The sequence below is a fragment of the Salmo salar genome, chromosome ssa26, assembly GCF_905237065.1.
Source record: "Salmo salar chromosome ssa26, Ssal_v3.1, whole genome shotgun sequence".
Lineage (NCBI taxonomy): Eukaryota > Metazoa > Chordata > Actinopteri > Salmoniformes > Salmonidae > Salmo > Salmo salar.
The window spans coordinates 16,880,395-17,024,573 of record NC_059467.1 but is presented as its reverse complement, the minus strand read 5'-3'; the positions used below and the strand labels follow the sequence as shown (position 1 = coordinate 17,024,573).

The following is a 144,179-nucleotide window of genomic DNA, read 5'->3' as shown; positions in this document are numbered from 1 at the left end:
ACAGATGAATGAAGTTGCTTGTGGGGGGCTTTGTGAGGTGGTATTTTTGCTAACAGAAATTAGCTTTGGGTATGTCATTGTGCCAGGGAGGTGATGGTGGCAGTCGGGTCCCCAGTCAGACACACGCTGCCAAGGCTCTGGGATGATTCCAGGCTGTTTGCAAGATATTGAGCAACGCGGGTCATGACACAAGCACCCTTCTGGAACACCCTGAAATAGCAACACATATGTCATGTTGCGTATCCCTCCCACCAGAACATACTGTATGGTCTGGCTCAGTCCCAGTCCTGTCTGCCCACAATACCTAAATACATTTCCTTTATTTCCCACCATTTGGATTTGTTTCCATCTGTTGTCACTCAGCGAGGTGCAGCTAGGCGACATCATGACTGGGAGTTCAAGGTAGGGGACATAGCTGGGCAGCCTTGTGAAGTTGAGCAACTGTGCTTATCTGCCAAACATCAATGCCTCAAGTCCCAAGTAAAGGAGAGGGGAAAGGGGATATCTGAGGGGAAAGTGTGAAAACAGCATGTCTGACAAATCACAGAGATGTTCTGGTAAGAAGGTAGCATGTGCCTTTTAAAGTAATTGTGTCATACATTTCCCCAAAGGCTGTGCATCAGACCCTTATTTTCAGCTTTTGACCTCAGTGAAATTCATTTCTTTATCCTGCTGTTCAGTCTCATGACCGGCATGTAACCCTTTTAAAGATTTACAGATGTCCCGTGAACAAAACAATTACAAGTGTTTCATTGAAAACCCATCAAAGTGAGAGGCAATCCCTTGATGAGTTGGAGGAAGAGTTCAGAAAGCCAAGAAATGACAGAGCTTCAACTCTGCAACACTGTCTGTTTGATTTTTTTTGTCAATATGGGTAATTCTGCTAATTTCCTCTCTCACTGCCGCTTGCATCAATTACGACAGATGGATCGGAGAGAATTCAAAGGCTTATTGGACCTTGGTGTCAGAACGTTGGCCAATCAGATTGAGATAATGAGTAGCCTGTTGTCAGGAGATGAGGGTGTTGTCCTCCCAGGCTGTGTTGTGTTAAAGCGTGTTCTACTGTATCTGAAACATCTGGGCTTCATCATGTGACTGTCACTTCACAAATACTGATGTCACTTGGGAACCGTAGGAACAGCAGGCATCAACCTCTGCTCGTCCAGGTGATCTGACGTGAATAGGACAGAATGTACAGTAAACGTGGGTGGGTGTGGTATTCATCTGCGGATTCATTTATTTATGTCTATGTGATAGAAGTCACTCTTGCCCCAGATAGCACCTGTCTGCCTTGTATCTCAGCCTCCCACATATAACAAGCACAGGAAGCTGATATGAGTATATGAGTAGTATGTTATACTGTGAAGTGGACGGAGCTGAGCAAACTCTAGTCCCTTTATTAGGGCAGAAAGGTCTCTTTGCTCCTATAATCAGATTTTTAGTTTCAATATAATTTAAAATACGTTTTGATTAAAAAGAGAAATTGATATATTCATACTATGAATTCCCACTCCCATCATCCAATAACTAGAAATGCGGAACGGAGATTGGGGAGGGTGGCAGGTTGCTATGATTCGGTCTAAAAACGCTAAATAGAATTTTCGCTAACCCGTCTCTCCCTGGTGTGGCATGCTCTGAGCGGGACTGCCATGAGTTGTTAGTGTTGCTCTCCCTCTCGCCATCCATCCGTCTCCACCAGAGGGTGAAGCGTGTGGGAGAGCATGCATGGGTTAATTTTTCTCTGCTTTCATTGGAGCAGGGACATAAATAGTCTTAGTGTAATTTCATTACTGTTCCTAAGCATGTGTATTTACTTAGCAACATTACTGTTCTCAACGTTCCCCTCTCACACAGTGCTGTCTGTGCTATACATCTGAACATGCACCTTGTGTTTGTCTAATAAGATGTGTACTTTGCACTTGTTCTAATTAGCATAATGCAGTAGTCTAACTAATGCAGATTTGGGTTGACATCGGTTGTATAATTTACCATCACAGCTTTTAATAAAACCTCCTCTTCATACTTCATTTTAACTGGGAGAAAGATGTGCTGCTTGGTTATTCACTGATCACCAGCTGCAGGGTCAATTGAATAATTAAGATTTTAATTAAGCACTGGGGTTGGATTGGGAGCTCACGATGCAATCATGGTGCTTCACGCATAGCATGAGAAGAAATATGAGGGTAGCAGGGATAGGATGGAATCAGTAGAATGATAGAACTGATAAAACAGAGTGCTCTCATGCACTGAAATGGAAGTTCTAAAGTGGCTTATCCATGTGATCTGTGCTCTATCCTCCAGTTCCATTCCATGGAGTAGTGTGGTTATTTCATCAATCCTTCCTTCCCCATATAATACTGCACAGTGCACACTCCAGTCCAGGTCTCAGAGGTATGCACGATTTCAGGCAATAGGATCCCCCTCAGACTGTTCACCCCATCATTGCCAGCATGTAATACAATACCTTGTATCGACTTCCTGGCCACTGGCTCTCACAGAAAATGATTCATGCTGCTTTGGCTAAAAGCAAGCTAATTCCACTCAATGGTGCATAAGTAAAAGTTAAATGAAGCAAGCCAACCATACAATAAGGGAATAATGTAGTCCTCAGTAGTAGACCTGAATATTTTAGTACACTTGTTTTCATGTCCCCCCACATTCTGAAATTGCAGTTTTATCATTGGAATGTGTTGCGAAAACGAGCCAACGGTGTGCTTTAGGACGTCACCGAGGGGTCGGGTAGGCTGTTTGGAGTGTTCATCTGACTGAATTTTTTTAAATTTAAGTAAAATTTAAAAAATGTATGTCCCCCCACTTCCAAAATCAAAGTTGCGTCCCTGCTTGTTTTAATGTATCATGTTTGTTGTGTAGTGTACATGGCCAATTGTCCAGTGGGATGTTCCATAGCTTAGATTGGATATACCATTAAGGAGAATGGCTTAGTGCAGACCTGTGTTTGGTAATGAATTAACCATAAAACCAAGTCATATATCGTCTTGTAAGACACGATCAATGCTATTTTTTGCAAGGACCTGTCTTTTGAATATTTTATACCCATCAAAGTAGCCTGAAGAGAAAAGTGATGAGAGTGGAAAAATCAAAGGAACTGACATCATTGTAATTCATTTTAGAAAATGAATACAGGGTTTTCAGAGTAGCAGGTCGGGATTTAGTGTTAGATGTCTGTAGTCAGCCATTGTCTGTGGTAAAGTGTATCACCAGGGCAGTAGCTGTAATTTAAGAAAGACTGGAAGTGGATTACTAGTCTTCTAAGCATCCCAGTCCATTCCACAGGGACTGACAACTCTGATATAGAATCACAATCATCTCCACCAACACACAGGCCACGAGATGTCTGGAAACACAATCAAAGCTAGCTATCATGTTTCAAACACTCAAGCCAATATTTACTGTAAAGCCTTGTAACTCAGTTACGACCCATAACTCAGTTATAAAGAGTGAAATATAGAGTGAAATGTCAGAACTGTCACGTTGGTAAAAAGGGATCGGGAGACAGGCGCAGGAATGCGTAATAGAGGTTGTTATTTACCCAAATTTCAGCGTGCCATGTAAAGGCACGGGGACGAAGACCAAACAAACACGTACACAAAACATAGGGTTGAAATACAAACAAAAGAGAGAGGAGTACCTCGAATAAATACACTGGGGCGAGACCCGTAACATACACGCACACAATGATTCCACATGGGACAAAACCCGTAATCATCTGCACAATACAAGTGGCTCGAAAGCCAAAACAACACAACATAGCTACTCACACGACCAACGGACATTGTAACAATAATCGACAGGACAATGGTGAACAAAGGGCACACTTATACAATTACTAATGAATGGGAATAGGGACCAGGTGTGCGTAATGACAGTTCCGGAGGGATCCTTGACAAGAACATTGGAGAGCTGTACCCCTACGGTATTACATCATTAATTCAGGTTGTAAAGACACAAATGTGGAATGACATGAAAATTACATGCCACGCCAAATGTACATCAAATACATAATCTTATTTTGTTTTACATTTGGGGATTTGAATCCAATCAGAAATAGTCCCTTTCTCAGAAAACTATTATAATGAAGAGCCTCATGTCACTGAGATTGACGTTTGTGTTTTTTTTCTGATGAGCTATTCTGAATTTAGTATGTAGAATTCACAACAGAGCAGTGTGAATGGATGGAGCGTCAGGCCCCAATGATATTTAACCCAGTATACAGAGACGGGAAAATGGAATGTGGTTTCGCATGCTTTCAGCTCATTGTGCCATGCGATCTAATCAAATATAATTTATACTGTGATGGGTTGTAATGGGGAAAAAGGCTCTTGTATCATATCCCGTCCTGCCTCAGTTGCACAAACACACATCAGCTGCAGCAGAAGCACCTCCTCCTCAGTCGCTGCTTCCTTTGTCTCAGAGACGTTTTTACAGCATTCCAACTCTATTATGAAGTGCACTCTTTGTAAATGAATACCATTAGTATGCGCTAAAGAATTAAATGACAAGGCAGCGTTTAATCAATTATAATCGCTTCCTCGCTCTCAACTTAACGTCTGCCGCTGCCCCTGACAGCGCCAGCGCAGTGTGCACATACCCCTCTCTCCCTCTGTACACACACACACTCTCTCTCTCTCTCTCTCTCTCTCTCTCTCTCTCTCTCCCTCTCTCTCAGCCCATCTGATTTACTGCTCTGTAGACACTGTGCTGATACTGAAAATCACACCATGCATCCCGATGCCTGATGAATTGAGCTGGTGTGAAGTTACAGTTGGGATGTAAAGCCTGTGATATACAGTATATGCATGTACAAAGCTATGTGATTCCCCCACCAGCCCTCCACCCCAACCACTTACACACGCATATTGCTAGAGCAACATTATGGAATGCAGTTCAATATACTGCTGGGTCATGGCCTTATAACAGGGAGTTGAGTTGAGTCATGGTGCAGCTGCTGTATGCAGCATAAAGAGATCACTTCTATATCACACAACCCCAAGAGATGCACTGAATGACAAACACATGGAAATGAACCACATTGTACTTTTCTTGGAGAGCTTTTTGTGTCTTTTTGCTCAAAGCGATGTTGTGTTGCATATGAAATACTGGCACTACTGTAAACGGACTGTTTTCTATTGAATCATTTATGTATGCATTCATTATTAATGCATTTATTTCAGTTTACATCCAATAATGAATTCATACTGAATATTGTCCTGATTTCCACTGACTTAACCAAGGCCTTTTCTACTGGTGCTATTGGTTTTCCACACAAGTGGAACCATGTTCATTACTGATGGAGTCTGACAGCCAATAAGAGATGATCTGAGCATGACCTATACATACGGTGCTGTATGTCAACATGTGGCCGTAATGGCTGCTCCCTGTGCAGTTATTACTCTATGGAGGTAATTTGTTGCAACAGTTGTCAGATGTGTTCATAAAAACACAGAATCATGTCTCCCACCTCAGGCAGAGGATAACAGGCAGATATTATTCACTGTGTCATTCCATTGTTCTTTTCGTACCCCTAAAAACACATGCAACACGTCTAATTCTCTCAGCATATTTAGTTGTTTGCTTATTTTTGCCAGTGAAAAATAAAAGAACTATGACACGTGCAATCACAAGCCATTTCCGTGGGATTATGCAAGCTTCTCAGCTGCTAAAGGGATTTAAGACACGATAATAAAGATAAGAAGGAACCATTAATAATTTTTTGTTCCGTTAATTAAAGGCAAGAGGATTAGTAACAACGCAGAAACAACATGTAGGGCAACAAACAGGCAGGCTGAGGCTACGATAATGTTTCAGAGCCATTAATAAAACGTGCCTTCAGTCTCCGCTGTGATCAAACAAGTTCATCTGGGAGCCAAAAAAAACAAAGATTCTCATTCCACAAGTGTAAGTTAGAATTCCAGAATCTCAGAGCAAGTATAGTCAGTGCACAGAATGTGCCCTTATTACTTCATCAAATATTATTGTCTAACCATCCTCTTCATCCGTTCGGTTGAATGGGCAGGAAGATGGTGTACCATTGTGGCATTCGCTTGATTGCAGGCTTAGGACCCCAGAAATTGATCTGCTCCATGTTGCAGGGAGAGAGAGGCTGGTGATTAGAATATGTATCATCCCATTAAAACTCACTCCTAATCCCACTCGTGTGATGCTGCTGGGAGCTTGACTTCTGGCTGCTGGAGGAAGCCACGCACATAGCCTTTCAGAGTGTGGGGGCTCTCTCTCTCTGCTCTGCTCTGTGCGTCACAGAGATGATGGAATGTGCGCTATAAATACTGTGGATAAATAACATTCACATTAACAGGCTGGCCAATGATGACTCCTAATCTTCAGCATCAGGACTATGCCAGCAACCCAGGTGTGGGATTGCTGTAAGGCAGCCACTCTGAGAGAGAGGGAGATCTGAATGGTGTGAAACTCACACTTCTGTACCCTGCATATTATGCTTTCTTCATGCCAGAGAGGGGCTGGAGCTGGTATTAGAGTATTATACTTTTAAAATGGCTTCCATTTGAAGGGGGTTATTGTATCAGGATGTATGAAGTAAATGGTTGGTGTCTGATGTGTAAAATCTGAGGATCAATGTGGAATGGAGCTATTTCTAATGCAACTGGAATGTGCAATAGGTCCATGTATCACCTCTACATTTCTTCTCCATGACAGAGTCTAATGTGAGGGATTTAGAGCAGCCTGTTCATGTAAACCATTACAATGCTCCTCTAGGGTTACTACTGTGTCGAGGAGGTGTGTGATGTCTCTCTTACTGTACTCTGGCTCAATCAGAGGGCAACCTAACAATGACTACTCCTTCTCCTCATCATTATCGCTTCTTCCCTCTCCTCTTGTCCTTTCTCTCTACCCTCTCCTTTTCTCTCCCATCTTGAGATGAGAGAGTGGCTTTGACACCGCCTCGACCTCAATGTGACCTGCCATCACAAAGCAATCGTGTAGCAACACACACGTAAGGGTACTAGTGGTGGCTAACAGGGCTCTGTGTTTTGGTAACCCCAGATAGTACTGGATGTTAAAGATTAAATTATACTGTCAGAGCGATGGACACACACAGCGCCTTCAGAAAGTATTCACACCCCTTGACTTTTTCCACATGTTGTTGTGTCATAGCCTGAATTTAAAATGGATTCAATTCAGATTTTGTGTCACTGGCCTACATACAACACCCAATAATCTCAAAGTGGAATAATGTTTTTAGAAATGTTTACAAATGAATTAAAAATGAAAAGCTGAAATGTCTTGAGTCAATAAGTATTTAACCCCTTTGTTATGTCATACCTAAATAAGTTCAGAAGTAAAAATATAAAAAAAATATATATTTTTATTATTAAAAAAAGTGAAATATTTTACCCCCTTTTCTCCCCAATTTTTGATCTTGTCTCATTGCTGAAACTCCCCAACAGGCTCGGGAGAGGCAAAGGTGGAGTCATGCGTCCTCCGAATCATGACCCACCTAACAGTTCTCCTTAACACCCGCCAGCTTAACCCAGAAACCGGCCGCACCAATGTGTCGGAGGAAACGTTATTCAACCCGGCCCGCCACAAGGAGTCGCTAGAGCGCGATGAGCCAAGTAAAGCCCCACAGGCCAAACTCCCCCAGAACCCGGACGACGCTGGGCCAATTGTGTGCCATCCTATGGGACTCCCGGCCACGGCCGGTTGTGTAGTAATGCCTCTAGCACTACAATGCAGTACCTTAGACCGCTGCACCACTCAGGAGGCCTGGAGTAAAAAAAAATGTATGACTATGTCATCTGTGTACCCCACACATACAATTTATGTAAGGTCCCTCAGTCGAGCAGGGAATTTCAAACACAGATTCAACCACAAAGACAATGGAGGTTTTCCAAGTCCTCGCAAAGAAGGGTCAAAATAAAAAAAAACAGATATTGAATATCCCTTTGAGCATAGTGAAGTTATTAAAACCTCTTGGGGATACCCTAGGATAGGGGGCGCCACAGCGCATTTTGAAAAAAATTCGTTCCCATTTTCAACGGCCTACTAATCAAACTCAGAAGCTAGGACATGCATATACTTATTATATATGGATAGAAAACACCCTAAAGTTTCTAAAACTGTTTGAATGGTGTCTGTGAGTATAACAGAACTCATATGGCAGTCAAAACCCCGAGACCGATTGAAACAGGAAGTGGAATTCTGAATTGTGGACTCGACTTCTCATCTTTCCCTATTAATCACACCTTTAACAATGGTTCAGTGAGCACTTCCTATTGCTTCCACTAGATGTCGCCAGTCTTTTCACAGTGGTTTGAGCCTTATACAGTCGAAACTCAGTGAATGAGACGCATTGGAAATTGGTCACAGGGGATGGGCCATCACCATTATGACGCCGGCGGCCCTGTCTACCCCCACCTTTGGAAACGTTTTAAAACAAATCAAATCAAAATCAAATTTATTTTTATATAGCCCTTCGTACATCAGCTGATATTCTCAAAGTGCTGTACAGAAACCCAGCCTAAAACCCCAAACAGCAAGCAAAGCATGTGAAAGAAGCACGGTGGCTAGGAAAAACTCCCTAGGAAAAACTCCCTAGAAAGGCCAAAAACCTAGGAAGAAACCTAGAGAGGAACCAGGCTATGAGGGGTGGCCAGTCCTCTTCTGGCTGTGCAGGGTGGATATTATAACAGAACATGGTCAAAATGTTAAAATGTTAAAATGTTCATAAATGACCAGCATGGTCAAATAATAATAATCATAGTAGTTGTCGAGGGTGCAACAAGCATGTCCGGTGAATAGGTCAGGGTTCCATAGCCGCAGGCAGAACAGTTGAAACTGGAGCAGCAGCACGGCCAGGTGGACTGGGGACAGCAAGGAGTCATCATACCAGGTAGTCCTGAGGCATGGTCCTAGGGCTCAGGTCCTCCGAGAGAAAGACAGAAAGAGAGAAAGAGAGAATTAGAGAGAGCATATTTAAATTCACACAGGACACCGGATAAGACAAGAGAAATACTCCAGATGTAACAGACTGACCCTAGCCCCCGACACATAAACTACTGCAGCATAAATACTGGAGGCTGAGACAGGAGGGATCAGAAGACACTGTGGCCCCATCCGATGATACCCCGGACAGGGCCAAACAGGCAGGATATAACCCCACCCACTTTGCCAAAGCACAGCCCACACACCACTAGAGGGATGTCTCCAACCACCAACTTACCGTCCTAAGACAAGGCCGAGTATAGCCCACAACGATCTCCGCCATGGCACAACCCAAGGGGGGGCGCCAACCCAGACAGGAAGACCACGTCAGTGACTCAACCCACTCAAGTGACGCACCCCTCCCATGGACGGCATGGAAGAACACCAGTAGGCCAGTGACTCAGCCCCTGTAAAAGGGTTAGAGGCAGAGAATCCCAGTGGAAAGAGGGGAACCGGCAAGGCAGAGACAGCAAGGGCGGTTCGTTGCTCCAGCCTTTCCGTTCACCTTCACACTCCTGGGCCAGACTATACTTAATCATAGGACCTACTGAAGAGATAAGTCTTCAGTAAAGACTTAAAGGTTGAGACTGAGTCTGCGTCTCTCACATTGGTAGGCAGACCATTCCATAAAAATGGAGCTCTATAGGAGAAAGCCCTACCTCCAGCCGTTTGCTTAGAAATTCTAGGGACAATTAGGAGGCCTGCGTCTTGTGACCGTAGCGTACGTGTAGGTATGTACGGCAGGACCAAATCGGAAAGATAGGTAGGAGCAAGCCCATGTAATGCTTTGTAGGTTAGCAGTAAAACCTTGAAATCAGCCCTTGCCTTAACAGGAAGCCAGTGTAGGGAGGCTAGCACTGGAGTAATATGATCAAATTTTTTGGTTCTAGTCAGGATTCTAGCAGCCGTATTTAGCACTAACTGAAGTTTATTTAGTGCTTTATCCGGGTAGCCGGAAAGTAGAGCATTGCAGTAGTCCAGCCTAGAAGTAACAAAAGCATGGATTAATTTTTCTGTGTCATTTTTGGACAGAAAATTTCTGATTTTTGCAATGTTACGTAGATGGAAAAAAGCTGTCCTTGAAACAGTCTTGATATGTTCTTCAAAAGAGAGATCAGGGTCCAGAGTAACGCCGAGGTCCTTCACAGTTTTATTTGAGACGACTGTACAACCATCCAGATTAATTGTCAGATTCAACAGAAGATCTCTTTGTTTCTTGGGACCTAGAACAAGCATCTCTGTTTTGTCCGAGTTTAAAAGTAGAAAGTTTGCAGCCATCCACTTCTTTATGTCTGAAACACAGGCTTCTAGCGAGGGCAATTTTGGGGCTTCACCATGTTTCATTGAAATGTACAGCTGTGTGTCGTCCGCATAGCAGTGAAATTTAACATTATGTTTTCGAATGACATCCCCAAGAGGTAAAATATATAGTGAAAACAATAGTGGTCCTAAAACGGAACCTTGAGGAACACCGAAATTTACAATTGATTTGTCAGAGGACAAACCATTCACAGAGACAAACTGATATCTTTCCGACAGATAAGATCTAAACCAGGCCAGAACTTGTCCATGTAGACCAATTTGGGTTTCCAATCTCTCCAAAAGAATGTGGTGATCGATGGTATCAAAAGCGGCACTAAGATCTAGGAGCACGAGGACAGATGCAGAGCCTCGGTCTGACGTCATTAAAAGGTCATTTACCACCTTCACAAGTGCAGTCTCAGTGCTATGATGGGGTCTAAAACCAGACTGAAGCGTTTCGTATACATTGTTTGTCTTCAGGAAGGCAGTGAGTTGCTCCAGTATGCAGCTTGAGGGTTTGGAGGCCATGATTATTTTCATCATTGCGTCAAGAGATATAGTACTAAAACACTTTAGTATCTCCCTTGATCCTAGGTCCTGGCAGAGTTGTGCAGACTCAGGACAATGGAGCTTTGGAGGAATACCCAGATTTAAAGAGGAGTCTGTAATTTGCTTTCTAATGATCATGATCTTTTCCTCAAAGAAGTTCATAAATGTATTACTGCTGAAGTGAAAGCCATCCTCCATTTGCGAAGGCTGCTTTTTAGTTAGCTTTGCGACAGTATCAAAAAGAAATTTCGGATTGTTCTTATTTTCCTCAATTAAGTTGGAAAAATAGGATGATCGAGCAGCAGTAAGGGCTCTTCGATACTGCACGGTACTGTCTTTCCAAGCTAGTCGGAAGACTTCCAGTTTGGTGTGGCGCCATTTCCGTTCCAATTTTCTGGAAGCTTGCTTCAGAGCTCGTGTATTTTCTGTATACCAGGGAGCTAGTTTCTTATGACAGATGTTTTTAGTTTTTAGGGGTGCAACTGCATCTAGGGTATTGCGCAAGGTTAAATTGAGTTCCTCGGTTAGGTGGTTAACTGATTTTTGTCCTCTGACGTCCTTGGGTAGGCAGAGGCAGTCTGGAAGGGCATCAAGGAATCTTTGGGTTGTCTGAGAATTTATAGCACGACTTTTAATGCTCCTTGGTTGGGGTCTGAGCAGATTATTTGTTGCAATTGCAAACGTAATAAAATGGTGGTCCGATAGTCCAGGATTATGAGGAAAAACATTTAGATCCACAACATTTATTCCATGGGACAAAACTAGGTCCAGAGTATGACTGTGGCAGTGAGTAGGTCCAGAGACATGTTGGACAAAACCCACTGAGTCGATGATGGCTCCGAAAGCCTTTTAGAGTGGGTCTGTGGACTTTTCCATGTGAATGTTAAAGTCACCAAAAATTAGAATATTATCTGCTATGACTACAAGATCCGATAGGAATTCAGGGAACTCAGTGAGGAACACTGCATATGGCCCAGGAGGCCTATAAACAGTAGCTATAAAAAGTGAGTGAGTAGGCTGCATAGATTTCATGACTAGAAGCTCAAAAGACGAAAACGTCATTGTTGTTTTTTTTTTGTAAATTGAAATTTGCTATCGTAAATGTTAGCAACACCTCCGCCTTTGCCGGATGCACGGGGGTATGGTCACTAATGTAACCAGGGGTGAGGCCTCATTTAACACAGTAAATTCATCAGGCTTAAGCCATGTTTCAGTCAGGCCAATCACATCAAGATTATTATCAGTGATTAGTTCATTGACTATAACTGCCTTGGAAGTGAGGGATCTAACATTAAGTAACCCAATTTTGAGATGTGAGGTATCACAATCTCTTTCAATAATGGCAGGAATGGAGGAGGTCTTTATACTAGTGAGATTGCTAAAGCGAACACCGCCATTTTTAATTTTGCCCAACCTAGATCGAGGCACAGACACGGTCTCAATGGGGAAAGCTGAGCTGACTACGCTGACTGTGCTAGTGGCAGACTCCACTAAGCTGGCAGGCTGGCTAACAGCCTGCTGCCTGGCCTGCACCCTATTTCATTGTGGAGCTAGAGGAGTTAGAGCCCTGTCTATGTTCGTAGATAAGATGAGAGCACCCCTCCAGCTAGGATGGAGTCCGTCACTCCTCAACAGGCCAGGCTTGGTCCTGTTTGTGGGTGAGTCCCAGAAAGAGGGCCAATTATCTACAAATTCTATCTTTTGGGAGGGGCAGAAAACAGTTTTCAACCAGCGATTGAGTTGTGAGACTCTGCTGTAGAGCTCATCACTCCCCCTAACTGGGAGGGGGCCAGAGACAATTAATCGATGCCGACACATCTTTCTAGCTGATTTACACGCTGAAGCTATGTTGCGCTTGGTGACCTCTGACTGTTTCATCCTAACATCGTTGGTGCCGACGTGGATAACAATATCTCTATACTCTCTACACTCGCCAGTTTTAGCTTTAGCCAGCACCGTCTTTAGATTAGCCTTAACGTCGGTAGCCCTGCCCCCTGGTAAACAGTGTATGATCGCTGGATGATTAGTTTTAAGTCTAATACTGCGGGTAATGGAGTCGCCAATGACTAGGGTTTTCAATTTGTCAGAGCTAATGGTGGGAGCCGTCGGCGTCTCAGACCCCACAACGGGAGGAGTAGAGACCAGAGAAGTCTCGGCCTCCGACTCCGACTCGCTTAATGGGGAGAACCGGTTGAAAGTTTCTGTCGGCTGAATAAGCGACACCGGTTGAGCATTCCTACAGCGTTTCCCTCCAGAAGCCATGAGAAAGATGTCCGGCTGCGGGGACCGTGCGAGGGGGTTTATACTAACGTTACTATCTGTACTTACTGGTGGTACAGACGCTGTTTCATCCTTTCCTACACTGAAATTACCCTTGCCTAACGATCGCGTCTGAAGCTGGGCTTGCAGCACAGCTATCCTTGCCGTAAGGCGATCGTTCTCCTGTATATTATAAGTACAACGACTGCAATTAGAAGGCATCATGTTAATGTTACTTAGCTTCGGCTGTTTGAAGTCCTGACGAACCATGTCCAGATAAAACCTCCGGGGTGAAAAAGTTGAATGAAAAAAGTTGAGTGAGGGAAAAAGTAAAAATATACGGTAATGAAAAAGTAAAAAACCGTCAGGTATCAAAGTAAGATCGGCAACAAAAACGCACAGCAGCGTAAACAAGTCTGCAAGTTGTGACCGGAAACAGGAAACACCTCAACAAAACACTCTACAACCGTCCCCGTTGAATCTTATTGGCTCTCTTGGTGTTACAGGCCCTGAAGATTAATGTTTTACAACGTTTGACATGTTTGAACGAACCTAAAGGCGGGAAAATCTCATTTTATCCGAAACTGCAGCCCTGCGCACGTCGGAGAATTTGGAGCCAGCCCTAGGACGCGCTACCAACAGCAGGCTAATGGAAATGAAGGATGGACTTTTTCGACCGAAAATACATCTGTTGTGGACCTGGGATTCCTGGAAGTGCTTTCTGATGAAGACAACTAAAGGTAGGCGATTATTGACAATATTATACAAGATGAGATGTGACATGCGATTGTTCCAAGATGGCGCCGAGCTCGGTATATTAGCTCATTTTCTGAGTATCGCATCTCCTTTTATCGCAAAGTGTGATTACCCAGTAAAGTTAATTTAAAATCTGGTATGACAGGTGTTCTCAAGAGATATTCATCTGTAAATGTTAGATCGACAATATAAATTTAAAAAATCGTTTTCGAATAGTAATTTAGGGAATTGTAGCACTGTTTCCCGGGACGCATTTGAGGGGAAAATAGTTAGTCAACGTCAGACGCCGATGTAAAATGCTGTTTTTATATATAAATATGACCTTTATTGAACAAAAGAATGCATGCATTGTGTAACATGATGTCCTAGGTGTGTCATCTGATGAAGTTTGTAAAAGGTTAGTGCTGCATTTAGCTGTTTTTTGGTTATTTGTGATGCAAGTGGTTGGTCGGAAAATGGCTATGTTGCTGCTTTTTACGATGGACTCATCTAACATAATCTAATGATTTGCTTTTCCTGTAAAACCTTTTTGAAATCGGACGACGTGGGTCGATTCAGGAGAGGTGTATCTATAAAACAAAAACAAAAATTATTAATTAAAAAAAAAAAGTATTAATTTTTTTTATGCTAATTGGCGATATGATTTTTCGCTGGATTTTGATCCCGCTGACGGGATGAGACGCTGAAGAGCACTACAATGCAGTACCTTAGACCGCTGCACCACTCAGGAGGCCTGGAGTAAAAAAATGTAATGACTATGTCATCTGTGTACCCCACACATACAATTTATGTAAGGTCCCTCAGTCGAGAAGGGAATTTCAAACACAGATTCAACAACAAAGACAATGGAGGTTTTCCAAGTCCTCGCAAAGAAGGGTCAAAATAAAAAAAACTGATATTGAATATCCCTTTGAGCATAGTGAAGTTATTAATTACACTTTGAATGGTGTATCAATACACCAAGTCACCACAAAGATACAGGCATCCGTTCTAACTCAGTTGCCGGAGAGGAAGGAAACCGCTCAGAGATTTCACCATTAGGCCAATGGTGACTTTAAAACTGTTATTTCGTTTAATGGCTGTGATACAAGAAAACTGACATTGTATTGTAGTATCTCCACAATACTAACCTAAATGATGAAAAGAGTGAAAAGAAGAAAGCCTGTACAGAATAAAAAATATTTCAAAACATGCATCCTGTAAGGCACTAAACTAAAACTGCAAAAAAGAAAAGAAAAAGGAACTTTATGTTTTGAATACACAAAATCCAACACAACACATCACTGAGTACCACTCTTCATATTTTCAAGAATGGTGGTGGCTGCATCATGTCATGGGTGTGCTTTCCATCGGCAAGAACTAGGGAGCTTTTCTTAGCTTTCCAACAGACACTGGGAGGCAAATTCTCCTTTCAGCAGGACAATATCCTAAGACACAAGGCCAAATTTAAACTGGAATTCATAGGATGTTGGTGGCACCTTATTTGGGGAGGATAGGCTCGTGGTAATGACTGGAGCGGAATCAATGGAATGGTATCAAATACATGGTTTCCAGGTGTTTGATGCCATTCCATTTGCTCCGTTCCGGCCATTATTATGAGCCGTTCTCCCCTCAGCAGCCTCCACTGCTGGAATTGCTTACCAAGATGACATTGAATGTTCTCGAGTGGCCTAGTTACAGTTTGGACTTAAATCGGCTTGAAAATCACTGTCTAGCAATAATCAACAACCAACTTCACAGAGGTTGAAGAATTTTTGTAATAATAATGTGCGAATATTGTACAATCCAGGTGTGCAAAGCTCTTAGAGACTTACCCAGAAAGACTCGCAGCTGTAATCACTGCCAAAGGTGATTCTAACGTATTGCCTCAGGGATGTGAATACTTATGTAAATGAGATATTTCTGTACGTGCTAGTAACGTGCTTGTAAACTCTCCCTGACCTCCCCGCTCCAGTAAGGCCTGGCTTACACATGGAGAAGCCCAGATGCAGCTGAAAGTGACCTGAACTCCGATGACCCCGCTGACCTAAAAAGAAGGAAAAGAGGACATGAACATTATGGCGGTTTCCCTGGGTCAAACACTTTCTTACAATTAGCTAGCAATGTCTCTGTACTACAAAATGTATCAGATTGTTGGGTTTGTGGGTTATTATCAGATAGTGCCGAGACTATACCATAGCTTGCAACACTCCTTAATGCTTATGAAATATTGATGTGGACCAAAGAAGGTAACCTAACAGACCGAGAGCTTGGTTGGGTAGAAGATGAGGTGTTTTATATGAGAAGATTTGATTGACTAATCACACCTCCCTGCCTAAACAACCAATCATCATGGCCTATTTACCCCCAGGTTATTTGTGTTATATAGCAAATGGAACCGCTCCATAAGTATAATCTTTCCGTCTACAATAATCTCACCCTACCCCTGCTGTTGAAAAATGTAACATTCCAAACCTATCATGTCATTGGGAATACATTATAAGCTTAAGAATACCAATGTGTATGCTAAACCAACTTCCTCAGTAAATGGAACAATGTGTGTGGGGGGAAAGCTTATCATTATATACCTACACCCTGGTCAGGATCATGCTATGCTGCCTATGTTGTTCCTGCTGTACGTGCTACCCCAGAACACCCAAATCATCCTTTCTCCCACTTGTACAGGAGGACCATTGTAGCCGGCCCTGTAAAGCTTTTTTTTCCCTCTGCATTAATTCTCGATTATGACATGGCAATTGTGCTTGACTCCATTCGAGAACTGGCCAGAGAAGTAGAGAGGATGGGTAAGGATACTGCTAAAGATATAGAGGAGCTGACTGCTGCATGCAGACAGATAACTGGCGTAGGAGTCTATGAAATGCAGTTCATGCAAGGACAGAATACAACTTTCAAGAGTTTCAACTTAGCTTATCCCCCAAATTCTGCCACCACAATTCCCCCTTTGATGCTATGGAAACCGTAAGCATCACCGTACATGATATCTGAGCTGTTGTCAGACAGAACTTAAAACCCTCTGGTTTCTGGGAAATGTGTATTTTTACACAAAAGGGGGTAATCTAAATGGAACTCCTGAAGGATAACGTATTAATAATAATCTAGGAAAGAAGGAGGGGCGTAGGGATCAGGCTCTTTTCAATGACAGTAGGCACTATCGTCTCCCATAGGGAAACCTGGATCTCCAATGAAGGGGGAGAAGGTGGCGAGATCAATCAGGTCATTTAAATTCACCACTGTCATGACCATCTGGTGGGAAGGAGATATTGCTGTTTGACACAATCTCCTCACCAAGGCCAGGCATGAGAACAGACAGAAGGACAGCAAAAGGAATCCAACCAGCACCAGGAGACACTGCAACGCAAGGTTTCTAAAGTTCCCCATGCTAGTTTTTACCCATGCAAACAGGTCCCAGCCTCATTCTTGATCTCTCTTTGCCACAGTAGCAACTTCCTATCTGATAGTAGCAACTGCCTCAGCCAGCCTAGTGGAGATGTAAGTACGGCATTCTTGACCCACCACCGCACAAGTCCCTGCTTTTGATGCTAAGAGAATATCTAGAGCCATTCTGTTTTGTAACACCATAGTATGCATAGCTACTACACCCTAAGAACAAGGACAATGTTTTCTGTAACTAACTGTTGCTTGCATAAAAAAAACTGTTGTGTAACTAATATGATTGTATTATCACCTCTCTCTCTATGTGAGGGACATGCAACTATCTGTACACTGAGTTATTTCCTGGCTACTCCCACAGACAGACCTCCCTAGCAAGTGCTTGATTAAAGGTTTACTATTATACTCATAGTATTTGCCTACTCTTTGGATACGTTTTCCACAACAGTGAGAAAAAACAACTACAGTGCATTCGGAAAGTATTCAGACTCCTTGACTTTTTCCACATTTTGTTACATTACAGCCTTATTCTAAAATGTATTCAATTATTTTTTCCCCCTCATCAATCTACACACAATACCCCGTAATTTTAAAGCCAAAACAGGTTAAAAAAAACCTGAAACATCACATTTACATAAGTATTCAGACCGTTTACTCAGTACTTTGTTGAAGCACCTTTGGCAGCGAGTACAGCCTTGAGTCTTATTGGGTATGAAGCTACAAGCATGACACACCTGTAAGTTCTGTCAGGTTGGAGGGGGAACGTTGCTGCACAGCTATTTTTGGGTCTCCAGAGATGTTTGATCCGTTTCAAGTCTGGGATCTGGCTGGGCCACTCATGGACATTCAAAGACTTGTCGTGAAGCCACTCCAGAGTTGTCTTGGCTGAGTGCTTAGGGTTGTTGTCCTGTTGGAAGGCAAACCTTCAGTCCAGTCTGAGGTCCTGAGCACCCTGGAGCAGGTGTTCATCAAGGAACTCTCTGTACTTTGCTCTGTTCATTTTTCCCTTGTTCCTAACTAGCCTCCCAGTCCCTGCCGTTGAAAAACATCCACAGCATGATGCTGCCACCACCATGCTTCACCGTAGGGATAGTGCCAGGTTGGCTCCAGACGTAACACTTGGCATTCAGGCCAAAGAGTTCAACCTTGGTTTCATCAGACCAGAGAATCTTGTTTCTCATGGTCTGAGAGTCCTTTAGGTGCCTTTTGGCAAACTCCAAGCAGGCTGTCATGTGCCTTTCACAGAGGAGTGACTTCAGTCTGGCCACTCTACCGTAAGGCCTGATTGGTGGAGTGCTGTGCAGAGATGGTGGTCCGTCTGGAAGGTTCTCCCATCTCGACAGAGGAACTCTGGAGCTCTGTCAGATTGACCATCGGGTTCTTGGTCACCTCCCTGACCAAGGCTCTACTCCCCCGATAGCTCAGTTTGGCCGGGCGGCCAGCTCTAGGAATAGTCTTGGTAGTTCCAAACTTCTTCCATTGAAGAATGTTGGAGGCCATTGTGTTCTTGGAAACCTTCAATGCTGCAGAAATGTTTTGGTATCCTCCCCCAGATCTGTGCCTCAACACAATCCTGTCCCGGATCTCTACGGACAATTCCTTCGACCTAATGGCTTGGTCAACTGTGGGACCTTATATAGACAGGTGGGTGCCTTTCCAAATCTTGTCCAATCAATTGAATCTCCCTCAGGTGGACTTCAATGAAGTTGTAGAAACATCTCAAGGATGATCAATGGAAACAATATGCACCTGAGCTCAAGCAAAGGGTTTGAATACTTATTTAAATATGCTATATGTGTTTTTATTTGCAATAAATGTGCCAACATTTCTAAAAACCTGTTTTTTCTTTGCGTGCAGATTGATGAGGAAATATTTTTATTTAATCCATTTTAGAATAAGGTTGTAATGTAACAAAATGTGGAAAAAGGGGTCTGAATACTTTCCGAATGCACTGTATTTAATACATTTTGTATTCCGGCTGTAACATAACAAAACGTGTAATAAGTCAAGAGGTATGAATACTTTCTGAAGGCACTGTACGTGTGTCATACGTTGGTGTCAGTCATTACAGTATATTGCCTCCTCGATCCCTTTCTGTAGCTTTGTATCACCTGACATGACTGTCCACACTCTACTAACATACCGTACATGTACTACATGGAGGGATAAAAACAGATTGAAATGCTATCTAAGCGACATTACCAGAGATGAATTGTGCAATAGATGACCCACTGTAAGAAATGACCTATTCCATTGTGGCTGCCTCTCTCACTCATGATGTCATGGCTAAAGGAAGTTCCCCACAGTGACAGACGCTTGGGGGGCTATTCTGGGGCTGACATATGAGACCTTAGCTGTATGTTCCACTCAGAGGTGACCTCCACATTCGAGGGGTTAATAGTCCAGGCCAGAGCCTGGTGCTTTCCTGCTTGTTGAAAGCTGATTGATATGTTGATTTTGCATTAGTTAACATAATGACATGGACTGATTTAGATGATTTTGGGCAGTTTGGTTATTGACAGTGAATAGCTCATGAAAATTTAACATGGAAACCTGTGTTTGCTGACCCTTGGAAACGTAGTGCTGATTACAGATGAAATGGGGCGTCCGCCCAAGCTACCCAATGGAGGATTACATCAACTTCCACTGATGACACCACTCCAGACTGGCTGGAGGTTGGAAATGGATGTGCTGTGAGTCACACCAACCCTTCCAAACTGATAATGGCATTGTGAAGGACGAAAAATATGTCTAATCTAAAACTCCATTTGGCAAACGTTGGGAGTACCAGATTAAAAAAAAAGGAGAGAGAGGAGAAAAAAACACTTTATGATGAAAGGGCATTAATGATGTTTTGCATGGAGGCTTCGAATATAGGATGCTTAGCAGATTTACATTTTCAGATGGATTTTGGAACCGGGCTACAAAGACGTGCAATTGTGTTTAATTGATTTTATTTATAGGCTGTGGTACCGTGGGTGTTAAAACATATTATCAGAGAGAGAGATAAGGCTCATTCTTTTATTAATGTTGTGACCGTTGTTCTCTGAGGAACAACCTGACCCTGGGCCTGTGTGGAGTCACAATGCTGGCGGTGTAGATGAACAGCTGTGCTTGTTCAGAGAACAGAGAGCGTTATCGAAATCCTATATACACCTGGGCAGTGGGTGGCCCTCTCCATTTAAGTGGTCTTAATTTCCCTGCGATTTGAATGAATTTCAGAAAAGCTCACTGCATAACACTACTCTCAGGAATGGAATGTGTGCCTAGCTGGAACAGCTGGCACAGAGTGCTTATCAATGCCCGGGCCTCCGTCGATCTCCTCTTGCCTTTTTCACATTTTTTGGAAAGGACGATAGGTGGATGGTTCCCCCCACATCCCATCTCTGAAATGGGCAGCGCATTTGTCTCCCCAACATGCTATCAAATCAGGCAGCTAGCCTAGGTTGGGAGGCTGAGAGGAGAGGGATATCAGGGAGTGTGTATCTGATCATGAAGCATGACACGGTTAAAGATCATGTTGTTGAGGAGTGAGGCCAAGAAGCATAGAGGAAGTGACTTAGGGGGACTAAAGTCAGATGGTCAGAAGTGAGATGCCCCTCCAGGGAGCACCCCCCGCCCTGGACATATCCATAAAATGTATGAAAAATGATTAGGCTGTGACTAATTGCCCATTTAGTGTCGCGGAAAGTTGTTAAACAGACCATTGGCTTTTAATACCTAAAATAAGGAATGGGATTAATTAAGCAGAAATGTATTCTTCTAGCCTGCCAAGTACCTTTCTCTACACTCTCTAAAAACACTGTGTGATGGGACTCAGACCGGACCTTGGGGAAATAGCTGGTAATGGTCTGAGAATGGATCTCCACTCTCAATTCACCAGTCCAGTCAGAGTGAGGGGATGAATGAGGGCAATGAGTACATGAGCCACTGACACTAAAAAGGTAGAGGAAGCAGAAAATGAAAGTGGAAGCGAAGGATGTAGGATATATTACCATCCAGTTCCTGTTCCTGTTCCCTATAATCATAATCCATTAATTTTGATAGGAGAGAAAAGAGAACATGATACACAGAACTGCTTCAAAGAGACAGGCCTGAAATGAACAGTGACTTCTTAGAATAGCTTTTTTACAGCATGTAAAAATGAACACTGGACAGCTAGGCTATTGTAGAGTATATGAGTATTTTGAGGAAACAGATTATTTGGCATTAAACCCAGGTCAGGACATAATGGTTAGAATTTTTGGGGGTGGGTATTTCAATACTTCAGCATCACGTTTTCTACAGGTTTCCTCATGGTTCTATTTCAAGTCATGTTCTCAGAACGTTCAGAGAACTTTAAGAAACAATGTTCTTGTGGGAATTTTAGTACTTAAGCATAATATTTTCGTCAGGTTTCCTCATGAAGGAGTGGGTATCTGATCATGAAGGAGTGGGTATCTATTTAAAGACATGTTCTCAGAACATTAAGAAAAATTTCCATAAAAACCACAAGAAAAAGTGTGTAACATTCAGAGTTATATTTTTTTTAAATAACATTCCTAGAACTATAGATTACATTCTCAGTATCATCAAAACTCTCTATCCTCTGTCTTTGTCACGTCCTGACCAGTAAAGGGGTCATTTGTCATTGTAGTATGGTCAGGGCGTGGCAGGGGGTGTTGTTTTTGTGTGTTTTGGGGTTGGTTTATTTAGAGGGGATTTGTTCTAGTTTTCATTTTCTATGTTCGTTTTCTATGTGTGCCTGAGTATGGTTTCCAATCAGAGGCAGGTGTCTTTCGTTGTCTCTGATTGGAAGCCATACTTAGGCAGCCCTTTTTTCCTTTGGGTTTGTGGGTGGTTGTTTTCTGTATAGCCTGTATGCCTTACGGAACTGTTTTGTTGTTCGTTTATTTTGTTTGAGTGTTCTCTCTTAATAAAAAGAAGGAAGATGAGCACTATACCCGCTGCGCCTTGGTCTGTCCCTTACGACGCTTGTGACAATCTTGTTAAGTGTGATCTTAATGAGTGCTTGTTTTCTTTGAAATTGGGTCTATTTGAATGGACAAAAATTTATAGCTTTGTATGAGTTAAAAAAATGACATGCTAGCACATTTCTTGTGACGCAGTGGACTAATTACATTATTAGGGACCAGAAAATCACAGGTTCGAATCTCACTTAAGCAGTAAAAAGAAATGTGCTTACATGATTAATGACTAAGCAAACTAATTTCCATGTGTCCTATCTGTGCTTGGAGTGCAAAACAGTTATCGTAAACTAGCAGTCTTATTGAAACATGTTCTCAGAAGGTTATTTAATTACAGTCACACTGGTATAAAGGATTTGGAGACAGGCGCAGGAATACACAATAAGTGTTTTTAATACCCCCAAAACAAACACGTATACAAAAACACTGGGCTATACACAGACAAAAGAGCGAGGGTAAACCTTGTTGAATGACACGGGACGATACGCGTAATACACAATACATAAAGCACGCAGCATAACAGCTGAACCAACGCATAGGTACTCACATGACCAACGGACATGGGAACAATAACCGACAAAGACAGAGGGAACATATATAACATACTAATCAGGGTAAATGGGAACCAGGTGTATGTAATTAGACAAGACAGTCAGGGGTGATGATAATGAATCCCGTTCAGTGAAGCCTAGAAAGCCGGTGACGTAGACCTCCGGAACTGGTGAACAGAATGAGCAGCTCCCCTGGTGCAGTGGGATGAAACGGGACGACCACAGGGGTGCGGTGCTTGTCGGTCTGGGCGTCGACGGTGAAAATCCATGGTCAGCGAAGCGTCCAGGATGTCCACCGCAGGAACCCAGCACCGCTCTTCTGGGCAGTACCCCTCCCAGTCGATGAGGTACTGGAGACCCCCCCCCGATGCCTCGAATCCAGGACCTCCTGGACTTTGTACGCCGGACCTCCCTCGATGTCCAGAGGAGGAGGCGGGGCATCACTGGGTCCAGCCTTAGCGAGAGGACCAGGCACCACTGGGATGAGGAGAGACACGAAAGGTTGGGCAGGTGGAGGGGCAGGTTCCGTGTGGAGAGCCAGACCCGGTCACCTGGGGAGAAAACTCCTCATCGCAGTTGCGGTCGGCCTGTTCCTTGTGTCGATGCACGGTGCGCTGGAGACAAGTGTGCGCAGCTTTCCAGATCTCCTCAGTGCACCAAAACCACTCGTCCACCGCAGGAGCCTCGGTCTAGCTCGGATGCCAAGTTGCCAGGGCCGGCTGATACCCCAGCAAACACTGGAAAGGAGTGAAGTTAGTGGAGGAGTGGCGGAGGGAATTCTGTGCGTACTCCGCCCAAGGTAGAAAATCCATCCACTCCCCCGGCCAATCCTGACAGTAACACCGCAGGAACCTGTAAAAAATGTAAAAAAAAAAAATGTAAATGTAAATGTAACCTGCCCACCTCCTGGTTGACCCTCTCCACCTGCCCATTTGCTTGAGGCCGATACCCAGAGGTGAGACTGACCATGACCCCCAGGCGTTCCGTGAACACTTTCCATACCCGTGAGGTGAACTGAGGGCCACAATCTGACACAATATCCTTCGGGATCCCGTAGTGCCGGAAGACGTGCGTAAAAAGAGCCTCCGCGGTTTGCATGGCCGACGGAAGCCCAGGCAGAGGAAGGAGGCAATAAGCTTTGGAAAACCAGTCCACAATGACGAGAATGATGGTGTTCCCCTGGGAGGGGGGAAGGTCAGTGACAAAGTCCACCGAGAGGTGAGATAAGGGTCATTGTGGAACCGGCAGGGGAAGGAGCTTTCCATAAGGGAGGTGTCTGGGTGTCTTTGACTGAGCACAGGGAAGAGACGTCCCTAGCCAAGGTGGCTACCAGTACTTCTCCATTAGGCAGGCGATGGTACAGCCTATCCCAGGATGACCCGACACAGGCACCGTGTGCGCCCAACAAAGGAGGCGGTCCCGCACCCCTGTGGGCACATAAGCGCGGTTCTCCTGGCACTGTGCAGGTGCGGGTTCCGTACACAGGTCCTGCCGTATGTCGGCATCCACGTCCCATACCACTGGCGCGATGATGTGGAACGGAGGGATGACGGGGGTCTCCTCTCCCTGCCTCTCCTCTGTGTCATAGAGGTGAGACAGGGCAACAGCCTTCACATTCTTCGAACCTGGCCTATCGTGAATTGGAACCTGATGAAGAATAGCGCCTACCTGGCCTGTCTCGGGTTTAGCCTCTTCGCTGCCCTGATGTACTCTAGGTTGCAGTGGTCTGTCCACACCAGGGAAGGGTGTTTGGACCCCTTCAGCCAGTGCCTCCACCAGAGCCTTCTTGACCGCCAAGAGTTCCCGGTCCCCTACGTCGTAGTTCCTCTGGGTGGGGTTCAGCTACTTAGAGTAAAAAGCACAGGGCCGTAGCTTTGGAGGGGTTCTGGTATGCTGGGACAGCACTGACCCAAATCCAACTTCGGAGGCATCCACCTCGACGATGAAGGGGATTGAGGGGTTGGGATGTGCCAACATGGGAGCAGTGGTGAAACGTGCCTTCAGCGTCTCGAACGCCCTCTCCGCCTCCGCCATCCAACGAAGCCGCTGGGGACCTCCTCTCATCAGGGAGGTAAGAGGCGCGACCACCGTGCTGAAGCCCCGGATGAACCTCCGGAAATAGTTGGTGAACCCCAGGAATTACTGGACTGCTTTCACGGAGTTGGGGATGGGCCATGACCTGACTGCGCTGACGCATTGCTCCTCCATCTCCACTCCCCCCGTGGAGATGAGATAGCCCAAAAAGGACACGGACCCCTGGAAAAACAAACATTTCTCATGTTTAACATATAGATCATGCTCCAACAGTCTTCTCAGCACAGACCTGACTAACGAGACATGCTGGACACGATCACCAGAATAGATCAAAATGTAATCTATATAGACCACTACTCCCCATCCCAGCAAGTCCCGAAATACTTTGTTGATGAAGGCCTGGAAGACTGAAGGAGCATTAGACAGGCCAAAGGGCATTATGAGATACTCGTAATGACCCGTGGTCATGGAAAAAGCAGTCTTCCATTCATCGCCTGCACGAATGTGCACCAGATTGTAGGCACTCCTCAAGTCCAGCTTAGTGAAGTACTGCGCCCCGTGCATTTGTTCGATGATGGTTGGGATGAGGGGTAAAGGATAGCTGAACTTGATGGTGGCCTTGTTCAGTGTTCGATAATCAACGCAGGGGCGCAGTCCCTCATCTTTATTCTTGACAAAAAGAAGCTTGAGGAGGCTGGTGACTTAGAGGGGCAGATAAAACTCTGCTGGAGACTCTCCTGTACATAGGTCTCCATGGCCTCGGTCTCCACATAGGAAAGGGGATAGACATGTCCTCTCGGGAGGGCTGTGTCAGACAACATGTCAATGGCACAGTCCCAGGGGTGATGGGGAGGCAGGCGTGTAGCCTGGGTCTTTGAGAAACCCTGGTGCAGATCCTTGTACTCCTCCGTTAAATCCACTTGAGAAGCACAGTCTGGACTTTCCACCGTAGTGGTGTTGACAGACACTGCGGGACACCTCCCCTGACACTCCTGCGACCAACCCAGCAATCTCCTCCTGGACCAGGAAATAACCGGGTTATGCAAACTCAACCAGGGGAGACCTAAAACAATGGAGTGTGTGGGGATGTCTATAATCAAGAAAGTGATCTGTTCTGAATGAGTGTCATGGGTCAGCAAAGAAACAGGAACAGTAATGTGATGTACGAGCCCTGTCCCTACTGGATAATTATCCAGGGCTCGAACTGGAATGGGTGCCTGTAGGGAAACCAAAGGAATGCGTAATGCAGTGGCCAGTGTGCTAAGAGATTCCCGGCAGCTCCGGAATCAATCAGAGCTAACGGGAGTGAAGGGCTAGGGTACTCAGGGAATTTAACGGGAAAACACACTGGTTGATTTGACAGACAAGGAGAGGAGACCTTGCCTCCTACCTGGGTTGCAGCAGGGGAATTCCCTGGCTTGTCACTTCCTCGCCTCCTAGTGGATAGAGAGCAGGTCAGGGAGAAATGACCCCTTTCTCTACAATAGAAAGAGAGGCCCAGATTCCTCCTTCTCCTATGCTCTGCCTCGGGCAAATGTGCTGAGCCCACCTCCATTGGCTATGGACACGGAGCAGGGATAGCCATGGGCCCAAATTCCGTGCAGCTCTTCTTCAGGACCGCAGGAGGTTGTCCAACAGGTTCACCATCGAATGACAGGTTGTCATCACGGCAGGCTAACTCCAGCTGTACCTCCCGCAGTCCGCTGCGGAAAACGGTGACCAGAGCCAACTCGTTCCATCCGGTGGAGGCCGTGATGGTCCGGAACTCCAGGGTGAACTCCGATGTGGTCCTAGATCTCTGGCGTAGTTGGAGTAGAGGCTCCCCATCCTCTTGGCCCTCCACAGAATGATCAAACACTGAGTGGAAGAGGAGGGTGAAGCGCTCATAGGACTCGATCTCAGGTCCGCCCGTCTCCCCAGTCCAGAGCCTGTCCGGTCAGTGCCGAGATGACGGTGGCAACCCTGTCTCTTCCGGAAACATCCCCAGCGTAGCGAGCGAGGTATAGGTCGTATTGTAGAAGGAACCCCTTGCATCTTGCTGGTGCGCCATCAAAGCGCTCCGAGAGGGACAGGGGTATTCCATGGACCGGCTCCGATGGAATGGAGGTAGGTCAAATCAAATCAAATGTATTTATAAAGCCCTTCTTACATCAGCTGATATCTCAAAGTGCTGTACAGAAACCCAGCCTAAAACCCCAATCAGCAAGCAATGCAGGTGTAGAAGCACGGTGGCTAGGAAAAACTCCCTAGAAAGGCCAGAACCTAGGAAGAAACCTAGAGAGGAACCAGGCTATGAGGGGAGGCCAGTCCTCTTCTGGCTGTGTCCTGGGTGGAGATTATAACAGAACATGGCCAAGATGTTCAAATGTTCATAGATGACCAGCAGTGTCAAATAATAATAATCACAGTGGTTGTTGAGGGTGCAACAGGTCAGCACCTCAGGAGTAAATGTCAGTTGGCTTTTCATAGCCGATTATTGAGAGTATCTCTACTGCTCCTGCTGTCTCTAGAGAGTTGAAAACAGCAGGTCTGGGACAGGTAGCACGTCCGGTGAACAGGTCAGGGTTCCATAGCCGCAGGCAGAACAGTTGAAACTGGAGCAGCAGCACGGCCAGGTGGACTGGGGACAGCAAGGAGTCATCAGGCCAGTTAGTCCTGAGGCATGGTCCTAGGGCTCAGGTCCTCCGAGAGAGAGAGAGAAAAGAGAGAAAAGAGAAAAGAGAGAAAAGAGAGAAAAGAGAAAGAAAGAGGTCGTGGCGTGGGATGGGATGGGAGCTGGTACCAGGCTCGGTGCAGGAGACTGGAGGGACTGCACACTCCCCTACAAGCGCAGGATGGTTGCCAGCACACTGTCCATGGCGATACCGAGTCTGGAGAGACAGTCCTCGGGGTGCTGTACTGTCCCTACACTGGTCGCCAGCTCGGCCTTTCCTGCTGTCTCTGTTTTGTGGGTCGGTTATTCTGTCGCGCTGGTATAAAGGATTTGGAGACAGGCGCAGGAATACACAATAGGGGTTTTTAATTCACCCAAAACAAACACATATACAAAAACACTGGGCTGTACCCAAACAAAAGAGCGAGGGTAAACCTTGTTGAACGACACGGGACAATACACATAATACACAATACATAAAGCACGCAGCATAACAGCTGAACCAACACATAGGTACTCACACAACCAACGGACATGGAAACAATAACCGACAAAGACAGAGGGAACAGAGGGAACAGAGGGCACATATATAACATACTAATCAGGGGTAATGGGAACTAGGTTTGTGTAATCAGACAAGACAGTCCGGGGTGATGATAATGAATCCCGTTCAGTGAAGCCTAGAAAGCCTGTGACGTAGACCTCCGGAACTGGTAAACAGAATGAGCAGCAGTACCAGGGGGATCCGTGACAATTACCTTCAAATAACTTATAATTTCCTTTCTCAGAAAGTTAATAAAAACTTTACATTTTACTGGTCAGGAAACGTATGGTTACGTTCAGTCGTGTTTTTGGCATCATTTAATTGAAGACTTATTTTATCAAATCTCTGTAATTATTATTGCGTGATTAAACTGATCATGTAAATGCAATTAACTAGGAAGTCGGGGCACCAAGTAAAATCTTCATATTACAAAGTTATAATTTTCCTAATATAACTTTTCAGATATTTTAATATCTGATCAATTAGTCTTCTAATCAATTAATTATGCTTTACCACACGTTAGTCTCATTCCAAACGTCGTAAATTGTTGGTTATCTACACGAACCCAGCCTTTATTATGAATCATCCATACACCAATTGTCTTAATAATTTATTTACTAACTAACAAAATAATCACAGAAATGCATAAACAAACAACACAGTAGATATGGTTACAAGGAAATGATAGGGAGGTTCCCTAGTGGGCTAAGCCGATATGACGGCCTGGCGGACAAAGGGAAGTGGGTGTGGACTGAGAAGGGCGGGAAAGACAAAAATGAGTCACTACACAGTTGATAATTATATTAATTGAAATGCTAATCCTTTGCACATGAATGCTCACTCATTCGGGAATAATTGCAATCAATATATATTTACGCCCAGTGTGTCGTCGTGATCTCTGTTGGAATCGTCAGTCCTTCTGTTGGAAAGTTCATCCGAGCGTCTCTCTGTCTTTCGTGGTTAGAATGGATACTTCAGAGTACCATTCAGAAATGTACTTACAGAATAGATGTTTCGGCGGTTGTCGGTCTTCGCATCTCCGGTTGAAATAATTTCTAGCTGCAGACTAGTAATTAGTATCTAAGATTTGCTCTTATTCTGTCAGGATCGATAGTCTCAGAGTTTAACCATTTCCATCCGTGAAGCCAATGCTCCATGTGGTATGGTTAGGAATTCAACAACCATTACAACCTTAGCTTCTACTGAGGTTTTTGTGGTCTAAACTCAACCTGTGCCCCCTCAGCTGACCGAGGTATGCGTGGTCTGAAGAGGATTTCTTCAGGTGGGGGTTTTATTCGTAACAGTAGAAAAGGGCGGTTCCATGACGCCAGATCATGTTTGTCCTCATAGGGGCGGGCCAATGGCTTAGTTAAACTTTAAAGGGAATACAATTCTCTCACATTAACATCATTACATCATTTCACAAATAGTTTCATCTTTACTCATTCATTTTATACAGTAATTAGATGCAAACCTCATAATGGAGGCATTTGTGCATTCATGAGGTCACAAACATGAAACAAAACAAACCGGGTCGTAGCTGGCTTCTCCACCAACCGTTTACACATTCTCCAAAACATGGATATTGTTCAGTTCTCAAGTTCTGTGATGTAGAAGAAGTTCCTTTGTTCTATTGTGAAACTCTCTCTCTCAATACTGAATGGCCAGGAGGAGAGAGTCTCCTCCAGGAATTTACAACCTGAGATAACAGAACCTGGGGATAGGAGGGAGAGAGAGGAGGATGCCACACTCTATACCCAGAAAGGGCCACGTCATGACAGTTCCCAGAACCAATGGGAAACCAAAAACGTGCGTTCCCACAACTTCCAAGGAGCCAAATGTGCTAGCTGGGGAGACAAAAAAGGACAGGGTCTGGACAGCACTTGTGCCAGTTGATTTAAATTGGGTATTTGTCATTACTCAAACTCAGACCTTCTTGCTAAAAGGCTAATTAAATTTTACTCTGCCTAAAGTTGCTGCCAGTCTTTCATTCGTTTTGTGATTTGATGTTAGTCTATAGTCTTTATCCTTGCAGTGAAGCACTTTAGGAGAATTTTAGTGCAAGCTCTGTTTTTGTTCTTGTGGTGTTGTTTGTTGACCTTGCAGTTTCTTCAGCCTCACACTCCTCGCCTTTGGTCTTTTTTCATACTTTATTTGTATATGTGGTAAACTCTGCCTTAAATATTCCCTTTTCTTCCCAAAAACTGCCAGTGACAGTTTTGTGACACATTCACAGAGGAATAAAGCTTTAAATGGCACAGTAAACCATTAGCCAAAGTGAATGTTCCACTGTGTCAAAAATACTTTGCCTCGGTTTTAAAACCACTGTATACGGACTTATGTAGAATTTTAAGGATTTTAAGTCTTGTTTGAATGATCAATGCTTGATTGTTAAGTGTCTATTGCACGTAAAACAATTATTGATCTAATCACTCCGTGTTGCTTGGCATCTAGCGAGGTTGGCCTCTCACTGCCTCTCTCTGTGCAGCTGTTAAATCCTAGCTGGAGACATGGGAGATCAGTCAGCCTGGAGATTTACACCTGACATGCTCTTCAACCCCCTGGCCTAACACTGAGGGTGGCAGAGGGCTTGATGCCAAACACCAGGCCTACTCAGACCCACAGAGCAATTTAACTGCTGTGTTTGATAGGTTTTATAGGTGCATCAGGCACAGGCTGAGACTGATGCTGGGGCGCCGCACTGAGCGAGGACACAAGCAAAAGAGAGCATTGATTGACCAATTCACTAGAACACACTTTTGAAAGGGTGCCAAAACGCCATAACTTACAGCTGCTCTCTGAATGCCTTTCCCTAAGGTGACATTCAGGCTAAAGCACTATAGTACAATGCTGGGAGCGGAGACCATGTTGATCGTATTAAAATCAGGGGCATTTCATAGTGTATTTTATGATACTATTAGCATGTCACTACTACTCTGAACTAGACGGGTATATGGCTGTATTAGTATTGTCTGGCTGCCTACTCAGGATAGGTCGATGCCTCTGAGTGTTCAAGTGTCACCGGTGCTCAGTGGCTAATTATGAAAGAAACTTAGGATATATTATTTATTTGTTTATTCGTTCTGTTCTATTGAAGCAAGATGACTTAATGACATCCCACAGCTATTCATCTTTAGACATACCTCTGAGCGACTTGTCAGCAAGCCACCCAGAGAGTGCGAGCCGGAACCTGACATTTGACTAATTGCTCTCATTTGAGAATAATCACTGCTCTGATGTATTGGCGATGCACAACAGCGACAACATAACACACAGGAACCCCTGTCAGGCTGGTGACCGGCTTCACTCCCTGAATCCAGGAGAAACGGCTAAAACCACCAAATTACACCAATAAAGAACTGCATTAATTAGATAGGAAAAGAGCAGAAGAGGTTAATAGAATGGAAGGGGGCCCTGCTGGGGACCCCCAGGTTGGCAGTAATTATTGCAATCATTGCTTATTTCAGGGAGATTCTCATTGGAGCCCTGCATTGTCTCTATGTGTATCAATGAAGGGCGAGGCTAATCCATACAACAATCATTCATCTCCCTGTAACATCTGCTATTGTAGAATACTCAGCTATACCATCTCTCCTTCTCTCCTCCTCTGTGCTAGTCCTGTTTGAGTGACTCTTACCTGTCTTTGGCCCCCTGTCGATCACTTTATGTTTGATGAAGACCTCAGTGATGGGCCTCCAGAACTGGAATGGAGGAGACATTAAAGTTAGAGGAGGCAGTAAAATAAATGATGTACTACAGAGAGGGTTGTACAGGAAAACATTTCAAGTAAGAGATGGGGAAAGCCCTCTCCTTGAAGGTGAACATAAGGGCCACTTGGGGAGTGCCTTGCACATAGCATCTGTCTTCATCATCATTTAACTGTTGTTTGCCTGTTTTACTAAACTGTCAGCAACGCTCTGGCCTCCTGGCCTTTACCTGTAAATGCCATGAAAATGCTGACAGTCTGCCAAAGCAGAGCTCCGAGGAAAGAACTGCTGCCTGCGTCTTCTTAGAATTCTACAGTGCTTTGTCAGAATTAGAGTTGCCTACCTGCACTTACTATAGCTGCTGCTGCACTTAGCTGGTCTGGGCATTTATATTCTGGAGTCATCTATAACCATGGGCCTATTGACAATTAATTTAGTAGTGGTTTTCTGTTAGTGAAATTGACTGTGTATTTAGGTCAACCAGGTTCCACTCTTTCTCAATCAGGCCTAATACAGGAAGTTACTGGAACACATTACCAGACCACCATATAGTTGTTTGAGTGTCATCCATTTCTCCATCTCCTACAGTATGTTATTTAAAGTCAAGGACATTCCATGGGGACTGTGTGTCTGTTCTTTGTTGCAATTGTACTGTTTTTTCATGATGTCATCATGAAACTGTCGCCCGGCTGCTGAATATAACATTATGCCTGATTTCTGAGCAATTTCATGCAATATATAACTTGTATGCATCTGTATGGCTGGATCATTTGAGCAGGTGCTGGGTTTTCATCAGTTACAATCGTCTTTCTCTCTCTACAGGAAATGGCTTCTGCAAATGACTCCCCACTTTTCTCTCTTACTTGCTTATCCTGAATCGTAAATGCACTGCATGTGATTTTTTTGGAATCGTCAGTCAGAAAAGGTACTTTCAAACAAGAAATAAATTATACCGGTACAGTAAATGTATTTATGACAATCAATTGATTACTTGCAGATGAACTATTCAGAAAGAAACTGAAGTCAGTACCTAGTAGAAATGAATTGCATATTGTGATTGCTTTGAGCCCATTTCATTGGGTATTATACAGTACTAAGTTGATTTTGGGGTAACACTTTACTTGACACCTAGCGTCATAACATGTTATGACACGGTCATAATCATATCATAATGTGTCATAACAGCTGACATAACTGTCATAACCTGCCATAATATGGTCACAACACTGTCCTGACACATATATGTATACCTGTTGTGACATATATTGCATTATTTTATGGCTGGTGACACCTACATAGTTCAGTTTCTGAAGTGTATTTGTTCGGTCCTTTGTTTTGTGGCTCTACTGCTCTAATGATGCAGTCCATCTGATTGAGTTCTGTTGGATGGGTTTTAGGTTCTGGGTCCAACATACTGTAGTGATGAGGCTGAGAGAAGCATGGTTGGGGCACCTTGTTTTTTAGAGCTCAGTCTCTCCACTCCCCAATGCCAACAATTTTTCTACCATTCCACCACTGAGCTGAAATGACACGTTGTAACCTTCTTCACTTATTTTTCTATTTTGTTGTTTGTTCTGCATAAGTCACAATTTAAATCTTTATCATTTTTTTATGGACAGGGTTTAAATTATTGTGTGCCAATTTAGTAGACTTGTAATCTCTCCCCCATTGCCACCACCACTACCACCACAGCCCCGCTCCATGTGCTTCATCACCTGTGAAGGTCTTATCTTATCTGTGGCTGCTCCGTGGCTGTTCATTAATCACTCCGAGAGCCCGTGGCCTTGTCCAGCTCCCCCTCCCCATATAAGCTCTGACTAGGCTGGTTGGAGGGAGCCCTCCATGTATGGATCCAGTGCCCCATTGTGCCTGTCAGACACATGCCCACATCCCTACCTGGTTGCTCCCCGATATGGGCTCTCTGTATGCCAACCCTGTGCCTGTGGTTATCAATCCAAAGACCCTTCCTTGGTTCCATTTAATGCGCTGCTGCAGCCCTTATCCGATCTGTATGTAGTATTTTCCAAGATACGGGCCTATGCCACTTTATATAGGAAAATTACCTGCCACACGGGCAGCTGTCTGATAGTAAGAGGTCTTAAGTTGAAAGCTTTCCCTCTTTCCAAGGCTTTTCTTCCAAACTGTAGGCAATATCTATACAATGATATATGAATTTGATATAGTTAAGGGGCTCTGAATTTGATGGCTGCTCACTGACACATTGCAATGTCTTTGTTCTTGTTGGACCAACATTGCAGTCTCAATTATTGTCTTCTCACTGGTGAGGAGAGTAGACGTGAGTCGTGCGGTGACTGAGTGCCAAATTCAAAGATGTCACAAATTGGAATGTGTGGGCGGCAGAGGAGGATGGAGGATGGAGGGATGACGGAACATAAATAGTTTGTTCTGGAAGCAGCAGGAAAGTTATGACACAGAGATTAAACAAATCGACCCTCAGTATCCCCAGCCGTTAGCCAATCTATAGTAATCAGTGTGACTGTATTGAGTTCTCCACTTCATAGACCCTTACCAATCAGCAAAGAAAACACAGTTCTGTCATCCATTTTCTTCAAGGGATCTTTAAAGAGAGAGAAAGTGTGTGTGTGTGTGTGTGTGTGTGTGTGTGTGTGTGTGTGTGTGTGTGTGTGTGTGTGTGTGTGTGTGTGTGTGTGAGGGACAGAGAGATATCTGTGTGTGTGTGTGTGTAATTTTACTAGGGTGGCAAGGTAGCCTAGCAGTTAAAGCATTGGGCCAGTAATGAAAAGGTCGCTAGTTTGAATCTCCGAGCTGACAAGGTGAAAAATCTGTCGATATGCCCTTCAGCAAGGTACTTAACCCTAATTGCTCCAGGGTTACTATTGATAACGGCTGGCTGTGTGTGTCTCAGGGTGAGTTGGGATATGAAAAAAACACCTTTCCAGTTCACACATGTATAATACACACTTCTACATGTGAAATCAGACAAATATAAGCACCCACTAAATTCGTATTTTTAAGATCTACAGTAATTACAAAAGTATCACAACCTATTCAGATTGTCGTAAAATGGTCACGTCAACTATTTGCATAGTGATACATGGAGTAGATCAGTGTAACAGTGCTAATTTGTGAGCTTGTGGTGATCATTGAAACAGAAACAGTGCCCTCTGGGCAGTGATTAGAGCATTGATCAGGGTGCTGCCTGGCTCTAAAATTGATCTGCTGGTGACGTCAAATCAAATCCTATGACTCGCACGCACGCACACACACACACACACACACACACACACACACACACACACACACACACACACACACACACACACACACACACACACACACACACACACACACACACACACACACACACACACACACATACACATAGTATTGCTATAACTCCTCACATTCATTAAACACCACCACAAAACAACCTCACCTGCTTGTCCAGTAAGCATTGGCATCAGTGTGCTTACATTCTTTCACCTTTGGATGCCTCTCCAGTTTGTCCTACAGAGGACCAGGGATGATGAAATGCCCTATTACAAATAAATAATGAGCCTACTGGCAAGAGAAACATTCCTAATGTTTTGTCCAAATATCTAGCATTCATCGTCAATGATAATGTATTCCGCTCCAGTGCCAAACGGCTATATACTTGCAGCCAGGGGTGATTTCATCATGGATATGATTAATAAAAGACTGGAAGTTCAAATTCCTTCCCTATAAATGAAATGCCCTGGGGCTGTATAGGCATCACAATAAGGGCTTAGTTTGTTTTGGTCTGATTGATGCTTTTTCTGCGTACTGCTCCAGCTTTGTTTGTTTATGCTAATGAGTGTGATGACCTGTTGGTGTTCCGTCTAGCAGTGAAATGGCAGCCAATGCTGCGGGAGTCATCCATTGATCTCTGTTCAATGTATCTTTCTCATAGACAGACACAGACTGTTTCCTGGATTAACAGAGCAAGACGGAATGAGAATGTGAAAGCGTGCCACAAGACAAGTGCGTCCCTGCTGCTTAGATAATTTATACATGATTCCATCCTCTCCATTTTGTCTCAGCATCACATTTGAAATGATCGTTTCACCGATTAAAGAGGCTAATTTCATTTCTCACTCATCACCAAGATGTCTATGCCCGTTGCCATGTGGGTTTGAAATGTATCCTGACCTAAAGGAGAGGTTTTCCATTGAGAGAAACTGCTGTGTTTATACTGTATGCTGTGGTTATTACCTTCCTTTAGTGCAGTGCTTATCAGCTGATATTAGGTTTAGAGTAAAGACATAGGCCTACTACTCTATGCACCTCTAATTTTCTCAGTCAAAACCCACAACCAAAATTGCTGTGTGTGTGTGAGCTTGGACAAAATACCTATGCATTCTTGCTGGACTCAGAGGAACTGATAAATGTTTTTGCATTGCGTTATTCAAATGCTCATTTTTTGACATTACCTTGCAGTCACTCAAAGTATTCTCAGCTGATTCACCAAATACAGGGAGGGCACTTGCATGCCATATAATGAATTAATAGATAATTATTTAAATTTACTTTTTGTCAGAGAGTGTATTATAATGGGTAACCATTTTAAAATAGCATGATATTGTCTCCCTTATCTTTGATTATTGCGCTGCATTACTCAGTCTGTTAGGTGTTGCAAACTAAAGTTCAACTTTTACTTGTTCACCAGCACACCACTGAGACTAGAGGCATGACCATGTTTCTCGTATCAGGGGACCAGTCAAGATACTGTGCTTCACAGAGCAAAATATTTGGTTTTGTCTCAGGCTATGCTGCCTTTACTCCAGCCTACAGATCAATAATCTGCCTTTCTTTAGTAGGAAATCAAGATTGTACCGATAGAGATGGCAACTCCACTTCAAGTCCTTAGGAAACTGTGCAGTATTTAGTTTTTTATGTATTATTTCTTACGTTGATAGGTCCAGAAAACCTTAAATGTTATTACAGCCGGGAAGAACTTTTGAATATCAGAGATGTCAACTTGCCAGCCCAACTAGCGCTACGACCAGGAATACGACCTTCCCAAAGCGGATCCTTTGTCTGCACCTCCCAGGGCATTTGAACTGATTCCAGAGGCCGACCCAAAACAACGCCGGAGGAGGAGAGGGTGCAGTAGCGGTCTTCTAGTGAGGCTTCAGATGCGAACACACCACCCACCGCTTCCGAGTATATTATTCGCTAATTTCCAATCCATAGTTACAAAAGTTGAGAGATGCTTTCCAAATAAATATTTGGGATTGTAGTATACTCTGTTTCACGGAGACATGGCTAGCTGAGGACATGCTGTCGGAGTCCATGCAGCCAACGGGATTTTCAGTACAATGGAAATTCCTCACAATCAAAGCCAACCATATTATCTCCCAAGAGAACTGTCCTCGGTTATCGTCACAGCCGTGTATATCCCCCGCAAGTGGAAACCAAGATGGCCATCAAGGAACTTTACTGGACTTTATGCAAACTGGAAACCATATATCCTGAGGCTGCATTTATTGTAGCTGGGGATTTTAACAAAGCTAATCTGAGAAGAAGGCGACCTAAATTCTATCAGCATATCGATTGCAGTACGTGAGCGAGTAACACACTCGACCACTGCTACTCTAACTTCCAGGAAGCATACAAGGCCCTCCCCCACCCTCCTTTTGGAAAATCTGACCATGACTCCATCTTGCTGCTCCCCTCCTATAAGCAGAGACTAAAACAGGAAGCGCCCATGCTTAGGTCTATCCAACGCTGGTCTGACCAATCAGATTCCACACTCCAAGATTGCTTCAATCACATGGACTGGGATATGTTCTGGGTAGCCTCAGACAACAACATTGATGTATACGCTGACTCGGTGAGTGAGTTTATAAGGAAGTGTATAGGAGATGTTGTACCCACTGTGACTATTAAAACCTTCCCTAACCAGAAACCGTGGATTGATGGCAGCATTCGCGCAAAACTGAAAGCACGTACCACCGCATTTAATTATGGCAAGGCGACTGGAAACATGGCCGAATACAAACAGTGTAGTTATTCAATCAAACAAGCAAAGCATCAGTATAGAGACAAAGTGGAGTCGCAATTCAACGGCTCAAACACGAAACGTATGTGGCAGGGTCTACAGACAATCACGGATAACAAAAAGAAAACCAGCAACGTCGCGAACATCGACATCTTACTGCCAAAAAAGAACTTCTTTGCGCGCTTTGTGGACAATACAGTGCCACCGACACGGCCCGCTACCAAAGACTGTGGGCTCTCCTTCTCCGTGGCCGATGTGAGTAAAACGTTTAAACTTTTTAATCCTCACAAGGCCACCAGCCCAGACGGGATCACGAGCCGCGTCCTCAGAGCATACGCAGACCAGCTGGCTGGTGTGTTTACGGACATATTCAATCAATCCCTATTCCAGTCTGCTGTCCTCACATGCTTCAAGATGGCCACCATTGTTCATGTTCCCAAGAAAGCTAAGGTAATTGAACTAAATGACTATCGCCTCGTAGCACTCACTTTTGTCATCATGAAGTGCTTTGAGAGACTAGTCAAGGATCATATCTTCTCCATCCTACTTGTCACCCTAGACCCACTCCAATTTGCTTACCGCACCAATAGGTCCACATACGATGCAATCGCCATCACACTGAACACTGCCCTATCCCATCTGGACAAGTGGAATACCTATGTAAGAATGCTGTTCATTGACTACAGCTCAGCAATTAACACCATAGTACCCTCCAAACTCATCATTAAGCTTGAGACCCTGGGTCTCAACCCCACCCTGTGCAACTGGATCCTGGACTTCCTGACGGGCCGCCCCCAGGTGGTGAAGGTAGGAAACAACATCTCCAATCCTCTGATCCTAAACACTGGGGCCCCACAAGGGTGCATTCTCAGTCCTCACCTGTACTCCCTGTTCACCCATGACTGCATGGCCATGCACGCCTCCAACTCAATCATCAATTTTGCAGACGACACTACAGTGGTAGGCTTGATTACCAACAACGACAAGATCGCCTACAGGGAGGAGGTGAGGGCCCTCAGAGTGTGGTGTCAGGAAAATAACCTCTCACTCAATCTCAGCAAAACAAAAGAGATGATCGTGGACTTCAGGAAACAGCAAAGGGTGCACCCCCCATCCACATTGATGGGACAGCAGTGGAGAAGGTGGAAAGTTTTAAGTTCCTCGGTGTACATATCACCGACAAACTGAAATGGTCCACGCACACAGGCAGTGTGGTGAAGAAGGTGCAACAGCGCCTCTTCAACCTCCGGAGGCTGAAAAAATGTGGCTTGTCACCAAAAACCCTCACTAAGTTTTACAGGTGCACAATCGAGAGCATCCTGTCAGGCTGTTTCACCGCCCACAACCGCAGGGCTCTCCAGAGGGGGATGCAGTCTGCACAACGCATCACCGGGGGCAAACTACCTGCCCTCCATGACACCTACAATACCCGATGTCACAGGAAGGCAAAAAAGATCATCAAGGACAACAACCACCTGAGCCACTGCCTGTTCATCCCGCTTCCATCCAGAACTCGAGGTCGGTACAACTGCATCAAAGCTGGGACAGAAAGATTGAAAAACAGCTTCTATCTCAAGGCCATCAGATTGTTAAACAGCCACCACTAGCACAGAGAGGCGGCTGCCTACCTACAGACTTGATATCACTGGCCATCTTAATAAATGGAACACCTGTCACTTTAATAATGCCCCTTTAAGTATGTTTACATATCTCACATTACTGATCTCATATGTCTATACAGTATACTGTATACTACACTATCTATTCTATACTATCTATTTCATCTTAGCCACGCTGTCACTGTTTTGTTGTGGAATTTGTTAGATATTAGGTTTTGTTGTGGAATTGTTAGATATTACCTGTTAGATACTGCTGCACTTTCATATCTAGAAGCATAAACATTTCGCTACACTCGCAATAACATCTGCTAACCATGTGTATGTGACCAATAACATTTGATTTTATTTGATTTGAAAACATTATAGATGTGTTCATTATGTGTGTTTTAACAAAATCCCTTTACAAAAAGATATTGAGATGTAAAATATGTGATAAATATATGGAATATGTAGTCAAGGATAGTCCTTGAAAGAGTCCAATCCTGATTATGTGTGTGTTCTCTTCTGTACTATAACCTGGGGCCCAGGGCAGTTGGGGGCCTATGGACAGTAATTGATCTGTATCTGGGAGGAGAGTTCTCTCTGGCCATCCTCAGAGACATGAGTCAGCACCTGGTGATTAGAGGGGAAATGATTGTGTTCCGAGGGTTGATTAACAACAATCTAGCAGCACATTTTCCTTGTGAGGTCAGCCCTTTACCCTCTCCTGCATTCTCCAATGCATTCACTCTCCCACCTCTCTTTCTTCCTCTCTCTCATCCCCCCTTTCTCTCTCTCTCCATCTCTCTTTCTCTCTGTCTGAACCCACTCTTTCACGTCCGGCCACACATTTCTTAAATGCCAATCTCTTTCTTGAAGGCTGTGTCTGTCCATGTCTGCCACTAATAGCAGAGGAAATAGATGGAGGTCTAATTGTGAGTTTTTGTTGTGGGCCCCCAGGAGCAGGGTCTGCCTGCTCAGCAGAGAGACCTCACAGCACTCTCTCAATCAGCCTTATTGATCAGCACTGCTATTGGCATAATCCCTGTGAATAAAATGCTGCTCTATTGAGTCCAAATCCCTACTGGGATTCAGAATGGAGAGACATAACCTTTTGCATCTTGGCTTTGTGCACTTCTATTCAAGTCCTCACCCCTAACAACCTTGCTCCCTTGCAGAGAGGAACGGATAGATAAAGTGGAAATGTCACAATGTGGAGTTGGAGCACAGAATCTCGCAAAAATACCTGTTTTTTGTCTTACTTTCCACAACTACAGTTTCAGCAGCAGACCAAGAGATAAATTATTGAAATTATTAATAAAATCAAGGGCAGGTCAAATCATGTTTTTCTGGGCCTTGACTCACTTATGATGACATCAAAGAGAGAAGAAGGCTTGACTTGTGCATCTAGATACACTCCCTGTTGTTACACCAGGAACCCCCTTGACATAAGAAATAATTGGAAGATGAAAAAGACAATGTTTATACAGATTCTCAGTGTACAGAATGTGCAGTGTTTTTTTAACCACATCTTAAAGAACAAGCATTATATTTTCTCGTGATTTATACTGGTGTACGAGGAGGGAAACTACCTCTTCACATTTACTTTCCGATTTCAGAATAATTTCAACTTCCTAGAAAAAAGATTGCTTTAGTAATCTCAATAAGTGTTGCAAATGGTTATAAATAGGGAATCCATTCGGTACATTTCTTAACATTAGCAGGCACTAGCCTTTTGGTCCGTCAATATCCCTTTTCTCTCTGTTACTGCCATAAGGAACTGCCATTATCCTTTATTTCCCTGAGCCTCAGAATGACTTTAGGTAGTCGAGTAATTTCCCATATCATGTATTTATTTAGTAATTAATATGTATTTATTTATTTATTTGTGTATTAATCTATGATCTATGTATTTAATATTAAATAGTACACAGTCCTTTTTCATTAGTTCTGTTGTTGTAAAGTTACTGTTTCTCAGTGGTCCTTTGTTTTCTGTTTGGCTGGAATATAGGGCAGTACTGTTTGGGTGCTTTTATCTGAAACAGTCTGTGTGCTGCTGTTCCGTAGCAGTTTTTTCCGGCAACTTGCGGGATTAAGAAGACCCTTTCTGGGCAACGTGTGAGTTCCCGCTGCCACGTTCAACGGGAACGAGACATAAGAAGGGTCCAGACAGTTATGGAGGACGGAGTGCTCTGAGGAGGAGAGCGGTGGTGTGGGCGAGCCGGCCTGACTAGGACTGGGCTCACTGTCGTCAGTGTCTGGGGTCGCACAGCCGCCCTTCTCCTCATCTCCCTCCTCTTCATCCTCCTCGTCATCATCACAGCACAGCGCGTGGTATAGGATCTTGTCACTGAAGCGGACTCGCTCTCTGGTGCCAGACGTGCGAGAGGTCTTGTGGCTGTGTGTGGAGCTGGAGGCCTCTTCGCTGGCGCTGGACGAGTCTGGGGTGACTATGAGAGGTCCGTTAGGGATGGGCAGCCCCCCCATTCATTTGGGAGTAGGCTGAGGCGGTTGTGGGGGGTGGGGTTGGGGTCTGGGTCTGGGTGGGGATGCACCCACGCCCCGCCCCCGGCTCTAGCCCTGCATCCGTGGGCTGCTCTGTTGGCGCTCCTTTGTGGGCGGCGTTTGCTGCAGCGACGGAGGCCTCCAGATAGCTGCAGAACTCCCAGCTGTCTGAGAGCACGTCAGGATTGAGGAAGTCCAGCCTGAAGGCCTCTCCCAGGCCCCTCTCACTGCTGGACGTGCTGCTCGCTGTGGCCACCGTCCAGTCATCCGGCTCCAGGTCAAAGTCAAAATCTGACGTCAGCTTGTCGATCTGACCCACCACCTAGAAGAGTAGAGAGAGGGTAGAATAGTTGTTTAGAAGATATGGTCTACATCATTATACATTATGATCTTGACTTAATATGTTGTTAACTATACATGAATATGCTTTCCACTATGAAGACAAATACTTCACACACCACCGGGGATAGCAAGGAGGGAGGCAAGAGGGGGGGACGGATGATTTGAAGGTATCGACATGTTTTTAAACACTACTTTACAATAATATGATGTTTTAACGTCCACTATGAAGACATACAGTGAGGTCTGAAATTATTGAAACCCTTGATAAAGATGAGCAAAAATGACATGTTTAAAATCAATGATTCAAATACTGAGCTATATTGTATTGTCATTTCTAGTATTTTACTAGAAATGCTCAGAGAAAGAGATTTTGTTTAGCAAGTAATAAAACAAATATCAAAAAGGTAGGGTTAAAAATGATTGACAACCTTTCGATACTTCACCTTGCGAGGATAACGGCACTGAGCCTTTTTCTAAAATGTTTTATGAGTTTGTGAACGCAGTGGGAGGGATCCTACACCATTCCTCCATACAGAATCTTTCCAGATCCTTGATATCCTTCGTCTGCACTTATGGACTGCCAATTCAAACCACAGGTTTTCAATGGGGTTCAAGTCCGGAGACTGATGGCCATTGCAAAATGTTGATTTTGTGGCCAATTCACCAATTATTTATGGATTTTGTTGTGTGCTTGGGGTTATTGTTTTGCTGGAAGATCCACTTGTGGCCAAGATACAGCCTCCTGGCAGAGGCAACCAGGTTTTTTGCTAAAATGTCCTATGCTGGGTAAAGTTCGTGATGCCGTTGACCTTAACAACGGCCCTAGGAACAGTGGAAGCATAACATCAAAGATCTGCCCTGAATTTTAAGACACTGTCACTAGCTGGCTACCACCTGGTACTATACCCTGCACCTTAGAGACTACTGCCATATGTACATAAAATCATTGAACAATGGTCACTTTAATAATGCTTACATACTGTTTTACCCACTTTATACTGCATTCTAGTCATGGCTCCTACTATATAACTACTGCTGTACCCACCTTTTCGATTCATATACTGTCTATACACACCATTCACATACATACATGTACATATTTATTTATATTCCGGACTCTGACATTGCTTGTTTTGATAATGCTCATTCTGATGTCTTAATTTATTGTTATTTTTTACAAAATAAAAAAATTGTGATTAGGTGTGTATTGTTATTGTATTGCTAGATATTGATGCATTATTTGAGCTAGAAACATAATCCTTTCGCTGTACCCGCGATAACAACAATAAAACTGTGTTCGCGACAAATAAACTTTTATTCGATTTCGCTGCTCTGGCACCCCAATGGTGGAACAAGCTCCCTCACGACGCCAGGACAGCGGAGTCAATCACCACCTTCCGGAGACACCTGAAACCCCACCTCTTTAAGGAATACCTGGGATAGGATAAAGTAATCCTTCTAACCCCCCCCCCCAAAAAAAAGATATAGATGTACTATTGTAAAGTGGTTGTTCCACTGGATATCATAAGGTGAATGCACCAATTTGTAAGTCGCTCTGGATAAAAGCGTCTGCTAAATGACGTAAATGTAGATTTGATCTAACAACATATTTTACAGTAGGTATAGGGTTCTTTTCTGCTCATATATTCTCATTTCGATGCCAAACCCACCACTGGTGTGCGCGGACAAAAAGCTCATTTTTACATCCAACAAATGTAAATGCCTGGAGTTTGCTAAATGGCATTGGCACTTGGATTGGAAACGGTGCTTTGGTCAGATGATATGAAACTAGAGCTCTTTGGCATCTCACACCAGTGGTGGGTTTGGCGTCAAAATGATAATGTATAAGCAGAAAAGAACCCCATACCTACTATAAAATACGGTGGTGGATCTTTGATGTTAAGGAGCTATTTGCTTCCACTGGTCCTAGGGCCATTGTTAACAGCATCATGAACTTTATTCAGTACCAGGAGGCTACCAGGAGGCTGAAATTTGACCACAAGTAGATCTTTTAGTAAGACAATAACCTCAAACACACATCAAAATCCACAAAGAAATGGTTAACTGGCCACAAAATAAACATTTTGCAATGGCCATCTCAGTCTCCGGACTTGAAACCCATTGAAAACCTGTGGTTTGAATTGACGAGGGTAGTCCATAAGCTCAGACGAAGGATATCAAAGATATGGAAGGGTTCTGTATGGAGGAGTGGTCTAAGATCCCTCCCAATGTGTTGTCCCCAAAAAATGTAAAGGCTCAATGCCGTTGACCTCGCAAGGTGAGGTATTAAAAGGTATTAAAAACAGGGGTGTCAATAATTTTGACCCCTATCTTTTTTGAGAAAGAAAATTATCATTTGTTTAAAATAATATAATTTCCCTTTTTTTTAAGCGTAGGTCTACAATATAGTTCAGTATTTGCATTATTTATTTTATACAGTCATTTTCACTTTTTACACGATTTGGTTTAAGATACCTATACATTCTACTAGTATGAAGAAAATGTACTTCACACTAAATCAAGCCGTAATGAAGCTTGACTTTCACCCTCTGTACAGGGAGTCAAACTAGCAGGGTAGTTTATCAACCTGGCTTGGCAAAATCAACCTCAATACTCCTCATCAGCACCCACCCATGCTGTATGAGTGTTTATGGTCTCATGAATAGAAAGCACTTGAGCCCACAACACCATTGATTTTGTTGATTTGCTGATGGCACATAAAATTCGAGCCTCAAACACTTGACATTTGAGCACCTTAATCAACACATCGCGCTCTCGTAAGCAATCTATTGTAAAATGGAAAAATGCTCAGCATTCATGTAGTTTGTAAGTGATACATTTCTCCAAACCGTTCCACAATTAATACTAGTGTTTCTCAGAACATGTGCATATGGAATTGGAACAACATTTTTGTTGAAGAGCTGAGTTATGCTGATCTTTTTTGCACCTAATTCTGGTATTTGCTATTTGCCTCTGTGCTTTCAACTGCTCATTGTGACATCAAATGAGCAGTATCAGAAAAACTATCCCCTGTCTGCATGAGGGATTAAAACCCTAATTAATTATTTCAGCACAATGACTTTAAAGGAGCAATTAACAGTCCCAAAGACCTGACTACACAAATACCCTGATTAAAAACCCAGTATCATTCAGCTGATGTGCTGATTGCTCAGGTGATATCTAGTGCAAACACAGCCATTTGGCATCAAAGAGCTTCATAATCTCTGACAGATCGCGACAGGACTGAATCTTACATAAATATGTAGTGTCTATTTAGAAAATAGAAAAAGAACAAAGCCTTGCATTGCCCACCAACAACTGTTCACAGATGGAGGAAACCATTTTTGAAGGTCTCACAGGGACTATAGGGAGGCTGCAGCACATCATACAACAGAGGAGCGATGGAGGGTATTATCATGCAATATTTGTCCAAAATGTACCGATTTGTATTATTTACCAAACCAAAGCGTCCTGTTCTTATCATAGTCCATATCATGGTAGTGAGCTCAACCATCTGCATTTGAAAATGTAAACGTAACCAGTCTTGGAACAGCCCATCCTCATTTTCCTGATTTCAATCATTCTGTTTCTTTGTAGTATATCTAATGCAGGCATGTGACGTGTGTATCTGTATAGGGCTTTGGGTAAACAGATTGTCAGGTTTGTGTATGGCGTGCATAGGTTTCTGTGTGGGTGAGCCAGGCCTGGCTGAGCAGCTTTGCATGCCACAGGAGCTTCAGTACCAGGACTGTGTTTTCCTCTATTGACAGTCAGCCCTGTGGGAGCAGATCCTCTGTGGGGGCACTAAGCGGTGAGCTGAATGGGTAAACCAACCTGTCTGTTGAATGATTTGCAGACTTTAAACTAATGCGGGATGATTCTCACACCCAGAGGGAATGGAATGGCTTTGTTTAGTTGATTACTCATCCTGAAAAAAAAAGGATTTAATTTAATCAATGTGTTTAGAAAGTATGGTCTGTCAGAATCATTTCACGAGTCCGCTTGAACGCCTGACGCTGACCTAATTTAACTGCCTTAATTGGATATCAATTAATAAAGCACCCAAGAACAGAGGCATATAATTTCCAGTCATAATATGTTAAACAAATCCCTTGTGTAAAAAACAAAATGGATTTGAATACAAAGGAATGGCAAACACTGACTACCAACCAAAGCCTTTTTGACTGACACATCTGCTAAGATAAGATACTTAAATGCTGCAAATTATGTTTATAGTCGTTAAACATCATTGGTGGCCCAGCTCACATCCTATCATGAGATATTCTCCCAGGATTAACCCACCGTGAGCCCTCTCTCCCAGGCACTGTTACACCGTCATCAGCTTCCAGCATGTACGCTAATTTAGCTTGATAACAGTCTAGGTCACATATGGGCTCAATGCAGCAACAGTGATCAGTAATCTCAGTCTTTTCTTCCAGGAAGAAAGAAAAATGTGGGATGAGTGAGCTATAGAGTGAATTATTGGGTAAACAGATTGCCTAAGCGTAAAGGATGAATGAACACATCAGGAACAAGTCATTAGCGAGGGACACACTGTGTTTGGAATGGAGAGAGTACAATGAGGACCAGCAACAGTAATTACAAGCTTCAGAGTAAAATCACATCCTTTTGTTGGGTTCCATAGCTCATGATGTCACAGCAGATTGCAGCTGGACCACGACACAGAATCGGCTTTGAAACATTGTTTGGCTTAACACCTGACTTGTAAAAGAGCACTTTTTCTTTTGAATAGAGCTAAACACTTTTCATATTTACAAATGCTGACAAGTAGAATATAACAGGCAACCTTGTGGCACAATTGTTGGACCTCAGGGTGCAAGGCCACTGGTTTCCATCCAACCCTCGCCATTTTCTATGGAATTGTTATTTGGTCCTTTGTAGCTCAACTGCAATACAGTTGTAGCTACAGTGACCTATCCAGTCCACTTATTACTGTTTCAGTAACAACATCAAGGTTTTACTGCTAACCTACAAAGCATTACATGGGCTTGCTCCTACCTATCTTTCCGATTTGGTCCTGCCGTACATACCTACACGTACGCTACAGTCACAAGACGCAGGCCTCCTAATTGTCCCTAGAATTTCTAAGCAAACAGCTGGAGGCAGGGCTTTCTCCTATAGAGCTCCATTTTTATGGAATGGTCTGCCTACCCATGTGAGAGACGCAGACTCGGTCTCAACCTTTATGTCTTTATTGAAGACTCATCTCTTCAGTAGGTCCTATGATTGAGTGTAGTCTGGCCCAGGAGTGTGAAGATGAACGGGAAGGCACTGGAGCAACGAACTGCCCTTGCTGTCTCTGCCTGGCCGGTTCCCCTCTCTCCACTGGGATTCTCTGCCTCTAACCCTATTACAGGGGCTGAGTCACTGGCTTACTGGTGCTCTTCCATGTCGTCCCTAGGAGGGGTGCGTCACTTGAGTGGGTTGAGTCACTGACGTGGTCTTCCTGTCTGGGTTGGTGCCCCCCCCCCCCTTGGGTTGTGCCGTGGCGGAGATCTTTGTGGACTGTACTCGGCCTTGTCTCAAGATGGTAAGTTGGTGGTTGAAGATATCCCTCTAGTGGTGTGGCGGCTGTGCTTTGGCAAAGTGGGTGGGGTTATATCCTGCCTGTTTGGCCCTGTATCATCGAATGGGGCCACAGTGTCTCCTGACCCCTCCTGTCTCAGCCTCCAGTATTTATGCTGCAGTAGTTTATGTGTCGGGGGGCTAGGGTCAGTCTGTTATATCTGGAGTATTTCTCCTGTCTTATCCGGTGTCCTGTGTGAATTTAAGTATGCTCTCTCTAATTCTCTCTTTCTCTCTTTCTTTCTTTCTCTCTCGGAGGACCTGATCCCTAGGACCATGCCTCAGGACTACCTGGCATGATGAGTCCTTGCTGTCCCTAGTCCACCTGGCCGTGCTGCTGCTCCAGTTTCAACTGTTCTGCCTGCGGCTATGGAACCCTGGCCTGTTCACCGGATGTGCTACCTGTCCCAAACCTGCTGTTTTCAACTCTCTAGAGACAGCAGGAGCGGTAGAGATACTCTCAATGATCGGCTATGAAAAGCCAACTGACATTTACTCCTGAGGTGCTGACCTGTTGCACCCTCGACAACTACTGTATTATTATTATTTGACCATGCTGGTCATTTATGAACATTTGAACAACTTGGCCATGTTCTGTTATAATCTCCACCCGGCACAGCCAGAAGAGGACTGTCCACCCCTCATAGCCTGGTTCCTCTCTAGGTTTCTTCCTAGGTTTTGGCTTTTCTAGGCAGTTTTTCCTAGCCACCGTGCTTCTACACCTGCATTGCTTGCTGTTTGGGGTTTTAGGCTGGGTTTCTGTACAGCACTTTGAGATATCAGCTGATGTAAGAAGGGCTATATAAATAAATTTGATTGAATTTGATTCATAATGACTACAGAGAAGATAGATTAGTTGTTTTCTTTCTTATTTCGGGAGATACATCCACACTCTCTATTTATCCATTGTCTGTGCCGGCATGATTGTGGCAGCCTGTGACTGTGACTGACTCAAAACAATCCCAGCTCGGCTCGAAGCACATGATCATAATTGGGCCAAGTACTCAAAACTGAGCCTCGTCATTTTGGAGTGCTCAAAGGTGGCTTTGTGAGAAAGGCTGTGTGTGAATGTCAGCTGAGGTTTACCGCCCCCAACTCTCCATCTGCCATGATTGGCCTGCTGGGTAATTGATGGTCAGGCTGAAGAAGGGCACTTGGAGCACAGCCTGTGACAGAGCCTTACAGTGAGGAGGGGGAACCAGGAGGGAAGTATTGGAACATGGAGTGATGGTTGATGCTGTGATTCTCTGTTAAAGCCTTAACTCTGCTCTGTTCTGCAAAGAGCTGTCTGAGGCAGTGCAGTGGTGATCTCTGAATTCGATTCAGTAGTGTCCTCTATTAAAGGGCCAATCTTCAGTTGAAACAATGAACAAAGTGGACACCCCGCCTCTGTTTTGGTAAAAAGCTGAGGGATTTATAGACAGAACTACGGAAGCAAGGACCAACCAGCCATGATATCAAAATGATAGTTTTAACCATGTTTTGAATCTATGCAGTGTTTGTTTACATTTACAATGTTTACAAACATTTGAGTAAAACAAACTTATATTTGGGGTTTTAACTGGGTGTGACAGGAACTAAGTTTATGAGGCATTTATAAGTTATATTCTTCAAGAATCAATGTGTATATATCATTGATTTCTAAGACAAAAAAATGGATGTAGCTACTGCAGATTGCTCATTTAAACCCCGCTACATAAAATGGTAATGTAGCCAATTATATATCAGGGGTGTTGAGGCTTTATTACTATTACCTGTCTGTGTGTAATGTCCTGTCTCGTAGTTGTGCTCATTTTATACTGTTTTTCTTGTTGTACCAATCATTGGATTTGAAGTAGCAACATGACCAAGCTGTTGAGGTCAAAACCAGCAAATGTGATAATGAGTGTTTGAATTGCCTGTTGACAAGGAGGCTGATATTTACCGCATGCTCTTATCACTCCATTGATGTATTAACAGATGTTTAATGTGGTACGTTTGCTTCGGTATGCATTGGTGGTTTTAATGTAGGAAAACATTCCAGCAAGCTGTCTGTCTAGTAAACAAAGGAAATCCCTCATCTCTTGAAAATACTTTGAATACATGTAATCTAAATAGGTTATATGTATTCGTTTTGTAATTCACTTCATAGATCAATATGAATAATTCCAACGTAATGTCTACAGACCATTTTGTATGACTGTTGGTAGTAGCAGTGTAGAATGACTTACAGAGGTCAGAGTCTGGAAAAAAGAATAGTGGCTGCCAGCTACTGCCATGCTTTTAACCACTGTCATCATTCCTCTATTCATTTTTTACTACACTACCACTTCTATAATCTACTACTACTACTACTACTACTACTACTACTACTACTACTATTACTACTACTACTACTACTACTACTACTACTAGTACTACAACTACTACTACTACTACTACTACTACTACTACAACTACTACTACTACTACTTCTACAACTACTTCAAGTGCCAGTTTTATTGCAACTACTGTACTACAATTGCTGCTATGCAATCAATGCAGTATTATTTTAATGAGACATGCAAAACACATTAAATGTAATAACCATCTCTGAGTTTTCATGAGACAGATACACATGCTGTATTAGTGAATCCTTCCTCTGTGATGCAGACTATCTGATTTAAAACCATTACACAATATTTATGTGACCCTCCATCTGTTCCTGTGTCTCTCTCTCTGTATTTCCCCCTGTCATTTTTTCAAGTTTACTTCGAAAAGTTTGCAGCGCTAACTCGTTAATTATGTTACATCAAGCGTCTGGCATTGATTTTATTTTTCCGAGCGAAAATGTGAAATGTGTTCAATAGCACAATTAAAACGTCTCAATGTCATTTTATTCTCAACATGTCACAATGGATTCCCAGCCTGTCCTTGTTCAGCACTTCTAGTGTTAGGAAGCAGTTCTGTCACAAGGTGTATAGGAGGCGAAGTCAGGTGCAGGAGAGCAGAGTATAATGAACAGGTGCACTTTTATTATAGTTCCAAAACGGGAGCACGACATAAATCAAACGCGCTCAAAAAACGGAACATAAAAGTAAAGCGCATAAATTAACACCACATAACATGAAACAATTACACACAAAACATGATGGGAAACAGAGGGTTAAATACAAGTAGCTTAATTGGGGAAATGAAAACCAGGTGTGTATGGAAACAAGACAAGACAAATGGATATATGAAAAATGGAGCGGCGATGGCTAGAAAGACGCCCGAACAAGGAGAGGAGCCGACTTCGGCGGAAGTCGTGACAAGTTCATGCCAATTAGAAAGCCTCAGCAATTACCAAAATGGCCTAGCATGCTGACTCTGAAGTGAAACGTTTGCAAATATAGTTTTAATGTATTTAGTTCCTGCAGCTTCCCAGCTCCTCCTCACCCAGTGCCCCATGCCTGTTTCCACATAATTTAGCTTTCCTCAAGACAAGGATAGCAGAGCGTCCTGTAGTCGGAGTATCTCTGAGATACTGTTTATCACATCCCACTGAAACTAATTCATCATCCTAGCTCCAATCTGAAAGGACATGTTTACTGAATTCCCTTGAAAAATTGCTTTTTATTGTCCAATGAAAATTGTAGGTCTGCCGTGCTTCTGAAACATAAATAGTTCTGTATTTCATATTTTTTAAACTCCTAAAGGGCACCTTACTCACAATCTATTCAATCTAAATATTCACTTTTCTCTGGTAAAGTTTTCTGTCAGCAAAATTCCATAATTGACCCTGCAACGTGTGAGGTTTGAAAAGGGAGGAGGAAAAAGTCACAACAGCCATGTTAGAAAGACCTGCCTGATTTTGGTCAACCTGATTGGTGAGACTGTGATGTTTCTCGGTGATGGCACCGGCGGGATAAACTATGTCTTTGAAATGCTCCCTGCAAGATGTAATTATCCTGTCATGAGAGAGGACTATAAGCCTGGAAGTTCACGTGCATCCCTTCCTCCCTCATTACACGTTTTAATCTTTCCCTCCAAAACACTCATCTTTATGGAAGCCTTAAAGGGGCTGTGCATATTCACAAACAACACGGTCGCCGTGATGAGGATGAGAGCACAGCCGGCGACACTCCCTGACAACTCACTAATCAAACTCAGCATCACAATCTCACTGCATAATGGACATCAATCAAGACAGGACAGAACCAAGTTTAGGATTCCGACTGCAGCCAGAGTGCAGTCCTGGAGGGCTGATACATCACATCCACCACTCTTTTTACTCCACTGCTCTCAATAGCTCAATCCAGGTCATTATTTTGGCCGACTGATCCCCCCACCTGCCGTTTGGTATATACTGTAACTAATTGGGATGTTTCTGTATAAACATAGTGGGAGATTGTAGGGACCAGAGATGTAAGGCATAAAACTGAAACACTCTGTGGAGGAACAGACCATGCTTTTAGTAGTACCACAGAGTGTGTTCCACCGACCAAGGCATGGCTGTGTACTGTAGCAATGCATGCTGGACATTTATGGAGGTTCTCCTTCATTGGTTCTATCTTTGAGGAGCCCCAGCGCTTGTAATGACCTGAAATAGATGGAAGCGCCACGCTACTGGGCTTCTCACTGTGTCTGCTTCCCAGAGATAGCGCTTGGATTAAGCACCAGGCAGCTCGTGTGGCATCAGGTCACGCTGGGAGCAGCCTAGGAAATGAGTGTGCTGTGAGAAGCAGTCAGGCCAAGCTGACCCTTTTAATGACTTGGTTGCCGAGCAGTTTCTACTGTACCAGGCAGACACATCCTAGACACTCTCTTTCTGTGGGAGGGACAGTAAAGGCCTGGCTGCCAGTGATAGTTTGGGGTGTGTTGGACTAGGGTTGGGGAGAGTAGGGACATAGGGATAGGGCAGGGTGTTGTTGGTAGAGAGGACTTTGCACCACAGGAAGAAGCTCAGCCCAATCCAGCGGGAAATCTTCCAACCTCGCTGACAGAGAGAGTGGAAGTCTCACTGAAAGCAACAACCTAGTGAGCAGACAATTCCCCCAGTCAAGATTATCTCAAAACCAGCTCAGTTTAATGAAGTCTTTGGTTCAGAGATTGCCTGTGTGGTTTGTGTGCGTGTCCACGAATGGGTGTTTGAGTGTCTGTGGGGGTGGGTATTGGGCAATATTTTTACATGATCGTTCCTGTTTACAGTACAACAGTGTCACCATAAGAAAACGTCTGATCCATACATTGAGCTGCCCTAACCCTATTCCTCAATGAGACCCTGGTCTGTGTGTGTTCTCATTGTTCTGGGGGCACAGGGGGCTCTAGGAGACATGCACAGGAGAAAGAAAAGCAGTATGCACTTTCCTCTAAATACAGGGCACACGATCAATATGCTACTGGCATTTCCAGGTTTCCTTGGCCCGCTACGCTTATCTTAATGGGAGTGCGGCCCCATTTTATTTTACTGTGTGAACCCCATATATCATTACCCAACAAATGTAGCCTGCTCGACCATACCGAAGTAGAAATATTGAAGCCTAGAGAAATACTATTTGCATATTTCTTTTTTGTTTCACTGTGCACTACTACATATCTGTGGCGAATCCATTTCTATTCCATCTTGTTTGTCTTTGTTTTGTTCACTCAAGTAAAGGTCTCTGTAGCCATTTCCACGGAAACACTTACAGGAACATCCTACAATCAATGATATGTTACTAGTCAGAGTAGCATGGCATGGTTCCCATACTTATCAGATATGAGTTTCCATCTAGGCAAATCCGCTTATGTTTACAATGCCCTGGTGCCTTTTCCCTCAGTTCAGAAAGTTCTTTACCAGCCTATGAACATGAGTCTCCCTGCATGGACAGCAATTTACTTATTGGTGGATAGATTTGATAGGTAGATTTGAACATTCAACAAAGTGTACTGTAGATAACAGGATGTCCAAGAGGTCATGAAACCAGAAAATGGGGCATGATGCGTACTCTGCATAGGGAATTCAGTGCTTTGCTAGATGGTGCACTCCTCGCCATAGTGAAGTAGAAAATGGATATATTGAAATTACTAAGCAATTTGTCTTCGCTTCCAGCTTTTCGCCATTTCTATATGTGACAATCTGTAGGGCGTTCTTCTCAACTAGTGACAAAACCTGTCACAACGCGTCTCCTTCACGCTCTCTCTCCTACATGCAGTAGGATGTCTTTGAAGCTGCAACACCTTTATCAGACATGGCAGTTCCTAAAACTCTCCCTCCCTATAATACAGGGTTAAACTGGAGGGGAGAAGCGGAAGATTTTACAGAGGGCTATTTGCAAACAAAATCAGTAGCAGACATCCTGCCGTCCCCAGCGAGGCACCATCTGGCCACCACATACCTGTCTCACCTCCACAAAATAACTGATTTCTACTATATAGGGAGCCTGTCACTCCCCACTCACACCACACACTGCGCCTGGATTAAATTAAGTCCTATAGCCACATACGTAGGTAGGATCTCATTTGAACAATGAAACTTCATGACGACCAATTTTAACATGTCAGGTGAAACACTCAAACAGCTGATTTCCAATACCGCACTGTATGTCATTACAAGCTTCAGACAACTCTTCCCCAATCAACTCCTTTGGGAGGTAGAGGACCTGTCAGCCAATCAACAACCTACTTGGTCCTTTATAAATGTTCTCATGTGTTCTCAGGAACCTCTCCCAAAGGAGGTACTGCAAACAAATTAACATTGAGATAGATTGATGACTCGCCATATCAGAACAACAAGGGTGCTCTTGCTTTATGCAAAATAAAAAAGGTTGGCGGTGTAGGTGAGGTGTCACAGTGAAAGCAGTTGTGTAAGCCATCAGTGGGATGTCAGAAATATCAATATGCACTCAATGTATCATCTCCAGCGGGTTTAACTAGGTTATTAGGGATTATGTTGTAGAACAAGATAACCTTTGCCATCAAGGAAATAACACAACGGCCCCCATTTTGACAACACAAAAAAGTGGGGCAAAATAAACTGTATCACTCCAAATAATTATAGTGACATTTATTTAATTGTATGCCAACCTACAGAGGGTGAATTTATTGTGTCTGGGTTTAAAATTAAACTGGAGATTCATGATGCGTGATGCACTCAGTATAGTCAGACATTTCAAATATGTTTTGAAATACGAGCTACGCTGAGAATTCCAAGAGTTGCATTCTTGCTTGACAACATCATTACTTTAATTGCACTGTCAAAACATCACCCATGAACTGCATTGAAGCATATAGAAAGTCAAATGTGAATGTGAGTACTACCACTACAGTAGCTGATATCATCACAGCTAGTCAGAACCAGATTTCTCTTTCAGTTTGTGTTAGCAACATTGAAACGTTTTCCCATTTCTCTTTGTGTCTCTCTCTGTATCCAAGGTTTTACACTTGGAACAAGAAAAAAACATTTATTTCAACAAATATTTGCTGGATGTAAAACGTTAGCCTTCCAATGTGAGGATGAGTCATTAGTGATGCCCAGGTGTGCTGGCACAGGGCTCCTCTGTGGGCCGTTTATTTCTCCCCTGCTTTGTATGTATTTTATTGGAGACCTCTCCTGGTGGGAGTCATTAGTCAATGAGTATGGATCCAGTCATACTCCTTTAATTACATGTTGAAATATGTGGATGCTATGACCTGATACATATTAATCGCTTGCAGACTTAAAATCTTTTGAGGATATATACATGCTCATTCACAGAGAAAACATCTTAATTACATAGCTCCCTTTTGGCATTTTTCTCCCAACAATCCTCCTGATTTGTTTTGTTCAGTGTGTATGTGTATGTTTTGTGTGTGTGTGTGTGTGTGTGTGTGTGTGTGTGTGTGTGTGTGTGTGTGTGTGTGTGTGTGTGTGTGTGTGTGTGTGTGTGTGTGTGTGTGTGTGCATGAGTGTGTGTGTGTGCATGTGTGTGTATGTGTGTGCATGTGTGTGTATGTGTGTGCGCACGTGCATGTGTGTGTGTCCCTTGGTAATTACAGGTTGCAGCGGTTGGCATGGAGTTATAATAGAATAGAGGGGGTGAAGGGGGAGGGAGAAGTGGTTGTGATGTCTGCTTGCCAGAGTGTGTGGGAAGGACACCAGCACATTGACTTCTTCTCCAGTGCACATCAATAACTCTGGTCTGATATGACAGAGTGGACCAGGCTACCCTGGCTCTATGGTGAGTAAAGTAGCCTAGCTAGCAGTCTAAAACACATGAACACATCAACTTATAGTGAGGCAACCTTGTGTGCATTCATCAGATTCCCTGTCTTAAGCCTGCTACATTGTATGTTTCTCTCCCCTCATTACAGATAAGGAGTCCTCCGCCCTTAGCCTGTATGTGTATTCTGTAGGAATGTATTTAAAGTGGGCAATTAACAGAGAGAGATAAGCAACATACAGTACTGTGTGGGGAGAAAAGACAGGAGAAGTCATTTTCTGTCTCTTCTCTCTCACTCCATCTTTTCTCTTTCTTTCTCTTAAAAATTGCCAGTACAGTCCATAAACAGTGGGGCTATTGTTGCCGTGCTGTTGACCCAAATTGGAGGGAATGGAGATGTATTGTTCCATGTAAAAGCGTATTCAGCTTTTCAATAAAGTCAGTGTTGGCACGGGGAAAAGTGTGAAGCCGGGCCTGCAGCTAATTAGCAGGTAGAAGCTAGCTAGCTACGAGGCTTCACCATGCCATCTGCGTGTTGGAGGTTTCTGTGAGTCACTCTTGGATGAGCCTTCCTCACATTCTTTCTATGAAGTTATCTCTATCATCTCTCCTTTCTCCCTGACCCTAGCCTGTCCTCCGTGACCCTAGCCTGTCCTCAGCCTGCCAATGAAAACGCCTCTCTCTAAACCCGCGCTGCTCCACTATCAGTCCAGGTGATGCAACGCCTACCTTTCTCTAAGGAAACACTGATGCAACCTCCTCACTCACTTATCGTACAGTGTTCTGCAGAATGTTTCTAGAAATATTTGAAAAGGCTGCATTAATAACCAATGGAATCCATGTCCATGCTTTAAGTAGAATGGAGAGTAACGAGAAATTAGTAACGCACGCTGTACGCACACCATACACCCAGGCACTCAAAATCAAATCAAATTTTATTGGTCACATACACATGGTTAGCGGATGATATTGCGAGTGTAGCGAAATTATTGTGCTTCTAGTTCCGACAGTACAGCAATATCAACAAGTAATCTAACAATTCAACAACAACTACCTAATACACACAAATCTAAGTAAAGAGATGGAATAAGAATATGTACACTACCGTTCAAAAGTTTGGGGTAACTTAAAAATGTCCTTGTTTTTCAAAGAAAATAATTTTTTTGGTCCATTAAAATAACATCAAATTGATCTGAAATACAGAGTTGACATTGTTAATGTTGTAAATTAATATTGTAGCTGGAAACGGCTGATTTGGGCGGGACCCATGTTGAGACCCAGGGCCTCAAGCTTAATGATGAGCTTGGAGGGTAATATGGTGTTGAATGCTGAGCTGTAGTTAATAAACAGCATTCTTACATAGGTATTCCTCTTGTCCAGATGGGATAGGGCAGTGTGCAGTGTGATGGAGATTGCATCGTCTGTGGACCTATTGGGGGGGTATGCAAATTGCAGTGGTCTAGGGTGACAGGTAAGGTGGAGGTGACTCTATTATCCTCAACGCGGGCAAAGAAGGTGTTATGTTTGTCTGGAAGCAAGACGTCAGTGTACTGTGACGTGGCTGATTTTCTTTTTGTAGTCAGTGATTGTCTGTAGACCATGCCACATACATCTTGTGTCTGAGCCATTGAATTGCGACTTCACTTTGTGCGTATACTGACATTTAGCTTGTTTGATTGCCTTGCGGAGGGAATAACCACACTGTTTGTATTCGGCCATATTCCAGGTCATCTGTCCATGGTTAAATGCGGTGGTGCGCGCTTTCAGTTTTGCACAAACCACAGTGGGTACAACATCTCCTATGCACTTCCTTATAAACTCACTCACTAAATCAGCGTATAAATCGATATTATTCTCTGAGGCTACCCGGAACATGTCTCAGTCAACGTGATCAAAACAATCTTGAAGCGCGGATTCCGATGTGTCAGACCAGCATTGAATAGTCCTTGTCACGGGTACATCCTGTTTGAGTTTCAGCCTATAGGAGGGTAGAAGCAAAATGGAGTCGTGGTCAGATTTGCCGAACGGAGGGTGGGGGAGGGCATTTTATTCAATGCGGGAGTTAGAGTAGCAGTGATCCAGTGTTTTGCCAGCCCGGATACTACAATCAATATGCTGATAGAATTTAGGTAGTTTTGTTCTCAAATTTGCTTTGTTAAAATCCCCAGGTACAATAAATGCAGCCTTAGGAAATATGGTTTCCAGTTTGCATAGAGTCCAATGAAGTTCCTTGAGGGTTGTTGTGGTATCGGCTTGAGGGGGGATATATAAGGCTGTGACAATAACCAACGAGAATTCTCTTGGCAGATAATACGGTCGGCATTTGATTGTGAGGAATTCTAGGTCAGGTGAACAAAAGGACTTGAGTTCCTGTATGTTGTTACAATTACAGTGGCTTGCGAAAGTATTCACCCCCTTGGCATTTTTCCTATTTTGTTGCCTTACAACCTGGAATTAAAATAGATTTTTTTGAGGGGGTTGTATCATTTGATTGACATAACATGCCTACCACTTTGAAGATGCAAAATATTTTTTATTTGCGAAACATGTCTGCCGCAAAGAAATAAGACAAAAAAACGGAAAACTTGAGCATGCATAACTATTCACCCCCCCAAGTTGATAATTTGTAGAGCCACCTTTTGCAGCAATTACAGCTGCAAGTCTCTTGGGGTATGTCTCTATAAGCTTGGCATATCTAGCCACTGAGATTTTTGCCCATTCTTCAAGGGAAAACTGCTCCAGCTCCTTAAAGTTGGATGGGTTCCGCTGGTATACAGCAATCTTTAAGTCATACCACAGATTCTCAATTGGATTGAGGGCTGGGCTTTGACTAGGCCATTCCAAGACATTTAAATGTTTCCCCTTAAACCACTCGAGCGTTGCTTTAAATGTATGCTTAGGGTTATTGTCTTGCTGGAAGGTGCACCTCCGTCCCAGTCTCAAATCTCTTGAAGACAGAAACAGGTTTCCCTCAAGAATTTCCCTGTATTTAGCGCCATCCATCATTCCTTCAATTCTGACCAGTTTCCCAGTCCCTGCCAATGAAAAACATACCCACAGAATGATGCTGCCACCACCATGCTTCACTGTGGGGATGGTGTTCTCTGGGTGATGTGAGGTGTTGGGTTTGTGCCAGACATAGTGTTTTCCTTGATGGCCAAAAAGCTCAGTTTTAGTCTCATCTACCCAGAGTACCTTCTTCCATATGTTTGGGGAGTCTCCCACATGCCTTTTGGCGAATACCAAATGTGTTTGCTATATTTTTCATTAAGCAATGGCTTTTTTCTGGTCACTCTTCCATGAAGCCCAGCTCTGTGGAGTGTACGGCTTAAAGTGGTCCTATGGACAGATACTCCAATCTCCGCTGTGGAGCTTTGCAGCTCCTTCAGGGTTATCTTTGGTCTCTTTGTTGCCTCTCTGATTAATGCCTTCCTTGCCTGGTCCGTGAGTTTTGGTGGGTGGCCCTCTCTTGGCAGGTTTGTTGTGGTGCCATATTCTTTCATTTTTTTTATAATGCATTTAATGGTGCTCCGTGCGATGTTCAAAGTTTCTGATATTTTTCATAACCCAACTCTGATCTGTACTTCCCCACAACTTTGTCCTTGACCTGTTTGGAGAGCTCCTTGGTCTTCATGGTGTCGCTTGCTTAGTGGTGCCCCTTGCTTAGTGGTGTTTCAGACTCTGGGTCCTTTCAGAACAGGTGTATATATACTGAGATCATGTGACAGATCATGTGACACTAAGATTGCACCCAGGTGGACTTTATTTAGCTAAATATGTGATTTCTGAAGGTAATTGGTTGTACCAGATCTTATTTAGGGGCTTCATAGCAAAGGGGGTGAATACATACAGTATGCACGCACCATTTTCGTTATTTAATTTAATAGTAATTTTTTTGAAACAAGTAATTTCTTTCACTTCACCAATTTGGACTATTTTGTGTTTGTCCTTTACACGAAATCCAAATAAAAATCAATTGAAATTACCGGTGGGTAATGCAACAAAATAGGAAAAATGCCAAAGGGGGTGAATACTTTTGCAAGGCACTGTACACCATGAGTCGTTAATCATGAAACATACACCCCCACCCTTCTTCTTCCCTGAGAGATGTTTATTCCTGTCGACGCGACGCACAAAGAATTCCGGTGGCTGTACTGACTCCGACAGCATGTCCCCAGGGAGCCATGTTTCTGTGAAACAAGAGTATGTTACAATCCCGGATGTCTCTCTGGAAAGCAATCCTTGCCCTAATTTCGTCCTCCTTGTTATCTAGAGACTGGACATTAGCTAGTAATATACTCGGAAGCGGTGGGTGGTGTGCGTGCCTCTGAAGTCTGACCAGAAGGCTGCTCTGTCTACCTCTTCTGCGGCGACGTTGTTTTTGGTCAGCCTCTGGAATCAGTTCAAATTCCTTGGGTGCTTCGAACAAAGAATCCACTTCGGGAAAGTCGTATTCCTGGTCGTAATGCTGGTAAATGAACTCTGATATCCAATAGTTCTTCCCTGCTGTATGTAATAACACTTAAGATTTTCTGGGCAAAAAATGTAAGAAATAATACATAAAGAAACGAAATACTGCATACTTTCCTAAGGACTTGAAGCGAGGTGACCCTCTGTCAGCGCCACTCTCTCACTCTGGCAGGTACACATACACCCACACATCTCAATCATCAATCAACTTGCTCTCTTTTTCTCACACATATAAACACACATGTGCACTGTCATGAACACACACAATATGGATACCTTTTATAGACAGTATGGGCCAGACACTGCCTGTCTGTCTGACTGCCTGCCTGCTTGTATGCCTGTTTATCTGCCTCCCTTCCTGTTTGCCCACCTGCCTCCCTCACTGCCTCCCTGCCTGGCTGCTTGGCTATCGCTGGTCTAATCCTGGTGTGAGGTAGCTAGAGATTATTCTAGTGTCAGTATATTCCGTCTATTAATAAGTCAACAAAACTCAACAAATAAGTCAACAAAACCCTTTTGTCCTGCCCATTGAAAATGCACATGTGCAGTTCTTCTCTGCTCTGCTCCATCTTAGTCACCAGCCAAACCCACATGTTTGACCTTGGCTTTTATCCACTGACTGTACACAGCAGACATTGATGCATCATGCCTTGCAATATGATCAGGTTACTCATGCCTGTGGTGGAATTATTCCCCCTCACTTCCCTTCCAGTCATTTATGCCTCTTGTTTTTCAATCAAAAGCTGATGGCCGCTGATGATGTCATGATGTAGGAGGGGTTGTGGTGTGTGTGTGTGGACAGTGGTCGTCGGTGTATGGCATTGTACGGGGGGCTTGGCGTGCTCTCCCTCTTTAAATAGCCCCAGATCTAATCTGCAGACAGCAGCAGAGTTCTGACAGCTTCTGCCTCCGCTCCGTGCCTCCTCCCACTAGGTGACACATTCTTTATTTATTTTCTCTCTCTCCTCCGCTCTGGTATTCACTCCATGAAGCTCTGGCCCCTGAAGCCGTTGTCAGTTCCATTCTCCCTCCATGTCGGAAAAACCCAATGGAATTACAGGGTTTACTGTCAACCCTTCTTCCCGTTGCGTGGCTCTATGAATCTAGCGTGCCTCATCTATTTCCTCTCTTTATTTCCACGCCACTTCCTCCTCATGGTGACATTGTCATTATTATCATTATGGGGCTCTGCCATGGTGGCTGTGTCTCTGTCTAAAGTGTGTGTGTGTGTGTGTGTGTGTGTGTGTGTGTGTGTGTGTGTGTGTGTGTGTGTGTGTGTGTGTGTGTGTGTGTGTGTGTGTGTGTGTGCGTGCGTGCGTGCGTGCGTGCGTGCGTGCGTGCGTGTGTGTGTGTGTGTGTGTGCGAGCATGCAACAACTGCATGGCACTATACTGCTGGTGTGTGTTGGGTGGTCATGCTGCACTGTGTTAAGAGACAGAAAGCAGAATTGAACAGCTTGAACATACTGTCTGATCTTCCTCTGAGCTGAACTGAGCTTTACGGAGCTGCTTTAGACAGGCTCGGGCAGCTTCTCCAGAGACTAACTGTGATCCACCACTCAACCGTACTGATTCCTCAAAGCCCTACAGACTGTGTAAACTGGCTCTCCTTTAACACCCCGTGACTCATATTCACCTGCTGGAGAGCTCACTTAGTTAAGACTTCATTTGTGTATTGTCAAACCAACAAGTTATTGATTTACAGGTAAATGTCTCTGCTCACTAGAGTAAAAAAGCGGAACAGTAGAGTGTGCCATATCTCAGTTCCGTAATAGAACTAAGGGAACGTGTTGGGGTTCTATATCCTCCAACGTGTGGAGATGATGCCTCCACCCGGAGATGCAAGGCGACGTATAAAGAAATGACTATGTAGGCTATTGAAAAGATGCATAAACCTGAAATCAAGTGTGGAGCATGTGGTTCTCTCTACAGTTCAATTGTGCAGATACGTCTGTGTGTTTTCGTGGTTCTGTAGCACAAGGACGGCTCTACAGTAACCGTCAATACAACCCTCAAACTAATGGTACAGTGGTCTATGAAATGTGACATGCCATTCCCCGTCCCCACGGAGGTGACTCCCAAGCCATAGACACGCGCACACACACACTAAGAAACTCTCACTCACATACTGTACACTACATCGCTGTGCACGTCACACACTTTACACACACACTGTACAAACACACAACGTACACTCACACTGCCTGTCTGGGGAGTTATCTGCAAAAAGGCAGCAGGAACACTCATGGAATTTCAGTTAGTGGTGGATTCATTTGCACTTAAAAACCAACAGAATCCAAGCAGGTTAAAATTAACAATGCAGGAACATCGCACAAAAGTCATATTTTGGGAAAACACAAAGGTAATTGCCGAGCTTTTTGATATGACACTCAGGGAAGGTTGTGCGTTTCAACTGAGGTACCTACAATTCCACAAAGGGAATAGTCAATACTGCAAAGTAAAAAAGGATATTTGACAACTGAAAAGAGGAAAGTTCTGTAAAGAAAAGCAACAGGGTTTCCCCCATGTAAAATAGGGTAAATGTAACGCATTAATAGACAGGTTGACTTGATTGACATTGCTTCTACATTATTTGCTGAATCTTTTGTCAGGGAAACATGGGGAAACATGATAGCTCTGTGCATGTGAGCTGATTACACCTTCATGTAGGCAATGCAAAGCATTATTCTGTAGAGGATTTCAGTTCTTATTGTTGAACCCTGCAGAAAACATCAGGTCAATGCTGCAGGTGCACATCAATTCGGAAAAACAGTATGGCCGACTTACACAATTGCACAATTACCCATCTACTGCACTGTGTTCTGAACACTGTCCACATCAATGACATGTGATCATTACCCATCTACTGCACTGTGGTCTGAACACTGTCCACATCAATGACATGTGATCATTACCCATCTACTGCACTGTTCTGAACACTGTCCACATCAATGACATGTGATCATTACCCATCTACTGCACTGTGTTCTGAACACTGTCCACATCAATGACATGTGATCATTACCCATCTACTGCACTGTGTTCTGAACACTGTCCACATCAATGACATGTGATCATTACCCATCTACTGCACTGTTCTGAACACTGTCCACATCAATGACATGTGATCATTACCCATCTACTGCACTGTGTTCTGAATACTGTCCACATCAATGACATGTGATCATTACCCATCTACTGCACTGTGTTCTGAACACTGTCCACATCAATGACATGTGATCATTACCCATCTAGTGCACTGTTCTGAACACTGTCCACATCAATGACATGTGATCATTACCCATCTACTGCACTGTGTTCTGAATACTGTCCACATCAATGACATGTGATCATTACCCATCTACTGCACTGTGTTCTGAACACTGTCCACATCAATGACATGTGATCATTACCCATCTACTGCACTGTGTTCTGAACACTGTCCACATCAATGACATGTGATCATTACCCATCTACTGCACTGTGTTCTGAATACTGTCCACATCAATGACATGTGATCATTACCCATCTACTGCACTGTGTTCTGAACACTGTCCACATCAATGACATGTGATCATTACCCATCTATTGCACTGTGTTCTGAACACTGTCCACATCAATGAAATGTGATAATTTCCCATGTACAGCTATGCTGTGGAACTCAGGATGATAAGTCAATGTACTGTTAACCCACACTATATTTCTGCATTTCTTTCACATTTTATTTCACTGTGGACTATCTGCTGAGAGGAAGTGAAAAAACCCAGAGTGAGACGATTTTTATTTTAATGCAATTTTATGATGACAAGGTGAAATCCATTTCTATGAGCTATTGGCTTGACCCTCCCCTCTCTACGCACAATTAGTTTGATACAAGCTGGGGGCATAAATCCTAGATGGTTATTCTGTGTTCAGGATGAGAGCAATGAGCATTTTCATCCTCTCTGGAACAGCAGGCGACAAGGAAATTATTTTTGTTGTATTATGCAGAGGTTGATACATTTTGCACCATCGCCAAGATCCTGCGAGGGGCAGGGAGCGAGAGGAGGGAGTGTGAGGGGGATAAGATATTCAATTAGAAAGTGGATGACATAATATATATTACTTGGTTTTTGATGAAACCTCCAAAAGGCAATCCATTTATGTTTTGCATTGTTGCTTTCACTTAGAATTACGATGCTTTAACGACGGTGGGCTTTTCCCCACCAAGGTTGCAGTGGTTGTTATTTATCAACAATAACTCTGGAGCTTCCCCTCTCTCTGGAGATGAGGCTCTTCACTCATGATCAAAATGTAAATGTAATCGAAGCAGCCCCTCCAGAACACAAACGCAATTAAAAGTGCCGTAGCCTCCCCTGGATGTGGGCCAGCAGCTGTTGCTGTTGGTGGGATAGAGGACAGGATAGATGGTCTTGGCCAGACGTCTGAGTGGAGCGAGGTGACCGCTGGCAGCCTGGCAACCTGGCAGCCTGCTGCTTGCTGTATGAGGGTGCAGATTGCACATGGACATGTGCTCCGCTTCCCACTCTGTGTGCTACGCTTGTCACTGGGGATGATGAAGCACCCTGACACTCCCCTTGCTCTCTCTCTCTCTCCCTCTCTCTCTCTCTCTCTCTCTCCTCTCTCTCTCTCTCCCTCTCTCTCTCTCTCTCGCTCTCTCGCTCTCTCTCTCTCTCTCTCTCTCTCTCTCTCTCTCTCTCTCTCTCTCTCTCTCTCTCTCTCCCTCGCTCTCTCTCTCTCTCCCTCTCTTCCTCTGTCCCTCTCCATCTTTTGCTTCCTGTCTCGTCCTCTCTCTAACCCTCCCCTCCCCATGGCCAGTGTAATGGTAGTGTTGAAATGTAGGGAGGGAGCATCTCTGCTGACTACGGAGGAGAGTGCCTGTTTATTAAATGGAGTCAGGGGAATTCAAGGACTGTGAGACAGTGGAAGAGGCCGGGATGTGCTCTCTTATGATAACTTCTTCTACCTGCCTACCATATGTCTGAATCCCCCCGGCAGGCAGGCAGGCAGACAGGGGAAGATGCACAATTGGCAACAACACATCCTGTCACTACTACACTGCACCTCTCACTCCAGCACTAAGCCTTCTTCTTCACTGGAACCAGGAGACATTCTCCTCTGTAATAATAAACTATGACCTGGAATGACATGATAAAATGCGTAAGTTGCCCTAAAAATTCACTCAGAATGTCCCTGATGCAGCCTCGTTCTTAATTCAGCACTGCTCTGCCTAGTGCTTTCATTTGGCATCTGGATTCATTTTGAGAGGGAGAGGGAGAGGGGCGATAGATTAAAGAAGAGAGGGATAGAGATAGGGAGATTGTGAGAAAGAGAGAGAGAGAGAGAGAGAGAGAGAGAAGGGAGAGAGGGAGAGAGATAGAGGGGGGAGAGAATGAACAAGAGAGAGCGTTGGCCAGCACTGTAAGCTGAGAGAGAAGCTGTGTTATCCCTGTTCAACGGTGGTCAGAAGGCAGGAAAGCCAGACGCAAAAGATGCAACCCATTTCACCTTGCCTGCCGTTTGAGTTCACATTCCCCCTGCAAGCTGCTCAAGATACCCTGAATTATCCATTTGACGTGTTATTAAAGTATTTACTCACTCTAATACATAATGGAGAGTAATGATGACACTATGATAATAAATAATAGGCAATGCTTTAGAGAAGGCTTGAATTGTTAATAATAGATAATATTATAGATCCATCCCGTTCGGAGGCCATCACTTTAAGTGATATCATTGGTATGCATATTGAATAATTGTTTCATGCTCTATACTTTATGCTCCTTGTCTGTGATATCACTGCATCCATATTGTTTTCCTTCATAGCATTATATATGAAGAGCAGTACTGCATTAGATATAAAATATATCTCAAATACACGTGTGAGAAACGGCAGATTAACGTATCAGAGAGAGATGGCCAGTAACTCTCTCTCTCTCTCTCTCTCTCTCTCTCTCTTTCCTCTCTCTTTCCTCTCTCCTCTCCTCTCTCTCTCCTCTCTCTCTCGCTCTCTCCCTCTCTCTCTCTCTCTCCTCTCTCCTCTCTCTTTCCTCTCTCCTCTTTCTCTCTGGTGTTGCAGTGGCCTGATTAGCACTCTATCTGCAGAGAAGCAGACTAGTCTAAATATAGCCAATAAAAACAGAGAACCAGCCTCACCATCCAGCCTGCCCATGATGGAGAAGGGGGAGGCCATGCAGACTGGACCCTAAAGTGGGCCTACCTGCTGGGGGATCATGTTTTTGTTTCATGCCTCTGGCGGGCAGCTAGCTAGCTTGGCACTCAGACAGAGTGGACCGTGACTGTTCTGTGCTGCTGTGTCTGGCCTTGATTAGACCCTCCTAATGATGTGCCTCAGTGCTGCCAGCAGGGGGCTGGAAGCCCACACTCACACACAGACACTAGAACAGCCTCCCTACTGCTATGCTGCTGGGGTGGGGACACAGGCTCATCTCAGGCCATCCTCCTTGTGAAGGACACTTCTCCCTCTAGTTCACTATAACAATAAGTAGCACTTTAATCAGTAAGGTAAAATGGACTCCACACCCGGGGAACAATGAGATTATGTAAAGGACTCTTACGTTGGGTGCAGAAGCCTCTTGATTGATTCAACATGGTCCCTATAAACTACTAGGATGTGCATCAAATCATGCCCTTCAGTCTAGAACAAACAGTTGGTTAATCATACACTTAGAGGTGACTTGGAAATGGTTCCACGAGAGTAAATGACAACAAAAGGGAAAACAAACTTTGCTGCTGGGGCTGTGGAGAGCAAGGAGAGGATGGCAGACTGGCAGCCTGTCTATCTGGGATTTGTAATACATGACCAGGAAGTGGAAGGTGCAGTCCATCATCGCTCTGTCCTCAGTGTGGAAGGTGATGAAGATGATGTCGTAGAAGTTCAGGGGTACAGTAGCAGGCAGATGCTCCTACACACTAGAAGCCAACCAATACATTTACTCGCCTCAAGACATTCATCCACCACATATTACAGCAGACAACAACAACACTCTGTTCCTACTAATGAAGTGGAGACAAATGGATAGCTTTTTCAGAAATAACCCCCCCAATGAAAACAAATAGAATAGTTACAATGCATTCGGAAAGTATCCAGACCCCTTGACTTTTGCCACATCTTGTTACGTTACAGACTTATTCTATTATTCTTATTCTCATCAATCTACACACAATACTCCATAATGACAAAGCCAAAACAGGTTTTCAGACATTTTGGCAAATGTATTATAAAAACATAAATACCTTATTTACATAACTATTCAGACCCTTAGCTATGAGACTCGAAATTGAGCACAGGTGCATCCTGTTTTCATTGATGAAACTTGATTGGAGTCCACCTGTGGTAAATTCTATTGATTGGACATGATTTGGAAAGAAACCTGTATATATAAGTTGACAGTGCATGTCAGAGCAAAAACAAAGTCATGAGGTCTGTAGAGCTCCGAAACAGGATTGTTTCAAGGCACAGATCTGGGAAAGGGTAGAAAAAACATTCTACAGCATTGAAGGTCCCCAAGAACACAGTGGCCTCCGTCATTCTTAAATGGAAGAAGTTTGGAACCACCAAGATCTTCCTGGCCAAACTAAGCATTCGGGGGGAGAAGGGCCTTGCTCAGGGAGGTGACCAAGAACCTGATGGTAGCTCTGACAGAGCTCCAGAGTTCCTCTGTGGAGATGGTAGAACCTTCCAGAAGGACAAACATATCTGCAGCACTCCACCAATCAGGCCTTTATGGTAGAGTGGCCAGACAGAAGCCACTCCTCAGTAAATGGCACATGACAGCCCGCTTGGAGTTGCCAAAAGGCACCTAAAGGACTCAGACAATGAGAAACAAGATTGTCTGGTCTGATGAAACCACGATTGAACTCTTTAGCCTGAGTGTCATGCATCAAGCCTGGAGGAAACCTGGCACCATACCTACGGTGAAGCATGGTGGAGGCAGCATCATACTGAGGGGATGTTTTTCAGCTGCAGGGACGGGGAGAATAGTCAGGATCGAGGGAAATATGAACGGAGCAAAGTACAAAGAGATTCTTGATGAAAACCTGCTCCAGAGCGCTCATGACCTCAGACTGGGGCGAAGGTTCACTTTCCAGCAGGACAACAACCCTAAGCACACAGCCAAAACAACACAGGAGTGGCTTTGGGACAAGTCTCTGAATGTCCTTGAGTGGCCCAGCCAGAGCCCGGACTTGAATCTGATCAAACATCTCTGGAGAGACCTGAAAATAGCTGTGCAGTGATGCTCCCCATCCAACCTTTCAGAGCATGAGAGAATCTGCAGAGAAGAGTCTCTGTATTTGGCACACCAAATACAGGTGTGCCAAGCTTGTAGCTTGTAGCCTCATACCCAAGAAGACTCAAGGCTCTATCCACTACCAAAGGTGCTTCAGCAAAGTACTGAGTAAAGGGTCTGAATACTTATGTAAATGGGATATTTAAGTTTGTTTTGTGTTATAAATTTGTAAACATTTCTAAAACCTGTTTTTGCTTTGTCATTATAGGGTATTGTGTGTAGATTGATGAGGAAATTTTTTTAGATTAAGGCTGTAACCTAACAAAATGTTTTAATAAAGTCAACGGGTCTGAATACTTTCCAAATGCACTGTTCTTCTCTCATTGCAGATCATTGAGGGATGGGCCTGGATAAATGTAACTACTCTCAAATGATAGACAGAGCTATGGATGAAATAATTGCCTATCCAAGATATCAAATGTATAGTTTTCAGGCTATACAGTGTGTGTTTCCATTTACAATGTTTATCAATCATTGGAGTAAAGCAAGCGTATATTTTGGGTTCTGATGGGGTACAACAGTTGAACTAAGCTCATGAGGCATTTACTGTATAATTAATATTATTCAAAAATCAATGGGTAAATATAATGAATTTCTAAGTCCAAAAATAGATAGCAACTGCATTGCCCTTTTAAAGCTGGCTTAATGGCTTAATGCCCCTTCCAGAGATGTTGCCTGGGGCAGTGTCCCAACTCTGTCCTCTGGCTGATGATTGCTCTGACATCTTTTGGCTGTTGGTTTGTTTGTCAATTCAAACCAAATTAAATAAGGAAAGATACATATTTGCCTTGTGATATAAACAGAACAAAATCCAAATTTTGAAGCTGTTTGGATAGGTCTTTATCAACAAAACGTCACAATACAGTGCAGAGCGTTCAATTTGGATGCTGGGGGGCAAGAAAACCCACAGCTCAGATAAAACCATTGATAATGTGCCGTTTTCAGGGGATTGTTAAATAAATGTTGGAACTATTTGGTTTTAATATCATCACATCTTGAAGAGCATAGTCAGAACAACACATTTTCGATTATACAGCAAGTAACTGCATGCTTTTCACAATTAGTAAACATCAATTGATCACGTATTTTCAGATAGGTGAGTGTAGGGTATCAATTTGGCATGTAGCTAGCTAAGCAAACAACGTGTCATTTAGATTGCTTCATCAGAGAATAGACTTCAAGAAAGAGATTGATATCGGCAAGTCCTCATCCTGGTAAAGTTGTCAGTCACACTACTGTCATCACCACTATAGATGGCAAGCAAATCAAACAATATTTGATAATCTAGCCTTCTAGTTTATCCCTTGAAAGTTATCTTATTAGATGCAAGATGGTGCGGATAGAGATGGCAGCTTGGCTTCAAGTCCTTAGGAAACTGTGCAGTATTTAGTTTTTCTATGTATTATTTCTTACGTTGTTAGCCCAAAAAACTTTAAGTGTTATTACATACAGCCGGGAAGAACTATTGGATATCAGAGAGCCGTCAACTGACCAGCACAACCAGCGCTACGACCAGGAATACGACCTTCCCAAAGCGGATCCTTTGTCTGCACCTCCCAGGGCATTTGAACTGATTCCAGAGGCCGACCCAAAACAACGCCGTCGGAGGAGGAGAGGGTGCAGTAGCGGTCTTCTAGTGAGTATTCGGATGCGAACATACCACCCACCGCTTCCGAGTATATTACTCGCTAATGTCCAGTCCCTAGTTAAAACCTGTTGAGGTGTAGGGGGCAGTATTTTCACGGCCGGATGAAAATAGTACCCAAATTAAACTGGTTACTACTCTGGCCCAGAAACTAGAATATGCATATTATTAGTAGATTTGGATAGAAAACACTCTGTAGTTTCTAAAACTGTTTGAATGGTGTCTGTGAGTATAACAGGACTCATATGGCAGGCAAAAACCTGAGAAAAATCCAACCAGGAAGTGGAAAGTCTGAGAATTGTAGTTCTTCTTTGAATCTTTATCAAAACTACAGTGTCTGTGGGGTCACGTTGCACTTCCTAAGGCTTCCATTGGCTGTCAACAGCCTTCAGAAAGTTCTTTCAGCATTCTCCTGTCACTGGGCAGAGAATAGTAGCTCAGTCAATCAGTGGACTGCCTGGGGACAAAGGGATTGGATATGCGCGATCCCGCGAGTGCGCCGTTCCTTGTTTTTCTTCTTGAATGAATATGCTATTGTCTGGTTGGAATATTATCGCATTTTCACGTAAAAAATACCATAAAGATTGATTTTAAACAATGTTTGACATGCTTCTAAGAACGGTAATGGAACATTTAGACTTTTCGTCTCTGGTACCGCGCGAACGTTATGCCTTTGGATAGTGCTCTGTAGGCACAAACAAAACGGAGGTATTTGGACATAAATATAGATTATTTCGAACAAAAACAACATTTCTTGTGGAAGTAGCAGTCCTGGGAGTGCATTCTGACCAAGATTAGCAAAGGTAAGAGAATATTTATAATACTAATTCTGAGTTTAGGTGACCCCGAATTTGGCGGGTGTCTGTATAGCTTGATGTGATGGCGAGCTATGTACTCAGAATATTGAAAAATGTGCTTTCTCCGTAAAGCTATTTTAAAATCTGACACAGCGGTTGCATCCAGGAGTAGTCTATCAATAATTCTTTAAATAATTGTTATATATTTTGTCAACGTTTATGATGAGTATTTTTGTAAATTGATGTGCACATTCACCGGGGGTTTTGGTGGGAATACATTTTCTGAACATCACGCGCCAATGTAAAATGCTGTTTTTGGATATAAATATGAACTTTATCGAACAAAACATAGATGCATTGTGTAACATAATGTCCTAGGAGTGTCATCTGATGAAGATCGTCAAAGGTTAGTGCTTCATTTAGCTGATTTTGGGGTTTTTGTGACACATGTCCTTGCTTGGAAAATGGCTGTGTGGTTATTTTTTGTCTATGTACTCTCCTAACATAATCTAATGTTTTGCTCGGACAATGTGGTTACATTAAGGAGAAGTGTATCTTTAAAATGGTGTAAAATAGTTGTATGTTTGAGAAATTTGAATTATGACATTTTGTTGTTTTGAATTTGCCGCCCTGATATTTCACTGGCTGTGTCCCACAGGTGGTCAACGAAAATAGGGCAAGAGTTGCTTTCATACTCTGTTTCATGGATACATGGCTAGCTGGGGACATGCTGTCGGAGTCTGTACAGCCAACGGGATTTTCAGTGCATTGCGCCGACAGGAACAAACATCCCTCAGGTAAGAAGAAGGGTGGGGGTGTATGTTTCATGATTAACTGGAAACAATATATCCTGAGGCTGCATTTATTGTAGCTGGGGATTTTAACAAAGCTAATCTGAGAACAAGGCTACCTAAATTATATCAGCATATCGATTGCAGTACATGAGCGAGTAAAACACTCAACCACTGCTACTCTAACTTCTGTGATGCATACAAGGCCCTCCCCCGCCCTCCTTTTGGCAAATCTGACCATGAATTCATTAGTGGCTCCCCTCCTATAGGCAGAAACTAAAACAGGAAGCGCCCGTGCTTAGGTCTATCCAACGCTGGTCTGACCAATCGTATTCCACACTTCAAGATTGTTTCGATCACATGGACTGGGATATGTTCTGGGTAGCCTCAGACAATAACATTGACGTATACGCTGACTCAGTGTGCGAGTTTATAAGGAAGTGTACAGGAGATGTTGTACCCACTGTAATTGTTAAAACCTTCCCTAACCAGAAACCGTGAATTGATGGCAGTATTCGAGCAAAACTGAAAGCAAGTACCACCGCATTTAATTATGGCAAGGCGACTGGAAACATGGCCGAATACAAACTGTGTTGTTATTCCCTCCGCAAGGCAAACAAACAAGCAAAGTGTCAGTATAGAGACTAAGTGGAGTCGCAATTCAACGGCAGGGTCTACAGACAATCACGGATTGCAAAAAGAAAACCAGCGGACATCGATGTCTTGCTCCCAGACATATTAAATAACTTCTTTGCGCGCTTTGATGACAATGCAATGCAACCAACACAGTTCATTGACTACATCTCAGCATTTAACACCATAGTACCCTCCAAACTCATCATTAAGTTTGAAACCCTGTGCAACTGGATGTCCTGCCGGCCCGCCCTCAGGTGGTGAAGGAAGGAAATAACATCTCCACTCCACTGATCCTCAAGACTGGGGCCCCACAAGGGTGTGTTCTCAGCCCTCTCCTGTACTCTCTGGTCACCCACGACAGCGTGGCCATGCACGTCTCCAAGTTTGCAAGTTTGCAGACGACACTACAGTGGTTGGCTTGATTACCAATAACGACGCGACAGCCTACAGGGAAGAGTGAGGGCCCTCGGAGTGTGGTGTCAGGATAATAACCTCTCACACTATGTCAGCAAAACAAAATAAATGATTTTGGACTTCAGGAAACAGCAATGTGAGCACCCCCCTATCCACATCGACGGGACAGCAGTGGAGAAGGTGGAAAGTACATATCACTGACAAATTGAAATGGTCCACGCACACAGACAGTGTGGTGAAGAAGGCACAAGGCGCCTCTTCAACCTCAGGAGACTGAAAAAATGTGGCTTGTCACCAAAAACCCTCACTAACTTTTACATGTGCACAATTGAGTGGATCCTGTTGGGCTGTCATCCAACACTTCTCACTCTCCCCCTACTCGGATGGTATTGCGCCGTCCCAACCTTCGCTCTCTCTCTCCCGCTACTCTCTCCTCTTCCATCCTATCATCTCTTCCCTCTGCTCAAACCTTCTCCAACCTATCTCCTGATTCTGCCTCCTCAACCCTCCTCTCCTCCCTCTCTGCATCCTTTGATTTCCTCTGTCCCCTATCCTCCAGGCCGGCTCGGTCCTCCCCTCCTGCTCCGTGGCTCGACGACTCACTGCGAGCTCACAGAACAGGGCTCCGGGCAGCCGAGCGGAAATGGAGGAAAACTCCCCTCCCTGCGGACCTGGCATCCTTTCACTCCCTCCTCTCTACATTTTCCTCTTCTGTCTCTGCTGCTAAAGCCACTTTCTACCACTCTAAACTCCAAGCATCTGCCTCTAACCCTAGGAAGCTCTTTGCTACCTTCTCCTCCCTCCTGAAATCTCCTCCCCCTCCCCCCCCCCCTCCCTCTCTGCGGATGACTTCGTCAACCATTTTGAAAAGAAGGTTGACGACATCCGATCCTCGTTTGTTAAGTCAAACGACACTGCTGGTCCTGCTCACACTGCCCTACCCTGTGCTTTGACCTCTTTCTCCCCTCTCTCTCCAGATGAAATCTCGCGTCTTGTGACGGCCGGCCGCCCAACAACCTGCCCACTTGACCCTATCCCCTCCTCTCTTCTCCAGACCATTTCCGGAGACCTTCTCCCCTACCTCACCTCGCTCATCAACGCATCCTTGACCGCTGGCTACGTCCCTTCCGTCTTCAAGAGAGCGAGAGTTGCACCCCTTCTGAAAAAACCTACACTCGATCCCTCCGATGTCAACAACTACAGACCAGTATCCCTTCTTTCCTTTCTCTCCAAAACTCTTGAACGCGCCGTCCTTGGCCAGCTCTCTTGCTATCTCTCTCAGAATGACCTTCTTGATCCTAATCAGTCAGGTTTCAAGACTGGGCATTCAACTGAGACTGCTCTTCTCTGTGTCACGGAGGCTCTCCGCACTGCTAAAGCTAACTCTCTCTCCTCTGCTCTCATCCTTCTAGACCTATCTGCTGCCTTTGATACCGTGAACCATCAGATCCTCCTCTCCACCCTCTCCGAGCTGGGCATCTCCGGCACCGCGCACGCTTGGATTGCGTCCTACCTGACAGGTCGCTCCTACCAGGTGGCGTGGCGAGAATCTGTCTCCGCACCACGTGCTCTCACCACTGGTGTCCCCCAGGGCTCTGTTCTTGGCCCACTCCTATTCTCGCTATACACCAAGTCACTTGGCTCTGTCATATCCTCACATGGTCTCTCATATCATTGCTATGCAGATGACACACAATTAATCTTCTCCTTTCCCCCTTCTGACAACCAGGTGGCGAATCGCATCTCTGCATGTCTGGCAGACATATCAGTGTGGATGACGGATCACCACCTCAAGCTGAACCTCGGCAAGACGGAGCTGCTCTTCCTCCCGGGGAAGGACTGCCCATTCCATGATCTCGCCATCACGGTTGACAACTCCCTTGTGTCCTCCTCCCAGAGTGCTAAGAGCCTTGGCGTGACCCTGGACAACACCCTGTCGTTCTCCACCAACATCAAGGCGGTGACCCGATCCTGTAGGTTCATGCTCTACAACATTCGCAGAGTACGACCCTGCCTCACACAGGAAGCGGCACAGGTCCTAATCCAGGCACTTGTCATCTCCCGTCTGGATTATTGCAACTCGCTGTTGGCTGGGCTCCCTGCCTGTGCCATTAAACCCCTACAACTCATCCAGAACGCCGCAGCCCGTCTGGTATTCAACCTTCCCAAGTTCTCTCACGTCACCCCGCTCCTCCGCTCTCTCCACTGGCTTCCAGTCGAAGCTCGCATCCGCTACAAGACCATGGTGCTTGCCTACGGAGCTGTGAGGGGAACGGCACCTCCGTACCTTCAGGCTCTGATCAGGCCCTACACCCAAACAAGGGCACTCCGTTCATCCACCTCTGGCCTGCTCGCCTCCCTACCTCTGAGGAAGCACAGTTCCCGCTCAGCCCAGTCAAAACTGTTCGCTGCTCTGGCACCCCAATGGTGGAACAAGCTCCCTCACGACGCCAGGACAGCGGAGTCAATCACCACCTTCCGGAGACACCTGAAACCCCACCTCTTCAAGGAATACCTGGGATAGGATAAAGTAATCCTTCTAACCCCCCCCCTTAAAAGATTTAGATGCACAATTGTAAAGTGGTTGTTCCACTGGATATTATAGGTGAATGCACCAATTTGTAAGTCGCTCTGGATAAGAGCGTCTGCTAAATGACTAAAATGTAAAATGTAAAAATGTCTGTATCACCGCCTGGTACGGCAACTGCACCGCCCACAACCGCAGGACTCTCCAGAGGGTGGTGCAGTCTGCACATCGCATCACTGGGGGCAAACTACCTGCCCTCCAGGACACCTACAACACCCAATGACACAGGAAGGCAAAAAAGATCATCAAGGACAATAACCACCCGAGGCACTACCTTTTCACACCACTTCCATCCAGAAGGTGAGGTCAGTACAGGTGCATCAATGCTGGGACAGAAAGATTGAAAACAGCTTCTATCTCAAGACCATCAGATTGTTAAACAGCCACCACTAGCACAGAGAGGCTGCCTACATACAGACTTGACATTATTGGTCACTTTAGTAAATGGAACACTAGTCACTTTAATAATGCCACTTTAAGAATGTTTACAAATCTTACATTACTGATCTCATATGTATCTGTATCCTTCACTATCTATTATTTACTATCTATTGCATCTTAGCCGCTCTGTCACTGCTCATCCATATATTTTATACTTATATATTGTCATCCCATTCCTTTACTAGATTGTGTGTATTAGGTTTTGTCGTGGAATTTGTTAGAAATTACCTGTTAGATACTGCTAAACTGTCGGATCTAGAAGCAGAAGCATTTCACTACACTTGCAATAACATCTGCTAATCATTTTTATGTGACCAATGAAATTTGATTTGATTTGTAACTATCAATTTTGACATGATCTGCTATTTGCTAGCTAGTCAATTTGATGTGGTCAATCAATCAATGTAGCCCATGTCTGTCAGCAGCAATCGTGACTAAAGACTCTTAAAAAAAATTGGACAGGTGATAATGTTTGCTAACTTCGTTAGGTAGGCCTACATTGGTTGGAGAAAAAGTACATTAGGTCTACTTACCACTATGTTTAGCCAACTGTACACATTTTCTACCGGTAGCTTGCAAAGTAAACATTATCAGCTAACAGTAAATGCGGCCTTCTGCTGCTTGACAGGAAGAGCCTACAAAGGATGGGAAATTAACCTAATCTACTTATATATGTCAGGTAAAGTTCACTTTTATTTTATGTCACTCAAATATCCAATTAATGTTGGCCAGTATTGAGATATGCAGTGCCTTCGGGAAGACTTCAGACCCCTTGACTTTTTCCACATTACACTTTTTTCCATCATCAATCTACAGACAATTTTAGAAATTTTTGCACATTTCTGTAATATACAAAAATTAAATATCACATTTACATAAGTATTCAGATCCTTTACTCAGGACTTTGTTGAAGCATCTTTGGCAACAATTATAGCCTTGAGTCTTCTTGGGTATGACGCCAGATTGGCACACCTGTAGTTGGAGAGTTTCTCCTATTCTTCTCTGCAGAACATCTCAAGCTCTGTCAGGTTGAATGGAGAGAGTTGCTGCACAGATATTTTAAGGTCTCTCCAGAGATGTTCAATTGGGTTCAAGTCCGGGCTCTGGCTTGGCCACTCAAGGACACTCAGAGACTTGTCCCGAAGCCACTCCTGCCTTCTCTTGGCTGTGTGCTTAGGGTCGTTTACCTGTTGGATGGTGAACCTTTGCCCCAGTCTGAGGTCCTGAGCGCTCTGGAGCAGGTTTTCATTAAGGATCTCCCTGTACTTTCCCTCGATCCTGCCTAGTCTCCCAGTCCCTGCCGCTGAAAACACCCCGACAGCATGATGACGCCACCACCATGCTTCACCGTAGGGACGGTGGCAGGTTTCCTCCAGACGTGAGACTTGGCAATCAGGCCAAAGAGTTTAATCTTGTTTTCGTCAGACCAGAGCATCTTGTTTCTCATGGTCTGGAAGTCTTTAGGTGCCTTTTGGCAAACTCCAAGCAGCTGTCATGTGCCTTTTACTGAGGATTGGCTTTCATCTGGCCCCTCCAACATAAAGGCCTGATTGGTGGAGTGCTGCAGAGATTGTTTCCCTTCTGGAAGGTTCGCCCATCTCCACAGAGGAACTCTAGAGCATTGTCAGAGTGACCACCGAGTTCTTGGCCACCTCCCGATTGCTCAGTTTGGCTGGGCTGATAGCTCTAGGAAGAGTCTAGGTGGTGGCAAACTTCTTCCATTTAAGAATGATGGAGGCCACTGTGTTCTTGGGGACCTTCAATGCTGCAGACATTTTTTGGTGACCTTCCCCAGATCGGTGCCTCGACACAGTCCTGTCTCGGAGCTCTACGGACAATTCCTTCGACCTAATGGCTTGGTTTTTGCTCTGACATGCATTGTCAGCTGTGGGACCTTATATAGACGGATGTGTGCCTTTCCAAATCATGTCCAATCAATTGAATCTACCACAGGTGGACTACAATCAAGTTGTGGAAACATCTCCAGGATGATCAATGGAAACAAGACGCACCTGAGCTCAATTTTGAGTTTCATAGCAAAGGGTCTGAATACTTATGTAAATGTGATATTTCAGTTTTTTATTTTTAATGAAAAGGATTGCCTCACGTATCTGAAAATACATGATCAGTTAATGTGTAATGATCACGAAAAGAATACAACCTTCCCATAACTTTCTTGGAATGGTGCAGGATAGTTGCTTGGCTTTGGAACATTTGCAGCACATTTAACAACTCTCTCTATCCTCTATTTTGTAAAGTGTGTTCAATCTAATTGACCACACCTGATGATAAGGAGTGCTTGTTTCCTTTGAAATGGGGTCTGTTTAAATAGACAAAATTGAACAGCTTTGTATGCATAAAAAATAACTATGCCCACTAGCTCCCTCCTGGTGGCACAGTGAACTAATTTCATGGATAGAAAACAGAAGATTATAGTTTTGAATCTCACTGATGCCATGTCACAATAAAAATGTGTTTGCATGATTAGTGCCTAAGGACATTCATTTCCCTGTGCCCTATCTGTGCTTTTGGAGTTTGGAGTTCTAAAAAGTTAACCCTAAATGAGCTAGCAGGTTTATTAAAAGTCGTACTGAAACATTCAGTGAATTTTTTAAGGAAGTTATTAAAAAAACTCAAAATAACCTATAATTTCCATCCTCAGAGCAGTAAAACCTCCCAGAGTAAAACCTCCCTGCAACCTAAAAATAAACCTTCCCAGAACAAGCAAAATTTTCGAATTTTACCGGTCAGGAAACATATGGCTTCCTTCCCAGAACCAATGGGGAACCCAAAACGTACGTTCCCACAACTTCCAAGGAATCAAATGTGCTAGCAGGGTTTATTGTAGTGTTAAATACTGGCTGTGGTCTGTGCATGTTTTTAAAGGCTTCACACAGCGGGTGGATGCTGTCTGGTCTTGATTTGCAATTCAATGATCCGCTACTGTTTCCAAACATGGTTGTTAGACTATTAGACAGTGTGCAAAGTTAAGGGTTGAATGTAACTAACTAAGTTTGTTATTCTTCAAGGATACTCTGTGGTGTCCTGGAGTCAGAGATCAATAAAGTTTATTCTGTCTGAACTAGCCTCCCAGATAAAAAAGAACATCTTTGTGAATAGAAAAGTAGGGTATATTGATCTTGTTATCCTTTTTTTCTATGTTAAGATTGGCTCTAAATGCATCAACCATAAAGCTATGACTATTCCAAAGGTTAGTTCAGATCAGTGTGTGTGTGTGTGTGTGTGTGTGTGTGTGTGTGTGTGTGTGTGTGTGTGTGTGTGTGTGTGTGTGTGTGTGTGTGTGTGTGTGTGTGTGTGTGTGTGTGTGTGTGTGTGTGTGTGTTTGACATTGCCTGGGCAGAATAAAACAAGCTTGCTGAGAGCCATTGAGTCATTAAAAAGTCAAGCTGAAGATGAAAGATTGGTATGCAGAGTGATTTTGGATAGAGACTCGGGGGCACTCAAGTTATAGACATCCTCTGTTGTACATTATAACCCATTAGGCCAGTTTTGTCACGAAAGAGTGACTCCGCAGCAACAGGTATGGGTATGACAATAGTTTGGCATTTGGATGGTTTATTTAGTCCCTCCCTACATTTCAGCTTTAACTCATACATATTTATTGTGCAGAGGCAGGCAGGCAGGCATGCAGCAATGGGTTGAGAACAGCATGAGGTAGTGTTTCACACAGTGTCTATCTAATTGCCTGACCAACAGTAGCTACAGTAAGGCCTCGTTCTAACCAGATACAGTCTCCACACTAGGCCTAGTTGTAACCAGATACTCTGTGTCTCCACACTAGGCTCCATTCTACCCAGCTAGCACATAACATTTTGAGAACCATATGTTTCTTAGAGCTTGGTGAGAGTTTGGTTGTATTATGGTTGTTTTGCATGCAACTTTCCTATAATTTTTCCTACAGGTTTCCTCATGGTTATATTTAAAGTAATGTTCTCAAATTGTTCAGAGAACTTTAAGAAAAAACATTTTCTAAGGGAATTTTAGTACCTAAGCGTAACGTTTTCTACAGGTTTCCTCATGGTTCTATTTAAAGTCATATTCTCAGAACGTTCAGAGACCATTAACCCTTAGAGTCGATGTCTAATTAGAATTCTAATAAAAGAACAACAAAATCTGTCTGTTTCAGGTAGAGATATCACTAGTTGCTTGGGCTGTGTCTCAATCCACTGCATCCGCCAATGCCGGCCTTCCGATTCTGCGGTGAAAGCTGGCAGAACTACAGTGGTGATTGTCAAACCATAAGACATCCCGAACACCGGTCTTCTCACAAAAACGTCTGTAACGTCAGAACCCTTAGGGCTAAAAACTAATAATACCCCTCTGTGGAAAGATGAGACTCTCCGTTTTGCTCTACCACCCCCACAAGCATCACGGGACTCGTCTAAAGTCGGTACCGCTGATCTGCCAGCTTCTGTCTGTAGCGCCGAACAGTTTGGGCTACACATTAATATGAGCCCACCATCAAAAGGTGAGACTCACAAACACGTACGTACATGTTGGTTGTTTTGCTCTAGGATGCCCACAAGCCTCATAATTCTCGTCTGATGGTAGCCGGTACCAGTTAAAGAAATGCATTTTTTTATTTTACCTTTATTCAACTAGGCAAGTCAGTTAAGAACAAATTCTTATTTTCAATGACGGCCTAGGAACAGTGGGTTAACTGCCTTGTTCAGGGACAGAACAACATTGCCAGCTCGGGGATTCAATCTCGCAACCTTTCGGTTACAAGTCCAACACTCTAACCACTAGGTTACCTGCCACCCCAATGGATGGAAGAATATATGGAAGTAATTTAGTGCCCAAAAAAGGAGTTCAATATGGGTAAAAATAATGAAAATAATTTCCTGATCTCTCAGATATAGGACAGACACTTCAAAACAAACGTTATTTTGATAATTATTTTGACTCTCTGTTTTGCGGTGTATGAATATGTTATTAAATGTGTTTGTATGGGATAATAGCAGTGAGGCCAAATTCAACGTTTAATTAATCAAATCATTTTTAAATACATATTTTTTTTATATCTACAGGGGTCTTTTTACAAAATGCATTTTAACACTGCATTGTTCTTAGCCCCGGGCTAGACTGGCTCCAGGCTAGATTTGCCTGTGTTCACGCAAGCATTTGTTAACCCTGGGCTAAGCTTTAGCCCTGGGATAAGGATTCACACTTGTATTCCAAAGCCTTGGGCTAACGGACAAACTCAACATGTGACCAACATTCTGTCTCTGAAACGCGACCAATGTTATAAGCAATTTAACACATTGTTTCTTCTTGCTTCTAGCCTAGTATTTTACTTCCAACAGTGATGGTTTGTATAAACCTTGCTGTCTGCTTGTCAGACCCCGGAAACAATGTTTCACTGTTAAAATTCGATCTCGCCCTTGTACGGAAAATGCTGTGCATGAACGAGACATTAACATTTCTGATCCAGGCAAAAACATGCAACAATATTATTATCATGGATAAATCCAATTGAATGACAATAGAAAGCTATGAAAAATGACAAAAATGGAGGGTTTGCTGCCCTTCCAACTATAGAGTTTGTAACTTTAGTTGGCTAGGTGAGAAGACATTAGCCAGCCTGCGTAGCAACCATTTTTGTAAGGCATAGCAACCAATTTTTTATACGGATGAAAGTTTTTGTTTTTGTCTTCAGATGGAAGGATGAAATAATTTGAATTTATTTATCAAAATGCATTACAGGCATCACGAGCATATGTAAATAAAGTGATAGTGCAGCTTTTGTGGTTGGACAGTGAGCTTTATAGGTATTGTTCTTGACCCTGTTTCACACTGGCTATTTTGGCACTGTGTTTCTGGGGCTAACCACAAAAAGTCAGTGCTAACCCTCCTCCGGAGCAGGGCCCGCTAGCCCTGAGCTAAGGTTGGTGCTAGCCCACCTTAGAATGTGTAAATGTGAACACTCGCTTAGCCCTGGGCTAAAATCTCCCTTAGCCCAGGGCTAAGGAGGCTCTTTGCCCTGTGCTAATGTGCAGTGTTAATGCGCCTAAATAACTTTTGTAAGAATGTTATTTGAAAACATCTACATTCCATTCTCAGCATCAACAAAACTCTCTCTATCCTCTCATGTTAAGTTTTTTGATCTCAATGAGTGTGTGTTTCCTTTGAAATAGGGTCTGTTTGAATAGTCTAAAATGAACAGCTTTGTAAATTATTATTGAAACATGTTCAGAACGTTATGTAATTACCTTCAAATAACCTATAACTTTTGTTCTCATAAAGTTAATTAAACCTCCCAGGAAATCTTTCAAGGAACCACATAAAAATGTTATCAGACCCTCCCTGCAACCTAAAAATGTACATTCCCAGAACAGACCAAAATTTCACTTCCGTTCTCAGAACGTTTAAAAACTTTCCGTTTTAACCATCAGGTAACTTATGGCTTCGCTCCCAGAACCAATGGGAAACCAAAAACGTACATTCCCACAACTTTCAAGAAACCAAATGCGCTAGCTGGGCAACTAGATACTCTGTGTCACCACGCTAGGCCTCATTCTACCTAGAAACTCTTCACACTAGGCCTCGTTCTAACTAGACACTATGTCTCCAGAGCTCTGCTCCACTCTTCAACCCAGAACCCAGAGCTCTTAACCTCGGAAGCCCTGGGGAGGGAAAGCCCCACACGGCCCCTTCATCCCTCCCTCCTGCAGCTAGGAGAGGCCAGAGTGAGACCGTATACAGTATCATCTAGTCAATCATCCAGAGATATGCCCTTCACTTTAACAAGTCTGAGAGCATGGCTGCCATAGTCTCTCTGCCACTTTTTCTGCAGAATTTAGGTTAAGAACAGTTTGCGTTGAACTGGGCTGAGATTTAGAGAGTCTTAAGACACTTCCTGCCATAGTCTCTCTGCCACCTTTTCTGCAGCATTTGGGGCTCAGGACACTTTTGAAAGGAGGCAAAGTTCTGTCCCAGCAATCAGCAGTCAGAAGAAGTAATGGTGTTAACCTGGTCCAGTTGTCTGGCTGGCCGTCCTGCCTTCTGCCGCTGGTCCAGGCAGTTGGGGAAAGTTTTTGACGGTGTGTGAATTTCCCACAGGTGCATGCATCTTTGCGTGCCAGTGAAAACCTTCTGCAAAGGTGTCATAGCCTACAACGCTGAAGATTATTTTTGCCACAGGCATCAATTAGTGTTGCTGGAAAGGAGTGTGTGAGACATTTACAGAGACATTTACAGCTAGCGTGCGTGCAAAGGGCACAGTGTCTCCTGTTGGTGTCAAGGTAAAGCCCTGTCAAACAAGCTTTTAAAACAGACACCACTCCTGACTGTCTCTCACGTTGTGTTTTTCCCATTGTGCAGATTTACATCATCCCTACATCAGCACAACTGTCTTTTGTTCTTCACACACCATTTTCTTCTAAGTCCTAACCAAAGAACAACGCCTTTATAAAAATACCCCAGATACTGCTCTGCCCTGCACCACAATTCATTTTAACTCTCTCTACAACTCTTCTTTACCTAATAACTTGATTCAATTAAAGGAAAGAGGAAAGAAACTATCGAGGTTAGCTAGCCAGCTACATTTTCAACAAAGTCAACAACGCAGCCACTGCTAGCTAGCCAACTTTACCAGCTAGCAGTACTGTATCATTTTAGTCAATAAGATTTTTGCAACGTAAGCTTAACTTTCTGAACATTTGAGATGTATAGTCCACTTGTGTAGCTAGCAGGACTGACTTTGTGTTAGCTAGCCAACGTTTAATTACTTCTGCGTTATGAAAGGAACTAGACACGGACACGAATGATCCATTGGTAGTTTGTTGTAACAAAGTATTGGTGCTAACCGTGTGTTATTGGAGGCTAGCATGCTAGTTAGCTGCGGCGTCATAGGATACGGTGCACTGGGTGGGTTTCACGGAAGAATACTGTACCAAGTTATCTAGCTGAATAAACTAAGTTTGAGCCTATTCCTGGAAACATTGAACCACTGTAGTTTACATCAATTATAATTTCTAAAGTGGAAGTTGGAAGAGTTTTATTTGAGTGTTCCAGTGAAAGGTTAGTGAGGGAGGCCCTGCTCTCTCGCTTCCCCAGTTGTTTAGTTCATTTTCATTCCAATCTCCTTTGCATTAGCGTAGACTCTTCTGTAGCCTGTCAACTATGTGTCTGTCTATCCCTGTTCTCTCCTCTCTGCACAGGCCATACAAACGCTTCACACCGCATGGCTGCTGCCACTCTAACCTGGTGGTCCCAGCACGCGCGACCCACGTGGAGTTCCAGGTCTCCGGCAGCCTCTGGAACTGCCGGTCTGCGGCCAACAAGGCAGAGTTCATCTCAGCCTATGCTACCCTCCAATCCCTCGACTTCTTGGTGCTGACGGAAACATGGATTACCACAGAAAACACCGCTACTCCTACTGCTCTCTCCTCGTCTGACCACGTGTTCTCGCATACCCCGAGAGCATCTGGTCAGCGGGGTGGTGGCACTGGAATCCTCATCTCTCCCAAGTGGACATTCTCTCTTTCTCCCCTGACCCATCTGTCTATCTCCTCATTTGAATTCCATGCTGTCACAGTCACTAGCCCAATCAAGCTTAACATCCTTATCATTTATCGCCCTCCAGGTTCCCTTGGAGAGTTCATCAATGAGCTTGACGCCTTGATAAGTTCCTTTCCTGAGGATGGCTCACCCCTCACAGTTCTGGGTGACTTTAACCTCCCTACGTCTACCTTTGACTCATTTCTCTCTGCCTCCTTCTTTCCACTCCTCTCCTCTTTTGACCTCACCCTCTCACCGTCCCCCCCTACTCACAAGGCAGGCAATACGCTTGACCTCATCTTTACTAGATGCTGTTCTTCTACTAATCTCACTGCAACTCCCCTCCAAGTCTCCGACCACTACCTTGTATCCTTTTCCCTCTCGCTCTCCTCCAACACTACTCACTCTGCCCCTACTCAGATGGTATTGCGCCGTCGCAACCTTCGCTCTCTCTCTCCCGCTACTCTCTCCTCTTCCATCCTATCATCTCTTTCCTCTGCTCAAATCTTCTCCAACCAATCTCCTGATTCTGCCTCCTCAACCCTCCTCTCCTCCCTTTCTGCATCCTTTGACTCTCTATGTCCCCTATCCTCCCGGCCGGCTCGGTCCTCCCCTCCTGCTCCGTGGCTTGACGACTCATTGCGAGCTCACAGAACAGGGCTCCGGGCAGCCGAGCGGAAATGGAGGAAAACTAGCCTCCCTGCGGACCTGGCATCTTTTCACTCCCTCCTCTCTACATTTTCTTCCTCTGTTTCTGCTGCTAAAGCCACTTTCTACCACTCTAAATTCCAAGCATCTGCCTCTAACCCTAGGAAGCTCTTTGCCACCTTCTCCTCCCTCCTGAATCCCCCTCCCCCTCCCCCCTCCTCCCTCTCTGCGGATGACTTCGTCAACCGTTTTGAAAAGAAGGTTGACGACATCTGATCCTCGTTTGTTAAGTCAAACGACACCGCTGGTCCTGCTCACATTGCCCTACCCTATGCTTTGACCTCTTTCTCCCCTCTCTCTCCAGATGAAATCTTGCGACTTTTGACGGCCGGCCGCCCAACAACCTGCCCGCTTGACCCTATCCCCTCCTCTCTTCTCCAGACCATTTCCGGAGATCTTCTCCCTTACCTCACCTCGCTCATCAACTCATCCTTGACCGCTGGCTACGTCCCTTCCGTCTTCAAGAGAGCGAGAGTTGCACCCCTTCTCAAAAAACCTACACTCGATCCCTCTGATGTCAACAACTACAGACCAGTATCCCTTCATTCTTTTCTCTCCAAAACTCTTGAGCGTGCCGTCCTTGGCCAGCTCTCTTGCCATCTCTCTCAGAATGACCTTCTTGATCCAAATCAGTCAGGTTTCAAGACTGGTCATTCAACTGATATTGCTCTTCTCTGTGTCACGGAGGCTCTCCGCACTGCTAAAGCTAACTCTCTCTCCTCTGCTCTCATCCTTCTAGACCTATCTGCTGCCTTTGATACTGTGAACCATCAGATCCTCCTCTCCACCCTCTCCGAGTTGGGAATCTCCGGCGCGGCTCACTCTTCGAATGCGTCCTACCTGACAGGTCGCTCCTACCAGGTGGCATGGCGAGAATCTGTCTCCGCACCACGTGCTCTCACCACTGGTGTCCCCCAGGGCTCTGTTCTAGGCCCTCTCCTATTCTCGCTATACACCAAGTCACTTGGCTCTGTCATATCCTCACATGGTCTCTCCTATCATTGCTACGCAGATGACACACAATTAATCTTCTCCTTTCCCCCTTCTGATAACCAGGTGGTGAATCGCATCTCTGCATGTCTGGCAGAAATATCAGTATGGATGACGGATCACCACCTCAAGCTGAACCTCGGCAAGAAGGAGCTGCTCTTCCTCCCGGGGAAGGACTGCCCGTTCCATGATCTCGCCATCACGGTTGACAACTCCATTGTGTCCTCCTCCCGGAGTGCTAAGAGCCTTGGTGTGACCCTGGACAACACCCTGTCGTTCTCCGCTAACATCAAGGCGGTGACCCGATCCTGTAGGTTCATTCTCTACAACATTCGCAGAGTACGACCCTGCCTTACATAGGAAGCGGCGCAGGTCCTAATCCAGGCATTTGTCATCTCCCGTCTGGATTACTGCAACTCGCTGTTGGCTGGGCTCCCTGCCTGTGCCATTAAACCCCTACAACTCATCCAGAACACCACAGCCCGTCTGGTGTTCAACCTTCCCAAGTTCTCTCACGTCACCCCGCTCCTCCGCACACTCCACTGGCTTCCAGTTGAAGCTCGCATCTGCTACAAGACCATGGTGCTTTCCTACGGAGCTGTGAGGGGAACGGCACCTCCGTACCTTCAGGCTCTGATCAGTCCCTACACCCAAACAAGGGCACTGCGTTCATCCACAACTGGCCTGCTGTCCCCCTACCTCTGCGGAAGCACAGTTCCCGCTTAGCCCAGTCAAAACTGTTCTCTGCTCTGGCACCCCAATGGTGGAACAAGCTCCCTCACGACGCCAGGACAGCGGAGTCAATCACCACCTTCCGGAGACACCTGAAACCCCACCTCTTTAAGGAATACCTGGGATAGGATAAAGTAATCCTTCTAACCCCCCCCCAATAGATGTACTATTGTAAAGTGGTTGTTCCACTGGATATCATAAGGTGAATGCACCAATTTGTAAGTCGCTCTGGATAAGAGCATCTGCTAAATGACGTAAATGTAAATGTAAATGAAAGAACATGAACATATTTGATGCACTTTACAGATGGCATCCTTTTGCCTTTTTGGATGAATCAAAAATGCGAGACCAAAATGGCAGTTTTGCTGTTCATTGATCACTCTGCAGGACTGAGCTCCCAAGAAATCTCTCATTGATCTTACCAACATGGTATGATAAGTAGAAAGATGAGGTTGTCATTTACATAGCAAATGGGAAAAGATAACATTGCTGCTCACATCAAGGCTCGTTAAGGAAAGCTTTAATTAATTGGGGAATGTGGGCAGTTCACTGAATGCATAATGCTCCATGAGTTGAGCATGCTGGACAAGTCAACAACCCAAACTAACCTGCAGTTCATGACCACTTTCGGATTTACCTGATTAGCATGACTACGGACACAGATTGATTGTTGATTGGGTAACTTGCATTTATGTCACCACTCGATTGTTCCCTCACAAGCCAATTAACCTGCTTTCCTTATGGTCCATAGCAGATGGGAAAGGATAGAGTTATGCTATTTTTGTATTGTCAACCATGGCACACACAAGTGAGGTTGAGACTACCGTAATTTCCGGACTATTGAGCGCACCTGAATATAAGCCGCACCCACTGAATTTTTTTTAAATTATTATTTTGAACATAAATATGCCGCACATGTCTATAAGCCGCAGGTGCCTACCGGTACATTGAAACAAATGAACTTTACACAGGCTTTAACGAAACACGGCTTGTAACAAAAATAAATAGGCTTTAACGAAACACGGCTTGTAACAAAAATAAATAGGCTTTAACGAAACACGGCTTGTAACAAAAAATTAAATATTAGCAGTAAGCTTTAGTTGTCTTTTTGCACTGAGTCAATTCCTCACGCTGCTGTTTCCAACGCCTTATCATCGACTCATTAAGACCAAGCTCCTGTGCAGCAGCTCTATTTCCTTTTCCAACAGTCAGATCAATCAACTTCAACTTGAAAGCTGCATCATATGCATTTCTCCATGTCTTTGTCATGATGAGGGTGACAAAATGACTACCGTAATCAGAATGATGGGAAGTTTGAGAGCGCTCGATTTAATCTAAACAGTAAACAAAAAAGTTGTTTGACCTTAACCCGTTCGGCAATTTCATTGGTCTAATGAAAGCTTCATGCCGGCAAAAAACTGAGCACGTCACAGAATGTGTTTTTTTGGGGGGAAAAAAATTGAAAGTGGGAAAAATCCATATATTAGCCGCGTCATTGTTTAAGTCGCGAGGATCAAAGCGTGGGAAAAAAGTTGCGGCTTATAGTCCGGAAATTATGGTAAATGGATGGGTGGATATGGATTTGGTGCTCTGTAAAAGTGAATGTAACATATGCATGTTAAAGGCATTAAAAAGTATATCTGCCCTCAATACTTGAATAGCTCTGCTTAACATGAAAAACAATCATGCTTTTGCAGTTTCAAATATGTGAGTACATTCATAAAGACCTTAGTTTTGTCAACATCAACAGTGAGATTATTTTTGTCTACTAAATCCTGTATCAGGAAGTCAGCGACTACTGTGAATTCCCAGTGTGGATGCAGGAATAACAGGTGTTTAATAGTCAGGCACAGTTTTATTGTCATGCATCTGCCACTGACTCACATCCATAGAACTGTAGACTGAAACATGCTGACCCTCCCTCCTGGTCCCAGGCATGGTTCTGGGAGTAACTGCAGTCTGCAGCCAGAGATAAGCTCCTCTCTCTCTCTCTCTCTCTCTCTCTCTCTCTCTCTCTCTCTCTCTCTCTCTCTCTCTCTCTCTCTCTCTCTCTCTCTCTCTCTCTCTCACACACACACATTATCTTGTCCTTTCTCTGTTTTTCACAGTTTTCTGCAACATCCACACGTATACTGTCTGCACACTTGCAGCGTCGTTCAGTACAGGAGATCTGATGCTGTGCCATTGTCCCCCTGTAGCCTGCTCTTTGTTTTTTGTGCTGATACAAACCGACCCCCAAACACAACAATGTGTTGACCTGGGTGTCTTCACCCAAGCCAAAAATCCTGACGTTGGGCAAAGCACTTCATCACCCTAGACTTTCTGCTCTGCCAACAGTAACAGCTGATTCTGGGGTTTCATAATTCAACCCATGACATTAGCACAGTGGAGATGTCCATTGCATCGTTGTGGCCCGCCCCAACCCCCATCCCTCCATCCTTTATTTCATCCCATGTCAATTGCAGCAGCTCTCAGCCAAACAAGGACAGCTAGACTTTAAACGCTCTGCCAATGAGTCATGTAGTTTGCCTTTTGGCAAGTGACAAGAGCACACAGAATGAATAATCAAGTGAAAGCTCTGGGTCGGAGGCTGAGATTTATTTGACAGGGGGAGAATATTTAGCTCTGTGAGGGTCATTGTAGTCATGATACCCCTAAACTCCATCATCCCTCACCCTCGCCACGGTGTGCTTCTACATCCATCCATATCCCTCTCTACTCCCACTGTATTGATTAAAGACTCAGGCAACCTAACGCCACGGATGGACGTGTTATGTCTCAGAACATGATCAGTGATACCACAGGAAGAATGGGAAACGAGTGACACGCTAAAAATATTAATGTACCTCCGCTTTACTTGCTGACACAGCTGCACTTATTATTTGTTTCACCCCCAAAATCAGAACACATTAAGTCATTCTTGCAATATCTCCATCAGCTATCTATATAATTTCCACTGAATAATCTCTGCACCAGAACCAAGAGCAATGCAAGGGAGACGTGAGTCATAGTTGAAAGGAGGACAGTGGAGCTGCTTTTCTTGTCAGTCTCTTGTCAGCCTCTGTAACTTTACATACAGAAAGGGATGTCACTTTAGCAGGGGGTGTGTTTGCACCCCCTAGAGATCCTGCATAAATTCTGCCATGCCACCTGGAAGTAAGCTCAACTCACCCTAGACTATTAACAACACAGATACAATATAACCAAATATTCACTTCCAGCCTGCAGATGTAAGAGTATAGGCAGAGAGGGACTTGGTATGAAGGCTGTGCTCGTGGCCCTGTCGCAGGTTGGGGTGAGTCTAGGTTCACTGAAGGTGGAGGTGAACAGGTGACTGTTAGAGGGTGACTGAGTACACACGCAACCCTAATGCCCTTTCATACCCTCACCACCACTGTCAAATGATCCGGGACAAAAATATTAATCATCAAAACAGTTTGTTGACACATCCTTTCCCCGCTGTCTGCTCTTACCTGTGTCGCTGAATAATTAATCTGTCCCCTCGTCTGTCTGTGCATCTTTCATCTCCCTCCCCACCGCCCGCCTGGTCGCCTGCCTGCCTGCCCGCCCGCAGCTGACGCCTGCATCTGAACACTATTGACAATGACAGTGGTGGCAGTCATCCATGTGGAGCCAGGTGGCAGGCGGAGTGTGACTGCTACCACAAGGTTACAGCAGCATATAAATAGTCAGAGAGAGAGGGAGCTTGGATCTCTCTCTCTCTCTGGGTGGAAGGAAATGTCTGGCTGAAGTTCCAGGCCCATGCTCCTGCAGTCAGTCACCAATTGTACACCTATCTCTATCAACTGATCTGAGGTGGGTTTCTCAAAACGTTTGTGCACTAAGATCGTTTGCCTACCAATAGATTTCAGATGATTTTAGTGCTTCAGAGGTTTTGGGAAACTCACCCCTGCCTTCTAAGACCCTACTTAGATTAAATATGCACATATGCTTCTCAAGACTAGAAATTAGGTAATGAATGACATTTTAGTTTGGGGATTCTGGGAATAATGCTACATTCATAACCAACTGTGATAAATTCCAGTTGTGAAGTCATAATTACTGAGTTGGGTGCATTCACGCGCTTGAGCTGGGAAATGCCATCAAACACGGAGGTCATTGAAAGGCTTGTGATTTTTAAAAATATTTTTCACCCATAAAAAGCTGCTTTCACTTTCTAAATCAATAGGAAGATGAACGGAATCAATTTTGTATTAACAATTTGTATTTTGTTTTTACTATAAACCAAAACTGCTGAAGATGCTGCCATGCTTGCTGTCTTATTGACAAATGATGTCAGAGGTTACTAATAATCAGTGGTTGGAGGGGCGTTCAAGGGGATTTTACGAGATGTTGTGAACGACATTATAAAAAGGTACAACAGTATTGTTGGCCTGCTAAAATGTTACTGAAACATTGTAGAATAGTGAACCACATGGTGTTGTCAGGAGGGTGTGAAGCATTAGGATTCAGGTGCAAAATGGTGGTATACAGTCAGGTCCATAATTATTAGCACCCTTGATGAAGATGAGCAAAAAATACTGTGTAAAATAAATAACACATAATTATTGGCGCGCCTATTTTCAGTACACCAGCACCCTACCCTTGTGAAGATAACGACACTGAGTCACACAAGAATCGTTAGAAGGTAAGCGGTTCGTCTACATAGAAAATCATAGGAAATCCCAGGACAAACTGTCTATAATACTGTAATACGCTCACGTAGATGCTGTCACAAACTCCAAACTCTACACAGTTGTCACTGACTAGTTGGATATAATTTTAAGCTCGGCGGACCTGATTTGTTTATTGACATTTTTCAATAAAACTCATGAATGAAACTGTTTATGTCAAACTGTTTTGTGTTCTACTTGTAGCCCTTAAAATAAAATGTGAGCTTTTTCTTCAATGTGAGCTTTTTCTTCACTCAAAAGGGACCAATGGAGTTAAGGTCAATGGCATCATGAACTTTATCAAGTACTAGGACATTTTAGCCAAAAACCTGATTGCGTCTGGCAGGAGGCAGTTGGCCACAAGTGGATCTTCCAGCAAGACAATAACCCCAAGCATGAATCAAAATCACAAAATGGTTAATTGACCACAATATCAACATTTTGCAGTCTCCAGACTTGAACCCTATTGAAAACTGGTGGTTTGAATTGAAGAAAGCAGCCCATAAGAACAGATGAAGGATATCAAGGATCTGGAAAGATTCTGTAAGGCGGAATGGTCTAAGATCCCTCCCAATTTCTTCTCCAATCTCATAAAACATTTAAGGCTCAGTGTCCTTATCCTCGCAACGGCGAGGGTGCTAGAGTATTGATAAAAGGTGTGGCAATAATTTTGACCTCTATATTTTTTTCTTTAAATTACTTTATAAACAAAATCCTTTTATCTGAGCAATTGTATTAACATAAAATAATAGAATTCACAAATGTTTTGGAGCATACAATATAGCTCAGTATTTGTATTATTTTATTTCACATGGTCTTTTTTGCTCATCTTTACCAAGGGTGACAATAATTATGGCTGCGTATTTACAGGTGGAGAAGGTGAATAAATCTGCATCCAAAAAGACGTTGACAGACACTAACAAACACATAACAAACAGATAAACAAAACTGTCCATTCACTGAAACTAAGGCATTGTGCCTTCAAATTAGCTTGAGCACCTGTAGATGAGGCAGAAAAAATTGCTTCCACAGCTGCGTTCAGCAGAACCCTGGGACAACATGTCACTCCAGCCTAAACTCTCTTAAAAACCCTCTAGATTCTAAGCTTTGATGAAACATTGAATATGGCCTTACTACTATTAGCCCACAGGAATGCTTTAAAAACCACATTCATACATGGCAAAACAGTCCCAAAATAAATCTAAAGGATATTTATTGTGTGTGTGTGGGGGGGGATTTCGTTGGATGTGGGGGATTGGACGGAGACATGTTGGGCAGTGTGATCAATATGATAATTTCTCTGTATGTATATATTACTTTTTTATTATTTCATGTGGCAGCCTATGAGTACATATGGTATAAAGTGTGTAAATTGACATGAATACTGTACCTGTAACCCCCCCAACAACAAAAAATAACAAAGCAAACAAAAATGTTTAAAAAAGTGAGTAGGATTTGAAGTGTCTGTCCTATATCTGAGAGATTTAAAAAAGCTTTTTGTATATTTATTTTTAGCAAGGAATGACCCATATACCTTTAACGTGGAAATTCCCTATCCAATTCATCAAATGTTTTGCCACCGTGTGCGTGTTCGTAAGGGGCTCAACGTCCGATGGTGGGGTCACATTAGTTTGTAGCCCAAACCATTCGGATACTACAGACAGAAGTTGGCACATCGGCGGTACCAACTTCAGACGAGTCCCGTGAAGCTTGTGGAGGTCCTAGAGCAAAACGGAGAATACCATCACGTTTGTGACAGTCTCAACTTTCAAGCCCAAACCTGTAAGGACTCTGCAAAAGATTTTGTGAGAAGACCGATTTTCGGGATGTGTCCTGGTCTGGCGAACAGCGCTGTAGCCCTGCCACCTTCCACCACAAAATGTGAAATGTCAGAATAATAGTAGAGAGAATGATTTATTTCAGCTTTTATTTCTTTCATCACATTCCCTGTGGGTCAGAAGTTTACATGCACTCAATTAGTATTTGGTAGCATTACCTTTAAATTGTTTAAGTTGGGTCAAACGTTTCGGGTAACCTTCCACAAGCTTCCCACAATAAGTTGGGTGAATTTTGGCCCATTCCTCCTGACAGAGCAGGTGTAACTGCGTCTGGTTTGTAGGCCTCCTTGCTCGCACACGCTTTTTCAGTTCTGACCACAAATTTTCTATAGGATTGAGGTCAGGGCTTTGTGATGGCCACTCCAATACCTTGACTTTGTTGTCCTTAAGCCATTTTGCTACAACTTTGGAAGTATGCTTGGGGTCATTGTCTATTTGGAAGACCCATTTGCGACCAAGCTTTAACTTCCTGATTGATGTCTTGAGATTTTGCTTCAATATATCCACATAATTTTCCTACCTCATAAAGCCATCTATTTTGTGAAGTGCACCAGTCCCTCCTGTAGCAAAGCACCACCACAACATGATGCTGCCACCCCCATGCTTCACGGTTGGGATGGTGTTCTTTGGCTTGCAAGCCTCCCCCTTCTTCCTCCAAACATAACAATGGTCGTTATGGCCAAACAGTTATATTTTTGTTTCATCAGACCAGAGGACATTTCTCTAAAAAGTACGATCTTTGTCCCCATGTGCAGTTGCAAACCGTAGTCTGGCTTTTTCATGGTGGTTTTGGAACAGTGGCTTCTTCCTTGCTGAGCGGCCTTTCAGGTTATGTTGATATAGGACTCGTTTTGCTGTGGATATAGATACTTTTGTACCTGTTTCCTCCAGCATCTTCACAAGGTCCTTTGCTGTTGTTCTGGGATTGATTTGCCCTTTTCGCACCAAAGTACGTTCATCTCTAGGAGACAGAACACGTCTCCTTCCTGAGCGGTATGACGGCTGCGTGGTCCCATGGTGTTTATACTTGCGTACTATTGTTTGTACAGATGAACGTGGTACCTTCAGTTGTTTGGAAATTGCTCCCACGGATGAACCAGACTTGTGGAGGTCTAAAATTTTGTTTCTGAGGTCTTGGCTGATTTCTTTAGATTTTCCCATGATGTCAAGCAAAGAGGCACTGAGTTTGAAGGTAGGCCTTGAAATACATCCACAGGTACGCCTCCAATTGACTCAAATTATGTCAATTAGCCTATCAGAAGCTTCTAAAGCCATGACATCATTTTCTGGAATTTTCCAAGCTGTTTAAAGGCACAGTCAACTTAGTGTATGTGAACTTCTGACCCACTGGAATTGTGATACAGTGAATGATAAGTGAAATAATCTGTCTGTAAACAATTGTTGGAAAAATGACTTGTGTCATGCACAAAGTAGATGTCCTAACCGACTTGCCAAAACTATAGTTTGTTAACAAGAAATTTGTGGAGTGGTTGAAAAACGAGTTTTAATGGCTCCAACCTAAGTGTATGTAAACTTCCGACTTCAACTGTATCAGGACATAATATATTCTGTATAACAACTGCAATGCATATTAGTCTACAAAGATTTTAGTAAAAGCAATACGCTTGAAAACAAAAAAAAGGAATATGTTTGGTGCCAAATGAGAGGATATGAATGGAGTGGAATGTCTCACTTAAAGGGCACTCGTGTGAATCATCAAAAACATTCATAAAACCGGAAAAGAACCAGACAATGCATGCCCTGTCAGGTAGGCCTACAACAGAATTGATCAAATGAATCAAATGCCTGATTGAAAGGTCTTTAAAGGTTTGATGCTTGGTTGCCTGCTGTTCAAGCTTTTGATATGACGTTGGGCTTCTCAGAACAATCACATTATAGGCTCATTCTAAACTGGGTCGATTCATGTTACCCAATCATAGCAAAGCAGTTATTAATAGTTTGGCCAAAACCACGTGAATACTGTAGGTTCCTCAGTCTGTCACAATGAACCATAATGTAATAGTGATCTAGCTGCCCTGAGCGTTTCCCTGGTACAGCCGATGGAGAGAAAAATTGGTCTCTTGAGAAGTAGGTCACCTACTGTATTAATTTGGGTTGCTATTCATACTTTTAGACACATTCATAACCTACATGTCTCCAATTTCTTCTTCGGTATTTCAGTGTAGTGACATTCAACCTTACAGACATTTCACTGGAAGTCCAATGAAAATGGTTTTGTCAGCGTGTGTACAATATGCTCAGAGACAATCAAGTAATGTAGCTATTCTATTCCTGGGGCTTGCTTGTGCACTTCAATGGATGCCATTTTTCACACCATTAACTACAGCCCACTGGTTTTATTCACAGCTCAAAGATAGGCCAAAAACAATCCTAAAAACGCCCACAAGCACAATTGCAACAATTGATATAAGCTGTTTCAACCGGTCTGTCGCCAGCCTGTACAGCAGGAGGAACCATTATCTCTCTCTCTCGCTCTCTCTCTCTCTCCCTCCCCTCTCTCTCCTTTATCCTCCCCTGGAGGAAGGGGAAGGGTTGCAGCTTCACATTATGTACAAAGATGCATAGCAAGCCCCCTCAATCCTCTACCTCATGTAATGGTATCTAGTCCCAGATAGCTGGCATTGTAGAAAAGATATGTGGCTTACCAGGTTGATTTGGTATGATGACTGATTTGATATAAGGGCCAATTTTGTACCTTGCCTGGGCTATAACCAGGAACTTTCATTATCATCTATGCTGAGTGCAAGGTCCACAGAAAAGGAGAGCTCAAAGGGCCAGCTAATCCACTGGGTTTTACAGGCATGCTGGGCTGGTCAACACACTGGCCCTGCATCTTAAAGTAGCTGTAGCTCCACAGCGGTGCTTGGTAAAAGAGGCTCAGGGGAATGGTATGCCAGCCTGGTGCAGTTTTCTTTTCTCTCTCATCTCCACAGCTCCCTCTCAAGGTTAGAAGCCACTAAAGCTTTAACTCTTTATGTCCCACTGCTAAAGTGTCTCTCTGTTTTATTATAGGAGCGTTATGGGTCATTCTGAGGAGGAACTAGCCTGGCTAGGTCAATGAGGTCCATCCAAAGGTCACTTCTGTGTCACGTGACACTGACTGAGGAACACAGGTATGGAGATGGGGGGGGGGGGCTGTTGCTGACTGAAGTCAATACAGATGATGCTGAAGTGGCTCTGTCGTGTTGTTCATGTGTGGAATTTAAGGAACTTTGCTGGAGGCATAATATCACCAAGTTAAATTGGAGAATTTAATTTCAGCACAGAAAGGAGGTCAAACAAGGTGGAGAAATTGACCTAGTATTGCTTCACTGCTGTTTTATCTCTGGTTGGATGTGAAGCTATAGGAAACCCTTTGGCCCAGTTGTGGCAGGTTTAGTGATCCTACCCCCTCTCAGAGGTGACGGTAAGCCTCCAGCATAGCCCAGTGAACTCCACGTGCCCGCTGGGCGGCTGGTGAGCGTTTCTCTAGCCCCTTAGCTTGGCCAAATCCTGCCCTTAATCTGCAGTAAATTGCCTCGCTAGTCACTACCAGGGTGCTGGGCTGGGGCACCCTCACTGGAGAGCACTAGAGCAGGCCAGGGTAGACTGGGCAGTCAACCTACAGTAGGGAACTGGCAAGGAAATGGAAACAGTTGCTTTCTGGGAAACGGTCCACCAGGGCACAGAGACTGATTGTAATGTGTGATAAGTGGGCTCAGGTAAACTCAAGGAAACCAGCATCACCACCTGCAGCGCTAACACATGATTAGTTTGTGGCCACAGGGGCATCTTTTTAACACATACACTGTATATTTTATTTTTTATTCAACGAAGACCTTTCCAATTAAGGCACTGATCATCTTTTTTTTCAGACCTGAGAGGTTGGGTTGGTGCACCAATTTACAACTGTCATAATTGTGCTGCTAGGCAAGGAGTGTCACTGTGACTGCACACCTAGTGTCCAACCTTTGACACTACAGCCGTCAGGTGGCCTCGTCCCTGGCTGGCCTGCCATGGTGGCACTGTCGGCGGGGGAACGGAGAGCAAACAGAGGAGAGGATAGACGTCCCATGCAGAAACAGCAGCCTTTGATTTGGATTTAGGGCCCTCCTGTGACTACCTGACCAAATTTCAGCAGTGCTGAGCTCTGTGGCAGTTAGCCGAGTGTGCCGACTCCCTTGCCGTCCCCCACCGTGGTGCTGGGGCCCGGTCCAGACTGGATCAGGACGGTGGCTCAGTGGCTCTCTGACTGATCTTCAGCCAGCTGTTTATGTGTTGTATTCCTCCCACCACATCACACGGGCCCAAACAATGCACCGTTTATAGTACGCCACGAAACATAAAAGTGCTCCTCTGGAAACTGCTTTCTAATCAGATCATTTTCTTTTGTCCGTTTTCATTTTTGCAATGATCCCTTGATTGTTAATAATGAATCAGAGGGTGCCCTAGCTGCTCGGGGATCATTGAGCCACAGTGAGAATTGGTAGCTTCTTTCAGCAGCCTGTATAATGCAATATTCATATTCAGACCCAGTGCATGTGAATGGGCATAGTCCAATAAAGCGAGCTTAGCTTAACTGTCCATTTGTTAGAGAAACAGACACAGCTTGGGGGAGAAGATGGATAGTGACGCTGCTGATGCAATCATGCCCTGTCTCTGGAACAAACTGGAACTGCACAGTAACAGCCAATCTCCACAGCCACGCTTATGAAATGGATCTGCTGTTAGACGAGCTAGCTACCCTACCATGGACCCTCTGCTTATCACTGATAGAGACAGCTGTCCTGCTCTCCCAGATCAATGATTGGGCAGTCAGACTCCGAGTTCTTGGAAATGGTGCACATTGCTCTGCCAGTGACCGTCTTTCTTTCTTCACCCCTCTCATTAGCTACGTTAATTCTCGCTACTGGTTTTCATGGCCGCCCTATTTGCATTTTCCTCTCACTGAGCATGGAAATCTTCCGTCCTCTGCTCTTCGTATGATTCTACATAATGACTAGTTCCACATAATAACAGTTCCCTATTCCCTTTTGGTTCCATCTAAAGATGTGCCTACCACTCGTCTCTCTCTGTATTGCAGCATGCCTGCTCTTCCCCTCCACTCTCCAATTTTTCTGTCCTTACCGCCTCATTTAATGCTTTCAATTTACCAGTCTTGTATCTCTCTAATACCCAATACGGATGTTTTCTTACATTTGCTATTCCTCAGCTATTTGAAATAGCTTTTTATTCTTTGGGATTCAGTTTTAGCAAAAATTATATTTCATACTGAAAATAGCAGAGGATGCTGTGATTTTCATTTGGTTCCATTTTTTGGGCTGTCAGAGATTGTAAGGGTAATGTTGACATGATACCCCGATTTAAAACATTCCTCTACAGCTGCTATTGCTGTTGATGTGTGGAGAGTATATTATCAGTGTATTTCATTTTGGAGTCTTCTTTTAGATTCTGTTTTATTCTTTCTGTGATATTGCATAATGGGATTCAAAAATGTGACACAATTGAATGGTAATGCTGGAAACATCACATCTTGAAGCGCGGCGAGTATATAGCTGCTGTAATACATTTCTCAATTGGATGTAAATAAGATCAATGGCATCTCTCTATGTGATTGCGCTGCCTTCTAAACTGACAGTTGTTATGATGACTTCTTCTCTACGGCTTGGTTTCGTTTTATGTATAGTATGCAACGTTGTTGTATCATGCCTCCATCTCCTCTCCTGTCTTCACACCTCCAGCACAGACCAATGGCTGAAGTGAGATGAGGAAAGGCTGTGGGTCTAGCTATACTATAATTGCCAGTTTTAGATCCACTTCCAAAAACACTCTCTGTTGGCTCTGCCATGGTGCCACTACTTTAACCTCCTTCTCCTCAACTCTGTGAAGGCATGATGTGACGGTATGATAGCCTCCCCTGCTGTGGCCATGGAGCATGTCTGAGATAACTCACATACAGGGCTGGGCCCAGGGCCACGTACTGTCCTGGACCTGTATGACCAGGGTTCAAGCCTGGCTGTGGAGACAGTCACTTTTGAGCTGTTGGTACAGTATGTGGACTGACGGGAGCTCTGCTTGTCTATAACCCTGAGAGCTCTGAAATCAGCCCAGCTCCCTACGGACCTCTAGAGATAATCCGATCTTTACATCTACTGCCATAAGCCATCCGGCTTCTCCAAACACCATCCTCCAACATGGAGTGATGATCCGGCGGCAGCACTGATGGGGCGGCAGTGTAGCGTAGTGGTTAGAGCGTTGGACTAGTAACCGAAAGGTTGCAAGATCAAATCCCTGAGCTGACAAGGTACAAATCTGTCGTTCATCCCCTGAATAAGGCAGTTAACCCACTGTTCCTAGGCCATCATTGAAAATAAGAATTTGTTCTTAACTGACTTGCCTAGTTAAACAAAGGTAAAAAAAAATAATCTGTCAGTTCACTTTCAGTCACCCTGACTTCTGTTATTTATTCGTTTTTTTTAACAAATCCAGTAATTCATAATTTATTTATGTGACAGATGTTATCTATTATCTATTTATACTGTATATGTTAGTGCTGGCAGAGCTAGACAGAGGTAGCTAGTGTTTTTGTTTATAAATAGCTCCAGCCAGCATTATTCCACTTGCAGGCGTCCCATAATCATCAATCACTAGAGCACCCGTTGTGTTTTTCTGGGCTCAGAGGGAAGCGTGAGCTGTGTGTGAGCGCTGCGGAGCGGTGTGAGCCGTGCCTTTGCACCTCTCCCCATGTGAGTACATGAAGGAGGGAGAGGTGAGGTGAGTGGGCGAAAGACTGGGGAAGTCAGGGGATGGTGGTGGTGATGGAGTGAGTTATGATCCCTCGCCCTCCCACCCTCCCCTTGGTCTGGTCGGACTCTATCCTCCCCTGGGTCTCCAGGTCACTGGGTGTGCCCCCGGCCCCCCGCTCCTGGCCCCCTGATCAGATGGAGGTTGGGAGGCAGCTGATAACAGACAGGGTGGGGTTGGAGTGGGTATGTGTCAGAGAGCCACTATTTACTCTTGAGAGAGAGAGACATAGATAGAGAGATGGGGAGGGAGAGAGGGGGAGGGAGAGATGGAGAGGGGGGAGGACATCCTATGAAGGAGGGTTTAATAAGAACCCTTTGCTCTTTTTCCTGTTTTGACGAAATTTACAGGAACCTATTGAACCTACTGTACCAGTGATGGGCTGGTACAGATTAATTGAATTTACACATGTGTATGCACATTGCACACACAGGTATATACACATGGACACGCACAAAAATATACACACACATACACACACACCTACCCTGCATTCTAATATCAATGAATTTTCGAAAGTACAGTAGACATTCCATAGAGACCCACACACTGTCACCCATTATATGTTCCACATACATATTCTTCCTGTTTGTTCATCCCTTTTTGATGCAGACACGCACTGATCTTTTCATCGCGTTACCATGGCAGTTGTGAAAATACAGTAGATATCCAGCTGACAACAAAATGGTTACATAACTAGTGCAGTGCCAAGTCCTGTGTCTTACCTAAGCACACCTCTTCTCTCCCCTGTGTTTCTGTTGCAGCCCTATTCTTAACTCTGCCCTGCTTCTTCTGCAGCCATTATTTAAAGAGGGTTTCATAGGACGCCGAATACATCTGAACGACACGTATTGTTGTGTACTTGATGATATCGGAATTAGCCCTTGTATGCCAAAAGGAAGATGGTATTTCTAATTACGGAAGCAGAAACCAATGTTTTCCTGCCACCTGCACCAAAGCCAAAGTTATGTCATCTCGTTGAAATCCTAATTTAAAGCATCTCTATTCCGTGAAATGCATTCTATACACTTCATTCAATGCAATCCTCTCAAGGAGTAACTCCCCCATCAACCTCCCCCCTGCAGCCCCCCACCCCCATCCCCGGAACCTCGTCCCCAGTAAGGTGAGACAGTGGCGCATGCTGCCCGCTATAGTGCCTCACCTCCCGGAGTTCCTTGGCCACATCCTTGAGCTCTTTGAGAATGCCGTCCAGCTGGTTGATCACCATCTTCATGTGGCTGCGGATCCGTTCTCTGGGGGTCTGGCTGGGGGTCTCAGAGGTGTCCCGGGCCGGAGCTCTGCTGAGGGACATCCTTCACAGGGCGACTTGGGGCCAGGGGCTGGCGGGCTGAGGCTGAGGGCAGGGGCGGGGGGGAGCCGAGTCGGGGTCCATGTCTCTGGCCGCGAGAAGCCTCAGTGCTACTGATCCGAACAGGGGCCCCGGCCACGCAGGGAGACCTCAACATCTTAAAAGCCCCTGGACAGCCAAAAGACCTTGCCTGGCCTGAGCGCTCAACCCCCTGGCGTTACCCTCCTCCATCCATGGCTCCAGGATGGATAGTACCAAAAATGAAACCAAAAGAAACATGAAAAAACTCAAGTTAGATCCACGGAACAGGAGGAAAAAGAGAAGAACAGGAGCTAAGATGGTGTGTGTGAAAACACCTTATATAATAGTGTTGAGCCAGAGAGCCTACTCATCTCATGTGTCAGTGCATACGTTTGCATCGGTCTCTGAGGAGGATATTTATTTAGATCGTCTGTATGAGGAAGTTGCTCTTTTCCCCTCCCACTCACCTCCCTTTACAATCTTATTTAGCGGGTACGATGCAGTGACATGGTGTCAGCCAGGTTACTGTAAAAGAGTGCATCCCAGGTTGTCAAGCTGAACAAGGGGTTCATGTTCAACCTCCCCTGTAGATCAGAATATCCAAGCATATTAGAAAAGTAGAACTCCCAGCAGTTGCTATTTTCTTGTTCATGATCTTGGTCTACATTATTGGTAGGCAGTAGGGACAAGCTTTGCCTTCTAAGTATACTCCCTCAGTTTGGCTTCTGTCTTTTTTAGGGAGAGAGGAGGACAAATCCTTTTGAAAACAAGAGATATTCCTCCTATGTCCTCCGCCGTGCAGTGTTCCCTTTCTCTCAGAAGTGACGGGAGAATAAACTAATCTCGAAGGAATAAAGAAATAGCCCACATCAAAAGCAACTTCTGCACACATCCATTTTATGCTCAGATGATGACCGACATGTGTTGTTCATTTCTCGTCAAAGAGAGGAGGAAGGAAGGTAGGAGGAGGGGTGAGAGTCTCTCTGTGCTTGTTTGTGTGCGTGTGTGAAGAATGTTCAATATTTTCTTCCGTGGCAGGGCTTATTCCAGTTGGCAGGAATGAGGATAAGCGGATGTCTTAGCGAGTAAAATGTGACTAATGAATAGAATGTGCAGGGAAGAATGACAAACCAACATGGTGATAAACAGGAGGAGGTGAAAGAGAAGGAGGAAGAGGAGGGTCCTTCCCCTGGCGTTAGGGTGACTTGCGTGTCCTTCGTGCTCTTGCAGTGCCCCTTGTCTTGCCCTTTCAGATCCGACTGTTGGTCCACTCTGGTCTGCAGGGGTGCGCCCAGAAACCAGACACCAGAGAAGATATGAAGAGACGATTCACTTCTCTCTTATGCTCCCTGAGTTGTTGCTAAGGGAATCCAGCAGTCTGCCTGGTTGTGCTGCTGATTGATTCATTATATTTCCTTATTCTTTTTATCTGTGCATTTCTCCTTCTGTGAACAGTTTTCAAAAACGCTGAGAGCCCTGCGCCATCTCCATCCAGCAGTAAGAGGTAAATCCCAGTAGCGCGTCCCTAGGGACACCCGGAGCCCAGGCACAGGCAGGGGGACGAGACACACTGAATCCAGGCTGATGCTACTGCCAGAGGGCAAGCTGGCCAATCACACATGACACCTGGAGAGACGGGAAGGAAAGCAGTTGTTTTTTTCTTCCTCTCTCTCTTTTTCTGTCTCGTTCCCTCTCTCTTTTCTCCTCTCTAGGCTCAGCAGCACTGCAAATAGAACACAACAGCAATAGAGCAAGGAAGAGAGAGGAAGAGAGAGGAAGAGGGAGGAAGGCAGGGAGATAGACAGGAATTAACTGCGGTGCTGGAACTTGACGATTTTTTTTAGCTGCTGTGAAAATGCACATCTAGTATCAGCAAGACTCTCCCACCTTCCAATAATCAACACGCACACACACACACACACACACACACACACACACACACACACACACACACACACACACACACACACACACACACACACACACACACACACACACACACACACACACACACACACACACACACACACACACACACACACACACACACTTACCTTCACTCTACATCAGCAGCTGTAGCTGTGTCCAGGGCTTACAGTCTATGCTCCTCGGTGATACTGACTGATTAAATCCACAGGAGGATCATCCAAGCCACACACATCCTGCTAGTTCTCTTGCAGTTTCAATCTCTCTATCAAAACACACACTGACACCCGCCTCTCTCTCTCTTTCAGTCACACACTCACATGCACGCACACACGTATATTATGCTCCCCCACTTGTTCTCTTTGCATCTTTCGCTCTCCCTATATCACTTACTGTCTTCCCAGAGAAAGCAGCTCCAGTCAGAGGGTGAAGAATTCATTCAGCGCCGTGGCTCAACGGAAGGAAGGAGAGCATGTGGAGGATGGAGATGTGGAGGAGGAGGTGGGATGGAGGAGGAGGCAGGCTGGAGGCGGAGGCAGGAGGAGTCGGAAGAGGAGGTGGACTGAACGGCCCTGACAGCAGCCCTCTTAGACACCAGAGAGAGGAGGCGGCTGAAGAATAGGGACCAGCAGCAGAGTATAGATCCGGCTGCTGCTGCTACTGATGATGCTGAGGCTGAAGCTGTTGCTGCTGTAGATGCTGATGCTACCGTTGCTCTAGTGACGATGCTGTGGAAAGGAAGAAGCCACCCGCCATCCTCATCAACCCTGCCGGCGTCGGGAAACAGCAGAAAGAGCTACTGCGTACAGAGCTGTGGAGAGGATCTGTATCAGTCAGAGCCCTCTGGAGGCTGCTCCTGACGCCACTCTCTCTCTCTCTCTCTCTCTCTCTCTCTCTCTCTCTCTCTCTCTCTCTCTCTCTCTCTCTCTCTCTCTCTCTCTCTCTCTGTCTGTCTCACTCTCTCTCCGTCCCGTCACTCTGCCCCTGCGCCCTGAAGTGTCCTCGCTGACTGCCGGATGAAGGCAGGCTGATGCCAGGGTTTATCGTGGGGCTCAGGCTATTGCCAGCACAACTTGCTTTGCTGCTCCGCTCTGACTGTGCGGAGGGAGGAGGGGCCTAGTGTTTTAAAGACACAGCACTAGTTAGGTAGCTACAGTGTCCTCTGCCTGGATCCTCTCTCCCCTCTCTCTTTCCCCTCTATGTATCGCTCTATCTCTCTTTTCTCATGATGGACTCTTCCTCCGCTCACAAACAACCGACCCTTCACTAAGGGAACGAGTGTCCAAAAATTGCTGGCTGTTGCATCATTAACACACAAAGCAGGTTGGGGTTGTTATGACCTCATCAGGGAGGGACTGCATTAACTTCCCTCTCCCTACTCTCCTCATTAGGATGTTTTGATCATAGCATGTATCTAACCCCTCCAGAGGCAATTATCTTAATGTGAAATTTGTAACAAAAGCACGATGTGTGTCTTTTAGCAAAGCAACAATGGCGTGTTTTAGCGGCAGTTGTCAGCAGGTAGTGAATGTAGGTTTCCTGTGGGTAAGTGTGGGTAAGTGTGGGTAAGTGTGGGTAAGTGTGCTAAGAGGCATTCTTTTGCATAATTGTTAAGGGAGATGTGCTGTGGATCCAGGTCCAGATGAGATTGTAGTGAGGACCAGTGTGGTTTGGACTTCCAGGATCACAGACAGTGTACCACTTATTTGAAGGGCTAATTGGGAGGATTCTACAGTAGAACATGTATTCCCTTTGTACATTTGCTTTGATTAATAAAACATCAGGTTTGCGTGTTCTCTTTCTCCTTTTGAAAACATCAGTGATAAATACTATACCATATTGAAATACGTCTCTGTGTTCCTGTAATGGTATATCAATTCTTCATTTACATATGTTTATCAAAGCATTGACTCACTCCTGCTGGTTCATGCTCTACAATATCCATAGAGTACAACCCTACCTCACACAGGAAGCGGTGCAGGTCCTAATCCAGGCACTTGTCCTCTCCCGTCTGGACTACTTCAACTCGCTGTTGGCTGGGCTCCCCGCTTGTGCCATCAAATCCCTCCAATTTATCCAGAACGCAGCAGCCCGCCTGGTTTACAACCTTCCCAAGTTCTCTCATGTCACCCCGCTCCTCTGCTCGTCCCTACACTCCATTGGCTTCCCGTCGATGTTCGCGTCCACTACAAGACAATGGCGCTGCCCCTCTGTACCTTTAGGCTATGCTCAAACCCTACACCCCAACCCGATCACTCTGTTCTGTCACCACAGGTCTCTTGGCCCTCCTACTCATACGGGAAGGCAGCTCCCCCTCAGCCCGGTCCAAGCTCTTCTCTGTCATGGCACCCCAATGGTGGAACCAGCTTCCCACTGAAGCTAGGACAGCAGAGTCCCTGCCCATCTTCTGAAAACATCTGAAACCCTACCTCTTCAAACAGTATCTTAAATAATCCTCCTCCTCCTCACCTCGACCCCCCCCCACAAAAAAACATTAACCAACACTTGCACTTGACCACACCTCCCCCTCCCCCTCCTCCCTTTCTAGCTCTCTCTACTGATAGTTACAGTACTGAGGAAAAATGTACTTTCTATGTCTGTGATATGTGATTGTCCCACCTAGCTATCTTAAGATGAATGACTAAAATGTAAACATTTAAATTATTGACACCCTTGATAAAGGGAAAGCATTTTTTTATTTTCTTTAACAGGTAGGGGTCAAAATTGTTTTGAATACCTCACCTTGGGAGGATAACGGCACTGAACCTTTTTCAAAAATATTTTATGAGTTGGAGAATGCATTGGGAGGGATCTTAGACCACTCCTCCATATAGAATCCTTCCAGATCTTTGATATCCTTCGTCTGTGTTTATGGACTGCCCTCTTCAATTCAAACCACAGGTTTTCAGTGGGTTTCAAGTCCGGAGACTGAGATGGCCATTGCAAAATGTAGATATTTTTGGCCTATTAACCATTTTGATGTGTGCTTATGGTTATTATCTTACTGGAAGATCCACTTGCTGCCAAGTTTCAGCCTCCCCACTTGGCGCACACTGGTTGAATCAACGTTGTTTCCACGTCATTCCAATGAAATTACGTTGAACCAAAGTAGAATAGATGTTGAATTGACGTCTGTGCCCAGTGGGTCCTGGCAGAGGCAGCCAGGTTTTTGACTAACATGTCCTGGTACTGGATAAAGTTCATGATGGTGTTGACCTTAACAAGGCCCCCAGGACTAGTGGAAGCAAAATAGCCCTATAAACTGATATTTTACAGTAGGTATGGGGTTCTTTCTGCTTATGCATTCTCATTTCAGCATCAAATCCACCACTGTTATGCGTGGCCAAAGAGCTGTATTTTCATGTCATCCGGCAAATGTAATCGCTTGGAGTTTGTTAAAAGGCATTGGCACTTGGATTGGAACCGGTGCTATGGTCAAATTACATGAAAATAGAAAGTATAAAATAAATAATTCAAATTCCGAGCTACAGTGAGATCCAAAAGTTTTGGGACATATACTTTTGGACCTCACTATATATAGCTCAGTATTTGTACTATTTATTTTATACAGTCATGATTGTTCTTCTTTATCGAGGGTGTCATTAATTTCGGACTCCACTGTATATGTATACGGAAGAATGTGTGTGTGTGTGTGTGTGTGTGTGTGTGTGTGTGTGTGTGTGTGTGTGTGTGTGTGTGTGTGTGTGTGTGTGTGTGTGTGTGTGTGTGTATGTGTGTGTGTTTGCGCAGAGCCAGGATTTTCACAAGTAGCTCTCTTTTTGAAAAACAGGTGTCCTTAAACATGTACATTATTTGACTTGGATGGGTTTACTCTTAAACGCAATAACTGTTTTCAATATAATTTTTTGACATAATTGCATTTGTTATGAACAGTGACCACATCTATTGCAAGTGTATTCATAGTCTATTTTAATGGATTTGTCACTAGTGGAATTCCAGTGGGTTGAAAATTGTTCTCTCTCAGGGATGCCTTCAATGGAAAGAAATGCCATTATTTCCTGCGGCAATATATATTTTAACGGTAAGGTCATCCTGACTATTTGGTTTTACTATGAATCTGGAGTGAGTCCAGAGAAATATTGGTTCCACTTAATATTTCTACCCTGGATTTATTGTGCCTGGCCATTTATGGAGAAGTTTTATAGAACACAATATTTTTCTTGAGGGGCACACACAAAGACGTGCTTGAGCGACCGTTGGTCCAGGGGAAATCAGCCTGTTAATGTAGACCTATAACGAGTCTGGGTCTGGGTGGGGTGTCTTGACTGCCTCTGTTTACCTCACTCATAGTCTACTAATATGATACTTCAAGGATCAAGGCTCTTTTTATTACAGTTCTTTTCTTGGCTGTCTTCCTTTGGCTGCTGTCTACACTACAGGCCCCTGGCTGGCTCTGCTCAGGACGCGTGCAGTAGGATTTATTTTTCCTAATAAACCTGAGAGAGGTGAACACAGAGGATCAATAAAGGTAGTCTATCCTCCCTCTCCATGTTAAAGTATCTGTCCAGTAAAAAGCTCACTTTTAAAATGTAATATTCTGTTAACTCACACCCAAATAATGTTGTTGACTCATCCTATAATCATATTTGTGGTAAAAGCATAAATTGGAGTAAAAACACTTTAAAAAAAAAATAACACCTCAAACTTGTTTCTCAAACAGACTGTTTGGAAAATGCTTGCTATTTCCTCAGAGAGGATGATGTCATCCTCCTGAGGAGGATGAGCTGGCCAATCAGCGGTCTGCTCGCATGACTGGTATATACCAATACCATTCTGTTGTTGGGGTACGCCCACACCATTCCAACACAGAAAGCTGCTTTTTAAAATGCTTAATAACCCTTTTTTGGAAGGAAAACAATTTCACTCAAATTGTAGTTAATTATAGGTCATATTTAATAGAAATCTGGAAATGCTGGACAGTTACTTGGACGGCTGAGCAGAATGATTTGTGAGTGTTCTAGAGTATCAAGCACCACTTAGATTGAACTTATCATGATTCCCTTTGGAGAGTGATCAAACTTTAGCAGGAAAAGGACATGCCCATAAAAATCCCTCTGTGGCATAATCTAACAGTCATTAATTGATTTTATTTAGAGAGGGGTTTGTTGTTCCTCTCTTCTCCACTGTGTGGCACTGTGGTGTAGTTGTGACGTGGGTAGCTTTTTCTTCACTTTGTCAGTCAATAGCAAAATGGTGGCTTGAGAGAAGCATCAGAAGTTCACAAAAAAAAGTATATTTGAAAATGTTGTTAAAATAGCAATACAAAACAGTGGATATAATCATAGGCAACAATAATATGCTTATGATACGCTTGTACAAGGATTCATCATTTAGTATTACAGGATACATGAATTCACAAATCTCTTGGAAGACATTGATAAAATAACGTGCTATTTTGGAGAAGCAGGTTATGTCTACATTAGAGGCATATGAGTAAAGGGTCTATACTCTATTGTGGAGGCACCAATCATTTCCTGTAATATCATACCAGTTTGTGAAGACGCGGTGCTTCACAGTGTCTACGGCCTTTTCCCAGACCCCGGTGTTAATGTGTTGTGTTGAGTCTCTGTCATGTTGGGTCTGTCTGTTTTTATGTATGGGAGTTAAAATGAGTCTGAGGTTTGATTTCCCGGCCCAGTTTGGTCTGTTTGTTTCTGTACCTCAGGGACAGCTCTCTGTCAGGCGCCTGCCGGGGGACAGGACGCGATGGCGCATCTGGCTGCTGCACTACGCTTGGCCACACTCAGTCATGACCTGTTTCCTGTGCTCTGCCTGCCCTGTTCTTTACTCCAGACCTCCCACACCACACACCCACAGAGGGACACAAACCCAAACGCCTTTCCTGCAATCACACTGTGGCCTATTCTGTTCCTCAATTACCTTTTGGTTGATGCTGAGTGTGTGTGCGTCTGTGTGTGCGCGCGTGTGTGCGTGTGTGTGTGTGTGTGTGGAAAAGCAGCGAGAGCAGCGTGCAGGGCAGGTCACACACACACAGGACACAGTGTGATGGATCACTGCTAACACTGCATCGGGGGTTACCTCCCTGCAGACTAGCCTCGTTTATTTTAAGGCCAGGTACAAATGGAACCAGAACCATGTGTTTTACACATCTCTCTCTCTCTCTCTCTCTCTCTCTCTCTCTCTCTCTCTCTCTCTCTCTCTCTCTCTCTCTCTCTCTCTCTCTCTCTCTCTCTCTCTCTGTAGTAAGAAGGCAGAATATAAAGGTCGTCCTCTCCACCTGTTGTACTTGTATGTGATTTGTATATGAGTGTGCAGTTTAACAGGCTATAAGAAACTCTTGCAATTACTGGCCGTTCCCCTCTTATGCTTATTACATCTGTGTCATGCCGTGTCAAGCTTCTTGGTCACGCAATAGTGTGTGTCCGTTGGTCATGTTCTCTTTCTCTCCCTGTTTTTCCTTTCCTACTCTTTTCCCTGTGTGCCCTCTCTGTCTCCTTGTGGGAAGCTACGTAGCAGTCCCCCTTTAACCCCACCGTTCTCTCAGTATCTTTGGTGCACCGTGCATTTGCCAAGAGCTATAAACTAGTGTAATAGAATTGCAGAGGGGTTAGCCGAGATAGCCCCTCACCCCTGCCCCTGGCTTCCCAGACGAGTGCTAACAAGCCCAGCGGCCTCATTGTGCATTCTTAGAGAGGGAGGCGTGCCAACGCGGTTCATCGGCCCTGCCGTTATATCGCTCTTCTCTCTCTCTCTCTCTCTCTCTCTCTCCCCCCCCCTCTCTCAGACACACCTATTCCCTTCTCCTGGACTAGCTGGCATTATACTCTTGGCTGTTCTTTCCTTGTGTCTCTGATGAATCAAATGTAAGACTAAAAGTCCTGCTTTAAACTACAGTTGTGTTGTTGTTGGTTACTTGGGTGACTTTGTTGAGCCCAGGGAATAGTGGCAGCCAGGTGAGATTTAGGTGAGATTCAATGTAATAGGAATATGTCAATTCGATCACCTGTAGTTAGACAGTGCACTTTATCTCAAACACATGTTCTTTAGCACTGCAATGAAAAACCATTAGACACGTATTCTATTCATCTTCATACGTAGGCCTTACTCTTTAGCCTATTTGTTGATGGCAGACTTCATTCGTCTTCTGTCAAGGTAAAACGTTGTCTTCTTCACTTACAGATGAGTGGTATGTTTCCCACTGTTCACCTGATGGTTTTCCAGATCGGATCCTCTAATCGAAAGAATTGAAAGACTGGTGCTACTCTAACATAAAAGTCACTCACGAGACTGAACTGCTCGCGTGTGTGTGTGGCGCTGAGGTAAATGTAATTTACCTGAGGCTGTCAGTCCACTAAAATAGCTTTTATTAGTATTTTTCCCCCCAACATTTACTGTATGTCCAGTATCTGTCTCTTCTTTGAATAACACCACCAGTATCTATACATGTTGTGTGGCATCGTATTGTTGGCATTGTGCAGTAGGCTACATGTATATGTACAGATGGCTGACTGTCCTGTGACTGTGGATGTGACAGTATACTTGGGTGTCACAGTATGTCAGCAGTCTTTCAGCACATGATCCTTTCTTACCAGGGAAGCTGCCATTGACCTCTGAACCTTTTGGAATTATTGACAATTGCAGGCATTGCCATCTGTAAACAGGTGCCTGTGTGACCGGTGTAGATTGCCTCTGATGTGTTTTGATCGGCGTACATATGACCAAAGGATCAGGTTTGGTGTTGATCTTTTAATCTCTGATAATGACAGGTAAAACTTCAATGAAGACATACTGTGTACAGTATAAAATATAGCTAATGTACAGTATAGCCTATGGGCCTGGGCTAGCCAACTTTCATAAATAACAGCCGTTAGGTACAGTACATGATGTGTTCTTGCAAACTAACAGTAAAATATCTTCAACATAACTTGACAAACAAAAACACATGGCACATGGCTGCCCTAACATGGCAAACTCCTTTGCAAAGTACAAATTAACAAAGTAAGAGGACATGAATAGCCATGCTAGCCCAATGACAACATGTAGCCTACGTCAGAAAGTGCAGAAGCTAGCTAGCATGTACAGCACTCACAAATCAACAGATAAAAAGTTAATAAATGACTGAAATACAATATATTGGTGGGAGACCATTATAAAACACTGTCAGTGACCATATAAACTCATTCTCAGTGTTTTAACATTATGATTTCATGGGACAACATTTCATTAACCTACCTCTTCCACATGGGAACAGTAGAAAGGGATGAGGTAAGGGGAGTTTTTATTTCACCTTTATTTAACCAGGTAGGCCAGTTGAGAACAAGTTCTCATTTACAACTGCGAGCTGGCCAAGATAAAGCAAAGCAGTGCGACAAAAAGGACAACACAGAGTTACACATTAACAAACGTACAGTCAATAACACAATAGAAGACAAAAAAAATAGAAAAATCTATGTACAGTGTGTGCAAATGTAGAGTGGGGTGGTAGGCAATAAATAGGCCATAGAGATGAAATAATTACAATTTAGCATTAATACTGGAGTGATAGAGGTGCAGATGATGATGTGCAAGTAGAGATACTGGGGTGCAAAAGAGCAAGAGGGTAAGTAATAATACGGGGATGAGGTAGTTGGGTGTGTTATTTACAGATTGGCTGTGTACAGGTACAGTGATCGGTAAGCTGCTCTGACAGCTGATGCTTAAAGTTAGAGAGGGAGATATAAGACTCCAGCTTCAGAGATTTTTGCAATTCGTTCCAGTCATTGGCAGCAGAGAACTGGAAGGAAAGGCGGCCAAAGGAGGTGTTGGCTTTGGGGATGACCAGTGCAATATACCTGCTGGAGCGCGTGCTACGGGTGGGTGTTGCTATGGTGACCAGTGAGCTGAGATAAGGCGGGGCTTAACCTAGCAAAGACTTATAGATGACCTGGAGCCAGTGGGTTTGGCGACGGATATGTAGCGAGGCGAGAGCAAACAGGTCGCAGTGGTGGGTAGTATATGGGGCTTTAATGACAAAACGGATGGCACTGTGATAGACTACATCCAGTTTGCTGAGTAGAGTATTGGAGGCTATTTTGTAAATTACATTGCCGAAGTCAAGGATCGGTAGGATAGTCAGTTTTACGAGGGTATGTTTGGCGACATGAGTGAAGGAGGCTTTGTTGAGAAATAGGAAGCTGATTCTAGATTTAATTTTGGATTGGATATGCTTAATATGAGTCTGGAAGGAGAGTTTACAGTCTAACCAGACACCTAGGTATTTATAGTTGTCCACATATTCTAGGTCAGAACCGTCCAGAGTAGTGATGTCGGGCGGGAGGGTGCGGGCAGCGAACGGTTGAAGAGCATGCACTTAGTTTTACTAGCATTTAAAAGCAGTTGGAGGCCACGGAAGGAGTGTTGTATGGCGTTGAGGCTCGTTTGGAGGTTTGTTAGCACAGTGTCCAAAGAAGGGCCAGATGTATACACCAGATGTATACATTTATGAGGGAGAACGCAGAAGGAGAAGGAAGTGTGCGACATTAAAAAGGGCACTTACAACAACAAAAGGAAAGCCCCTATAACAGGTGTTTGAACTGTTCAATTATACAACATGAAATTCAACATGAAATTCTGTAAAATGCATGGATTGGGTGATGGATTTCTATTTAAGTGACAGACAGGGGTACCACAGTTCAATTCAACAAATAGTGTTGCCACAGTCAAAACTAATGTGGGTGGATTTTCTCCCCCCTCTCAGCGTCAGCTAGAACATTCTTCTAGCAGCACATCAGATGTGGCCTTCAGGTGCTGGCTAATGATGCCTTTTTAATTCCTCAAGAGGAGTCATTACTTTACTCAGATATGCACTGGGTTTGAAGTGGAAGGTGTGTTGAGACAGCGAAGGGAGGGATTACAGCAGAGGTGTGGAGAAATGTTCCCAGTCTAAAGATGAATATACATACGAGCTGGAGCCTTGATCCATAGGCTAAATTATTAAGCCGGGAAAGGGTTTATGGGAGCTGAAGGGTGGGACTAAAAATAACACAAAAAAACAAGATAACAAATGTAAAATATACTCTGTCAATAAAATGTATTTAGTATGTATAAGCTGGAAGTAGAAGCCTAAGTGTTGTTGTCCATTAGTTTACTCCAATTATGGGAGGGCTGGTAGGGTTAGGAGAAAATAATATAGAAGGAAAGGAAATATATAAAATAAATATATATACATGATATTTACCCAAAAATATATGGGGAATTGGAAATGATGCCAATAATTACATTGATAGAAGCCACATATCTACAATATTTAAGCTGATCACTTCCCCCCAGGGTTTAGGAGTGAGACACTGGGGCGTGAGGTGACCTCCCCTCTAGGGTTGAGTCTGCATTGTGCCCCGGTCCTGACATTATCCCTTTGGCTCTTTTAAAGTTGTAATCATGTCCTTGTAATATGCTGAGATACAGGGGATTGGTACTGTAGTGGTGGATGATTACAGCTCTCTAGTCTAGGGGGTGCAAGGTGTATGGGTAACCTCTGCTTGGTGGTTTCGGGGGCAGAGCAGGACCTATGCAGGGGAGCCACCCCACCCTGTCCTGTCCCTTCCACCCATCAACCAGACAGAGCTGCGCAGAGCCTGCCTCAGTCATTGACTCATCACAGCCTCTCAACATGTGTCAGCCTTGCCATCGGCCTCCATCTGTCTCCCCTGAAGCCAGCCAGCCATGTCCATCCTGGAGAGAGCCAAGCACGTCCCAGAAAAAGTCATTCCCAAGACAAAGTACATTATGCCATGGAGCCGTTCCCCTTGAAAATGAGAACTCCATTTGGGGCCAGGGCAGTTTAACAGGCTCTGGCTGCTCAGGTGTCAGAGCAGCGCTGGAAACATGGCCATGACTGAACAGCAGGGAGATGCATGGCTGTAGATGGAGAGGAGGGATTTGTCATCCTGACCTGTGCTCTGACAGGATGTTACTGGGCTCCCTAAACAAAAACAAACAAGCACTCCCACATGCACACACACACACAAACACACACACACACACACACACACACACACACACACACACACACACACACACACACACACACACACACACACACACACACAATATATTAGAATCTGTTTGTTTTTATCAACAGATTATCAACCTCAGTGTTCAGCTGTAAAATATCTAAATGTGTGAAAATAGACAGTAATGCTTCCAGAATTACTAGGACTATGATATGGTGGAGAAGATTGGGGCCGTTTGTTACTAGTACGCCTGGTGAATGTCACTTCTGGAGATTCTGGGGATAGAGCCTGTTTCACCTCTGATGGTTAGGAAGGGTCGAAGGGGGAAGGGTGGATGGAGTTGGCTCTAAAGGCTGACTGATGAGACAGATTACCTCACCACCTCAACTAACCCTTGTCCCTTACCTTGTCCTTTTCTCTCCCACGTATCCTCTTTAGAGATGGTCACTGTACCTGCTCCTTATAGACTATTGTACGTCTTATTTTCTTTCTTCACAGAAGCTAAAATAACAACACACACATACACAAACACACACTAGCCCAGCAGCGTAAATGTATTACCTTCTCCTTCAGAAGGCGTCCCCATTGTTACTATGGATGTCTTCATTTAGTAATTTCCTTTGATAGTTATGTAAGTTAAGCAGGCTGAGGGTTGTTGGTGAACATTTCACTTCCCTGGTTCCCCTCGTTATGGATTACACAAGTGAGAAGGAGAGAATGGGAATGTCTATTTTGTGAATGTCTCTTTTTTCATTTTGTGAATCCCTCTCATTGTGACTGGAAGCCATTGGTATTCTCCCACACAGCAGAGAGATGCTCACCATTTGGAAATTATTTAAGTTCAGCATTACGTTACTGGGACATCTGAAACTAGATCATGCAGTTTATAGGAAAACCTTTACATTTGGTGCATATTTGATTGTCGCCAGTTTCCTAAACTAACAGTGGAATCCCAGGCAGGTTCTACATCTCCTCTCCCTACATCTCCTCTCCTCTACATCTCCTCTACATCTCCTCTACATCTCCTCTCCTCTACATCTCCTCTTCTCTTCACTACATCTCCTCTCCTATTCTCTACATCTCCTCTCCTCTCCTCTACATCTCCTCTCCTCTACATCTCCTCTCCTCTTCACTACATCTCCTCTCCTATTCTCTACATCTCCTCTCCTCTCCTCTACATCTCCTCTCCTCTACATCTCCTCTACATCTCCTCTCCTCTTCACTACATCTCCTCTCCTTTTCTCTACATCTCCTCTCCTCTCCTCTACATCTCCTCTCCTCTACATCTCCTCTCCTCTTCACTACATCTCCTCTCCTCTTCACTACATCTCCTCTCCTATTCTTTACATCTCCTCTCCTCTCCTCTACATCTCCTCTCCTCTACATCTCCTCTACATCTCCTCTCCTCTACATCTCCTCTCCTCTTCACTACATCTCCTCTCCTATTCTCTACATCTCCTCTCCTCTCCATCTCCTCTCCCTACATCTCCTCTCCTCTCCTCTACATCTCCTCTACATCTCCTCTCCTCCCTTCTCCTGTACTGTGTCCTCTGTGTATTACAGCTAGTGATGATGCTTAGGGTTTTTCTGCAGTGAGAGATTTGGCTAGAAGGAATCTTGCTGACACCCAGTGTAAAATCAGTTTTCCTTATGTCTAATAATCCCGGGGAGGGCCCATGTATTATATAACACTGACTTTATACTGTATGTGCTTTGCATTTATCAAGGTTGGAGTTATTCTCAGTTCATGTTCAGTTTATGGTACTTTTTCTTTTACTCCTGGGCATCCATTTCAGGTGAAGTATGGCTGTTTGTAACTGTAATGGTGTGTGTATGTATGTATGTGTGTGTGTGTGTGTGTGTGTGTGTGTGTGTGTGTGTGTGTGTGTGTGTGTGTGTGTGTGTGTGTGTGTGTGTGTGTGTGTGTGTGTGTGTGTGTGAAAGATGAAAAATATAGAGAGCGAGTAGAATGAGAGAATGAGAGTACAGCTTTCCATTATACATGGTAGCTGAAGGCTGCCTATGATGATTTGTAAATGCATCAAGGCCACAGCAGTATCAATTGAATGCAGGCAGCAGCAGTGGCTGTGTTCCTGTGTGTCTGTAACAACAGACACAGCACTGGTGGGCTAGGCTAAGCAGCACTGGTAGGCTTGGCTCCCCATGATGTCAACAGGGCTCTAACAGGGGGCAGATGTGGAATGTCTGTCTGTCAATGCCAGGGCTGCTAGACTGTCTCCTCACTGCTCACACACTGCCCTCTTCTTGTTCATCTCAATGGCACAGGCCTGATCAGAAATGACAGGTCAGGACTGCCCTGCGCCCTTCCCATTGCCACTGCCCTGGAATTAAGTCACTGTGCAACACACACACACACACACACACACACACACACAAACACATACACAAACACACAAAGGGCCAGACATGCAGACGGGTCACAGACACAGAGAACCAACATAACATACAACACACAGTGACAGGCTACACAATCACAAAGGACAGTGAGAACAACACAAGCATCTCTTGATGTGCCCTGAATAGACATGCAATGAGTATACAGTGCTGTGAAAAAGTATTTGCCCCCTTCCTGATTTCTTTTTTTTTTGCACATTTGTCACACTTAAATGTTTCAGATCATCAAACAAATTTAAATATTACACAAAGATAACCCAAGTAAACACAAAATGAAGTTTGTAAGTGATGATTTTATTTATTAAGGGAAAAAAGCTATCCAAACCTTCATGGCCCTATGTGACAAAGTAATTTCCCCCTAAACCTAATAACTGGTTGTGCCACCCTCAGCAGCAACAACTGCAATCAAGCGTTTGCAATAACTGGCAATGAGTCTTTCACATCGCTGTGGAGGAATTTTGGCCCACTCTTCTTTGCAGAATTGTTTTAATTCAGCCACATTGGAGGGTTTTCGAGCATGAACCGCCTTTTTAAGGTCACGCCACAGCATCTCAATCGGATTCAAGTCCAGACTTTGACTAGGCCACTCCAATACCTTCATTTTGGGTTTTTTAAGCCATTCAGAGGTGAACTTGCTGGTGTGTTTTGGATCATTGTCCTGCTGCAGAACCCAAGTGCGCTTCAGCTTGAGGTCACGAACTGATGGCCGGACATTCTCCTTCAGGATTTTTTGGTAGAGAGCAGAATTCATGGTTCCATCAATCACAGCAAGTCGTCCAGGTCCTGAAGCAGCAAAGCAGCCCCAGACCATCACACTACCACCACCATATTTGACTGTTGGTATGATGTTCTTTTTCTGAAATGCTCTGTTACTTTTACGCCAGATGTAACAGGACACACACCTTCCAAAATGTTCAACTTTTGTCTCGTCAGTCCACAGAATATTTTCCCAAAAGTCTTGGGGATCATCAAGATGTTTTTTGCCAAAAGTGAGATGAGCCTTTATGTTCTTTTTGGTCAGCAGTGGTTTTCGCCTTGGAACTCTGACATGGACGCCATTTTTGCCCAGTCTCTTTCTTATGGTTGAGTCATGAACACTGACCTTAACTGAGGCAAGTGAGGCCTGCAGTTCTTTGTATGTTGTTGTGGGTTCTTTTTTGACCTCTTGGATGAGTCGTCGCTGCGCTCTTGGGGTAGTTTTGGTAGGCCGGCCACTCCACTTACTGATAGCTTTTTTCCCTTAATACATAAACTCATCACTTAAAAACTGCATTTTGTGTTTACTTGGGTTGTCTTTGTGTACTATTTACATTTGTTTGATGATCTGAAACATTTAAGTGTGACAAATGTGCAAAAACCTAAGAAATCAGGAAGGGTGCAAATACTTCTTCACAGCACTGTATGTATATTATTTGTATGAGAGTGGAACAAGGGCAAACTTCTATGCGTGTGTCTACAGTTTATTGAAATAAACTGGGCAGCTGCCCTACTCCCAACTTGATGTCCCAATGTTGATCAGACATGGCTCTTCTAATGTCCCCGGGCCATGAAGAGAGGCGAGCCTTTTTCTCCTCGTGCCAAAATAAACGGACATCTTGTTTATGGCACGCTGGGCCTTAAAAAGGCAACATTTTGTCCTGCTTGGTTATATAAAAGCTTTATTGGTGAAAATAGCCGTAGAGTGAGGCGTTTGTAAACTGCAAGACTATGCATTATTATAGACCACATAGATCTGACACACCCTGATCTGTTTCACCTGTCCTTGTGCTTGTCTCCACTCCCTCCAGGCCCATCTTCCCCATTATCCCATGTGTACTTATACCTGTGTTTTCTGTTTGTCTGTTGCCAGTTCGTCTTGTTTGTCAAGCTTACCAGCGTTTTTTCCTGTCAGCTCCTGTCTTTTCCCAGCCTCTCTTTTTCTCGTCCTCCTGGTTTTTGACCCTTGCTTGTCCTGACCCTGTACCTGCTCACCTGATCACACTGCCTGTCCCTGACCCTGAGCCTGCCTGCCGTCCGGTACCTTTTCTCCACCTCTGGATTACTGAACTCTGCCTGTCCCTGACCCTGAGCCTCCCTGCCGTCCTGTACCTTTGCTCCTACTCTGGATTATCTGCCCCTGCCTGCCTTGACCTGTCGTTTGCCTGCCCCTGTTGTTACAATAAACATTGTTACTTCACACAGTCTGCACTTGGGTCTTACCTTGAAACCTGATAAGGTCACATTGAAGTGATCCCAAAAACAAAACAAGCTCCTTGTTTGTACAGTTTGGAGCAAACAACAGAAGGTGTCAGACAGAGTGGATTGTGGGTTGTATTTAAAAATCCATAAAAGAAAAGTTATAATTAATAAACTTTTAAAATAATTGGGTTTCTGGGAGTGAATTGAAAGGTCAGTTTTATGGTTGAATTATATGTGGCGTTTTTTTCCCCTTGTAGGATAAGTGCATTTATAAAAGCTAGCACAATTGGAAAAGCCAGGGGAATTGGTGTTGAGGATTGTTATGCATTTGACAGAAAAAAATCTTTGCGGTACCTCAGAAGTATAGCGAAGAATAATTTAAGCTTTATTGAGGCACTCAGAGAAGTCATGCATACAGCTTCTGCAGGATTAGCCAAAGGACATACTACTGTAGTTACATCCAAATGACACTGAAAACACAGGTTGGGGTTTTGGATAACACCACCGTACATTACATGAACATATTTGATTGATTTTCCTTCATGATCAGCCGTTGATCAACTTGAATATGTGGTTAGAGATGAAGGATATTGGAACTACTTTGGTAAAATGGACATGGTGCAGACAGAACACATCATTGGGAGCAGTTACTGTGTCTAACCTGAACCTAGGTTACATACTTCCAGAGACACTGATACTTCTCAGTATGCAAGGATTTAATTTGGAATCGTTTCACTGAGCCCCAGAGGTCTTGCAGTGGTTTGTTCCCTTGGTCAGGCAGTGTACACACACACACACACACACACACACACACACACACACACACACACACACACACACACACACACACACACACACACACACACACACACACACACACACACACACACACACACACACACACACACACAGAATTGTGGTCTCTGCTTGGCCAGGGTGCTCAGGCTGTGAGGCCCACGGGGCTGTACACCAAGGCAGCTCTAGTCTACCTCCTCAAAGCCTTCCACCGGGCTGGCTGCAGCCAGGGTAACCAATCAGCCTACTCCGTCTGGAGACAGTTCTGGACTGCCAAACCCCCAGACACCCCCTGGTCTCTCAGAGATAGATGTAAATGTAAACCACAGGAGCAGAACATGCTTAGCAAACTCTGCATTCCTATAGCATTACGTTATAGGGAGAGGACATTGCACCAATCAATCAATCTATCGAGGAGCATGATAATTAACTTCAAGAAAGGGGTAATGTGTTTGTTTCAAGTCAGCTGTATTTGGAAGCTTGGTAATGTCTTGTCTGAGATGTCAGAAAAGATGAGAGATGTGCACAAGAGATGTGCATAATCAGATCGCTATTGGAGTAATAGTCATGTTTTAGATTTGAATGTAGAGAGCTTGTTTTTCACTGACACATCCACTTGCCTGTCAGTCAGTGGATGGATATATCCATCTCGCTGCTGAAATGGGGGAGAGAAAATTAGAATGTACGTCCTGCTGTCTCTCCATGAGCTGTGAAAGAAAACCACATGGAGCTGGCAGAACACGAATAATCACTTTGTCTGTTTCCTCCTCTCTGTGTTGTGTTGTTCTGAGAGTGAAGAGGGCAAGCAGATTGGTGTGTTTCGTTAACAACCCAATCAGAGCTGTGGTGCTCCCTGTGCAATCTACTCTCTCTATCGCTGTTTCTCTCTGTCTTCTCACCCTCTCCATTTTGTCTTCTCTCTTTCTTCTCTCTATCTTTCTCTCTCTCTTTTATTGGCAAAGAGTCATGTCACTCTGAGACCTCCCATGGTTTGGGGACACACACAGACTGGGCAAAAGGCACAAGGTTTAAATATGTAACATGCTTGTGTTAGCGGGGTATTACTCCCCCTAGGGAGAGAGAGTGGGCAGAGGTAGCATGTTGACGTTACTGCATACTGTTCACACACACACACACACTCTCTCACACGCATACATACACCCACGCACATACACACTGTCCCACACACATGCACCCCCTAATATTGCTGAGTTTTATTTTTGAAATTCATTGGCCAAATTTCAATAATACAATGAATGTCTTTTGAGACAAAATACCAATTTAGTGATTTTGTATTGTGAATTTAAACTATAAAACAAAATCTAAAGTGAGACCCCAGATATCTTCAGTATACTGCTGAGCCATAATTGTCACGTCCTGACCAGTAATAGGGGTTATTTTGTTATTATAGTTTGGTCAGGACATGGCAGGGGGTGTTTGTTTCATGTGGTTTGGGCTATGTATTTAGGTAGAGGGGTGTTTGGTTTATGTGGTTCGGGGTTTGTTAGTCTATGTTCTATGTTAGTGTATTTCTATATTCTGTCTAGTCTATTGCAGTTCTCTGTTTAGTTCATTGGTGTTGGGGCCTTCAGTTGGAGAAGGCTGTCTATCGTTGCCTCTGATTGAATGTCCTATAATTAGGGGTGTGTTTGTCATAGGATTTTGTGGGAGATTGTGCTGTGTATAGCTTTGTGCCTTACCGGCCTGTTATTCGTCGTTGTGTTTTGTATACGTGTTTGTTTTGGGTTTTTCCTTCTTTTGTCCATAATAAAGAAGATGAATGTACATATTACCGCTGCGTTTTGGTCCTCTCCTTACGACACCCGTGACAATAATAACCTGTTCCTCACTGCTGAGCCATAATAACCTGTTCCTTAATACAGGGCCATTATAACCTGTTCCTTAATACAGGGCCATTATAACCTGGTCCTTACTACAGGGCCATTATAACCTGGTCCTTACTACAGGGCCATTATAACCTGGTCCTTACTACAGGGCCATTATAACCTGTTCTTTACTACAGGGCCATTATAACCTGGTCCTTTCTACAGGGCCATTATAACCTGGTCCTTAGTACAGGGCCATTATAACCTGGTCCTTACTACAGGGCCATTATAACCTGGTCCTTACTACAGGGCCATTATAACCTGGTCCTTACCGCAGGGCCATTATAACCTGGTCCTTACTACAGGGCCATTATAACCTGTTCCTTACTACAGGGTCATTATAACCTGTTCCTTACTACAGGGCCATTATAACCTGGTCCTTACTACAGGGCCATTATAACCTGGTCCTTACCGCAGGGCCATTATAACCTGGTCCTTACTACAGGGCCATTATAACCTGGTCCTTACTGCAGGGCCATTTTAACCTGGTCCTTACTGCAGGGCCATTATAACCTGGTCCTTACTACAGGGCCATTATAACCTGGTCCTTACTACAGGGCCATTATAACCTGGTCCTTACCGCAGGGCCATTATAACCTGGTCCTTACTACAGGGCCATTATAACCTGGTCCTTACTGCAGGGCCATTATAACCTGGTCCTTACCGCAGGGCCATTATAACCTGGTCCTTACTACAGGGCCATTATAACCTGGTCCTTACTACAGGGCCATTATAACCTGGTCCTTACTACAGGGCCATTATAACCTGGTCCATACCTGCAGGGCCATTATAACCTGGTCCTTACTGCAGGGCCATTATAACCTGGTCCTTACTGCAGGGCCATTATAACATGTTCCTCACTGCAGGGCCATTATAACCTATTCCTTACCGCAGGGCCATTATAACCTATTCCTTACCGCAGGGCCATTATAACCTGGTCCTTACTGCAAGGCCATTATAACATGTTCCTCACTGCAGGGCCATTATAACCTATTCCTTACCGCAGGGCCATTATAACCTATTCCTTACCGCAGGGCCATTATAACCTGGTCCTTACCGCAGGGCCATTATAACCTGTTCCTTACCGCAGGGCCATTATAACCTGTTCCTTACCGCAGGGCCATTATAACATGTTCCTTATTACAGGGCCATTATAACCTGTTCCTTACTGCAGGGCCATTATAACCTGTTCCTTACTACAGGGCCATTATAACCTGTTCCTTACCGCAGGGCCATTATAACCTGTTCCTTACCACAGGGCCATTATAACCTGGTCCTTTCTACAGGGCCTTTATAACGTGGTCCTTACTACAGGGCCATTCTAACCTGTACCTTACTACAGGGCCATTATAACCTGGTCCTTACTACAGGGCCATTTAACCTGTTCCTTACCGCAGGGCCATTATAACATGTTCCTTATTACAGGGTCATTATAACCTGTTCCTTACTACAGGGCCATTATAACCTGTTCCTTACTGCAGGTCCTTTATAACGTGGTCCTTACTACAGGGCCATTCTAACCTGTACCTTACTGCAGGGCCATTATAACCTGTTCCTTACTACAGGGCCATTATAACCTGGTCCTTACTACAGGGCCATTATAACCTGTTCCTTACTACAAGGCTATTCTAACCTGTTCCTTACTACAGGGCCATTATAACCTGGTCCTTACTGCAGGGCCATTATAACCTGTTCCTTACTTCAGGGCCATTCCAACCTGTTCCTTGCTGCAAGGCTATTCTAACATGTTCCTTACTGCAGGGCCATTATAACCTGGTCCTTACCGCAGGGCCATTATAACCTGTTCCTTACTACAAGGCCATTATAACCTGGTCCTTACTGCAGGGCCATTATAACTTGTTCCTTACTGCAGGGCCATTATAACATGTTCCTTATTACAGGGTCATTATAACCTGTTCCTTACTACAGGGCCATTATGACCTGTTCCTCTCCAAGGAAGTATATATAGTTCAATGTGAATCAAGGTGTGAGGGGAATATTAAGCAGGCTAGTCGGAGTATTGCCTTTCCAAAGACACATTTTGGTTAAAAGAGTTGAAATGAAAGGTTATGTAGATCCCCCATATTTTGTTTTCTCCCACAATCCTTCCATCCAACCTCCAACACTATCATATTATCCGCCGCTGTCTTCTCCGCCAAGTCAGCTCCACTTACAGTTAATCAACTCGGCTAGCAAGGCAACGGGAGGCCTTTTGAGCAGTGGGAAAGCCATAACTGGGGGAGTGGAGTGTGGGGCCCCTTGATGGGAGTATTTCATTCCATTTAAAGAGCAACATTCAGCCAGGCTGTTTAAATAAGCATCGCTAATGTACCTCGGGGGCTGCAGACGGGCATTATCTGTCACGTTGGGAGCAGGGCCTCCCTCTCTATCCCTCCCTCCCTACCTCCATCTGGCTGGCAGCAGAAGCTACAGTTAGCACTCCTGATCCTGAGCCTATGACTACTGTGATTTAGCAGAGCCATGGACAGACATAGCAGCCATGACACTACTCTGTGGGCCTCATCTGCTCCTAATAACGCTCCAGACTCCCCTGTCTCAGAGAGATGTGTCAACATGTCTCTAATGAGAAAGGCCAAACCGACTATATGGAGGTTCAGACATGTTTGTGTATCACTCTGAAGCCCAAGTGAAACAGGAACAGGAGACAATAGTCTGTCTCGGAGGACTGAAAGTTGCCTGCCACGCATCATTACAGTTGGTGGCTGGAGAGACACGGCCCACGGCGCAATCCTTTGAGTGAGGTATTTAAATGAGGCTGCTGCCACATCTGTGGGTCTGCGATGCGGGTAGGACAGGGGGTGGGGGGGGGGTGGGGGGGAATCTTGTTGCAAGCCAAGGAGCCCGAGGCAGAGATGATGAGCTTGTGAGGTCTGACTGTGTTCAGCTTGGCCAGTTCCTCTCTGACTTCAATCAGATTCTCTTTTAGAGGAATTTAATTTGCATCACACGCCTCACTGGTCAACTCTCTCCGTTTTTATCAAAGCATTTTCGGACCCATCACCCCTACTGACTAGACAACTCCCAGGCAGATTTGAAATGCAGCTCTGTATTTAGGGGTGAAAGATGGCGAACCCACCCGATTTTCTCAGCTATTTTGTTTCAACAGCAAAAAATATTTTCGATTTCACTATTCCAGACATTGCTGTATTTTGGGCCTAGAGAGGTTTTTGCAAAGCGGCACACCAGAATAGCCAGAATGACTTAATACCTCTTAGTGAGGAGATCCCACTAGCGGGATCAAATTCGACACCATCCGGTGAAATTGGAGCGCGCCAAATTCAAAATACAAAATCGTAATATTAAACATTCATGAAAATACAAGTGTCATACATGATTCTTTAGCATAGAATCTTGGTAATCAAACTGCGTTGTCAGATTTCAAAAAGGCTTTTCGGCGAAGCATAGCATTCGATTGTCTGAGGACAGCGCCTCACATTAGCATATTTTCCAAACTAGCATAGGCGTCATGAAATAACAAATAGTGATACAATAAATCACTTACTTTTGAAGATCTTCCTCTGTTTGCAATCCCAAGGGGCCCAGCTACACAATGAATGCTCGTTTTGTTCGATAAAGTCCTTCTTTATATCCCCAATACGCTGTTTAGTTGGCATTATTGAATTCACTTATCCAGTCCTTCAAAATGCATACAAAAGATTCCAAAAAGTTACCAGCAAAGTTCGTCCAAATGAGTCAAACGATGTTTTTTATTAATCCTGAGGTTGTGTAATATCTAAATAAATGATAATATTTCAGACGGAGATTACTATGTTCAATAGCAAAGGAAAAGAACAAAGAGCGCGCCCAGGTTCACGCACGCAAAAGACTACTTTTGCCCTGGCGCTCAACTTGGAAAGACTACAAATACTTCTTCATTTTTCAAAAAACAAGACTAAAACCTTGTATAAAGACTGTTGACATCTACTGGAAGCCACAGGAATTGCAATCTGGTAGGTGGAAATTAGATCTTTCAATAGCATTGCATTGGAAGTCATTCGGAGCTCCACATTTTATTTTCCCGGACCAATTTTCCTTGGGTTTTTGCCTGCTATATCAGTTCAGTTATACTCACAGACATTATTTTAACAGTTTCAGAATCTTCAGAGTGTTTTCTATACAATTCTGCCAATTATATGCATATCCTAGCTTCTGGGCCTGAGTAACAGGTAGTTTACTTTGGGCACGTCAGACAGGGGGAAATTCAGGAAACTAGCCTCACTCGCAGAGAGGTTAACCCTTTCGGAGACCCACTCCACTTCCCCCCAACACCCACTCCACAGGAACTCCTTCCCATTTAACCTTCTCCTCTGGCAGAGCTGCCTATGACAGAGCCGTCCCTGGGGATGAGTGCCAGCACCTCCTAACCTAAACGGACATGAAATGCTGTTAGGCAGCTAGCCGCCCAGGCCTGAGTTGATTGGGACTGTCGTCTCAGACTGTCACGGAGTGATGCGGGACATGTGACGACGAGTTGTCATCCCTGGCACCGTCCCACTGGTGCTGGCCAGCACAGATGACCCTTTGTCCTTGACGAGGGGAACATGTGTCGCTTCACCTTCTGCCACTGTGTCCCCCAATGACAATGATGGGAGTGAGGGTACAATTTTGAAGTAGATTTGAGATTGGCTAAATATCTATCTCTCTTGAGTTTGCTCCACTATTCATCCACATTGGTTGGAGAGCGAGGTAGCGGCAGTGTTCCTCTCCCTTTGACGGGATAGGAGGAGCAGGGATTACTGTTTTACCAGAGCCATTACAACAATACAGTCACCCTCCATTAGTGTCCTTCATGCCATCATGGAGAGCCGATCAAGCAGGGTTCCTTGAGACGTGTGAAATCATACAGTATGTGGTGATGAGGTCATTACCCCTCAGGTCATCAATATGGATGAACAGGTAGAGAGATGGCTTTTAGGCCTGAAAGTAGTCAGATGGGGAACATATAGCATGCGTACCGGTCTCTGGAATCGACTGTGAGGCATTGATTTCATGATACTGTATGTGCATTTACTGTACTTGTCGCAGCGAACATTGAGGTCTATACGTTAGTCTATACATTCAAGGCTACGTGTTTTTATTCATATAAAACATACAGGAGCTTGCCCTATAGGCTACATATCAGAATATACAGTGGGGCAAAAAAGTATTTAGTCAGCCACCAATTGTGCAAGTTCTCCCACTTAAAAAGATGAGAGAGGCCTTTTCATCATAGGTACACTTCAACTATGACAGACGAAATGAGAAAAAAAATTCCAGAAAATCACATTGTAGGATTTTTAATGAATTTATTTGCAAATTATGGTTGAAAATAAGTATTTGGTTAATAACAAAAGTTTATCTCAATACTTTGTTATATACCCTTTGTTGGCAATGACACAGGTCAAACATTTTCTGTAAGTCTTCACAAGGTTTTCACACACTGTTGCTGGTATTTTGGCCCATTCCTCCATGCAGATCTCCTCTAGAGCAGTGATGTTTTGGGGCTGTCGCTGGGCAACACGGACTTTCAACTCCCTCCAAAGATTTTCTATGGGGTTAAGATCTGGAGACTGGCTAGGCCACTCCAGGACCTTGAAATGCTTCTTACGAAGCCACTCCTTCGTTGCCCGGGCGGTGTGTTTGGGATCATTGTCATGCTGAAAGACCCAGCCACGTTTCATCTTCAATGCCCTTGCTGATGGAAGGAGGTTTTCACTCAAAATCTCACGATACATGGCCCCATTCATTCTTTCCTTTACACGGATCAGTCGTCCTGGTCCCTTTGCAGAAAAACAGCCCCAAAGCATAATGTTTCCACCCCCATGCTTCACAGTAGGTATGGTGTTCTTTGGATGCAACTCAGCATTCCTTGTCCTCCAAACACAACGAGTTTTTACCAAAAAGTTATATTTTGGTTTCATCTGAACATATGACATTCTCCCAATCCTCTTCTGGATCATCCAAATGCTCTCTAGCAAACTTCAGACGGGCCTGGACATGTACTGGCTTAAGCAGGGGGACACGTCTGGCACTGCAGGATTTGAGTCCCTGGCGGTGTAGTGTGTTACTGATGGTAGCCTTTGTTACTTTGGTCCCAGCTCTCTGCAGGTCATTCACTAGGTCCCCCCGTGGGGTTCTGGGATTTTTGCTCATCGTTTTTGTGATCATTTTGACCCCACGGGGTGAGATCTTGCGTGGAGCCCCAGATCGAGGGAGATTATCAGTGGTCTTGTATGTCTCCCGTTTCATAATAATTGCTCCCACAGTTGATTTCTTCAAACCAAGCTGCTTACCTATTGCAGATTCAGTCTTCCCAGCCTGGTGCAGGTCTACAATTTTGTTTCTGGTGTCCTTTGACAGCTCTTTGGTCTTGGCCATAGTGGAGTTTGGAGTGTGACTGTTTGAGGTTGTGGACAGGTGTCTTTTCTACTGATAACAAGTTCAAACAGGTGCCATTAATACAGGTAACGGTGGAGGACAGAGGAGCCTCTTAAAGAAGAAGTTACAGGTCTGTGAGAGCCAGAATTCTTGCTTGTTTGTAGGTGACCAAATACTTATTTTCCACCATAATTTGCAAATAAATTCATAAAAGATCCTACAATCTGATTTTCTGAATGTTTTTTTCTCATTTTGTCTGTCATAGTTGACGTGTACCTATGATGAAAATTACAGGCCTCTCTCATCTTTTTAAGTGGGAGAACTTGCACAATTGGTGGCTGACTAAATACTTTTTTGCCCCGCTGTATATGGCTTATTTGTGACAAGAAATGTATTGATAAAATTATGTTTTGTAGATTCTTTTGAAATGTTACGTCACTGAAACCATAGTATTGTGCTGCTAGGTATCCACAAGCTAAAGCTGCTATGTGTGGTTATAGTGCTGTGTGTCTCAGTGATGTGAAGGCAACTGTTGTAGATTGGCTCCAGTATACAGGAGGGTTGGATACGATACACAGAGTAGTGTTCTGCCTCTGCAGGTGGTCTGTTAATCGTGCTTATTGGCTCTCACCTCAATAAGGGAATTAGTGACGCTGTGATGGTTTCACTTGATGGAACACAAACCCTTTTCAATTTGTTCCCTGGTCATATTGTTGTTTGCTCTTTCTTATTTCTCCATCCACGTATACCCTCTAGGCAACCTGGTAAACATGCTTGATTGATTTTAAGCTGTAATGGTAAGTGATGCCCCATTGAGTGCTGTGTGTGGGCAGGCATAGCGAAGTGGACTTACGGTGGAAAAACAGAACAGAATAAAGAGAAAGAGATGTATTTACCTCTGAATGGGCACAAGTGTCTGTGTGTAGCGGGAATGCGGTCTAGTATCCAGAACTATCCTCTATCGCTAATGGCAGCCTCCCTCCTCTCCAAACCATGTCATGAGTTAACACTGCTGTTAGCGAGTTGCTGGGGAAGTCTGTTTGCAGCCCTGGCTGATTGCAGGAGAAGCCCATTTCCCTTGGCTGATGATGGTTTTCTGTGAGGTCATATGGGCAGTGATGCATGGTGACCAGACAGAATAATCACCCAATTACTGCTCCATTGTGCAGCAGTACACACTGCTCTACAGAAGCCATGTCCACCACTGTGTTACCCATTCAGCTGATGGAGAGAGAGAGAGAAAAGACCCTAGTGAATAAGCTTGGCTAATTGCAAATAGTCGTAGCTGGACAATCGAAGTCACACATGACAAATGAGAGGCTTTAAATGTTCAGAGATGATTGACAGTTGACACAATGTCATGACTGATGATGGTAGCGTCTGGGGAAAAGGCCCTTGCAACAAAAAAACAGGTCGAATTTGCAGTTTCACATGTGAAATAGCTCTTTTCACATGTTGAGGTTCCATTTCACATGTGAAACCATATTTTCACATGTATTAAATTAGAGTTTGCATGTTAACACCGTCTTTCACATGTCAGAAGAAAAACATGTCTTCTCACCCTGACCTTAAATGTTATGACATGCCCCAATGCAGCCACACAGTCGTGGGTGAACAGGGAGTACAGAAAGGAACTAAGCATGCACCCCTGAGGGGACCGTGTTGAGGGACAGCGTGGCGGATGTGTTGTTGCCTACCCTCACCACCTGGGGGCAGCCCATCAGGAAGTCTAGGATCCAGTTACAGAGGGAGGTGTTCAGTCCCAGGCTCCTTAGCTTAGTGATGAGCTTGGAGGGCACTATGGTGTTGAATGCTGAGCTGTAGTTAATGAACAGCATTCTCACCTAGGTGTTTCTTTTGTCCAGGTGGAAAAGGATAGTGTGGAGTGCAGTAGAGATTGTGTCATCTGTGGATCTGTTGTAGCGGTGTGCAAATTAGATTGGGTCCAGGGTTTCTGGGATAATGTTGTTGATCTGGTCCATGACCAGCTTTTCAAAGCAGTTCATGGCTACAGATGTGAGTGCTACGGTGCGGTAGTCATTTAGACAGTTTACCATGGCGTCCTTGGGCACAGGGACTATGGTGATTTGCTTGAAACATGGGTCAGGGAGAGGTTGAAAATGTCAGTGAAGGCACTTGCCAGCTGGTCAGTACATGCTCTGAGTATGCATCCTGGTAATCCGTCTGACCCTTCTTTGAGTGCACATCCTGGTAATCCATCTGACCCTGCGACCTTGTGAATGTTAACCTGTTTAAAGGTCTTACTCACATCGGCTATGGAGAGCATGATCGTACAGTCGTCCGGAACAGCTAGTGCTCTCACGTATGGTTCAGTGTTGCTTGCCTTGAAGCGAGCTTACAAGGCATTTAGCTTGTCTGGTAGGCTGGCCTCACTGGGCAGCTCTCGTCTGTCTTCCCTTTGTAATCCATGATAGTTTGCAAGCCCTGCAAAATCTGACGAGCGACAGAGCTAGTGTAGTAAGATTCGATCTTGATCCTGTATTGACGCTTTGCCTGTTTGATGGTTCGTTGGAGGGCTTAGCGGGATTTCTTATAAGCGCCCGATTAGTGTCCCGCTCCTTGAAAGCGGCAGCTCTAGCCTTTAGCTCAAAATGGTTGTTGCCTGTAATCCATGGCGTCTGTTCGGGATATGTACATGCGGTCACTGTGGGGACAACGTCGTAGATGCATTAATATGGTAAACTTCTCAATACCATCAGATGAATCCCAGAACATATTCCAGTCTGTGCTAGAGAAACAGTCCTCTAGTTTAGCATCCGCTTCATCGGACCCCTTCCGTATTGAGCGTGTCACTGGTACTTCCTGTTTGAGTTTTTGCTTGTAAGCAGGAATCAGGAGGATAGAGTTATGGTCAGATTTGCCAAATGGAGGGCGAGGGCGAGCTCTGTATGCATCTCTGTGTGTGGCTTAATGGTGCTCTAGAGTATTGTTTTCTCTAGTTGCACAGGTGACATGCTGGTAGAAAAGAGGGAAAACAGATTTCAATTGTCCTGCATTAAAATCCATGGCCACCAAATGCCCTGACTCTGGATGAGCATTTCCTCATTTGCTTACAGCCCTATACAGCTCATTGAGTGCGGTCTTAGTGCCAACATTGGTTTGTAGTGGTAAATAGACAGCTACGAAAATAAAGATGAAATTCCTGCGATAAACTCAATTGCATTTTTTTTATCATTTGACAGCCCTAGCACTAGCGGTTCTGGGGGTGGCCCAGGGGGGGCCAGTGCCCCTGTGACAACAATTTTGGACCCCCTTGTGGCCCCCCTAAATGTGGAGTAAGAAATTATTTTTACATAACACATTTTTGCTATCGTTCTTTTTTTACATCCGTTATTAGACAGTGGCAACGCGGAACACTAATTTAACCCACACATTTTCTAGAGGGACGGCTTTAGGCGGAACACAACAGTATCGTACCACATGCAAAACGATATGACAACAATAACGTCTAATGTAACTGGCCCCTCTAGGCCACCCCAGTTGAAATGGTCTAGAACCGCCACTGAGCCCTAGTTGACATTAAAATGTGAAAATACACAAATGAAAGTGTAGCAGAAATGAGTCGGTCATGGTTGCTCACATGATAAGGTACCCCTTCCTGCGGGTAAAGAATTTGTTTTGGTCCTCTTGGTCTAGATGTTGGCTTCTCTCATGTACGACCTGGGTTCTAATCCCATCAGTTAAAAAAGCACATGTGAATTCTATAATATCACATGTGAAAATATTTGGGAAACCATGTGCCTGTTTTTCCCACGTGATTTGTTCACATGTGAAACATTCATGTGATATGTCACACGTTTCTGACTTGGGAATTTTTATGTGTGTTTTTTCACATGTTCTTTTCATGGTTTTTTATGTGTTTTTTGTAAGGGGGGTTTGTTGATTATATGAGTCGTGTGAGTGTGTGTTTGTGTGTTGGTGTGTGTCCCTCTTGGGTTTTAGAGAGTGATGAGCTGCAGAAATGTAATCATGTAATCAGTGAGGCTGTTCATCTCTCCGTTTGGGTGAATTAAATCCTGAGGGGGGGAGCATGGAGCCATGGAACTCTCCCTGGGGGCCTGGTGCTGCAGGCTCTCTCTTCCCCACCCCTCCTCTGGCCTTGGATCCCCGCTGCTAGCTTCCTCCAGGACTGGGATAGCCTAGTGCCCAAACATGAAACGGGGTCTGATGCAACAAGAAAGGCCTTCCAAAGTAGATTGCAATTCATATCACTCTCTGTCCATCCTCATCTATTCCATAGTGCAAACAATCTTTTGTATAGTCTATTTCGCTTTGCACCTTTAAACTGACCACCTGTCCCATATCTTTACCTCCCCCTGTCCACATCCTGTTCACCTCTCTCCCATTGCCTCTCTGTCCATTTCATTGTGCCCCTGTTGAATATATTGCTACCAATTGTGCCAAAGGAGTTGGTTTGCTATAATATGAAAATCTGAACTCATCTTGCCGAGGTTATAGGCAATAAGCAGCTGACAAGAGGGTGGACCGACAGAGCTTGAAATTCTAATCTTCTTCCCAGACCCCTGTTGGTGTGTGGCAGTGGCCAGGGTCGGCTCTGTAGCTCTCTAGCCTCGTGGTGGTCAGGTAAAGGGAAGAGACTGCAGAGACTGCTACTCTCACCTCTCCATCTCTCCCTCTCTCAGCAATGGATTTATTGATATTGACCTTTTGCTGAAATTAAGCGTGTGGATCCCAAGGTAGCCAGAGCAAAGTTTAAACCAATTAAAGAGCACCTCACCGATCAGCCAGGCAAGGGATGGCAGTCCTCCAGGATGGCCTTAGTCAACTTAAAATAATTTGCTCTGTATCAAAGCCTTCTCACAGGGCAAACAACCTAAATGATCTCATTAGGTCAGTCACCTTTAAGAAAAAGGAAAGAAAATATTATGACAGCAACTACTATATTCTATGAACTCTGTGTATTCTAAGGGTAATCTTAGAGTAATGTAAATATCGGTTGAGAGTGTTGGGCCAGTAGCCGAAAGGTTCGAATCCTAAGTCGCTCTGGATAAGAGCGTCTGCTAAATGACTAACATGTAAATGTGACGTAAGCATCACAGTTTCAGACACTTAAGGTGATCTCTGGTATCCAGGCCTAGCTGCAGTAGAGTACAGCCAACCCTACACTACAACACACACATTAGACAGTCAAAGCAGCACTAAGGGGATCAGACGTGAGGATGGTGCCTTTAAACCACAGAGGTCTAATGCACTTAAAACAGACCAGATCGATGTGTGAGGGAGGGCTGACAACCATGAAGGACACAGGTCTCTGTATCCAGTGCCGGAGAACATAAGGACTGTCATGCCAGTGAAAATGGGAACTAACAGAATTACTTGAGAAAGTGGTTACTAGGCTCCCTGCCAACAGGAGAGAGAGCGACCAGGCACTGTTTTTGTAATGCACAGAATGATGTATTTCAAACAGGGGACACTTTACGCTGTGTTAGTCATTACCTGCCTCTCCTGTCCACACATGTAGCATTACATTACCTGAGATGAAGGTACAACCTGTCAGTTATCCACTTTCACACATCTACTTAGATCGAGGAGAACACTCAGATAATATGAATTCTGCATTGCTGATGAGACCATCAAAAAGCACTTGAAAGGGAAGATTCATTGCAAACAATTATAGGCTCAACTATAACCGTAGGTTCAAAGCAATTACATATGGTTTGCAATTCAACAACTGCTAATGAGCATGTGTAACAAATCATGCCTTGTTGAAGACTTGTTTGCTGGTTTGGCTGTCTAATATGTATGTATGGTGGGTAGGTGTAGACCTACGTCTGGCTGGCTGAAAATACTACTGATCACCCTAAGTGACTGGAACTGTAATGTTTACATGAGAGTGTGTAACAAATCATGGCCTGTTGAGATTCATTTTGATATAGACCCGTTTGTTCATCTCAGTCTACTTTAGCCAATGTGAACTTTATCATTCAGGCTGGGAGGCCCTGCTGCTCCCCAGGTGACGGATGGTTATGTAGAGTTCTGCATATAAACAGGCCTGTCAGTCTACCAGACACGGTGTACGCTTTGACACAGCAGTGTACTGCAGTCGGAATATAGGAGCTTCTTTAGTGGCAAACCACAAAGGAAGGGGAGTGGAACTGTGGCGGCTAAACTGTATTTTGATTGTAAATGGAGGTCTGAGGTGGAAGTGGTGTCTTCTCCAGGGCTAGCAGGGGGCTAGCGGGGGGCTGCCAACTCCAATTCGGCTGTACGAGGGCTCAGCTCTGTAAACTTTGCACAAGTTGTCATCAGAAAACCATGGACAGACTGATTTATGTGCATATTTAAACCTGTTTGCATTTATTCGTGAGTTTCTCTATTTGTTCACTTTGTTGTTGTCATGATAAGTTGACTTTTGGCTCTGGACCCGTGGAATCAACTGGAGCTAGTATTGTGCACGTCCTTAACTTTAGCTCTATTGTCTATCTGTGCTCTGAGAAAAGGTTGCCATGGTGAAAAAATAGGGGTTGTTGTGGTTGAGACCAAGATCAATTAGAGGCAAAAAGGTTGACATTGAAAACAGCTAGTGGATAGTTTGTGTTTTTTTCTCTTCATTATCTGCCATAAATAACAATATATTGCCTTCGTTTTTTGAGGTTATGTTTGATGTTTAGTGTGTGTGGATTGTAGCTATGCCTTTGACGTGACTGTGGTCTTAGACGAACGAGCAATCACACACTGTTGTACTGTAGGTCAGTTTGATTACTGGGCTTTAGCTTAACACCCTCATGGGATCCTCAGAGGACCGTTCATTGCCTTGTATCAGAGAACTCTGGCAGTTGCATCCGGTCCTGAAAGAGGAACGGGGTCAAAAGGTAAAAGATTAAGCTCATTCTTTAAACAGAGCACATCAAATAAGCTAGATATCAGAGTCCTATGTTAAGAACATAAATGATCCTCTCGGAAGTGTTTCTTGTGTGTGTAGCTGTGCGTGCCTTCAAAAAGAAAAACAAAGTTGTTTGGGCTGCATTTAAAGAAGACCACCATTGCATCACAGTATGTCTGGGCTCAAACTGCTGCAGTCTTTCATTTATGAAAATAAGAAATATCTCAAATATGACATACAATTTCCATATTCAATAGAAATATTATGTTGATATTAAATAACCTCATGTGTTGCCTGTTTCACTTTCAGTCTTATCTTCTATATCACTCTTAAGGTCATTTAAAGCTGTGAGATGGCGATGTTGTCAACATCCTGATATATAAAATGTATCATCCCTGCTTCTCTGCACTGGATGCTTAGTAGATACTCTGTATGCTCGCAGCAGAGAGCCCCTGACCTCCTATTGACAGATTTTACACTGGGTGTCACATTGTGGATCAATTCACCTTCCACAGTAGAAAACTGAATGCCATCACATCCCAGTGGAAGCTAGCAGCATACACTGCATGTCAAAACTCCTTTAGAGATGACAGGAGGGATAAGAATCAAATCGTTCTCCATGCTTTGAATAAATCTGCCCGCCAAGCATAATTCCAATCAGAAACATAATCGCCTAAATGTTTGTATTCATCAACCTTGCCACCTCTGTTAATCCATGCCTTCGCTCACCTCTCCCTGGCACCTCGAACTCAAATGGCATTTTCCATGTTGAAAGCCATGAATATGTAATGGCATTCTGACTCATGGGAGAGATTCTAGCCGGTGCCTAACAAAAGGTTTCCATTTTTCAACATGTAAATATGGCGGAGACAATTACAAAGCAACAGCAAGAAGCGTTTATTCCATCAGTGATTCACCCCTATAGTGATGCCTCTCAGCTCTCAGGCGATTTGTACTCCCGCCATACTATTTGTCATCTATCATTGTAGCAACACTTTACTTAAAATACCCCCTATAACAAATCACAAATACTGTATTCTTATGTGTAATATTAGCATTATGTTAAGCATGGATAATACTCGTGGAAAAAACATGTATCGTAGTGGTTGTTCACCACTGACCTTGGAGACACAGAGAGATATCTTGTTCAGAGAAATATGTTTGAGGTGAGATCCTCAGAAAACCAGAGTGCATGTTGGAAAGTGAGACAAGTGCTACCCCCCCCATTGGGAGAGGGCGCTGAGTGTATCGTAGGGAGTCATCTCAACCCAGAGGAATTGGCTTCCCCCTCCCAGCCAGAAACCAAGGAGCGGGTGAAGAGAGGGTGAAGCCAAGCTGAACTGGATCCTAATGGACTTGTAGTGGTTGTATACATCTGGGGCTTCATTTATAACCGTTATGAGTGTACACTTCACAATCAATATGCAGCCAGAACCCTGGCCATCAGCACCTTCTGAAGACTGGCAGGATGAGGCTATATTATTGATCTCCCAGGTAGAACCAGTTGGGGTTGAAATCCAAAGGTTCAAATTAAATCAAATCAAATTTTATTTGTCACATACACATGGTTAGCAGATGTTAATGCGAGTGTAGAGAAATGCTTGTGCTTCTACTTCCGACAGTGCAGTAATATCTAACAGTAATATCTAACAAGTAATCTAACAGTTCCCCAACAACTCCTAATACACACAAATCAAAAGGGGTGAATGATAATATGTACATATAAGTACATGGATGAGCGATGGCTGAGCGGCATAGGCAAGGTGTAATAGATGGTATAAAATACAGTATATACATGTGATATGAGCAATGTAAGTTATGCAAACATTATTAAAGTGGCATTATTTAGAGTGCATTGTATATAGTGACTAGTGATCCATTTATTGAAGTGGCCAGTGACTGGGTCTCAATGTAGGCAGCAGACTCTCTGAGTTAGTGATTGCTGTTTAGCAGTCTGATGGCCTTGAGATAGAAGCTGTTTTTCAGTCTCTCGGTAGCAGCTTTGATGCACCTGTACTAACCCCGACTTCTGGATGGTAGCGGTTTGAACAGGCAGTGGCTCGGGTGGTTGATGTCCTTGATGATCTTTTAGGCCTTCCTGTGACATCGAGTACAGCAGCCTACAGGGAGGAGGTGAGAGCACTCGGAGTGTGGTGTCAGGAAACCAACCTCTCACTCAACGTCACCAAAACAAAGGAGATGATCGTGGACTACAGGAAACAGCAGAGGGAGCACCCCCCTATCCAAATCAAAGGGACAGCAGTGGAGAAGGTGGAAAGTTTTAAGTTCCTTGACGTACGCATCACAGACAAACTGGAATGGTCCACCCGCACAGACAGTGTGGTGAAGAAGGCGCAACAGCACCTCTTCAACCTCAGGAGCCTGAAGAAATGTGGCTTGTCACCCAAAACCCTCACTAACTTTTACAGATGCACAATCGAGAGCATCCTGTCAGGCTGTGTCAGAGTCTGGTACGACAACTGCACCGCCCTCAACCACAAGGCTCTCCAAGGCTCTCCAGTGCGGTCTGCACCGAGGGCAAACTACCTGCCCTCCATGACACCTACAGCACCCGATGTCACAGGAAGGCCAAAAAGATCATCAGAGACAACAACCACCTCTACCATCCAGAAGGTGAGCTCAGTACAGGTGCATCAAAGCTGGGACCGAGAGACTGAAAAACAGATTTGTGTGTATTAGGAGATGTTGGGGAATTGTTAGATTACTTGTTAGATATTACTGCACTGTCGTAACTAGAAGCACAAGCACTTCGCTACACTCGCATTAACATCTGCTAACCACGTGTACAGTATGTGACCAATAGAATTTGATTTGACTTGATTTGAGTCTTTCACTCCAGCAATTCCATTCAAATTGCATCCAAAATAGATAATCCTGTTCAAGATTTATGTATGTATGTATGTATAGATGTCCTAGCCTACCTATTTCAGGTAATAAATTCAATGCAGTATTAGCCTTGTATTTAGCTAATGAATGATGGGTTATGCATAATGAGCATCTAATGCACAGCCTCTGTCTCCTGCGCAATACGCACCTGGTCTCCGCAGGCCTCTCTTCTTAAAAAAGGCCTTAGCTCTTTGAGTCCCATGCAGGAAAAGCTATACTAGAATAGCTTTCTGCACATTTATTTTAGTTGAATTTCTTATACCAATAGACTATTCGAAGAGGGACGCAAGCTCTTGTTTGCTGAATGTTAAATACAGCAGCCAAAGAAGAGCGAATAGCAGTTATTTATTCAGACCCATAACCATTCAATCTTCTTGAAGAGAAGTGAAAGCCGTCTCTGCATCTTATTCTAGTCCTATTTTACTCAAGTATGTCAAAAGTATGAGGACAAGGACAGCAAAACTTGTTTCATTTATTAACTGTTGAAAGCGAGGACAGAATGAAGCAACAATAGAGAGAGATTGCTAATAACATTAGGGGAAATATTATGAAAGGTATATATGCGTGAGCCTGCTAATTATACAAATGGGCCCTGTTATACAGTATTTTAAAATTCAATTCAAATTCCGTAGCCTATACTTTTAACTTTGTAGGTTGCATGTACTGCACCAGAATTATCATGGTCTGAATGAGGTTTTGTAATTCCAGGCCATATCATACAGTACAGTACAATACAGTTCACACTCACAAAGATTAGCCTTCTGGAATTTTTAAATGTATTTACCCAAGAGAGCATTTAACTAGCTACATCTATGGGCTTTTATGCTTTTCTGTCATGTGTAATGTGCAGTAGCCTATTCGGAAAGTGTTCAGACCCCTTGACCTTTTCCACATTTTATTACGTTAGAGACTTATTCTAAAATCGATGAAATTGTTTTCCCCCCTTATCAATCTACACGCAATAACCCATAATGACAAAGCAAAAACAGTTTTTTAGACATTTTTGAAAATGTATTAAATATAAAAAATTTAAATATTGCATTTACATAAGTATTCAGAACCTTTACTCAGTACTTTGTTAAAGCACCATTGTCAGCGATTACAGCCTAGAGTCTTGGGTATGACCCTACACCTGTATTTGGGGAGTTTCTCCCAGTCTTCTCTGCAGATCCTCTAAAGCTCTATCAGGTTGGATAGTGAGCATCGCTGCACAGCTATTTTCAGGTCTTCCCAGAGATGTTCAATCGGGTTCAAGTCAGTGCTCTGGCTGGGCCACTCAAGGACATTCGGAGACTTGTCCCGAAGCCACTCCTGCGTTGTCTTGGCTGTGTTTTTAGGGTCGTGGTCCTGTTGGAAGGTGAACCTTTGCCCCCAGTCTTAGGTCCTGAGCGCTCTGGAGCAGGTTTTCATCAAGGATCTTTCTGTACTTTGCTCCGTTCATCTTTGTGAAGTGGAAAGGTCTCAGAGCAACAACAGCTCAGCCATAAAGTGGTCAGCCACACAAGCTCACAGAACGGGACCGCCGAGTGCGGAAGCGCATAGCATGTAAAAATCATCTGTCCTCGGTTGCAACACTCACTACAGAGTTCCAAACTGCCTCTGGTAACAACATCAGCACAATAACTGTTAGGTTATAAGTTTCCATGGCCAAACATAAATAGGTTTCCATGGCCAAACAGCCGCACACAAGCCTAAGATCACCATGTGCAATGCCAAGCATCGGCTGGAGTGGTGTAAAGCTTGCCGCCATTGGACTCTGGAGCAGTGGAAACGCATTCTCCGGAGTGATGAATCACTCTTCACCATCTGGCAGTCAGACGGACGAATCTGGGTTAGGTGGATGCCAGGAGAACGCTGACTGCCCCAATGCATAGGGCCAACTGTAAAGTTTGGTGGAGGAGGAATAATGGTCTGGGGCTATTTTTCATGGTTTGGATTACATGCATCCAACTTTGTGGAAACAGTTTGGGGAAGGCCTTTTCCTGTTTTAGCATGACAATGCCCCTGTGTACAAAGTGACGTCCATACAGAAATGGTTTGTCGAGATCGGTTTGGAAGAACTTGACTGGCCTGCACAGAGCCCTGACCTCAACCCCATTTGAATTGGAATGCTGACTGTGAGCCAGGCCTAATCGCCCTACATCAGTGCCCGACCTCACTAATGCTCTTGTGGCTGAATGGAAGCAAGCCCCCGCAGTAATGTTCCAACATCTAGTGGAAAGCCTTCCCAGGCTGTTATAGCAGCAAAGGGGGGACCAACTCCATATTAATGCTCATGATTTTAGAATGAGATGTTCGACGAGCAGGTGTCGACATCATTTTGGATAACGGTACAATCATTTGGGCTTTTTTGGGCTTTGCCTCAGTTAGCATCAGGCTTGAATTTTTGATCAAAACTCTAATCAAATCCGGACATACAGTGGGGCAAAAAAGTATTTAGTCAGCCACCAATTGTGCAAGTTCTCCCACTTAAAAAGATGAGAGAGGCCTGTACTTTTCATCATAGGTACACTTCAACTATGACAGACAAAATGAGAAAAAAAAATCCAGAAAATCACATTGTAGGATTTTTAATGAATTTATTTGCAAATTATGGTGGAAAATAAGTATTTGGTCAATAACAAAAGTTTATCTCAATACTTTGTTATATACCCTTTGTTGGCAATGACACAGTTCAAACGTTTTCTGTAAGTCTTCACAAAGTTTTCACACACTGTTGCTGGTATTTTGGCCCATTCCTCCATGCAGATCTCCTCTAGAGCAGTGATGTTTTGGGGCTGTCGCTGGGCAACACGGACTTTCAACTCCATCCAAAGATTTTCTATGGGGTTAAGATCTGGAGACTGGCTAGGCCACTCCAGGACCTTGAAATGCTTCTTACGAAGCCACTCCTTCGTTGCCCGGACGGTGTGTTTGGGATCATTGTCATGCTGAAAGACCCAGCCACGTTTCATCTTCAATGCCCTTGCTGATGGAAGGAGGTTTTCACTTAAAATCTCACGATACATGGCCCCATTCATTCTTTCCTTTACACGGATCAGTCGTCCTGGTCCCTTTGCAGAAAAACAGCCCCAAAGCATGATGTTTCCACCCCCATGCTTCACAGTAGGTATGGTGTTCTTTGGATGCAACTCAGCATTCCTTGTCCTCCAAACACGACGAGTTTAGTTTTTACCAAAAAGTTCTATTTTGGTTTCATCTGAACATATGACATTCTCCCAATCCTCTTCTGGATCATCCAAATGCTCTCTAGCAAACTTCAGATGGGCCTGGACATGTACTGGCTTAAGCAGGGGGACACGTCTGGCACTGCAGGATTTGAGTCCTTGGCGGTGTAGTGTGTTACTGATGGTAGGCTTTGTTACTTTGGTCCCAGCTCTCTGCAGGTCATTCACTAGGTCCCCCCGTGGGGTTCTGGGATTTTTGCTCATCGTTTTTGTGATCATTTTGACCCCACGGGGTGAGATCTTGCGTGGAGCCCCAGATCGAGGGAGATTATCAGTGGTCTTGTATGTCTTCCATTTCCTAATAATTGCTCCCACAGTTGATTTCTTCAAACCAAGCTGCTTACCTATTGCAGATTCAGTCTTCCCAGCCTGGTGCAGGTCTACAATTTTGTTTCTGGTGTCCTTTGACAGCTCTTTGGTCTTGGCCATAGTGGAGTTTGGAGTGTGACTGTTTGAGGTTGTGGACAGGTGTCTTTTATACTGATAAGAAGTTCAAACAGATGCCATTAGTACAGGTAACGAGTGGAGGACAGAGGAGCCTCTTAAAGAAGAAGTTACAGGTCTGTGAGAGCCAGAATTCTTGCTTGTTTGTAGGTGACCAAATACTTATTTTCCACCATCATTTGCAAATAAATTCATAAAAAACCCTACAATCTGATTTTCTGGAATTTTTTTTCTCATTTTGTCTGTCGTAGTTGACGTGTACCTATGATGAAAATTACAGGCCTCTCTCATCTTTTTAAGTGGGAGAACTTGCACAATTGGTGGCTGACTAAATACTTTTTTGCCCCACTGTAGGCCTATTTATATTCTTTATATCCTTTAGAATGACACTACCTGTTCTGGCAGGAAAAGCCGGGTTACCTGGGAGAAAAGTGATTCTATTCTATTTAGATTCTCTATCTATGATTTGTCCCCAGCCTGTAATATTAATTGTGACTTGGCCTGGCCTTGAGACAGGTGGATTAACTTCTGCAATGAACCTTGCAATGTAGTCAACGGCAGGGTTCTGTACACAACACTCCGTCTGCCTTGGCCACCATTAAACACACATCAATCCAAGGTGAGGGGAAAGGTAATGGAAGATGCCCTGATAATTGATGGGCCAGGAGGAGGATGACAAGCACACTGTGATCCCCCTGGATATCGGACTGATGCATTCCTGCCACGTGCTCTGTGATGTCCACTCTCACCCCTTTATCCATGGCCATGTGCACTGGACTGGTGAGATCTACATCTGCTCAGTTCAGTTACTGTACATACAGAAACAATGTCCATGTCACAACCTTCCTTTAAGTCCTTTGAGATCATCCTATGAGAGAGTGTTGTCTGTGGCTAGTAATGCCAATGCTCTGTACACTCCAATTCATCTTTTTCTGCTATCCTTTATCCCTGAGTGTTTTGACACAGAGTTAAAATTCACATTGTATAATGTGTTGAATCCCCAAAAAACTCTGATCTATCTCAATGAAACAATCCCCCAAGCTTGTTCATTGATCACTGTCTGAGCTGTTGTTACAAGCGAGAGCACTATTGCTCAAATTGGTTTTGTGTAATTCTGGCAGAAATTAGTGCTATTGTGAAGTTGCCTGTGTTCCACACTGTGCGTTTTGTACACGTTGGGGTGTTTGTGATTTTTAAACATCAGTGTTCCGTCTCCCTGGGGTGTTGTCTTCCATTCTGTTCCCCAGCTGTGCCTCTCTTCCATTTCTCTGCAGTGGATCTCTCTGCATCAAGGCTTGCTCATCAGCCCCAGCATTGGTGACGAGGGACGGAGGAGGGATGGAGGGGAAGAGGGAGGAGGGATGGAGGAGGGGATGGAGGGGAAGAGGGAGGAGGGATGGAGGAGGGTTGGAGGGGAAGAGGGAGGAGGGATGGAGGAGGGTTGGAGGGGAAGAGGGAGGAGGGATGGAGGGGATGGAGGGGAAGAGGGAGGAGGGATGGAGGAGGGATGGAGGGGATGGAGGGGAGGAGGGAGGAGGGATGGATGGGATGGAGGGGATGGAGGGGAAGAGGGAGGAGAGATGGAGAGGATGGAGGGGAAGAGGGAGGAGGGATGGAGGGGATGGAGGGGAAGAGGGAGGAGGGTTGGAGGAAGGATGGGGAAAGAATGGAGGGGATTGAGGAGTGATGCAGAATGCTGGAGAGGTGTGTGGAAGGGAGGGGGAGGAGGAGGAATAGAAGTATGGAGGGATGGAGGAGGAAGTGAGAGGATGCTCCCCTCTCTCTCTCTCACCTGCTGCTGCCCCACATCCCGCTGATATCCCACCCACAACTCCCCCCTGAATCAAAGGATTAACTAAACATGTAAGGGAAGATTTGCTTTACCCAGGGCTTAAAATGGCACAAAACAACACATTCAAATCACAAAGGAGGCTACAATCAATGATGATGAATGTAGTAAGAATATGGTTTGTTTGTTTGTTTCTAGCACATGTGATGAATAGATTGAAATATACAGTCAGGTCATAATTATTGCCACCCTTGTTAAAGATGAGCAAATAAGACTGTATAAAATAAATAATACAAATACTGAGCTATGCTACATTTTGGGGGGAAATTATCTTATTTTATACTAATGAATTGCTCAGAGAAATATATTTTATGTAACAAGTAATACAAAAAAATCGCAAAAAGATTTGTCAAAACTATTGTCACCCCTGTTTTCCAGTATGCTAGCACCCTCGCCTTGCGAGGATGACGACACTGAGCCTTTTTCTAAAATGTTTTATGAGTTTGTGAACGCAGTGGGAGGGATCCTACACCATTCCTCCATACAGAATCCTTCCAGATCCTTGATATCATTTGTCTGCTCTTATGGACTGCCAATTCAAACCACAGGTTTTCAATGGAGTTCAAGTCCGGAAACTGAGATGGCCATCACAAAATGTTGATTTTGTGGTCAATTAACCGTGTCAGCCTCCTGGCAGTGGCAACCAGGTTTTTGGCTAAAATGTCCTGGTACTTGGTAGAGTTCATGAGACCCTTCGTTGACCTTAACAAATGCCCCAGGACCAGTGGAAGCAAAATAGCCAGATAACCTCAAAGATCCACCACCATATTTTTCCGTAGGTATGAGGTATGATGTAC

The 144,179-nt window shown here is 44.2% G+C and overlaps 1 pseudogene; it reads right to left on the bottom strand.

Annotated features, from left to right (window-relative positions):
* Window positions 1–40,755: 40,755 nt before the first annotated feature.
* Window positions 40,756–104,740, bottom strand: LOC106587233 (inhibitory synaptic factor 1-like; annotated as a pseudogene).
* Between the last annotated feature and the right edge of the window lie 39,439 nt (window positions 104,741–144,179).